Raw genomic sequence first — 144,179 nt, forward strand, 5'->3', positions numbered from 1 at the left:
ATAGAAGATACATCCCATGGAGAGGGAAATAAAAAAACACGTGCTGCCAAAGAAAAGCTAAATCAAGCCTCTGCGGCCTTGAAACTCGAGCGTTTTGCTCATGCAACTTCCCCAGGCAGCAAAGTTCAACACCATCCACCAGGTCAATTTAAAACGCAGGGGCCAGTGGGGGACAGAAGGAGTGCAGGTCGCCCCTCACTGGATCCTGGTACCCCACTGCCGGGAGGTGGGGTAGGTGAGCCATCCCAGGAGGACAGTAGTACGGCCCAAAAACCTGGGGGGGTGGGGAACCGACTTTACGAGAGATACTGCTGGCGGTTAATGACTGTAAGAATTCTATTTCTGGGCTGGACAGTCAACTGAGTAATATCCAAAATGAACTGCACGCTATGAGTCAACAATTAAGCAATACCATCGACAGAATAGACGCCCTAGAGGGAAGATTAAGCACGGTGGAAGATGAATTATCTCCCCTCCAGGAAAAAATAGCCACTCTTCAGAAACAAATTGTCGCACAGGCATCCAAAATTGACGACATGGATAATAAGAACCGCAGGAACAATGTGCGACTAATTGGCTTGCCAGAGGGAAGTGAGGGCTCAGACCCCGTAATTTTTTTGGAAAATTGGTTTAAGGAATTACTGGGAGATGTCTCCTTCTCCTCGCCCTCCAGCATCGAAAGAGCCTACAGAGTTCCTCCTAGGTCTCACTTCTCAGAGGGACGCTGTAGGCCAATGATATTGAAATTTATCAATTATAACGATCGAGTGATCTTGATGCGGAGGGTTAGGGGATTGGGAGACATCTTCTACAAGGAGACTAGGGTGTCATTCTATCCAGATTTCTCACCGGACTTACAGAAACTGAGAGAGGAGTTTATTCCTGTTAAACGCACCCTGAAATCGCATAAGATAATGTATGCCCTATTGTATCCAGCCCGACTCCGAGTGTCTGCTTTGGGCTCAACAATTTTCTTTAACTCCCCGCACGAGGCCGTGAACTGGCTGGAGGAACACAAAGAGGCCCTTTAATGATACTTAGAGTCGGCCTGTATTAGCCCTTTTTTTTTTTTTTTTTTTTGTTATTGGGGGGGGGGGAGGAGAGGTTGTTTTTTCTGGAAAAGCGGGAAGAGGGGGGTGTGGGGGTTGGGGAGGGGGGGTTGTAAGGGGGAATGTAAATTTTTGTATATGTATTTTTGAAAATAATTTTGTTTATGTACCCATCTCGCTGAAGGATTGGGGAGTCTTAATGCTACAGCTGGTTGTTTTGGTGAGATGGGCAAAACGATATGATAAATTGATTAGTAATGGGGTAAAATACTATGGAGTATAGAGCACTGCGATATCACAAAGTAAATTAATAGCTTATATAATTTCACATTTGAAGCAGTAAACAAGGTGTTATGGAAGAGTTGGGAGGGGGGGCTGAGGGAGGGGGAGGAGTAAAAAGGAAGAGGATACATCCCCCCCTTTTTTTTTTTTCCCCCCTTTTTTGCACTACGAGAAATTGAGTACTATAAGATGAGTTGTTTTGTATATAAAGACACGGTTATAGACACGGTGGGGGTGTGGGGGTTGGAGGGGGGGTTGTATGAGAGAATATAATTATATGTAGGTATGCTATTGGAAACAATTCTATTTGTGAACCCATCTTGGTAAAGGGACGGGGGGTTAAATTGTTGCCGCCCGCTGCTCGAGCAGGGTGGGGGAAAAATGAAATGATTAAAGTTGAGGTATAGTACTATGGATATAGAACACTGTGATGCCATATGGCGAAAAAATAGCACACACAATTCTACACTAGAAGGGGTAATGAGACTTTATAGTTGAGTTGGGTGTGTGGGATTTGGGGGGGTGGGTTGGGGGGGGGGGGGACCTATATATAAGCTTTTTTTTTTTTTTTTTTTTTCGGTAGGGCATGATGGGTGCTACGGAGGGATTACGATCCCACCCTATAAGAATTTTAATGGGAAGTGATAAGATCACGTGGGGGGATGGTGAGCTCGGACACTTTTTGAATGGGGTATGATTATACCCGCTACAATTGAGACCCCTAAGGGTGGCTCAGATGGGCAGGGTTGGGTGGGGGGTGGGAGGGAGGGGAGTCTTCGAACACACGCTGTGAGTAACGGGGCAGCGATGAGGGGCAGGTTGAGAAGGGGAGTGGCGATGGGGGGAGGAAGCGGTTCCCTCTCCCCCTACCCCCTCCCCTTCATGGGCATATTAACCACTGGAGTCGATGAGTGGGAGGAATATCATTGGAGTCGATGGGTAGGTGGAATATAACCTCGTGGAACGTGAGGGGCTTGGGAGACCCTAAGAAACGGAGGTCTGTGATGTTGGAGCTGGAAGGAAGAGGACCTGGTTTACTCTTTTTGCAGGAAACCCATCTGACTCCAACTATGGCCCCTCTGCTCCATGATCGGAAATTCCAGGCATACTACCACTCCTTTTATTCATCGTACTCCCGCGGCGTGAGCGTGTTGGTATGGAAGGGCACGGATTTTTTATGTAAAGAGTCCCAGATAGATGGGGAGGGGAGATTTGTTTTCTTGCACTGTCAGGTGGCTGGGCAAGAATGTATTCTAGCAAATATCTATATACCCCCTCCTTTCAAATTAGAGGTTATGGATAAATTTCTCATGTTCAGCCTGGGTAAAATGGGTGTCCCATGGATAATTGCTGGGGATTTTAATGAAACTATAGATAAATGCCTAGATAGATTTCCTTGTCCAACTGGGAATAGAACAGGTCGATTATACGAACTTCTTATGGAAGTTGGTTTAAGAGACATCTGGCGTATGCGACACCCCCAGGATAGGCAGTACTCCTGTTTCTCTAGTACCCATCAGACGCTGTCAAGAATAGACATGGGCTTGGGGAACAATGAGGCAGTGGGAGTGGTGGTAGACATAGAATACGGGGTACGGGCGATCTCAGACCATTCCCCTTTGGTTATAACTTTGAACACAGGAGAGTGCGCCCCCCTGAGAGAATGGAGAATAAACCCCGCTTGGCTGGAACTAATTGATAGATCCAATCTTTTAGGAGATCAAATAGGGGAATTTCTCCAGACTAACAGGGGGACAGCGGCATCTGGAGTGGTTTGGGATTCCCTAAAAGCCTTTCTTAGAGGAATACTCATACAGAATATTGCAAGGACAAAACGGGAATCCCGAGACCAAGAGGGGAAAATCCGAAATGACGTTATTCAGGCTGAGAGAGAGTTCGTGGAGGATCCATCGCCGGGGAAACAACAGATTTGGGAGGATAGCCAACAGATATATAAAATGGCACTTCTAAAAAGGGTAGAAAATCAACGCATTTTCCAACGCCAATATTATTTTGGCGAAGGGGAGAAGGTGGGTCGAGCTCCTTCTTTATTGACTCGCACCAATAGCCCCACCACAGGAATACAGGCAATTAAAACACAGAAGGGTGACCTTGTCTCTAGGCCCTCCGAGGTTATGAAGGTGCTGGGTGAGTATTACAGAACCTTATATAAATCAAACACACAGGGACGGGAGGCTCTGGACACTAACTTTTTGCAGCAAACAGGTATTCCCGTGCTCTCAGACCAGGATAAATTGAATTTAGATCTATCACTTACTTTGGAAGAACTAAAAGGTGCAATGAATAGTATGCCCAATTGTAAATCTCCTGGTCCCGATGGCCTTCCAGTGGAAATTTATAAGCGATACAGCGAACAGCTGATCCTGGCACTACTGGAAACGTTAAACTATGCACTAGAGGCGGGGGAACTCCCCGCTTCAATGAGCGAGGCTAATATCACTTTAATTCTTAAAGAGGGGAAGGAACAACATGAGGTCTCGTCATACCGGCCGATATCTCTGCTATGCTCAGATATAAAAATTCTAGCCAAGGCCCTAGCAATTCGTTTAAATAGTTGTATACATAAATTAATACATCCAGACCAGTCTGGGTTTGTCCCAGGCAGAACAACTAATACTAATATTAGAAGGGTTTTTGTAAACCTACAAATACCTAGAGATAGTGATAACCCAGGTGCCATACTAGCGTTGGATGCCGCTAAGGCTTTCGACAGCCTGGAGTGGGACTATCTTTGGGGTGTATTAGAACGTTTTGGCTTTGGCCCCAAATTCATCCAGTGGGTAAAACTACTATACAGGGGACCCAGGGCCAAGATTAAAATGGGGACCCTATTTTCTGAAGTGTTCTATCTAGAAAGAGGTACGAGACAGGGATGCCCGCTGTCTCCCCTCCTGTTCGCGCTAGCTATGGAACCCCTGGCTGTGATGGCGAGAACACGCTCGGACATCCGGGGATTCCGGCGCGGACTAGAGGAGGAGAAGCTGGCTTTGTTTGCAGATGACGTCTTGTTTTTCCTTGATGATGTGCGCTTCACTCTGAATAGGGTAGTACGGCTGATGGATGAATTTGGGCAGCAATCAGGTTTGGTCATCAATTGGAGTAAATCAGCCCTTATGCCACTATCGGAGTTTGAAGACCAAACATCGTCTATAGTTGAGGGACTAGAAGTGGTAACCAAGCTGAAATACTTGGGTGTCTGGATTCCCAGAGAGATAGGCCAGTATGTTGAGGAGAATCTGGCACCATTATTGGCAAAGCTGAAACAGAAGGTTAATAGCTGGTGTCTCTGCCTGGGACATATAGACCATGTTGGTTGGTGAAGAGGAAAAGTTGGGAGTGAGTAACAGCCATAACCCCATCGCGTGGAAGATTCGTGACCATCTGAGGAGGAGGCGCTATCCGGATACCCTTTGACTGCTGCTGCTTGTGGTGACCCTCTGTAACGGGGGGTCGCTTGGATCTGGTAAGGAGCTGATTCATTTATTTCGGTGATGGGATAAGCACACCACATCTTTGGAGAAGATTTTCAATTTGTGTATTTGCAATCCAGCCGTTTGGAACTTTTCTTCACTGCCGTACCTCATTTGAAGTTTTGTTTCACTGGTGTTCATTCACTATATGGACATTTATTTTTATTTTTATTTTTATTTTAATTTTTCATTTTTTTGATATATGACTGTATGGACATTACATAGAGTGTCTCTGAACACAGATTTATTATTTTCTCGATAGGTCATTTATGCTTAATAGCGAATATATATTTTTTATATCCTTACCTTTATGGCTTAGGGGTTTATACACAGAGTTTGATACACACATATTGTGTTTGGGGAATTCACATTATTGATACGCATTTATTTTTTTGTTTGTTTTTTGAATTTAATTGCACTTATCCGTATATGGTTTATACCACACTTTGGAGGTGGTCTTTTGAGACACTAGATACTAAGACCCACAGCGTGGGTCTGGTACTTTCATATACCCTAATCATATTGGGTATTTTGTGGCTAGCGCAGTTCTTCTTCTTTCTATTTTTTGTTTGGTGTATTTTTGGTATACATTTGAATTGCAGCTTCCGTTCAACACTATTTGCTTTTTTCCCGTAGCGCAGTTTTTCCCCTCTTTTTCCTAATAGCTGGTGTCGCCTTCCCCTGTCGGTGGCGGGGCGTTGTAATTTAGTAAAAATGATCTGGCAGCCACAGATCCTATATATCCTCCACAATTCCCCGGTCTGGATCAACCAGAAATGGTTTAACAGACTGGAGGGATTAATTAGAGAATTAATATGGAAAAAGCGACAGCCTCGGATTCGGCTGCGAACGCTGCAGCTCCCGGTGGAAAAGGGAGGAGTAGCGCTGCCACATTTAAGAACATACTTTCTATCAGCCCAGCTCCAGCATTTGACTGGGGCTGGACTGGAAGAGGGTGGCTGTCCAAATCATAAATTGATGATTAATAAGGCATATCATAGAACTCTAGTTGAAGTTCTGGAGGCTAATTCATTCGCTTGTAAATGCCCCACCAATACCTTGGCGAGGAAAGTATGGCAGATAGCTAAGCAACTCTTGGCCTATGGGGGGGTAACTGAGTATACCCCCCTATGGAACAACGGAGAACTGGCTGAACTAAACTGTATAGCCCGGTCCCAGGAGTGGGAGAGGAGGGGGATTAGAAGACTGGTGCATCTCTACCAGGGGAACACTATGAAATCTTTCGAAGACCTCCGCCAGGAATACGACATCTCCAATAAAACATTTTATATATATTTGCAAGTGAGGCATGGGATACATTCACAGTTTGGCACACTTACTATTGAGAGGATAAAGAACCCCTTGTTACAGAGATTTCTTGAGCAAGGACAAACAAAGGGCAAAATCTCTAGCTTGTATACAAAACTCAGGGATAAAGTTTTGAATGGAGAAGGACCGGACAAGAGCAGGAGGGGATGGGAGGAAGACTTGGGACCAATTGAGCAGGAACAATGGGACGAGATCCTAGCACAGGGGAATTTGGTGTCTATCTCCCCATCGCAGCGTATGTCCCATAAGCTCTTCCTATATAGGGCCTACTATACCCCCAAAAAAATGCGGAGGATAAGCAATAAGTCCAACGGGGAGTGCCCTAGATGTAGAGCACCAGGAGATCTGCTCCATATGGTATGGAAGTGCCCAAAACTGTATCGGTACTGGATAGAAATTGTGCACAGAATAAATAGAATTTTCAATACCACCTTAGAACCTGAAGCTAGGACTTGTCTATTAGGGATTATGGAAAGGGGTGGAATCTCTGCTGCAACAAAAACATCTATATTAAGATGCCTGTACCAGGCCAGACGCTTAATCGCGATGAATTGGCAGGCAAAGAATCCTCCAGCACTGCAAGCATGGATAAATGCCATCAATTCCATAATTTGGTGCGAACGGGCAGTGTATATTAGACAAAATAACCTTAAAAAATTCAAGCTGCTATGGAATCCATGGTTGAGGGACATCGGCTTCCCCCTAGATGGGGCGGCCTGGGAGCCTACTGGAAGCTCCTTATTTCTGTCCCTGAATGGATTCGCCACTCCGTTATTGGCTATCCAGATAAGTTTGTTTGGATTTAGCAGCGTGTGTTTGAAGAACAGGGGTATGGGGGGGGAGGAGGGGTTAGCCCTATAGGGGCGTTAGCGATAATTAGAGGGATAGATATGACTACGTCATTGGCGTTAAGCAGTTTCTTTGGAAGAAAAACTCGGTATTTTGGCTGATATGTATACCCCCTCTATGTATGCAAAATCATGTTTTATTTATGTATGTATAAGTGAAATTTATTTTTCAATAAAAAACAATTAAAAAAAAAAAAAAAGACATATACATGGTCTACTGGTCACATGTGTTGAATTCCTCCGAGATCCATGCCTTATTCATTTTTAGAAATGTGAGGTAGTCAACACTGCCGTGAGCTAGGCGAGTGTGCTTATCTGTCACGATCCCCCCTGCTGCGCTGAACATCCTTTCGGACAGGACACTGGACGAGGGGCAAGCCAACAGTTCAATTGCAAATTGGGCAAGCTCTGGCCAGAGGTCAAGCCTGCCCACCCAGTAGTCCAGGGGTTCATCACTCCTCAGAGCGTCCACATCGGCCGTTAACCCGATGTAGTCAGACACCTGACGGTCTAGGCGTTCCCTGATGCTGGATCCGGATGACACCTGTCGATGGGTCGGCTGAAAGAATGACCTCATATCCGAAGTCACCAACACTAGTGATGGCCGAACAGTTCGCCCGGCGGTCGTTTCGCGGCGAATTTCGGCTGCTCGCGATTCGCCCGATCGACGGACTATTGCCGCCGTTCGCCCGGCGGACTTCTGTGTTTTCTGTGAAAAAGAACTTTGACCTATGATGACACATCCATCATGGGGTACAGGACAGCCAATTGAGACATTACAGCACATGGACACTTGGACATTCCCCCTAACTTATAAATACACCCGATCCAGCGGCCATTTTACATTCTTTCTTCTGTCACTATAGGGAGAGGTTGCTGTGTGGAGCAGGGAGAGATTGCAGTGACCCAAATCGCTAGCTATTTGGTACACAAAAGTTATTTTCAGGACTGGTATAGGTGTTAGGTGTAGATAGGTTTGCTGTGCTACTGATTGTTGCAGCCGCCTGAGTGTCTTTTGTCAGTTTAGAGAAAGGGACAGGACGCTGTGTGCTGCAGGGAGAGTCCGTTTAATCATTAGCTGTTACTATCAGGTCCACAAAAGTGCTATTCCAGTAACCAGTTATTGTTCCAGCAGCCTCTGTTTAGTCAGTTTATATAGGGACAGGCAGGAAGCAGTGTGTGAAGCAGTGAGGGTCAGTTTAATCAGTAGCTGTTACTATATTAGGTCCACAAAGGTTCTTTTCAGGACTGGTATCAGTGGTATGGTAATAGGCTTGTACACGTATAATATTCTTTCTTCCAAATATAGAAAGAATATTATACTTGACTGCTGCCCTTCTGCTGCAGTCTGCTAATCAGTCACAATACATAGGGTTGAGGTCCACTACTGCTGACCGCTGCCCTATACTGCAGCAGTCCTTTATCAGTATAGGGACTGACGTACAGTCTGCTAATCATTCACAACCTACTTGTTCCACAAAGGTCCTTATAAAGACTGGTAACCTGGTGTAGGGTGCTACAGTACATAGGGTTGAGTGAGGTACAGTCTGCTATTCTATAAGGACTGGTATCGGTCCACAATACATAGGGTTGAGGTGCACTACTGCTGACCGCTGCCCTATACTGCAGCAGTCCTTCATCGGTATAGGGACTGAGAGTTTTGTCACAGGGTCATTTAAAAAATGACAGGCAGAGGAAGAGGCAGGCCCTTCCGCAGGGGTGGTAGGGGTAGGGCAGGAGCAACAGCCTTGAGCAAAAGTGGGAAGTTGCAGAAGGTGCATTCAATTACTTTAAAGGACGCACCAGACTTGGTTGAGTGGTTTGCTCAGCCTTACTCTTCTGCACCCTCCTCATCCTCTCGATCTGCACCCTCTTCTTCACTCTCTGCTATGTGCACCCCCAAAGACACTACCACCAACAACACCACCACTACCACCACATACCTTCCGCTTGAGTCACAGGAATTATTTTCCGATCCATATCAAGACATTTCTGATGCACAGCCACTCTTGGTATTGGATCAGGAAGAGGAGGCAGCAACAACCGCTACTCAGCAGTCTGACGACAGTACCCAGATCAGCCCAAGGAGGAGGTTGGTCCCCGGTGTTGCTGCATACTCCGAGATCTCTACTTATAGCGGTGGGGAAAGGTGACGTTGATGATGACGTGTCTAGTGATGTCACGTGGGTGCTCACAAGAGAGGAAGAGGAGGGGAGTTCAGAGGGAGATATGGACCAGCAGATAGGGAGGAGAAGCAGGAATAACTTACATTGCACAGGAGGGACAAAGCAGACTGCAAATGTATCAGGAGTGAGTCATCGACCATGTACGGTCACATCTGGCGCTCCCAGGACACCGGCACATGGCTCCGCAGTGTGGGCTTATTTTAACGTGTCCGCTGCTGACAATAGCGTTGCCATCTGCAATCTTTGCAGTCAACGCATTAGTCACGGTAAGCCCAACACTCACCTAGGGACGACCGCCTTAAGAAGGCACATGAGCAGCCATCACCGAGCCCAGTGGGAGCAACGGAACACACAAAGCCACACTGCAGGCTCTCACCGTCCAGCCTCGTCTTCTACTTCTCCTTCTCCTCTCTCCTCACAATTGTCCTCCACTCCACCTTCCATCACGCCAAGCTCACGTTTTTCTGCAAAAAGGCAGGCTTCTATGGGCCTAATGTTCGAGCGTAAAAAAATGATGACGCCGGATAACCCTCTTGCCCAACGGTTGACGGCTGGCTTGTCAGAACTGATAGCCTGCCAACTACTGCCATATAAACTGGTGGACTCGGAGGCCTTTTCGCAAATTTGTGGCCATTGGAACACCACAATGGAAGGTCCCAGGAAGGAAGTATTTCTCAGAGAAGGGCATCCCAGAGCTATATGGCCATGTTCAGCGGCAAGTGAATGTATCTCTGGCACACAGTGTCGGTGCCAAGATACATCTGACCACAGACACGTGGTCTAGCAAACACGGGCAGGGAAGGTATATCACTTTTACTGCCCACTGGATGAACCTTCTGACGGCCGTCAAGCATGTAACCCGTGGCACCCGTGTAGATTTGGTTTTACCGCCACGGATTGCATGCAGGCCTAACTCTTCTTCTCCTCCTCCTCCTACTCCATCCTCCTCCCTCTCCTCCTCGGCTGACTCCTCCTTTTCCGCTGCTAGCATCTCTTCCTTTGCGCCGCCCAAGCTCCCCAGAACCTATTCGACATGCCAGGTGAGACGTTGCCATGCCGTGCTGCGTCTGTTGTGCCTGGAAGCCAAGAGCCACACTGGCCCGGCACTTTCAGCTTTGCGTTCACAGGCAGATCAGTGGCTAACACCGCTCAATTTGACAGTTGGTAAAGTGGTGTGTGACAACGGTGCCAATCTGCTTAGCGCATTGAAACAGGGCAAAATCACGCACGTGCCATGCATGGCACACGTCTTAAACTTGGTCGTGCAGCGATTCCTTGCCAAATACCCTGGGGTCCAGGACATCTTGCGGCAGGCAAAGAAAATCTCGGCTCATTTCAGAAGATCTTACACGGCCATGGCTCGCCTTGCTGACATTCAACGGTGACACAATCTGCCGGTCAGACGTCTTATTTGCGATTGCCCGACGCGATGGAACTCAACCTCCTATATGCTTGATAGGCTGCTCCAGCAGAAATGTGCAGTTAACCTCTACCTGTATGAACTCTGCGGCAGAACCGGTTCTGGGGAGCTGGGTTTTTTTTCACTGTGCCAGTGGCTGCTCATGCGCGACGCATGCAGACTTCTGCGGCCATTTGAGGAGATCACCAAACTGGTCAGTCGCAGCCATGGCGCCATCAGTGACATGGTACCTTATGCCTTCTTTATGGAGCGTGCATTGCGTCATGTCATTGATCAAGCTGTGGAGGAGCAGGAGCGGGAAGATGAGGAAGTCGCAATGCTGGATGAATTCCCAGGGGGGGCTACTCTGAGACAAGTGAACATAGGAGTCTGAAGAAGAGTCAGAGGAGGATGGTGCCGGGCGGATGAGGAGGAGCAAGAAGAGCATGCTTTAAACCTTTCTGGGATCCCTGTTGTGCGTGGATGGGGAGAGGAGAATGAAGAGGACGACATTATCCTGGATAGGGATGAGCTTCGTGTTCGACTCGAACATTGGCTGTTCGTCCATTCGGCGAAGTCCGAACATTTTGGTCCGTTCGCGCCAAATTCGTGTGGCGCTCACGGCCCACAATGCACTGCGATGGCGCAGTGCATTGCTGGCTCATGATTGGCCAAGCATGCACTGTGACCCCGCATGCTTGGCCAATCGCAGCGCCAGCAGCGAGGAGAGCCATGATTGGCCACAGGCAGGATGCCTGAGGCCAATCATAGCTCAGGCTGTGTAGTGCACGCCCCACACTATATAAGGCCGCCAGCGCGGCGGCCTTGTGTAGTGTGTTGGCGTCTGAAGCAGTGGGTGTTCTGTGTACCTTCAACACAGTACACACCGATCGTTTTCGGCCGATTTTCGATCTTGCTGTTGTGTAGTGGCTATTGTCTGCGTGGCCTGACCGCAGTATACAACGCTATATTCACCTCACCTATATAGCTAGTGATCCATCTTTTATAATAGAGCTTGCAGTCAGTAGTGTTAGGAGATAGTGCGTGCTGTCTGCGTGCTCTGTACCCAGTACATACCGCTATATCCACCTACATAGCTGTTCTCTATTTGAGCCCACTTGCCATCTGCAGGAGTTATTGGAAGTTGTGTGTGCCTCCAGCACAGCACAGTATACATCTGTATATACCCCTTTATCTCTGGTGTTCTATAATAAAGGCATCTGCAGGAGTTAGTGGGTGTTGTGTGCTTCTAGCACAATATACACTACCCAACTGCTTTTTTACCCAACTCCCTTCAGGCCATTACCATGTCTGGAAGGCCAGCAAGGAGAGGCAGACAGGCGCGAGCCGATAAAAGAGGGCAAGCAGGCTCTGTGTCTAGAGACAACAGTGCTGGTCGTGGACGCGGTGCATTGTCATCAGCACGTGGCCATGGGACACGCTTGTCCTTCTTTTCGGCAGCTGGACATGTTGAACCGCAACATGCCAACGACTTGGTAGAGTGGATGACCAAGCCCTCTTCATCCTCCTCATCCTCCCTCAGGGTACTAGCAAAGCAGCTGCCAACGCATCGTCTTCCCTCCTCTCAATGTCATCATCAGTGACTCCTTCCCTAGACCCACCACGTCCTCCTGAGGAGTCTCCTGAACTCTTTGAGCACAGTGTTGGGTACATGCTCCAGGAGGATGCCCAGTGTTTTGTGGGCTCTGATGATGACACTCAGCTAGAGGAAGGCAGTAGCGTGAGCGCAGAGAGAGGGGATGCTCAAGAAGGACAGCAATCTGGCAGTCATGTTCCACAAGCTGCAGCATACTGCCAGGTTTGCTACAGCGATGAAGAGGGAGGGGATGATGAGGGCACTGACTCCACGTGGGTGCCTGGAAGGAGAGAGGAGGAGGAGGAGGCACATGTCCAACGAGGCAGGATGCCCTCCGGGGGCCAGCTTAGGGGCAGCACACCGACTGAATCACACCGCAGAGCTCCGCCTGTGCAGAGCGCTGCCTCTGCGCGTTATTCTAAAAGTTCTTTGGTGTGGGCCTTTTTTGAGACGAGTGCATCAGATCGCACCGCTGCTATTTGCAACATATGTCTCAAGCGTATCTCACGTGGCCAAAACATCAGCCGCTTGGGCACCACATGCTTGACCAGACATATGTTGACCTGCCATGCAGCTCGTTGGCAAGCGTACCTCAAAGACCCACACCAAAGAACAAAGCGGACCTCTCCTTGCTCCTCATCAGCTGGCATCTCCAACCCCACTAGACCTTCAGTCCTCTCTGAAACCTGCTCTGAGAGGAATGAAGGTGTAGAATTAGGTGTGTCACAGCCAAGTGCTTCCGGGAACTCTGCTAGCGGTACACCCACGTCCGATTATAGCAGGCAAATGTCCCTGCCCCAGCTGCTGGACCGGCGGAAGAAGTTTACTCCCAGCCATCCACATGCCCAGCGGTTGAATGCTAGCTTGGCTAAACTGCTAGCACTTCAACTGCTGCCTTTTCAGTTGGTAGACTCGGCCCCCTTCCGTGAGTTTGTACAATGTGCGGTTCCTCAGTGGCAGGTCCCCAAACGCCACTTTTTCTCAGCGATTCCGGCTCTCTACCGGCATGTGGAAGGCAATGTCCTTGCCTCGCTGGACAGGGCGGTCAGCGGTAAGGTGCATATTACCGCTGACTCATGGTCAAGCAGGCATGGACAGGGACGTTACCTGTCTTTCACGGCCCTTTGGGTCACTCTTCTGGCAGCTGGGAAGGATGCAGGACAAGGTGCAGTAGTGTTGGAGGTTGTTCCGCCACCACGCCTCCAAAATGCTACTATTGGTTGTGACACACCTCTCTCCTCCACCCCCTCCTCTTCTTCTTCCTCCATGGCCTCTTCCAGTGCTCTGTCCTCAGAACCAGCGGTGCTCCATAGGTGTTCAAGGGGCTACGCAAGTACGCAGGCAAAACGATGCCATGCCGTGCTTGCGCTGGTTTGTTTGGGGGGACAGGAGCCGCACTGGGGCGGATGTTTTGTCAGCTCTGCAGGGGCAGGCCGAGAGGTGGTTGACACCACGCCAGCTTAAGCCAAGAATGGTGGTTTGCAACAATGGCACCAACCTCCTCTCCGCCCTCTGACAGGGACAACTGACCCATGTGCCCTGTGTGGCTCACGTCCTTAACCTGGTGGTGCAGCGGTTCTTGGGCAGGTACCCCGGCTTACAGGATGTCCTGAAGCAGGCCAGGAAAGTCTGTGTGCATTTCCGCCGATCATTTAATGCCTGTGCTCGGCTGGCTGAGCTCCAAAAGGAGTTGAACCTGCCCAAGAACCGCCTTATATGTGACATGCCCACCAGATGGAACTCAACATTGGCCATGCTGCAGCGGCTGCACACGCAGCAGAGGGCCATCAATGAGTACCTGTGCGACTACGGCACCAGGACAGGGTCAGGGGAGCTTGGTTTTTTCTCACCACGCCAGTGGGGCATGATCAGGGATGCATGCACTGTCCTGTAACCGTTTGAGGAGGCCACAAGGATGGTGAGCAGTGACAGTGCATGCATCAGTGACACTGTACCTCTTGTCCACCTCTTGGAGCATACGCTGCGTGGAATAATGGACAGGGCACTTGAGGCAGAACAGAGGCAGGAAGAGGAGGACTTCCTTGCCTCTCAAGGCCCCCTTTATCCAGACAGTGTTCCTGCTGTGCCACCCATCACACAGGAAGAGGATGAGGAGGAGGAAGAGGAGGAGGAGGATGATTGTGTCAGCATGGAGGTGGAGGCTGGCACTCAGCATCAGCATCAGCAGCAGCAGTCTTGTAGGGATGATTTACAGTCCCAAGAAACACGTGGACTTGTACGTGGCTGGGAGGAGGTAGCTGCGGATCATGTTGTCCTTAGTGACCCAGAGGACTCCGGACCGAATGCCTCAGCTAACCTACGCTGCATGGCCTCCCTGTTCCTGCAAAGCCTGCGGAAGGATCCTCGTATTCTTCGGATCAAGGAGAGGGACCATTACTAGCTGGCCACTCTCCTTGATCCACGGTACAAGGGTAAGGTTGCCGACCTTATCTTGCCATCGCAGAGGGAGCAGAGGATGAGACATCTCCGGGAGGCCTTGCAGAAAGGTCTGTGCAACGCGTTCCCAGAGACTGGGAGGTCACAAACTCCTGGTCCTGGACAACGTGTTGCTGAGGCATCGGTCAGAAGGAGCGGTGGAGAAGGTGGCCGTCTGACTGATGCTTTCAGACAATTTTTTAGTCCGCAGCCCCAAGGTATGATCGGTTCCAGCACCCATCGCCAGCGTCTGATTTACATGGTGCAGGAATACCTAGGGGCAAGGTCAGACTTGGATACCTTTCCCACCGAAAATCCTCTGGCTTACTGGGTCTTGAGGATGGATCACTGGCCAGAGCTTGCACAGTATGCAATTGAGCTACTGGCCTGTCCTGCATCCAGCGTTCTTTCGAAATGCACCTTCAGTGCTGCTGGTGGCTTTGTTACCGATCACAGGGTGCGCCTGTCCACCAAATCAGTTGATCGACTGACCTTCATCAAGATGAATCAGTCTTGGATCACCCACAGCTACCAAGCACCTGAAGCTGATGTAACAGAATAATTTTTTTTGAAATATCACATCCCTTCAAGACTGCCTATGCTGATGCTGAGTGACTGTCCTGTTATGTTGATTGTCTATCCTCTTCCTCCTCCGCTGATATGTTGGAAGAACATTTCTGGTTCTGGTTGATGCCATCAGCCCAATTTTTCTGCCCCTGTTTAACAGGGGCGTTTAAGTACAATTTTTGATGCAATGCTTTGCAGCAGGGCTAATTCCTGCAATCAAAGAGTATATGGGAGAGGTTGCAGTGTGGTGGCACCAGCACCAGTGCCTAAGGCCCGATTTTTCTGCCCCTGTTTAACAGGGACATGTAATTACAATTCTTGATATAATATTTCACAGGAGGGCCCCTTCCTGTGCCCACCCAGAGTAACGGTGAGGACTTATAGTGTTGTGGCACCAGCACCACAACCACCAAAGGTCAATTTTTCTACCACTGTTCAACAATGGCATGTAATTACAATTCTTGATATAATCATTCACAGCAGGGCGCTCCAGCGCCCACCAAGAGTCACTTTGAGGGCTTACAATGTTGTGGCAAAACCAACACCTTGTTCCGCCATTTCTGCAGAGCATATAGGGCAGGCCCCTACTTTCAAACATCCAATTTACAAACATCTCCTACTTGCAAATGGAAGGAGACAACAGCAAGTGAGATGGACGACCAAACAAATTATACAGGGCTGATAACCCTTCCCTATGTTTTCCAAAAAGTAGTTTTTTTGACTGGAGCTACACTTTAAAAATGTACCAGTTGAAAATTACAAACAGATTCAACTTAACACAACAAACCTACACAGTCCCTGTCTTGTTTGCACCGCCTGTATACTGCTGTTCTGAGTATATAGGGCCTGGGGGCCACACGCATTTCCTTTTTTTAATATGGGTACGGGGTTCCCCTTAATATGCGTACAAGACCTAAAGGGGCTGGTAATGGGCAGGGAGGGCTACCCATGCCATTTTTCTCAATGATTTTCAACCATATTGCAGGAACCAGATATAACATTAAAACCGCAAGCAGTTTTAAATGGTGTTATTTCCGTTTAATGTCATTTGGTGCAGGGACTGTTCTAAACACGGGAAACACGTGGCACTTCACAGGCATACTACAGACACCCCCCAGGCACCATATTTTAAGGAATATTTCACTTTTTTTTTTCACTTTAATCGTCATTAAAATCAGTGCTCCCGCCAAAACGGCCATTTTTAAAAACATTTTAGGCATTGACCCATGTCCCCTGGGGCAGGAGCCAGGTCCCCAAACCCTTTTTAGGACAGTATCTTGCATATTAGCCGTTAAAATTAGCACTTTTCATTTCGAACGTTCAAGTCCCATAGACTTCACGGGGGGTGTTCGGCTCATCCCTAATCCTGGATGATACCGCTTCCACTTTAGTGCAAATGGGGGCCTTCATGCTCCAGTGTTTTAATAGGGACCCCCGTATAAAAAGCATAAGGGTCAAGGACCAGTACTGGGTGGCAACGTACTTAGACCCCCGGTACAAACACAAAATGGCGGAAATGTTACCGCCGTCACAGAGGGCTCTCAGAATGCAGCACTTCCAGGCCTTGCTTCGAGAAATGCTGCATTCTGCTTTTGCGTGCGCTGGCAGAGGAGCAATTCCCACTCCCAGAGAAGAAGGAGTTGCGGGTACCAATCCAACAGCGCCTGCAAGAAGAGGCCGGTTTGAAGATGTGTTGGTGACTTCAGATATGAGGTCATTCTTTCAGCCGACCCATCGACAGGTGTCATCCGGATCCAGCATCAGGGAACGCCTAGACCGTCAGGTGTCCAACTGCGTCGGGTTAACGGCCAATGTGGACGCTCTGAGGAGTGATGAACCCCTGGACTACTGGGTGGGCGGGCTTGACCTCTGGCCAGAGCTTGCCCAATTTGCAATTGAACTGTTGGCTTGCCCCTCATCCAGTGTCCTGTCCGAAAGGACGTTCAGCGCAGCAGGGGGGATCGTGACCGATAAGCGTACTCGCCTAGCTCACGACAGTGTTAACTACCTCATATTTCTAAAAATGAATGAGGCATGGATCTCGGAGGAATTCAACACATGTGACCAGTAGACCATGTATAGGTCTATAAACAATTTTTTTAATCGAGCACAGAGACCTTCTTTTTTCATTTGGCTCACTTCCTTGTCCAAAAAAAGCACACCGTACTATATGCCCGTACCCTCCTCTTTGAAGAGGTTGAGCGGTGTCATATTTCTACTGGGGCTGCTTATTATGAGGGGCTCCCACCATCCCTGTGCTGTGCTGACTTCCTCCTGGGGCTGTACCTCTGTTGTGCATATTTTGAGGTGCTCCCACCATCCCTGTGCTATGCTCATTATGAGGGGCTCCCACCATCCCTGTGCTGTGCTGACTTACTCCTGGGGCTGCTTATTATGAGGGGCTCCCACCATCCCTGTGCTATGCTGACATCCTCCTGGGGCTGCTTATTATGAGGGGCTCCCACCATCCCTGTGCTATGCTGACATCCTCCTGGGGCTGCTTATTATGAGGGGCTCCCACCATCCCTGTGCTATGCTGACATCCTCCTGGGGCTGCTTATTATGAGGGGCTCCCACCATCCCTGTGCTATGCTCATTATGAGGGGCTCCCACCATCCCTGTGCTATGCTCATTATGAGGGGCTCCCACCATCCCTGTGCTGTGCTGACTTACTCCTGGGGCTGCTTATTATGAGGGGCTCCCACCATCTCTGTGCTATGCTCATATGCTTTAAGCCCCTCATAATAAGCAGCCCCAGTAGAAATATGAAACAGCTCAACCTCTTCAAAGAGGAGGGTACGGGCATATAGTACGGTGTGCTTTTTTTGGACAAAGAAGTGAGCCAAATTTAGAAAGAAGGTCTCTGTGCTCGATTAAAAAAATTGTTTATTGACATATACATGGTCTACTGGTCACATGTGTTGAATTCCTCCGAGATCCATGCCTCATTCATTTTTAGAAATGTGAGGTAGTTAACACTGTCGTGAGCTAGGCGAGTACGCTTATCGGTCACGATCCCCCCTGCTGCGCTGAACGTCCTTTCGGACAGGATACTGGATGAGGGGCAAGCCAACAGTTCGATTGCAAATTGGGCAAGCTCTGGCCAGAGGTCAAGCCTGCCCACCCAGTAGTCCAGGGGTTCATCACTCCTCAGAGCGTCCACATCGGCCGTTAACCCGATGTAGTCGGACACCTGATGCTGGATCCAGATGACACCTGTCAATGGGTCAGCTGAAAGAATGACCTCATATCCGAAGTCACCAACACATCTTCAAACCGGCCTCTTCTAGCAGGTGCTGTTGGATTGGTACCCGCAACTTCTTCTCTGGGAGTGGGAATTGCTCCTCTGCCAGCGCACGCAAAAGCAGAATGCAGCATTTCTCGAAGCAAGGCCTGGAAGTGCTGCATTCTGACAGCCCTCTGTGACGGCAGTAACATCTCCGCCATTTTGTGTTTGTATCGGGGGTCTAAGTACATTGCCACCCAGTACTGGTCCTTGACCCTTATGCTTTTTATACGGGGGTCCCTATTAAAACACTGGAGCATGAAGGCCCCCATTTGCACTAAACTGGAAGCGGTGTGGTGGCCTGGCTCCTGCTAATCATCCAGGATAATGTCGTCCTCTTCATTCTCCTCTCCCCATCCACGCACAACAGGGATCCCAGAAAGGTTTAAAGCATGCTCTTCTTGCTCCTCCTCATCCGCCCCGGCACCACCCTCCTCTGACTCCTCTTCAGACTCCTGTTGTTCACTTGTCTCAGATAGAGTAGCCCCCCCTGGGAATTCATCCAGCATTGCGACTTCCTCATCTTACCGCTCCTGCTCCTCCACAGCTTGATCAATGACACGACGCAATGCACGTTCCATAAATAAGGCATAAGGTACCATGTCACTGATGGTGCCATGGCTGCGACTGACCAGTTTGGTGATCTCCTCAAATGGGTGCAGAAGTCTGCATGCATCGCGCATGAGCAGCCACTGGCGCGGTGAAAAAAAACCCAGCTCCCCAGAACCGGTTCTGCCGCAGAGTTCATACAGGTAGACGTTAACTGCACATTTCTGCTGGAGCAGCCTATCAAGCATATAGAAGGTTGAGTTCCATCGCGTCGGGCAATCGCAAATAAGACGTCTGACCGGCAGATTGTGTCACCGTTGAATGTCAGCAAGGCGAGCCATGGCCGTGTAAGATCTTCTGAAATGAGCCGAGATTTTCTTTGCCTGCCGCAAGATGTCCTGGACCCCAGGGTATTTGGCAAGGAATCGCTGCACGACCAAGTTTAAGACGTGTGCCATGCATGGCACGTGCGTGATTTTGCCCAGTTTCAATGCGCTAAGCAGATTGACACTGTTGTCACACACCACTTTAACAACTGTCAAATTGAGGGGTGTTAGCCACTGATCTGCCTGTGAACGCAAAGCTGAAAGGAGTGCCGGGCCAGTGTGGCTCTTGGCTTCCAGGCACAACAGACGCAGCACGGCATGGCAACGTCTCACCTGGCATGTCGAATAGGTTCTGGGGAGCTTGGGCAGCGCAGCAGAAGAGACGCTAGCAGCGGAAAAGGAGGAGTCAGCTGAGGAGGAGAGGGAGGAGGAGGAGGAGAAGAAGAGTCAGGCCTGCATGCAATCCGTGGCGGTAAAACCAAATCTACACGGGTGCCACGGGTTACATGCTTGACAGCCGTCAGAAGGTTCACCCAGTGGGCAGTAAAAGTGATATACCTTCCCTGCCCTGTTTGCTAGACCACGTGTCCGTGGTCAGATGTATCTTGGCACCGACACTGTGTGCCAGAGATACATTCACTTGCCGATGAACATGGCCATATAGCTCTGGGATGCCCTTCTCTGAGAAATACTTCCTTCCTGGGACCTTCCATTGTGGTGTTCCAATGGCCACAAATTTGCGAAAGGCCTCCGAGTCCACCAGTTTATATGGCAGTAGTTGGTGGGCTATGAGTTCTGACAAGCCAGCAGTCAACCGTTGGGCAAGAGGGTTATCCGGCGTGATCATTTTTTTACGCTCGAACATTAGGCCCACGGAAGCCTGCCTTTTTGCAGAAAAACGTGAGCTTGGCGTGATGGAAGGTGGAGTGGAGGACAATTGTGAGGAGAAGGAGAAGTAGAAGACGAGGCTGGACGGTGAGAGCCTGCAGTGTGGCTTTGTGTGTTCCGTTGCTCCCACTCGGCTCAGTGATGGCTGCTTATGTGCCTTCTTAAGGCGGTCGTCCCTAGGTGAGTGTTGGGCTTACCGCGACTAATGCGTTGACTGCAAAGATTGCAGATGGCAACACTATTGTCAGCAGCGGACACGTTAAAAAAAGCCCACACTGCGGAGCCATGTGCCGGTGTCCTGGGAGCGCCACATGTGACCGTACATGGTCGATGACTCGCTCCTGATACATTTGCAGTCTGCTTTGTCCCTCCTGTGCAATGCAAGTTATTCCTGCTTCTCCTCCCTATCTGCTGGTCCATATCTCCCTCTGAACTCCCCTCCTCTTCCTCTTTTGTGGGCACCCACGTGACATCACTAGACACGTCATCATCAACGTCACCTTCCCCACCGCTATAAGTAGAGATCTCGGAGTAGGCAGCAACACCGGGGACCAACCTCCTCCTTGGGCTGATCTGGGTACTGTCGTCAGACTGCTGAGTAGCGGTTGTTGCTACCTCCTCTTCCTGATCCAATACCAAGAGTGGCTGCGCATCAGAAATGTCCTCTTGATATGGATCGGAAAATAATTCCTGTGACTCAAGAGGAAGGTATGTGGTGGTGGTGGTGTTGGTGGTGGTAGTGTCTTTGGGGGTGCACATAGCAGAGAGTGAAGAAGAGGGTGCAGATCGAGAGGATGAGGAGGGTGCAGAAGAGTAAGGCTGAGCGAGCCACTCAACCAAGTCTGGTGCGTCCTTTAAAGTAATTGAACGCACCTTCTGCAACTTCCCACTTTTGCTCAAGCCTGTTGCTGCTGCCCTACCCCTACCACACCTGCGGAAGGGCCTGCCTCTTCCTCTGCCTGTCATTTTTTTAAATGACCCTGTGACAAAACTCTCAGTCCCTATACCGATGAAGGACTGCTGCAGTATAGGGCAGTGGTCAGCAGTAGTGCACCTCAACCCTATGTATTGTGGACCGATACCAGTCCTTATAGAATAGCAGACTGTACCTCACTCAACCCTATGTACTGTAGCACCCTAGATAGACCAAGTTACTAGTCCTTATAAGGACTTTTGTGGACCAAGTAGGTTGTGTGTGAGTGATTAGCAGACTGTACGTCAGTCCCTATACCGATGAAGGACTGCTGCAGTATAGGGCAGTGGTCAGCAGTAGTGCACCTCAACCCTATGTATTGTGGACCGATACCAGTCCTTATAGAATGGCAGACTATACCTCACTCAACCCTATGTACTGTAGTACCCTATACCTTACCAGTCCTTATAAGTTCCTTTGTGGACCAAGTAGGTTGTGTGTGAGTGATTAGCAGACTGTACGTCAGTCCCTATACCGATGAAGGACTGCTGCAGTATAGGGCAGCGGTCAGCAGTAGTGCACCTCAACCCTATGTATTGTGGACCGATACCAGTCCTTATAGAATGGCAGACTATACCTCACTCAACCCTATGTACTGTAGTACCCTATACCTTACCAGTCCTTATACGTTCCTTTGTGGACCAAGTAGGTTGTGTGTGAGTGATTAGCAGACTGTACGTCAGTCCCTATACCGATGAAGGACTGCTGCAGTATAGGGCAGCGGTCAGCAGTAGTACACCTCAACCCTATGTATTGTGGACCGATACCAGTCCTTATAGAATAGCAGACTGTACCTCACTCAACCCTATGTACTGTAGCACCCTAGACAGACCAAGTTACCAGTCCTTATAAGGAGCTTTGTGGAACAAGTGGGTTGTGAATGATTAGCAGACTGCAGCAGAAGGGCAGCAGTCAAGTATAATATTCTTTCTATATTTGGAAGAAAGAATATTATACGTGTACAAGCCTATTACCATACCCCTGATACCAGTCCTGAAAAGAACCTTTGTGGAACTAATAGTAACAGCTACTGATTAAACTGACCCTCACTGCCTCACACACTGCTTCCTGCCTGTCCCTATATAAACTGACAAAACAGAGGCTAGTGGAACAATAACTGGAATAGCATTTTTGTGGACCTGATAGTAACAGCTAATGATGATGACTAAACTGACTGTCCCTACAGCAGACACACCGTCCTGTCCCTTTCTCTAAACTGACAAAAGACACTCAGGCTGCTGCAACAATCACTAGCACAGCACTGCCTATCCTGAACTACACCTAACACCTACACCAGACCTGAAAAGAACTTTTGTGTACCAAATAGCTAGCGATTTGGGTCACTGTAATCTCTCCCTGCTCCACACAGCAACCTCTCCCTATAGTGACAGAAGCTAGAATGTAAAATGGCCGCCGGATTGGGTGTATTTATAGGTTAGGGGGAATGTCCAAGTGTCCATGTGCTGTAATGTCTCAATTGGCTTTCCTGTACCCCATGATGGATGTGTCATCATAGGTCAAAGTTCTTTTACACAGTAAACGCGGAAGTCCGCCGGGCGAACGGCGCCAATAGTCCGCCGAACGGGCGGACCGCGAACAGCCGAAATTCGGCGCGAAACGACCGCCGGGCGAACCGTTCGGTCATCACTAGCGACGAGAGCCATGATTGGCCACAGGCAGGATTACACGCCCCACACTATATAAGGCTGCCAGCGCGGCGGCCTTGTGTAGTGTTCCGGCGTCTGCAGGAGTTAGTGGATGTTGTCTGTGTGCCTTCACTGCAGAATACATCTGTATCTACCCTTTATTGCTGTTCTGAGTGTTCTCTAATTGAGCCATCTGCAGGAGTTAGTGGGTGACTGGGTGTTGTCTGTGTGCCTTCACCGCAGAATACACCTGTATCTACCCTTTATTGCTGTTCTCTAATTAATCTGCCATCTGCAGGAGTTAGTTGGTGTAGCGTGCCTGCAGCGCAGGATACACCTGTAGCTACCTATATTGCTCTTCTCTAATTGAGCCATCTGCAGGAGTTAGTTGGTGTTGTGCGCCTCCAGCACAGCACAGTATACACCTATATCTACCCTTTATTGCTGGTGTTCTATAATAAAGGCATCTGCAGGAGTTAGTGGGTGTTTTGTGCCTCCAGCACAATATACACTACCAAATTGCTGGTTTTCCCATCTGCCTGCAGGCCATTACCATGTCTGGAAGGCCAACAAGGAGAGGCAGACAGACACGAGCCAATAAAAGAGGGCAAGCAGGCTCTGTGTCTAGAGACAACAGTGCTGGTCGTGGACGTGGTGCATCGTCATCAGCACGTGGCCATGGGACACGCTTGTCCTTATTTTCGGCAGCTGCATGTGTTGAGCCGCATCATGCCGAAGACTTGGTAGAGTGGATGACCAAGCCCTTTTCAACCTTCTCATCCTCTCTCACCCAGGCTCAGGGTACTAGCAAAGCAGCTGCCAACGCATCCTCTTCCCTCGTCTCAATGTCATCATCAGTGACTCCTTCCCTAGACCCACCACGTCCTCCTGAGGAGTCTCCTGAACTCTTTGAGCACAGTGTTGGGTACATGCTCCAGGAGGATGCCCAGTGTTTTGTAGGCTCTGATGATGATACTCAGCTAGAGGAAGGCAGTAGCGTGAGCGCAGAGAGAGGGGATGCTCAAGAAGGACAGCAATCTAGCAGTCATGTTCCACAAGCTGCAGCATACTGCCAGGTTTGCTTCAGTGATGAAGAGGTAGGGGATGATGAGGGCACTGACTCCACGTGGGTGCCTGGTAGGAGAGAGGAGGAGGCACATCTCCAACGAGGCAGGATGCCCTCCGGGGCCCAGCTTAGGGGCAGCACACCGACTGAATCACACCACAGAGCTCCGCCTGTGCAGGGCGCTGCCTCTGCGTGTTATTCTAAAAGTTCTTTGGTGTGGGCCTTTTTTGAGACCAGTACATCAGATCGCACTGCTGCTATTTGCAACATATGTCTCAAGCGTATCTCGCGTGGCCAAAACATCAGCCTTGCTCCTCATCAGCTGGGATCTCCAACTCCACTAGACCTTCAGTCCTCTCTTAAATCTGCGCTGAGAGGAATGAAGGTGTAGAATTAGGTGTGTCACAGCCAAGTGCTTCCGGGCACTCTGCTAGCAGTACACCCACGTCCGATTGTAGCAGGCAAATTTCCCTGCCCCAGCTGCTGGACCGTAGAAAGAAGTTCACTCCCAGCCATCCACATGCCCAGCGGTTGAATGCTAGCTTGGCTAAATTGCTAGCACTTCAACTGCTGCCTTTTCAGTTGGTAGACTCGGCCCCCTTCCGTGAGTTTGTGCAATGTGCGGTTCCTCAGTGGCAGGTCCCCAAACGCCACTTTTTGTCACGGAAGGCGATTCCGACTCTCTACCGGCATCTGCAAGGCAATGTCCTTGCCTCACTGGACAGGGTGGTCAGTGGTAAGGTGCATATTACCGCTGACTCATGGTCCAGCAGGCATGGACAGGGACGTTACCTGTCTTTCACGTCCCATTGGATCACTCTTCTGGCAGCTGCGAAGGATGCAGGACAAGGTGCAGTAGTGTTGGAGGTTGTTCCGCCACCACGCCTCCAAAATGCTACTACTGGTTGTGACACACCTCTCTCCTCCACCCCCTCCTCTTCTTCTTCCTCCATGGCCTCTTCCAGTGCTCTGTCCTCGGAACCAGCGGTGCTCCATAGGCATTCAAGGGGCTACGCAAGTACGCAGGCAAAACAATGCCATGCCGTGCTTGCGTTGGTTTGTTTGGGGGACAGGAGCCACACTGGGGCATGTATTTTGTCAGCTCTGCAGGGGCAGGCCGAGAGGTGGTTGACGCCATGCCAGCTTAAGCCAGGATTGGTGGTTTGCAAAATTGCCACCAACCTCCTCTCCGCCCTCCAACAGGGACAACTGACCCATGTGCCCTGTGTGGCTCACGTCCTTAACCTGGTGGTGCAGCGGTTCTTGGGCAGGTACCCGGGCTTACAGGATGTCCTGAAGCAGGCCAGGAAAGTCTGTGTGCATTTCCGCCAATCATTTAATGCCAGTGCTCGGCTGGCTGAGCTCCAAAAGGAGTTGAACCTGCCCAAGTACCACCTTATATGTGACATGTCCACCAGGTGGAACTCAACGTTGGCCATGCTGCAGCGGCTGCACACGCAGCAGAGGGCCATCAACGAGTACCTGTGCGACTACAGCACCAGGACAGGGTCAGGGGAGCTTGGCTTTTTCTCACCATGCCAGTTCTGTCACCGTTTGAGGAGGCCACAAGGATGGTGAGCAGTGACAGTGCATGCATCAGTGACACTGTACCTCTTGTCCACCTCTTGGAGCATACGCTGCGTGGAATAATGGACAGGGCACTTGAGGCAGAACAGAGGCAGGAAGAGGAGGCCCCCTTTATCCAGACAGTGTTCCTGCTGTCCCACCCATCACACAGGAAGAGGAGGAGGAGGAGGAGGAGGAGGATTGTGTCAGCATGGAGGTGGAGGCTGGCACTCAGCAGCAGCAGTCTTGTAGGGATGATTTACAGTCCCAAGAAACCCATGGACTTGTATGTGGCTGGGAGGAGGTAGCTGCGGATCATGTTGTCCTTAGTGACCCAGAGGACTCCGGACCGAATGCCTCAGCTAACCTGTGCTGCATGACCTCCCTGATCCTGCAATGCCTGCGGAAGGATCCTCGTATTCTTTGGATCAAGGAGAGGGACCATTACTGGCTGGCCACTCTCCTTGATCCACGGTAAAAGGGTAAGGTTGCCGACCTTATCTTGACATCGCCGAAGGAGCAGAGGATGAGACATCTCCGGGAGGCCTTGCAGAAAGGTCTGTGTAACGCGTTCCCAGAGACTGGGAGGTTACAAACTCCTGGTCCTGGACAACGTGTTGCTGAGGCATCAGTCAGAAGGAGTGGTGGAGAAGGTGGCCGTCTGACCGATGCGTTCAGACAATTTTTTAGTCCGCAGCCCCAAGGTATGATCGGTTCCAGCAACCATCGCCAGCATCTGATTTACATGGTGCAGGAATACCTAGGGGCAAGGTCAGACTTGGACACCTTTCCCACCGAAAATCCTCTGGCTTACTGGGTCTTGAGGATGGATCACTGGCCCGAGCTTGCACAGTATGCAATTGAGCTACTGGCCTGTCCTGCATCCAGCGTTCTTTCGGAACGCACCTTCAGTGCTGCTGGTGGCTTTGTTACGATCACAGGGTGCGCCTGTCCACCGACTCGGTTGATCGACTGACCTTCATAAAGATGAATCAGTCTTGGATCACCCACAGCTACCAAGTACCTGAAGCTGATGTATCCGAATAATTTTTTTTTTTAAATATCACATCCCTTCAAGACTGCCAGAGGCGTTTAATTACAATTTTTTATGCAATGCTTTGCAGCAGGGCTCATTCCTGCTCCACAACTAGAGTATGTGGGAGAGGTTGCAGTGTCGTGGCACCAGCACCAGTGCCTAAGGCCCAATTTTTCAGCCCCTATTTAACAGGGGCATGTAATTACAATTCTTGATATAATATTTCACAGCAGGGCCCGTTCCTGTGCCCACCGAGAGTTACATTGAGGACTTATAGTGTTGTGGCACCAGCACCACAACCACCAAAGGTCAATTTTTCTACCACTGTTCAACAATGGCATGTAATTACAATTCTTGATATAATCGTTCACAGCAGGGCGCTCCAGCGCCCACCAAGAGTCACTTTGAGGGCTTACAATGTTGTGGCAACACCAACACCTTGTTCGGCCATTTCTGCAGAGCATATAGGGCAGGCCCCTACTTTCAAACATCCAACTTACAAACGTCTCCTACTTGCAATTGGAAGGAGACAACAGGAAGTGAGATGAAAAAAGACGGACGGCAAAACAAATTATACAGGGGTGATAATCCTTCCCTATGTTTTCCAAAAAGCTTAAAAATAGATTTCTTTGACTGGATTTGACTGGATTTCTTTGGCAGGTTTGTTGTGTTCTACTTAACACAACAAACCTGCACAGTCCCTGTCTTGTTTGCACCGCCTGTATACTGCTGTTCTGAGTATATAGGGCCTGGGGGCCCCACGTCTTTCCTTTTTTTAATATGGGTACGGGGTTCCCCTTAATATCCGTACAAGACCCAAAGGTTAATGGACAGGGGGGGCTACCCATGCTATTTTTCTCAATGATTTTCATCCATATTGCCGGAACCAGATATTACATTAAAAACACAAGCAGTTTTAAATTACGTTATTTCCGTTAAATGTCATTTTGTGCAGGGACTGTTCTAAACACGGGAAACACATGGCACTTCACAAGCATACTATAGACACCCCCCAGGCACGATATTTAAAGAAATATTTCACTTTTCTTTTCACTTTAATCGTCATTAAAATCAGTGCTCCCACCAAAACGACCATTTTTAAAAACATTTTAGGCGTTGATCCATGTCCCCTGGGGCAGGAGCCAGGTCCCCAAACCCTTTTTAGGACAGTATCTTGCATATTAGCCATTAAAATTAGCACTTTTTATTTCAAACGTTCGAGTCCCATAGACTTCAATGGGGTTCTAAAGTTCGTACGAATTTGCGGTCCGTTCAAAAGTTCTGATGCGAACCGAACCGGGGGGGGTGTTCGGCTCATCCCTACCCCGCAACGTTTACAGACAATCCAAGGCCGCAGATGCATGGCCAAACCAGAATACTTCCTGCAGATCAGTCCCAAAGCTTCAGAGCCTCCAGCCATATACAGGGGAAGGCTGCAGTGTATGTGTCCGTGCAGACCAGGCCCGATATCCCCGAAACACACTTTTTACAGTCTCCAAACTGTGCCATTTTCTCCATCCAACCATCGGATACAAGTGGCAGCACTTACATCTGTATAGGTAGGACCGCTGTCTCATATGGCAACTGAACTTGTAACAGTCACTAAAGGTATTTGCACAACTCTTGGTAACCCAGAATGTTTATTCTCTTATCTTACAGTATCCCACTGTAGATCTTCAATCACTGAGCTCACAGTCTCTCACTAGATTTCCAGATCCAATCCTCACTGAATCTCCTGAGCTCTTACACAACTATCTTGCTGTATACTCCTCAAGTGTCACTCCCGCTAACCTGCTGGGTCCATAGCTTGACACTTGCTGAAGCTTTCCAACTTCATCCTGTCCACGGCTGGTGAGAAGACTGCTCTGGTACTTACTCAAGCTTACTCACAGTAGTCTCCGGTAACAAGGTGGATGGTCCCTTAGCGGTGACTGCTTCCCTTTTACCTCTGACCACAACTGGTTTCCCGCCTGGCTGAACCTTCGCAACTTGGTTGGACTTCAATCCTGCAGTCCCAACTCTGCACTGCTTCTCCTGCTCATGGATAGCCCTCAGGCAGCCTAGCAGCCAGGTGTCCCTGGGATAGGCCTTAGTCTTACAGCCTAGCAGCCCGGGGCGACATAACACACGTCCACCCAGACAGCACAGAACCCCGATCACCTTTACTTCACCGCAATAAATAGGCTCTCCCAGCAGGCAAAGGGACTAAAGAAACCCCTGCCAATTGGGTGAGACGCCCATCCACTTATAATCTGACCTTGCAGAGCCCTTGTCATTCTAATGTCACCAGCCACAGTGTCACCTAGTGACAGAAGAGAAAAGGTGCAGCAATTCTAGAATTAGAGAGGAATCAGTAGATCTACTAACAATTGACCAGGATAACTACTACCTGGCAAACTAAATTTGTTAGCAACCCTGCCTAAACATCAGGGTGATACATACATTTTATCAAATTGTTTCCAGGTCATCTAAAAACAATATGATTTCAGATTTCTGAAGCTTATTTTTGGCTGATTACGCAGAGATGACCATGCCGTTACTGCTGTTTAGCTAGCATCCTCACTGTGCCAGGATTTGCAGAGCGTCAGGTGCTCCCTCCTGCAATTGGGCCACACCCTGTCTGATTGAAAGTGAGGCTTGGCATGTGCAAGATTTATTGGTGACATCAGTGGAGGAAGTATGAAGGCATGTAGAATTTTGGCAACAGGATGAATAAAGATAGCGCCGGCTTAAGCCAGAGGGAGAGTTGTGCAGGGTGCAGTCTTGTGTATGGTAAGGCTATTAATCTTTGGGAATTCAGCATTCTCAAAGATGAAATTGTGATTTCATCAGCAACACCTCTCCAATTGGAAAACACCTTGTATTCACTGAAAAAGACAAGGCGTCTCCTGAGTGGTGGAGGTGCAGGAGCAAACAACTCTCTGTATTTGATGTACAGAGGGGAAGTTGCTTGAGCACCTTCTGGAAAAGTATTAGGCCACAACATTGAACTAGAGCTGCCCACTTCCTGCAAACCAAAATAAAGGGGTTGGGGTCTGGAGAAAGGTGGTGGAGATTACAATGCTCCATTTTACCTCGTGGCACTGCTCCCAAGCTAGCGTATTTTTCCAGAGTTGCAGGTGGACAGAATCATACCATCCCAGCAAGACCTGCATTGACACTGGTCCCCTGTGCTGTATCTCTCGCTACCTCCTTTTGAATTCCTCTTCCATGACGGCTGGTATCTGTACCTGTCCTCTCCTGCTATCCGAACCTTGGATCCCGGTGGTGGCTTGGACGTGTTCACAGCTAGGAAGCACAATCCCACCACTGTCACCAATGTCAAGGATCCCCATACAAACAGAATGGCATGTGTGCCATGACCTGTTGGTTCCAATGTGGGAGAGCTGTACCCAAATGACAGGTGTCACAGGCCGTACACAGCAGCACGAAGGAAGGAGGCCCCCTCACGTCCAAGGGACATGCAGACCTTCGCAGCGGTCCATCCTCAGGCACACCGAGTCCCACGACAAGGAGCCCAGCCAAGTCTAAGCCCAGACTGCTCTCCCCTGACAGACAGCAAGAAATGGAGGTAAGCGCTGCCACAGCCACACAGGCCCCTGATCCTATAGTGGACTTTCCCAAAACTGACCAGCCAATTTCAGACACTGTACTGAAGGAAATGTTGATTTCACTTCGGTCAGCTCTTCACAGTGACATGGTACAAGGCATCAATCAATGTCACAGAGAAGTGCAGGCTATGGGAGCCAGGGTGGACAGAGTTGAGAGCAGGATGGAAGATTTCTCAGCCACATACAATGTAATGGTGGATGCACATTCAGCACAGGGAGAGGACATAGCTTGGTTAAAGGATAAGGTCGCAGACCTTGAAGACCGAAGCAGACGTAACAATATTAAACTGCGGGGCATACCCGAATCGGTCCCTACACAGCAACTTTTACAATTCGCACAAACGCTATTTTCTTCCCTGCTACCTAACCTGACTGCACAAGACCTGATAGTGGACCGCATCCACAGGATCCCTAAACCCTCCTTTCTACCAGAGGGTACCCCTAGATACACTCTCTCTTGCGGATTCATTTTTACCACGTTAAGGAACAAATCTTTCAAGCAGCACGCAACCCTGACAATATACCTCCTCAGTATGCTGACTTGATCATCCTTCCGGATCTCTCAAGACATACCCTGCAGAGAAGGCGCAATCTGGCCACCATTACTAAAGCTTTGAGGAACCACAAAATTCCACATAAGTAGAAATACCCTGCCACACTTGTCATCACATACAATGGGGTCACGAAATCCATTAACACCTTGGAGGATGGCATAGCAACCCTGACACAATGGGGAATCCTACATGACCCACACCCCGCTTCAATTCCCCCGCCACATCCTCCCTCCCTCAGGGGGGAATGGCAGTTAGTCACGCGTAGGCGCCAAAGCAAACATCAGGCCGGGAGCAGCTCCTAAATACACTGACTTTCATGTTATATCTCTCTGGCAAACGGAGTCATTTACCAGTCTCCGATCGCCCTGTTACTTAGTTCAGCAGACATGTCTGCACGCGGATCAGTTGTAAGATCCTTTTTTACTCTACAACAGTTGCTTGTTTTTACCTCATGTTTTTGTTTTTTCTTTTTCTTTCTTCTTGGTGGACAATACGCCTGGAACATGAATACCCGTGTGGATGGACCACCAACACCCTTTCCTGCTTTGACAGGATGCAGCCACAGTGAGTACCCTACATCTGTCGCATTACAAACTTTACCCGCACCACTTCAATGACCATTAAGTGTCTGTCCCTTAACGTTCGCGGACTGAACCACCCTGCCAAATGTTTTTTCCCTATGGCGGGAAGCTCACACCCAGAAGGCGGACATTCTCCTCATTCAAGAGACTCACTTCCAACTAATGAAAACACCTACTTGCACACACAAGGACTACCCGCACATTTTCTTAGCATGTACTCCTAACAAAAAAACAGGAGGGGTCATGATAGCCATAAAGAATCATTCATCGATGCTAAAGGTAGATTTATAATACTAACAGGTGACTTTGATTCCCAGCCCCTCACATTAGTGACGCTGTACGCCCCCAATCTTCACCAACTGAGATTTCTCAGGCGTGTACTCAAAAAGGCCGAATCTATGCTTTATGGCAACCTCCTCATTGGAGGGGACTTTAATCTCATTGCGGATCACAACTTGGATACAACGCCTACTCATCAACGCAGGTCATCACCTCTACCTAATCTTTTACATACAAAAGACCTTTTCGATGTCTGGAGATGTCATCATGCTATGGAACGGGACTATACTTTTTTTTTCAACAAGACATTGCACCTATTCACGTATTGATATGTTCCTGACTGACAAATGGCTTTTGCAGAGGGTCCGATCCACTACGATACATGATATATCATGGTCAGACCATGCTGCAATTTCATTGTCTCTTGATTCACATGGTGCCGCCTCCTCACCACCTATCTGGCGTTGCAACACTCGGCTCCTTCAGGAACCTAAGCTCGCATCACTTATCTCTCAGCATCTCAGGGATTTTTTCCACAACAATTCTACCCTAGGTATTGACCCATTTCTCCTTTGGAACACTCACAAAGCTTTCATGCGCGGCATTCTCATACAATTAGGGGCTAGGGAGAAGAAAAAATATAATGCCCTACTTCAGGGAGTTCTGAAGGAAATACACTTACTAGACACACGCAACAAAGCCTTCCCTTCACCCGCTACCGCGGCTACACTCACTGACCTCCGGAATACATTAAAGAACCTCCTTACTCAAAAATTTGATAGACACCTACGCAAGTTACAACTTAATTCTTACGCAAACACCAATCATGCGGGGAAATACCTAGCCCATAGAATCAAAGCGGCACGTACCCGTTCTAAAATCGCTCACTTACTGCATCCACTCACCCGCCATAAAATTGTGAACCCCCAAGACATAGCGGACCAATTCGCAGAATATTACGGGGCCCTCTACAACCTCCACAATGACGTGGACACTCCCCAACCATCTATACAAGGCATTCAAACTTTCTTGCAAAATATTAATCTCCCCTCCCTATCAACAGATCATATCACCTGCTTAAACGCTCCGTTCACAATTCAGGGGATACAAAAAACAATTAGTTCGATGCCCACTGGCAAATCCCCAGGTCCAGATGGCTTTGGGAATGAATATTATAAAACCTTCCAAGAATCACTATCCCCACACCTTCTGGAAGTTTTCACCAAAGCTGAACTGACATCTTCCTTCCCCCCTGAGATGCTGAGAGCTCATATAGTGACTTTACCGAAACCGGGGAAGGATCCTAACACTCCCTCCAACTTTCGGCCGATTTCTCTCCTAAATTCTGACACAAAAATTTATGCGAAATTACTAGCCAATAGGCTGATGACCATCATCCCAGACCTTATATCTAAAGACCAGATGGGCTTTGTGAGGGGGCGGCAAACCTCGGACGCCACCAGGCAAATTGTTAATGTTATTCAACATGCGAGGTCATCGCGTACGCCTTCTCTGCTTCTCTCCGTAGACGCAGAGAAGGCGTTCAATAGAGTGCATTGGACCTATATGAAGGCTGCGTTACATAAATTTGGTTTCCAGGGACCAATACTTAATGCCATCTTGGCACTTTATTCCTGCCCATCTGCACAGGTGTACACGGCAGGCCTGTTATCCAAATCCTTTGCCATTACCAACGGCACTCGCCAGGGGTGCCCTCTTTCCCCTACCATATTCAACCTAATCATAGAACCGCTAGCAGAATCTATACGGGCGAATGATCTCATCAAGGGCTTCACATTTAATAAATCACATTTAATAAACCTGTTTGCTGACGACATCATACTATTACTGACAGACCCTATACATTCCCTCCCTCAAGCCCACAAAATCTTATCGGACTTTGGGGACATATCCTATTATAAAGTCAACCACACCAAATCGTTGATCTTTGACCTGGGAGTCCACCCAACTGCTAAACTGCTCCTGCAAACTACACTTCCATACTCCTGGTCTGACAAAGGTATCACTTACTTAGGCCTGACGTTGATGAGTACACTATCCACCCTAGCTGAGAAAATTGTTATACCGTTATTGACAAACATAGATCGACAACTCACGGACATTGGGAAGAAAGAGCTATCTTGGTTGGGCAGAATTGCAGCCTATAAAATGTCCATACTGCCACAGATACTATACATTTTTCGCTCCTTACAAATTCCAATACCCCCTCAATACATTAATGCATTGTCCAAAAGTATGTGGAAATTCACGTGGGGGGGTAAAAAAGCCAGATGTCCTCGTCGGGTTCTCCTGCCCCATAAATTGTTTGGGGGAGCTGGATATGTAGATCTCAAAGATTATATGTGGGCCACCAGACTTGATCAACTCAAACACTGGTTCCACTCTGCGGAAAGCCCACAGTGGGTAGCTATAGAAACTTCTATACTCCCCGTAGACAACCCCTCAGTCTTCTTACTCAGCGACGCATGGGATCCCTGGGTTACTAGTCATATGTCCCCGACTATAAAGGTGTCACTGCAAGCGTGGCGTTATATCCTTATATATAAGAGCGCGGAAGCGACTGAGTTACAATATGACTTACCTATAGAAATCTTACAAGCCAAACTCCCCTCACTACAGACGTCGCGCCTTAAAGCGGAAAACATATGCTGTGTCCAGGATCTATTCCAGGGCACAGTGCCTAAATCGGTAAACCACATTATGTCAGAATTTGACCTATCGCACTCCATGTGGTTCTCCTGCACTCACGTCCATCACTTTTTGCAATCACGCCCGATACCCTCCATTTCACTGCCCACCAAAGCCTGGGATTTCTACTCTAAATCGAAACCCAATGCCAAAGGTATCTCACTATTTTATAATATCTTCCAGGACAAACAACGGTTTCACAAACAATCTGCCCTTAGTAAATGGGAAAGGGACTTAGCAACTACCTTCACTGAAGACCAATGGCTTTCTGCCTTCCAAACCATCCAAAAATCCTCTCACTGTGTGAGTCACTGGGAAATGACCCTAAAAATCCTGCATAGATGGCATTATACTCCTTACAGGTTGTCTGTCATGTTCCCGGCCTCCTCACCTCTATGCTGGCGGAACTGCGGCCAAATTGGGAACCTGATACACGTTCTGTGGGACTGCAGGTGCCTAAGAAGCCTATGGAACAAGACGTTCCAAACGATCTCCGACCTTACAGGTATCCTAACTCCCCCAAACCCCAATTTAGCCATCTTACACATTGGTATTGATATGTTTCCACGTGGCGTTAGGGCCATGGTAACACATATTCTCCTGGCAACACGTAACCTGATTCTCCGTAACTGGAAGAGTGCTCTAGCCCTTAACTTCTCTGAGGTGATTGCTACCGTGAACAGAAATCACTCCTTTGAAAGACTGCTGGCACTTAACTCCTTTTCATGTAAAACCTTTGATAATGATTGGAAATTGTGGACCACTAGGTTTAAACCTTGTTAATGGTATTATCTTATTGCATTGTTTATGTTGCAGGTACTGTATGATCTTCCATACCCGGGTCTTTTCTAGCTTTACTGTGTCCAATAACCCAACCCAACCCACCTTTCTTTATTTCCTTGTATTTTGTTTTGTTAATATATGATAATTCCAATAAAAATCTATTGAAATAAAAAAAAAAAAAAAAAACGTTGAACAATTAAGAACTCAAACCATTTAAGAACTTTTCAGAAATAGGAATATCCCAGCCTATGTGGAACCAGGGTCTTCCTGGGTTTGAAGTGTCAATATGACCATGATAATGTAGTCATGTATAAGACTAGTGTACGTTCTCCATCATCCTTTTCTTTATTTGCCCACCTACCCAAATGTGATGAACATACAGTGCCTTAAAAAAGTATTCGTACCCTTTGAAATTTTCCACATGTTGTCAGGTTACAACCAAAAGCGTAATTTTATTTTGTTGGGATATTATGTGATAGACCAACACAAAGTGACACATACGTGATTGTGAAGTGGAAGGAAAATGCTAAATAGTTTTCAATATTTTTTTACAAAGAAATATGTGAAAAGTGTGGTGTGCATTTGTATTCAGCCGGGGGAGGGGGGGAGGCTTTGTAGAACCACCCTTGCCTGCAATTACAGCTGCAAGTCAGTGGCGGCTGGTGAAGTTTTAGGATGGGGGGGCGCAAGACCCCGCCCCTCCACAGTTGGCCCCTCCCACTTCTCATAAGCCACACCCCTTATATAATCCACATCATATACCAGGTTGCACATTATACACAGAGCTCTGCACATCATACACAGAGCTCTGCACATCATATACCAGGCTGCACATTATACACAGAGCTCTGCACATCATATACCAGGCTGCACATTATACACAGAGCTCTGCACATCATATACCAGGCTGCACATTATACACAGAGCTCTGCACATCATATACCAGGCTGCACATTATACACAGAGCTCTGCACATCATATACCAGGCTGCACATTATACACAGAGCTCTGCACATCATATACCAGGCTGCACATTATACACAGAGCTCTGCACATCATATACCAGGCTGCACATTATACACAGAGCTCTGCACATCATATACCAGGCTGCACATTATACACAGAGCTCTGCACATCATATACCAGGCTGCACATTATACACAGAGCTCTGCACATCATATACCAGGCTGCACATTATACACAGAGCTCTGCACATCATATACCAGGCTGCACATTATACACCGGGCTCTGCGCATCATATACCAGGCTGCAAATTATACACAGGGCTCTGCGCATCATATACCAGGCTGCACATTATACACCGGGCTCTGCGCATCATATATCAGGCTGCACATTATATACACCGGGCTCTGCACATCACATAAAAGGCTGCACATTATACACCGGGCTCTGCAAATCACATACCAGGCTGCACATTATACACCAGGCTCTGCACATCATATAACAGGCTGCACATCATATACACAGGGCTCTGCACATTATACACAGGGCTCTGCACATTATACACAGGGCTCTGCACATCATATACCAGGCTGCACATTCTGTGTAGTAGTACGAGATCATACTATGATCATGGGCCACAGGTATAACATTATAAGTCTTCAAAACACACGCAGACAGTGATAGGAGCCGATATATACTAATCTCACACACACATATTAGATGTGTATTTAAACACTGCGGTATTTAATAAAAAATATACTATATTTTGTATAGTGATGATGTACTTGCACGCATTACCTTATACCAGGGGTTGACAAATTTGCTTGGAATCTAGGAGCCAGCTAAAAAAGTTAGGAGCCAGGTCCGTGACGGCGATCTGGACCTGTCCCTGGCCTGACATGGAGACGAGTGAGGGGAAGATAGCCCCCAGCCCCCCACATATGAGATCACCTCTCATTGGACACACCGCTAGAGTGCTAAATGGCCGCTGTGATTGGTCATTTAGCATGATCTGTGATTGGCTGTATCCAAGGGACACGGCCAACACAGAACTTCCCCGATGCTCGTCCATGGCGGCGTGCAGAGGGGAAGTAAACAGGAGGATGTCTAGGGACGCCCTCCCGGCAATTGGTGTCTGCGCTGTAGACATCTTTCGTCTATAGCGTGGGCACGAAGTGGTTAACAAAAGAATGTGACTATTATTTCCGACATATTCCTGCTCATTTACTGCCATTTCCCTGCTAAGGGTTCGATCAGGTCCGCCTGAAAAACTGACAGGTGAACCTGATCAGACAGCCCTTGTGAAAGGGGTCAAGCAGGGAGGATTACAAATAATATTTTTTTTTCCTTAATTAAAATAATTTTTTTTTTTACAAAAAATATATATATATATATATATATATATATATATATATATATATATAAAATTAAATTTAATAAATAAATTAATAAATTTAATAATATATATATATATATAATATAATGAGAAGCCATTTACCAGCCACCACACTCACCGTTGGGCAAAAAACAGGCAGGGGAGCTTCACTCCATTAGGAATTAGCATTATTGGAATAGGGTGTAATTTCTACATCCACCACAAGATGGCGCCAGACTACCGAAAGATTTTAGGCCGCAAAGCCGCGGCCTCAATTACTGGCCGGCGCGGCCCGATGGAATTGCGCGGCGGAGTTCGGGGTCCAAATGGAGACAGGATACCCCAGCAGCGTTGCCCCAGTCGCCAGGACACGAAATCTAGGCGCAAATGCGACCTGGCGACCGGGGTTTGTCGAGCCCTGCCTTATACTGTAGCAAATAGCTATACATGTACAATGTTGGACAAGAGCGGAGATTATTATATTTTGTACATAAATGTGCAATTATCATTGTCTTCAATGTATATCAGCCTCAGCCCAGATTATACGGAACATTCAGAACATTTTATAGAAAATAAATTGCTGGGGACAAATACATTTCTCGCTATAAGAGCGGAATCTATAAATAAAGGATAATAAGATTATGGCAGCATTACATGACCATCGCGATAAATTATTATTATTGCAATGCCACCATCATACATCCGATATAAGGTATATTTAATAATTTAAATTAATAACAGTAACATACCCACCACAAACTGTATAATTATTCATGTAATCGTTCTAAAAGGGAAAAAAAAAAGAAGGGGGGGGGGGGAGAGGAATTTCTGCTAATCCATGAATAAAAAAATGTTGTTACCCCATAAGGACCATTCTGTAATCAGTTGGCAAACTGGTGGCGCTATATAAATCCGGAATAATAATAATAATAATAATCCTACTATTCACTAAGTGGCTGCTACCCCTAAATATAAAACCCATCAGACAGTGGTTACCCCTATAAGCCATTGTGCATCAATTAATATCTCAAGACCACCATTGTGATCAGTTTTTACCCCTAAGAACAAACAAACATTCAGTTTCCACTGTTTCTAGGGATCACGCAACATCAGTTGTAACCCATAAAAATAAATAAATAAAACCATAGTCCCTACCCCTGGTAACCATACAGCATCAGGCATTGCCCCTGCTCATCATTCAGCATCCGTTACTGACCCTAGTCATCGTTCAGCATCAGTTATTGTTCCTAGTATTCATTCAGCATCAGGTATTGCCCCTGGTAACCATACAGCATCAGTTATTGTCCCTGGTAACCATACAGCATCAGTTATTGTCCCTGGTAACCATACAGCATCAGTTATTGTCCCTGGTAACCATACAGCATCAGTTATTGTCCCTGGTAACCATACAGCATCAGTTATTGTCCCTGGTAACCACACAGCATCAGTTATTGTCCCTGGTAACCACATAGCATCAGTTATTGTCCCTGGTAACCACACAGCATCAGTTATTGCCCTTAGTATTCATTCAGCATCAGGTATTGCCCCTGGTAACCATACAGCATCAGTTATTGTCCCTGGTAACCATACAGCATCAGTTATTGTCCCTGGTAACCACACAGCATCAGTTATTGTCCCTGGTAACCACACAGCATCAGTTATTGTCCCTGGTAACCACACAGCATCAGTTATTGTCCCTGGTAACCACACAGCATCAGTTACTGGCCCTGGTAACCACACAACATCAGTTACTGGCCCTAGTCATCATTCAGCATCAGTTACTGGCCCTAGTCATCATTCAGCATCAGTTACTGGCCCTAGTCATCATTCAGCATCAGTTACTGGCCCTAGTCATCATTCAGCATCAGTTACTGGCCCTAGTCATCATTCAGCATCAGTTACTGGCCCTAGTCATCATTCAGCATCAGTTACTGGCCCTAGTCATCATTCAGCATCAGTTACTGGCCCTAGTCATCATTCAGCATCAGTTACTGGCCCTAGTCATCATTCAGCATCAGTTACTGGCCCTAGTCATCATTCAGCATCAGTTACTGGCCCTAATCATCATTCAGCATCAGTTACTGGCCCTAATCATCATTCAGCATCAGTTACTGGCCCTAATCATCATTCAGCATCAGTTACTGCCCCCAATCATCATTCAGCATCAGTTACTGCCCCCAATCATCATTCAGCATCAGTTACTGCCCCAATCATCATTCAGCATCAGTTACTGCCCCCAGTCATCATTCAGCATAAGTTACTGCCCCCAGTCATCATTCAGCATCAGTTACTGCCCCTAGTCATCATTCAGCATCAGTTACTGCCCCTAGTCATCATTCAGCATCAGTTACTGCCCCCAGTCATCATTCAGCATCAGTTACTGCCCCCAGTCATCATTCAGCATCAGTTACTGCCCCCAGTCATCATTCAGCATCAGTTACTGCCCCTAGTCATCATTCAGCATCAGTTACTGCCCCTAGTCATCATTCAGCATCAGTTACTGCCCCTAGTCATCATTCAGCATCAGTTACTGCCCCTAGTCATCATTCAGCATCAGTTACTGCCCCTAGTCATCATTCAGCATCAGTTACTGCCCCTAGTCATCATTCAGCATCAGTTACTGCCCCTAGTCATCATTCAGCATCAGTTACTGCCCCCAGCAATTATTCAGCATCAGTTACTGCCCCCAGTAATCATTCAGCATCACTTATTGCTCCCAGTAATTCAGCATCAGTTACTGCCCCCAGTAATCATTCAGCATCACTTATTGCTCCCAGTAATTCAGCATCAGTTACTGCCCCCAGTAATCATTCAGCATCAGTTATTACCCCCAGTAATCATTCAGCATCACTTATTGCTCCCAGTAATTCAGCATCAGTTACTGCCCCCAGTAATCATTCAGCATCAGTTATTGCCCCCAGTAATCATTCAGCATCACTTATTGCTCCCAGTAATCATTCAGCATCAGTTACTGCTCCCAGTAATCATTCAACATCACTTATTGCCCCTAGTAAACATTCAGCATCAGTTATTGCCCCTAGTCATCATTCAGCATCAGTTGCGACTTCAACATCGGTTGTTGCCATTAAATACCATTCAGCATAATATTACCCTAGTGATCATTCAACATCATTTTTTTCCCTCTAGCGACCATTCATCATCAGTTGTTACCCCTAGTGACCATTGGGCATCAGTTGTAACCTATACAACCCTTCAGCATCAATTGTTACCCCTAGAGACCATTCAGTAGTCAGTCCTTGCCCTCTTTGACCATTCAGTAGTCAGCCCCCCTTCTCTTGGACCATGGGGCGGGTATGTTGGTTGTAGTAGTCCCTGTTCCAGTCCCCTCTGGTCATCACAGTATCACAGCACATAGCCCTCCTCGATCTGTAGAGATCACAAACCTCCATGGAGGGGGATCTCACCCTCCCTGTCCTCCCCATGCCATGGCAGGGCTCTCTGGGCGCTGTGTGTATGGAGAAGGCTGCAGCAGACCCACACCAGACGATAATTATCCTTTGTCGGTGAAGAAGAGCAGATCCTCTGCCTGCAGCCATCAGACCCCTCTGCACACCAGTTCCAATTATTTGCCTTTTACTTCATGGCAGCCTGAGCGCTTAATGCTAATTAGCAACCTACAGCTTGATTTCCAGCTAGTCTCCTCCTCACACATGGATGGAGGACTCAAATGTTGCTTTTTGTCCTAATGAGAAAATCTTTTTTTTTTTTTAAGTCAGGATCTGTGCAGTTGGTATGGAGCTATTACTTTAACCTTAAAAATGAAGAAGAAGAAAAAAAAAAAAAAGGCTTTCTTGCACAAACACTTCCCTTCCTTCTGTCAAATGGGATTGTATGTGCTTCATATGATGTTTACACCAACACTGAAAATGGAAGGCAATGCAAAATAGGGGGTTGTAATATATATATATAACATAAATTAATGAAAATAATGTATGTTAATGGAAATATTCCTCCTATTTAATGCATGGCCTCCCCCTCCACCCCCCTTCTCCATGGGAGCACAGGATCAGCACTTACCTTGATGACTGTGTGCTCCTCTCCGGTGTTCTCCGCTCCTCTCCTGCGGTGTGCTCTACTCCTCTTACTTCCTGTTTCCTCTCTCGGGTGCAATGGGAGAGAGAAGACAGGAAGTGACATCTGAGTCAGATGTCAATCAAACTGCCCAGCCGTAGTAATACATACTACAGCGCCGGGCGGAAACTACTCAGCGCTTCAGAAAGCGTCCCAAGGCGGGCTAAACGCCCGCAAATGAAGCGCCACGTCTGCAATCTCATGATTGCATTGACGTGGCGGTTCCCATAGTGCACTGTGTCCGGCGCTCGAACACAGTGCACTTCCTTAAAGAACTTTTTTTGGTCCGTCACTGCTGCATGTCATTTTGGGGATGTTTCTATCAGTTTTGCACATCTAGAGAGTGAAATTTTTGCCCATTCTTCATTGCAAAATAACTCAAGCTCTGTCATATTGGATGGGGAGCATCTGTGAGCAGCAATTTTCAAGTCCTGATACAGATTCTCAATTGGATTTAGGTCTGGACTTTGACTGGGCCATTCTAACACATGAATATGCTTTGATCAAAAGCATTCCATTGCAGCTCTGGCTTTATGTTTAGGGTCGTTGTCCTGCTGGAAGGTGAACCTCTGCCCGTCTCAAGTCTTTTGCAACTCTAAAGCCGCGTACACACGGGCGGACTGTCTGGCCAACTTAGTCCATCGAAACACATTTCAGCGGACAGTCCGCTCGTGTGTGGGCTTCAGCGGACTTTTTCAGCGTGCAGTCTGGCGGACTAAGTATTTCGGAATTTCCGTAATATTGTCCGTCGTACTTTGGTTTCAGCGGACAATCCGCTCGTGAGTAGGCTAGTTCGACGGACTAAGTATGGCGCATGCTCAGAAAGGATTTACACGGCAAAAGGTTGCATTGCTGTGTATTGGACTTCCTATTTCTAGTCCCGTCGTACGTGCTGTACACGTCATCGCGCAAACTTTCGACGGACTGTTTTGCATCCGTGTGTGGTCAAGTCCGTTCATTCGAAAGTAGGACGGACTGTCCGACGGACTAAGTTGGCCATACAGTCCGCCCGTGTGTATGCAGCTTAACAGGTTTTTTTCTAAGATTACCCTGTATTTGGCTCCATCCATCTTCCAATTAACTCTGATCAGCTTTCCTGTCCCTGCTGAAGAAAAGCATCCCCACCACATGATGCTGCCACCACCATGTTGCACGGTGGGGATGGTGTGTTCAGGGTGATGTGCAGTGTTAGTTTTCCGCCACACATCATGTTTTGCTTTTAGGCCAAAAAGTTCAATTTTGGTCTCATCTGACCAGAGCACCTTCTTCCACGTTTGCTGTGTCTCCCGACATGGTTTCTCATAAACTGCAGATGGGATTTCTTATGACTTTCTTTCAACAATAGCCTTCTTCTTGCCACTCTTCCATAAAGGTCAGATTTGTGGAGTTCACGACTAATAGTTGTCCTGTGGACAGATTCTCCCACCTGAGCTGTGGATCTCTGCAGCTCCTCCAGAGTTGGCTGCTTCTCTGGTGAATGCTCTACTTGCCCGGCCTGTCAGTTTAGGTGGACGGCCATGTCTTGGTAGGTTTGCAGTTGTGCCATATTCTTTCTATTTTCGGATGATGGATTGAACAGTGCTCTGTAAAATGTTCAAAGCTTGGAATATTTTGTTGTGACCTAACCCCACTTTAAACTTCTCCACAACTTTATCCCTGACCTGTCTGGTGTGCTCCTTGGCCTTTATGATGCTGTTTGTTCACTAAGGTTCTCTAACAAACTTCTGAGGGCTTCACAGAACAGCTGTATTTATACTGAGATTAAATTACACGCAGATGGACTCTATTTACTATTTTGGGGACATCTGAAGGCAATTGGTTCCACTAGATTTTAGTTAGGGGTATCAGAGTAAAGGAGCTGAATACAAATGCACACCACACTTTTCAGATATTTATTTGTAAAACATTTATCATTTTCCTTCCACTTCACAATTATGCACAACTTTGTGTTGTTCTATCACATAAAATCCCAATAAAATACATATACATTTTTGGTTACAACATGGCAAAATGTGGAAAATTCCAAGGGGTATGAATACTTTTTCAAGGCATTGTATCATGAAGCAACCATTCATTTTATTGTCACCTTAGCAGTTGTACTGCATCAGGTTGGCTCCCCTACGCAAAACCACATAGCTATATGTCGGCTTGCGGGGTCCGTATAGAAGTGACAGATCGTTTGTTCCTATTAGCTAGGAACCACGATCCATCACTTCCTCCAGTCGGTCCCCTCCCCCTTCAGTTAGAATCACCTCCCAGGGAACACAGTTAACCCCTTCACCGCACCCTAGTGTTAACCCCTTCACTGCCAGTGACATTTTTACAGTAATCAATGCATTTTTTATCGCACTGATCGCTGTATTAACGCCAATGGTTCCAAAAATGTGTCAAAATTGTCCGATGTGTCTGCCATAATGTCGCAGTCATGATAAAAATTGCAGATCGCCGCCATTACTAGTTAAAAAAAATAATAATAATAAAAATGCTATTAATCTATCCCCTATTTTGTAGACGCTATAACTTTTGCGCAAACCAATCAATATACGCTTATTGCGATTTTTATTTTTTTACTAAAAATATGTAGGAGAATGCATCTACCGTATATACTCGAGTATAAGCCGAGATTTTCAGCCTCTTTTTTGAGGCTGAAAGTGCCCCCCTCGGCTTATACTCGAGTCATCGCTGTCTGCCCGCTCGATCAGCGTGTCGAGCAGACAGACAGCGGCCATTCTATTCAAAAGCCGCGCCTCCGGCTCCGCCTTCGCCTGTGATAGGCGGAACACTGAATTTCCCAGCAGCCTGTGTTCCGCCTATCACGGACATCGTATCATCCTCGTACTACGGACGAGGATGATACGACGTCTGTGATAGGCGGAACACAGGCTGCTGGGAAATTCAGTGTTCCGCCTATCACAGGCGAAGGCGGCGGCGCAGCTTTTGAACTTTACAATGGCCGCCGACGAAGAGGGCACGGGACGGCACGGCACGGGACGGGACGGGACGGGGGCAAGGCAAGGCAAGGCACGACACGGGACGGATGCAAGGAGGCAAGGCACGGGACGGAGGCAAGGAGGCAAGGCACGGGACGGAGGCTCGGGACAAAGGTAGGCTGGACACACACACACACACACACACACACACACACACACACACACACACACACACACACACACACACACACACACACACACACACACACATGGATGGAGACACACACAGGGATGGATGGATGGATGGAGACACACACACACAGGGATGGATGGATGGATGGATGGAGACACACACACACAGGGATGGATGGATGGATGGATGGAGACACACACACACAGGGATGGATGGATGGATGGACACACACACACACAGGGATGGATGGACGGACACACAGGGATGGACGGACACACAGGGATGGACGGACACACACACAGGGATGGACAGGCATGTCTCACCCTCGGCTTATACACGAGTCAATAAGTTTGCCAGTTTTTTTGGGGGTAAATTGGGGGCCTCGGCTTATATTCGGGTCGGCCTATACTCGAGTATATACGGTAACGGCCTAAACTGAGAAAAAAATTCGCTTTTTAAAAAAAAAAAAAAAATTGGGATATTTATTATAGCAAAAAAGTACAACATTTTTTTTTCAAAATTGTCGTTCTTTTTTTTGTTTATAGCGCAATAAATAAAAACGGCAGAGGCGATCAAATACCACCCAAAGAAAGCTCTAATTGTGGGGAAAAAAAGGTCAGGAAGGGGGCAAATTTTTCCAGGGCCGAAGTGGTTAATGTGCTTTAGTTGACAATAAAATCTTGCTGTTCCTCCCTTGTAAAAAGTTAAAATAAAATAAAATAAATCCCACATAGGGCTTGCTTAAACATTTGCTGCAAAATATGCAAATCTTGACCCTTTATTTTTGATGTAAACAGACATTAGCTATGAATATTAGGACTGACATGGGGAATGTCCCTCCAGTTCCTCGTGTGTCATATATACACGATGTATATGTACAATGGAATACAGGTTTTATTGTGACACCTCCAGTGATTTACACATAAGGGATTAGGCTTTTGCAAGATGGGTATGATGTCACCAAAGGGAAAAGTTTATTGAGAAATTGGGTAAGCAATAACAGATAATGACAGGTCTCTGGCACGGCCCTGACATCTCTTCCTTCTAGAATACAGATATAAGAACCATCCGCAGTTTATGGATTTATTCCATCCAGACTGCAGACATGAGATTGGTGGGACTGACACTATCCATCCTTCTGGGGGTGCTACTGCTCCAAGTGGTGACTGCAGGTATGTGATTCTGTGCTAAGGCTACTACAACTATAGCTATGATATATTCCACAGTGCTGTGTACAGACAGAACATGGACAGTCTCTGCACCAGAGAAGCTTACACTCTAATGTCCTTCACACTGTCACAGTCTATTATTATACATTTATATACCTCTGACATATACCACAGTGCTGTGCAGAGAACACTGAGCCAGTCACATCAGTTTCTGCACCAGAGGAGCTTACACTCTAATGTCCCCCCACAGTCACACACTATTATTATTATATATTTATATAGCTCTGACATATACCACAGTGCTGTACAGAGATCATGTAGCCAGTCACATCAGTCTTTACCAGAGGAGCTTACACTCTAATGCCCCCCCACAGTCACACACACTATTATTAATATACATTTATATCGTGTAAAGGAAATTTGTAAGTTCTGTATATAATTGTATTCTATTTTGTATGTATTGCACACTGCCCTCACTATGCACACGGCATTAATAATGTTTTCAGTACATGTTTGCATTCTTTCAAGTCCTGATTAGAATTAGTCTGCCTATGTTACGCCCCTTGTTACCATAAACGTACAATTGTAATATTAATGTGATAACTACGTAATCATGTGTATAAAAACCTTCAATTGCGTCATAATAAAGCAGAACAGTTATTTGGAAACATGCAGAGTGTATCTTTTGTGTCTGTCCCCTATTGCAGTAGTTATTATTAATTTGGAACCACTAATCAATATGAGGATAGAAGTTGCCTATCTATAAATTCCCATGTCAATAGCTCTGACATATACCACAGTACCTGTACAAATAACACTGGGCCAGTCACATCAGTCGCTGTACCAGAGGAACTTTCACTCTTTCCCTCCCACAGTCACAGTATTATTTCACATTTATATAGCTCTGACATATACCGCAGTGCTGTACAGAGAACACTGAGCCAGTCACACCAGTCTCTGCACCAGAGGAGTTTTCACTCTCATGCATGTAAGTAAAGCACAGCACAAAATCCAACTGACCCTAAAGGATTTTAAATAGAAGAACAACAGAAATGGACTTTGTAGGCACCAATTATAAAAAAATGTTTGATACATGACCCTAAAGGATGCCTTTACATTATAACAGAGCCCCTGGGTTGTATAGGCGCTATGTTTGCACACCAACTGAAATGAGAAATGAGAATGTGTGTGGAGGTTCCGAAAGAGGAGCAGGAGGGAGCAACCCTCATTCTCTGAGGAGATGATAACCCCTTCTAATGTTCATAGACAGAGAAAGGCTTTAAAAAATATCACCCCCCCCCCCCCCCCCAATCACCAGTGAAGTATTCCAGAATCTGGGCTGGTTTGTGATTCCCTTCTTTCAGTCTTTAGTTCACGTCATTTAATTTAAAAACTGGTGAATCTTTGGAGAAAGTTGTGTGACTCTTGGGTGAAAACATTGATAAATAAATCCCTAAGCATGAATAAATATTGATAAAAATAAAAAAAAAGCATGAATGTGTAACTAATAGTCAAAAATATGAAGAGGATACTGCATAGAGTAGCATGGAAACACTACCTGGCATAAAAAGCACGAGGCCCAACTCTTGATACATTTCGTCCTCTGCCATTTAGCTCCCCCATCCATTGCCACAACCTGTGTCACCACTTATAACACGCAGGAACTGTAGACTATATGACCCATAGTTTGTGGACCCCTGACCATCACGCATATATAAACTTGTTGGACATTTCATTGCAAAAGCATGGCTATTAATAGAGTTGACCCCCCCCTTCACCACCATAATAGCCTCCACTGTTCGTGGATGGCTATCCACAAGATTTTGGAGCAGATCTGTTGGAATTTGTGCCTATTTGTGAGTGTCAGAAACCATGAATCATAAATAAAATAAATTACACTCGTTTAATAATAATAAAAAAAATTACACAGAGTAAACATAGTCAAGACATAGCCAGAGTTCAGGAACCGGAACGGATAGTCAGACAAGACAAAACGTCAGGGAGTCAGAAGGAATGTCAGCCAAGCAAGTCTTTAACAGGAACACAGGAGAGCGTCTCTAAAAAGCCTTCCTAAAGGCTGGTTAGTCACTGGAATGCTATTACTGGCAGCGGGAGGGAATGTCCTGGTGCATCTGCGGTCTCTCCCGTGCGATCGAGAAGCCTGGGATCCGATCCGACAGTGCTGCCGAGTTTCCACAGAGCTGGCTGTGGACCGGATGGTCCCCGGGCCATCTGTATGATACTGGGAGGCATCATGATGCCATACTAACATTTTATTTATTTTCTGTAAAGCAGAGATCAATGTTTTTTTTCTTTGATCTCATACTTTTCAGGGTAGAGGAGAGATCTAGGGTCTAATAGACCCCAAATGTCTCCATAATGAGGACTTGTCATGCCTTATTTGTATCATAAGAGATGTTTACATTTCTTGTTAGAGAGAGTTTGGCCTCAAAAATAATTTAAAATAAGGGTATGGGTACCATCATCCTAAATTTCAGAGAATAAGGAAAAGATGGGTAGATATAATAAGGGCTACTCCAAAATGCATGTAGCGGCCATAACCCTTGGCAGGGCAGCCTTAACCTTTTGGGCTTACCAGTTGCCTCCGCTTGGCTTGTCCTTCCACGTCTAGGGGTTCCCAGGGTTGATACCCAACAACTTTGGGCGTTGACACCAATAAAGTCCTTTTGAAAAGTTTTTATTTGCAGGGGTAACATCCAACAACACAGTCTCATATGGGAACAGAGGGCAAGGGTGAAGAACTCAGGCACCTTGAACTGCTAGTGTAACAAAGTCTCTATTACCACCCAGAGAGTAGCCACTCGCAGCTGGGCGCTTCAAGGCTGAACAAATCCCTAGCCAGAGATTATGGCAATCAGCACGTTGATTCAGAACTTAAGAAATCTCTAACCTTGAACGAGTTATAAGTGAAAGCGAACAGGAACCTTTTTCCTCCGTACCTGGAACGTTCTCTGTCTCCTTGACAGTACGGGAAAAAGTGCGGATTCATCAATGTCCTTCACAACTCAGTAACCAGGCACTTCTCAGGATGCTGGCTTGTCGGCCCTCCTCCGAAGAGTCCTCCCACGATCACTTACACGAGCTGCGGCACCCCTCCAAGCCGAGAACACACCCGGACACCTTGAATCCTTCCTCAGTTACTGCGCCTCAGACCAGCCGGTTCCAAGACTCGGGAACAGACGGATCCCTACCCCAGACCAGACGGGTCTATTGGGGCTAACCAACAGAAGCATGTTGCGGAGCGTCGAACGCTCCGTGACCGGGACCCCTCGTGGGGCTACCCCGGTCCAGGAACCAGGAACAGACCGCCTGGGCCTCACGAACGACGACTGTTGAACACGTGACTTCCACATCTTAAGTACCCTTCCCCAGACTCCTCAGCGGGACCCGTCACACCCACTGATTGGTTCCGAGGAAGTTGATACCCAAAACGTCCAACCAGGCCTGGTTCTGGCATGTCATGTGCCCCTCACCGTACACATGACCAGGCGGAACTCTAAGCCCTTGTACACACGGTCGGACATTCCGACAACAAAATCTGCCGGATTTTGTCCGAAACTTGTGTTGCATACACACGGTCGGACAAAGTTGTCGGAAAATCCGATCGTTCGTAACGTGATGACTATATTTTGTTACGATGGGACTACATTCTGGCTAGTAGCCAATAGCTTTGGTCTAGGAATTTGATCTGAGCATGCGTGGCACTTTGTCCCACCGGAATTCTCTACAAACGATCAGACAAAGTCCGATCGGATCATGTTGTCGGAAAATTTTATAGCCCAGCTCTAAAACTTTGTCGGTCGGATATTCCGACGGAAACAGTCCGATGGAGCCCACACACAGTCGGATTATCCTACAACATGGTCCGATCGGACGTTTTCCGTCGGAATGCCCGACCGTGTGTGCAAGGGTTTACACAGCCCAGCCAAACTGATGTCAAAGTTAACCTACATAATTAACCCTCAGAACCCTATTACTGTCCTGAGGCAAAAACTAAATTTACACATAAATGACACTTTGTCCAAAGTGTCACCGCTATCATGCATATTTACCCTTAATCACCCAAAGTTCATTGGACTATTCCGGTGTCACTATTCCGGTATATTGCTATCACATTTCTTGTGATAGCAATACAAGTGATGAAAAAACAATTAAAGAAACAGTCTTTCATTAAAAAAAAAAAAAAAAAAGAAACAGTGGAAACGTAATATTTTTTTAAATAAACATGTAAACAGTCAGTCAACGTTATCGCGAGAGCAATAATTCTAGCGCTAGACCTCCTCTGTAACTCAAAACTAATATATAAAAAAAATGTTAAGAATTTCCTATGGAGATTTTTAAGTACCATAGCTTGGCACCATTCCACGAGCGTGCGTAATTTTAAAGCCTGACATGTTAGGTATCTATTTAATCGGCGTTATATCATCTTTTATATTTCACCAAAAATTGGCTACTATACTGTGAGTTTTTTTTTTTTTTTTTGCATTAAAATTCATTAAAGTGTATTTTCAAAAAATAAATAAATAAATGGCTGTGCAAATTCCCTGTGACATAAAAAGCTGCAACCTTCACCATTTTGTTCTCTAGGGCCTCTTCTTAAAATATATATATTATTATATATGTGTGATAATTATTGGTTTATACAACATGTATGTTTGAGTTGTATTTTACACATATGGCAGGGCAACACTCTTCAATTTATATTTAAAATTGTATATATATATATACATATATATATATATATATATATATATATATATATATATATATATATATATATATATATATATATATATATATATATATATATATCCAATTTTAAATATAAATATATATATATATATATATATATATATATATATATATATTCTGAGTAATTTTCCAGCAAAAAAAAAGGTAATTTTTACATGCAGGAAAGAAATGCCAGAATTGGCCCGGTAGTGAAGCAGTTAAAGAATGATGGCTTTTTTTCTGATCTGGAAGCGTCACCAAAATAAAGACCCTGAAAATGTCACATGTGAACTACCAAGAAACGCTCTGTGCATTCTGTATTCTCATTATAGACAGTTATTGCAGGTGTACGTATTAATGTGAGTTAGGGACCTTAGATTGTAAGCTCCTTGAGAGCAGGGATCGATGTGAATGTACAATATGTCGGTAAAGTGCTATGTAAATTGACAACACTATATACAGTAAGTACCTGTAATAATAATAATAATAATAATAATAAATGCAGCTAATGATAAATGTGTTGTTTCCCTGCAGTGAGGAAACCGGGCACCTGTCCCGTGGTTAATACCCTTTTACCATGTAAGGGCCCCATACCCAGGCGTTGTAAAGTAGATTCGGATTGTCTTGGGGAAAAGAAGTGCTGTGACGTTGGCTGTTCTTTTAAATGCCAGGAACCCATCGGTAAGTGGATGACTGTGATAAGATATATAGTGGCCCGGTACAGACCAGATCTTACCCAAATGTGAGGGTGGAACTGTCAGTATTGCCCCTAGGAGCCAATAATCCAATCCTTCCTTTCCTTCTCCCAGTGCAGCTTGTATAAGAACAATGTGTACAGCAAGTTTTTACAAAGCCTTTGCAGAGCTTTCGTCCAGCTTTTAGCAGCTTTATAAAAGCGTCCATCCAGTTGTACACACCGGGAGTAAACAGGGTGTGTGTAGTACATCCTGTCCTTCTTCCTCGCTGCTGTTCCCCATCTCATTTGCCACTAATGGCTGTCAAAATTACAGCAGGGAGTCAAAAAAGGACATCTGTCACTGTGTTTATAAACATTGTAAACATGGTAAACATGGTAAGATAGAGAGATAGAAAGCAACATATTTATGAATATTTTTCAGACAGGAGATAGAGAGATACAAAGTAAGATTGTTTATAAACATTGATCAGACAGGAGATAGAGAGATACAAAGTTATATTGTTTATAAACATTGATCAAACGGGAGATAGAGAGATACAAAGTAACATTGTTTATAAACATTGATCGGCCCCTTTCACACGGGGCTGTCCGTTTTACTCCTCCACTTGCTCAGCGGGAATCGCTCCGTTGATCCCAGCTGAGCCGGGGCGGATGACAAGTCCGTCTCTGCACTCTGTGCAGGGACGGACCTGTCAGAGAGTACGCTCTCCCCTATGAAGGGATCGGATGATTACGGACCGCCTGTCTGTTTTCATCCGATCCGCCAGACAGATGGAAAATAGGGCATCCATCCATATGGATTATGCGGATTGGGGCGGGGTCGGATGTTACCGCTGACATCCGACGCTCCATAAAGACAATGGAGCGACCATTCAGATCCACCTGAAAAAACTGACAGGTGGATCTGAACGGTCCACACATGTGAAAGGGGCCTTAGACGGGAGATAGAGAGATACAAAGTAACATTAATTATAAACATTGATCAGATGGGATGGTAGGATACATTTTTGGGACATCAGGCCACCCTTTTGAGGTTAAGGCTCCTTTCACATGGGCCGTACTCCATCAGGAGGCCACTTGCTCAGCGGGGAATCTGTCTGCTGATCCTCCACTACTGAGAAGGCGGATAGCTGGTCCGTGTCCGCTCCACTTATGCAGAGTAGACACGGACACAGGCTGCTCTGCTCTATGGGAAGTTGGCTGTAAACGGACCCCGACTACCATCTGATCCACCCAGATGGAGGGTAACAGAACCCCATCCATTCATTTTTAGCAGATTAGATGTAGGTGGGTGTAAACAGACACTTGTAGTAAGAGTCTTAACTTGCAAAGTAGGTGTGATGAGAAAGCCTGAAGAAGGGTAGGTAACAATCCATCTAGTAAAGTAGAGATCGCTCGGATGGCTTCAGTATATGGATCCGCTATAACCGGAGGAATTTCGGCGTCCCATGAATTGATGATAAGAATGGACCCCCTGTTTGGAAACCCGTGAAACTGCCCAGATCCCAAACAAATGTCTCATAAATGATTTGGATTAAGCCTAATTTCAGAGAAAATACAGACATTAGAATGGACTGCTTGTAGTGAGAGGTTACGTGGGGGAAAAGGGAGTAAGGGCTAACCCGAGGAGCCCCTGCAAAATAATTGATGAGAAGATTGAACACTTCAAAACGGATACCCTTGACCTGTCTGTCTATTCTTGGTATAGGGTGAGTCGCAAAAATGGGCAAACTGTCAGGAGTTTGCAGGGGTCTAAAATGCTGGATGCCTGATAGATGAAATTATGCTTCGAAAGCCGGAGTCATGAACCTGAGAAAATCTTCCAAACCTTGGTATAAGCCTACAGAGTATTCAAGGATAAATAACCATAACCCAGATCGATGACTTGTGTCCAGAGAGACTAACCATGACCAGCAGGGAGTAAGAAAGGAACCGGTTTGCCCAACAGCTCAGTGCTGGCTGCGCCAAAGTGAATCGCACTGATGAACTCTCCCAGGAAGTGAAACTTGTAGGTCAGACCTAGCCACATCAACGAACACATGAAGGACATGATTCAAAGAGACCCTGATCCACCTTGTGACTAACTGCCAGTATTGGCAAATAACGAAAAAGCTGAAGTATGTGCAAACTTGGGCAGATGAACTTCCGTGGGCCAACCACTCATGACACAAGATGGCCGAAATCCAACTGAGTCAGCTGCGTCTGAACCACTCCGAGAGTCCTGCTCATGGCTGTGGAATAAACATGGCGATGCCATTCGAGTCACCCAGAAAACTAGTCCCGCATGATTTAGTTGGGCCGTGCCTCTGCCTGTAACCTGACAACCGAGTCAGAGTCCTAAAACAGGGGAAGGAGGGCCAGACTCCATCCTGAGGAATAATTCTCATGGCATGATTCAACATACCCAAAGTGACTGAAGCGCCCCTATGAACAGGCTGGGGATCGGACAAAAGATGAATGATCTCCAGTGTGCTGGACGGGCGATCAGCATATCTCCCAGAAAGACCTTTCATCATCTGTGTATGATGGGGGAGGAGGGGGGCTGGCAGACAGGCCTGCAGTGTCCTCCGGGGAGCCAGCTCTCATAGGGCTGCATTGCATCTGTGTGCTTAAAGTTTGTTTACCCGGGAGAAGTATGCAGTGCAGTGTGGGCCGGACTCAGGGGGGGCGGGACTCTGGCTGGGGAGAACAGACATCGGACTGAGCAGCAATGCATGGAGCAGGAGAGGGGTACTCTGAGCAGTCGGCCGAGGACACAGGTCATGCAGGGAATGTACAACTAAAGAGCAGCCAGTGCGATAGTCGAGCGTGGAGCTCTGCTAGTCACCCTCCACCCACCCGTGTGCATGGTGCACTGGTACCCCTAGCTGCCTATGCTGCTGCCGGCCATATGTAGAGGGGGCTGCATGGGTCCCCTGCATCACAGGGCCCGGTTGCGGTCGCGACTGCTGCACCCCCTATAGTTACGCCCCTGACGTCCATATACCAAAGTCCAAAAGTCCCCCTTCCTGCCTCCAAAGACACCCCTTTAATCATATAATACAACTTTTTTAACAAGTTGGTTGCAGGAGAAGATTAAACAAGACTATGACAGGAAAAGGTGCACATCATTTGTAAGCAGGCCCTGATTGGCCACAGGGCAAACCGGGCACTTGCCCGGTGGGCTGCGGCCGCCGGGGCCGCCAGGCTGCAAGTCCTTGCGGGCTCATCCAGCCTCTCCTCGGCCACCCGGCTGCCAGTTAAGCTCAGCCATCGGCGCCGGGGGGGAGGAGCTAGATGAGACGCCTTCGGCGGCCGCTGAGCGGCTGCGCGGCCGCCCGTATAGGTCAGCCGTCAGTGCCGGGAGGAGCCAGAGCAGACACCTTCAGAACTGCCCGAAAAACCATGAGTTCAGCCCCTTGTAAACTGCATAGTAGGAGGAGCGGGGAGGGGGGGCGGCTGCATATTGAAAAATAATTCTCTCCATCTTCCTCCTGCAGTAGCGGAATGCCTGCGAGAGGGAGAGAAGAAGCATTCAGAGACTGCAGGAGGAGGATGGAGAGAATTATTCTTCTATATGCAGCCGCCCCCCCCTCCTCCTATCCTGCTTCTCTCTGCAGCTCCCCCCTGGGCTCTCCACCGCACCCATACTCTCTGCCACCCTGCCATGCTCCCTGCCATCCCCCCATGCTCTCCACCTCCCCCCATGCTCTCTGCCATTCCCCCATAGTCTCCTCCTCCCCCCATGCTCTCTGGCATACTCTCCACCTCCCCCCCATGCCATCTGCCATCCCCCCATGCCATCTGCCATCCCCCCATGTCTCTGCCATCCCCCCCATGCTCTCCACCTCCCCCCATGCTCTCTGCCACCCCCCATAGTCTCCACCTCCCCCCATAGTCTCCACCTCCCCCCATGCTCTCCACCTCCCCCCATGCTCTCCACCTCACCCCTTGCTCTCTGCCATCCCCCCATAGTTTCCACCTCCCCCCATGTTCTCTGCCATCCCCCTATACTCTCCACCTCCACCCATGCTCTCCGCCACCCCCCATGCTCTCTGCTATCCCCCCATGCTCTCTGCCATCCCCTCCATGCTCTCTGCCATCCCCCCATGCTCTCTGCCATCCCCCCATAGTCTCCACCTCCACCCATGCTCTCCGCCACCCCCCATGCTCTCTGCTATCCCCCCATGCTCTCTGCCACCCCCCCATGCTCTCTGCCATCCACCCCATGCTCTCTGCCATCCCCCCATAGTCTCCACCTCCACCCATGCTCTCCGCCACCCCCCCCCATGCTCTCTGCCACCCCCCATGCTCTCTGCCATCCGCCCATACTCTCCGCCATCCCGCCATAGTCTCCACCTCCCCCCATGCTTTCAGCCATACTCTCCACCTCCCCCTCCATGCTCTCTGCCATCCCCCCATGCCATCTGCCATCCCCCCATGCTCTCCACCATTCCCCCATGCTCTCCACCATTCCCCCATGCTCTCCACCTCCCCCTATGCTCTCCACCTCCCCCCCATGCCATCTGCCATCCCCCCATGTCTCTGCCATCCCCCCATGTCTCTGCCATCTCCCCATGCTCTCCACCTCCCCCCATGCTCTCTGCCACCCCCCATAGTCTCCACCTCCCCCCATAGTCTCCACCTCCCCCCATGCTCTCCACCTCCCCCCATGCTCTCCACCTCACCCCTTGCTCTCTGCCATCCCCCCATAGTTTCCACCTCCCCCCATGTTCTCTGCCATCCCCCTATACTCTCCACCTCCACCCATGCTCTCCGCCACCCCCCATGCTCTCTGCTATCCCCCCATGCTCTCTGCCATCCCCTCCATGCTCTCTGCCATCCCCCCATGCTCTCTGCCATCCCCCCATAGTCTCCACCTCCACCCATGCTCTCCGCCACCCCCCATGCTCTCTGCTATCCCCCCATGCTCTCTGCCACCCCCCCATGCTCTCTGCCATCCACCCCATGCTCTCTGCCATCCCCCCATAGTCTCCACCTCCACCCATGCTCTCCGCCACCCCCCCATGCTCTCTGCCACCCCCCATGCTCTCTGCCATCCGCCCATACTCTCCGCCATCCCGCCATAGTCTCCACCTCCCCCCATGCTTTCAGCCATACTCTCCACCTCCCCCTCCATGCTCTCTGCCATCCGCCCATACTCTCCGCCATCCCGCCATAGTCTCCACCTCCCCCCATGCTTTCAGCCATACTCTCCACCTCCCCCTCCATGCTCTCTGCCATCCCCCCATGCCATCTGCCATCCCCCCATGCTCTCATGCTCTCCACCTCCCCCTATGCTCTCCACCTCCCCCCCATGCTCTCTGCCATCCCCCATAGTCTCCACCTCCCCCCATGCTCTCTGCCACCTCCCATGCTCTCTGCCACCCCCCATGCTCTCTGCCACCCCCTCATACTCTCCGTCTCCCCCCATGCTCTCTGCCACCCCCGTGCTCTCTACCACCCCCCCCCCCCCGTGCTCTCTACCACCCCCCCGTGCTCTCTGCCACCCCCTGTGCTCTCTGCCACCCCCCCATGCTCTCTGCCACCCCCCATGCTCTCTGCCATCCCCCCATACTCTCCACCTCCTCCCATGCTCTCTGCCATCCCCCATACTCTCCACCTCCCCCCATGCTCTCTGCCATCCCCCCATACTCTACAACTCTGCCCATGCTCTCTGCCACCCCCCATACTCTCTGCCACCCCCCATACTCTCTGCCACCCCCCCATACTCTCCACCACCCCCCATGCTCTCCGCCTCCCCCCATGCTCTCCGCCTCCCCCGATGCTCTCTGCCTCCCCCCCATGCTCTCCGCCTCCCCCCATGCTCTCCACCTCCCCCCATGTCATCTGCCATCCCCCCATGCTCTCCACGTCCCCCCCATGCTCTTCACCTCCCCCACATGTTCTCTGCCATCCCCCCATGCTCTCCACCATCCCCCCATGCTCTCCACCATCCCCCCATGCTCTCCACCTCCCCCCATACTCTCCACCATCCCCCCATAGTCTCCACCTCCCCCCATGCTCTCTGCCATACTCTCCACCTCCCCCTCCATGCTCTCTGCCATCCCCCCATGCCATCTGCCATCCCCCCATGCTCTCCACCATTCCCCCATGCTCTCCACCTCCCCCCATGCTCTCTGCCATCCCCCATAGTCTCCACCTCCCCCCATGCTCTCTGTCACCTCCCATGCTCTCTGCCACCCCCTCATACTCTCCGCCTCCCCCCATGCTCTCTGCCACCCCCCGTGCTCTCTACCACCCCCCCCCGTGCTCTCTGCCACCCCCTGTGCTCTCTGCCACCCCCCCCATGCTCTCTGCCACCCCCCCCATGCTCTCTGCCACCCCCCCATGCTCTCTGCCATCCCCCCATGCTCTCTGCCATCCCCCCATACTCGCCACCTCCCCCCATGCTCTCTGCCATCCCCCATGCTCCCCACCTCTGCCCATGCTCTCTGCCACCCCCCATACTCTCTGCCACCCCCCATACTCTCTGCCACCCCCCCCATACTCTCCACCACCCCCCATGCTCTCCGCCATCCCCCCATGCTCTCCGCCATCCCCCCATGCTCTCCGCCATCCCCCCATGCTCTCCACCTCCCCCAATGCTCTCCGCCTCCCCCCATGCTCTCCACCTCCCCCAATGCTCTCCGCCTCCCCCCATGCTCTCCACCTCCCCCTATGCTCTCCACCTCCCCCCATGCCATCTGCCATCCCCCCATGCTCTCCACGTCCCCCCCATGCTCTTCACCTCCCCCACATGTTCTCTGCCATCCCCCCATGCTCTCCACCATCCCCCCATGCTCTCCACCATCCCCCCATGCTCTCCACCATCCCCCATGCTCTCCACCTCCCCTCATGCTCTCCACCTCCCCCCCCATGCTCTCTGCCATCCCCCATAGTCTCCACCTCCCCCCATGCTCTCTGCCACCCCCCCATACTCTCCGCCACCCCCGTGCTCTCTACCACCTCCCATGCTCTCTGCCACCCCCCATGCTCTCTGCCACCCCCCATGCTCTCTGCCACCCCCATGCTCCCTGCCACCCCCCCATGCTCTCTGCCATCCCCCCATACTCTCCACTTCCTCCCATGCTCTCTGCCATCCCCCATAGTCTCCGCCACCCCCCCATACTCTCCACCTCCCCCAATGCTCTCCGCCTCCCCCCATGCTCTCCACCTCCCCCTATGCTCTCCACCTCCCCCCATGCCATCTGCCATCCCCCCATGCTCTCCACGTCCCCCCCATGCTCTTCACCTCCCCCACATGTTCTCTGCCATCCCCCCATGCTCTCCACCATCCCCCCATGCTCTCCACCATCCCCCCATGCTCTCCACCATCCCCCCATGCTCTCCACCTCCCCTCATGCTCTCCACCTCCCCCCCCATGCTCTCTGCCATCCCCCATAGTCTCCACCTCCCCCCATGCTCTCTGCCACCCCCCCATACTCTCCGCCACCCCCGTGCTCTCTACCACCTCCCATGCTCTCTGCCACCCCCCATGCTCTCTGCCACCCCCCATGCTCTCTGCCACCCCCATGCTCCCTGCCACCCCCCCATGCTCTCTGCCATCCCCCCATACTCTCCACTTCCTCCCATGCTCTCTGCCATCCCCCATAGTCTCCGCCACCCCCCCATACTCTCCACCTCCCCCCATGCTCTCCGCCACCCCCCCATGCTCTCCGCCACCCCCATGCTCTCTGCCATACTCTCACCTCCCCCCCATGCTCTCTGCCATCCCCCCATGCCATCTGCCATCTGCCATCCCCCCATGATCTCCACCTCCCCATGCCATCTGCCATCCCACCATGCTCTCCACCTCCCCCCCATGCTCTCTGCCATCCCCCCATGCTCTCCACCTCTCCCTATGCTCTCCACCTTCCCCCCATGCTCTCTGCCATCCCCCATATCTCCACCTCCCCCCATGCTCTCTGCCATCCCCCCATACTCTCCGCCTCCCCCCATGCTCTCTGCCACCCCCCCATACCCTCTGCCACCCCCCCATGCTCTCTGCCACCTCCCATGCTCTCTGCCACCCCCCATGCTCTCTGCCACCCCCTCAAACTCTCCGCCACCCCCCATGCTCTCTACCTCCCCCCATGCTCTCTGCCACCCCTGTGCTCTCTACCACCCCCCGTGCTCTCTGCCACCCCCTGTGCTCTCTGCCACCCCCCCCCCCATGCTCTCTGCCACCCCCCATGCTCTCTGCCATCCCCCCATGCTCTCTGCCATCCCCCTATACTCTCCACCTCCTCCCATGCTCTCTGCCATCCCCCATACTCTCCACCTCCCCCCATGCTCTCAGCCATTCCCCCTATGCTCTCCACCTCTGCCCATGCTCTCTGCCACCCCCCATACTCTCTGCCACCCCCCATTCTCTCCACCACCCCCCATGCTCTCCGCCATCCCCCCATGCTCTCCGCCATCCCCCCATGCTCTCTGCCATCCCTCCATAGTCTACACCTCCCCCCATGTTCTCTGTCATCCCCCCATACTCTCCACCCCCCCATGTTCTCTGCCATCCCCCCATACTCTCCACCTCCACCCATGCTCTCCGCCATCCCCCATACTCTCCACCTCCCCCCATGCTCTCTGTCATCCCCCATACTCTCCGCCTCCCCCATACTCTCTGTCACCCCCCATACTCTCCACCTCCCCCCATGCTCTCTGTCATCCCCCCATACTCTCCACCTCCCCCATACTCTCTGCCAACCCCCATACTCTCCACCTTCCCCCATGCTCTCTGCCACCCCCCATACTCTCCACCTTCCCCCATGCTCTCTGCCACCCCCCCATACTTTCCACCTCCCCCATGCTCTCTGTCATTCCCCCATGTTCTCCGCCTCCCCCATACTCTCTGCCACCCCCCATACTCTCCACCTTCCCCCATGCTCTCTGTCATCCCCCCATGCCCTCCGCCTCCCCCATACTCTCTGCTGCCTCCCCCATACTCTCTGCCACCCGCCATGCTCTCCGCCATCCCCCCATACTCTCCACCTCCCCCCATGCTCTCTGCCACCCCCCATACTCTCCACCTCCCCCCATGCTCTCTGCCATCCCCCCATACTCTCCACCTCCCCCCATGCTCTCTGCCATCCCCCCATACTCTCCACCTCCCCCTCCTGCCTCCAAAGACACCCTTTTAATCATAAAATACAACTTTTTTTAACAAGTTGGTTGCAGGAGAAGATTAAACAAGACTATGACAGGAAAAGGTGCACATCATTTGTAAGTCCTCTTTATTCAGAATGACAGAGAAGGGGTAAGTGTGAGGTATATGTAGCCAATCCACACTTACCACACTGACAACCATTACCCAGATACCTCCCTTCCTCTTCAAGGGCAGGAAGTAAAAAAATAAGTGTATATTTCTTGGTTTGCACAAAAGTTATAGAGTCTATAAAACAGGGCATATATTTATGGCATATTTATTATTCTTTTTTTTTTTTACTAGTAATGGTGGTGATCAGTGATTTTTAGCAGGACTGCGGCATTGCGGCAGACAGATGGGACACTTGTGACACTTTTTTTGGACCAGTGACATTTATACAGTGATCAGAGCTAAAAAAAAAGCCACTGATTACTGTATAAATGTCACTGGCAGGGAAGGGGTTAACACTAGGGGGCGATGAAGGGGTTAAGTGTTCCCTAGGGAGGTGTTTCTAACTATGGGGGGAGGGGACTGACTGGAGGAGGAGAGAGATCGCTGTTCCTGATCACTAGGAACAGCAGATCTCTCTCTACTTTCCTGACAGAACAGGGATCTGTCTGTTTACATTGACGGATCCCCATTCTGGCTCTCCGAGGAGTGATCACGAGTCGTCGGCAGACATTGTGATCTGACCAGAAGTGGAGGAATGGATACCTGTCAAAATCAGGTACCAGCTCCTGCCCAAAAAAAGTGCCAAAATGTAAAGGAGGAGGGGGGAGAGGAGGAAGAGAGGAACTTCCCCTTTTGGGTGAAGTTCCTCTTTAGGCTCCCTTTACACGTCCCATTTTCACCTAACTCCCATGGCCAATAGAAAGCCAAATAAAGGTGTCACCCTGCCTTAATGGTTCTCCATAATGTTTTGTAGAAGTCAAACTGTGAGTGGATAACACCCTCGCTATGGTCTTGGGATGAGCAAAGACAAACTGGTGGAGGGGCTTAGAAGGAGAAGCAGAGACACAAGCTACAGTGGTAACTGGTTTGTGCTGGAGACCACACTGGACTGACTGGATCAGTCACTGGTAATGGATGGGAAATTGTGTGGGTGAGTAGGAAGAAATCCCTTTCCAGTAGGTTATGCCCAATGGTGGATGGTGGCGGTGAACTCTCTTGGGGCTTGGGCTGCTACCTTTTCCGATTAGACTTTACGGTCATTTCCGCATGTAGACTTGGAAAAGAAGGAAAGAGCACCCGATGTCCAAAGAAATGCGAGTTTTAGGTAGGTTTAGGGTCCTTTCACACGGACGGTCCGTTCAGGTCCGTCTGTCAGTTTTTCAGGGGGACCTGAACGGATGCTCCATAGAGCTCTATGGAGCGTCGGATGTCAGCAGTGACATGTCCGCTGACATCCGAGCCGCTCCGATCCGAAAAAGTGTGATGGAGGAAAAAGCTATTTTTCTATCCGTCATCGGATCGGGTGTCGATGGACACTGCGGTCCGTTGTCACCCGATTTCCCATAGGGGAGAGCGGCGCAGTGACAGGACCATCCCTGTGCAGTGTGCAGAGACGGACCTGTCCTCTGCCTGCTCAGCGGAGATCGCTCCGGCAATCCCCGCTGTGCAAGCGGATATCCACGGTGGGGATAATCACTGATCCGCCCCATGTGAAAGGAGACTTAAAGTGTTTGTAAAGACTCATTCTCAGTATAGACAGTTATTGGCTTGTTATGTCCTGGAGGGCCGGGACTGATGAATGTACAATGTATCTGTAAAGAGCTAGGTAAATATAACTACCTGTAAAAAATAATAGTAATAATAATAATGATAAATGTTTTTTTCCTGCAGAGGTGGTGAAAGCGGGCACCTGTCCCGTGGTTAAAACCCTTGCAAGATGTAGGTTCCCCCTCGACAGGAATTGTTACCTAGACTCGGATTGTCCCGGGACAAAGAAATGCTGTAAAACAGACTGTTCTGCTGATTGCCAGGAACCCATCAGTAAGTGGATGACTGTGATAAGATATATAGTGGCCCGGTACAGACCAGATCTTCCCCAAATGTGAGGGTGGAACTGTCAGTATTGCCCCTAGGAGCCAATAATCTGATCCTTCCTTTTCTTCTCCCAGTACAGCTTGTATAAGAACAATGTGTACAGCAAGTTTTTACAAAGCCTTTGCAGAGCTTTCATCCAGCTTTTAGCAGCTTTGTAAAAGCGTCCATCCAGTTGTACACACTGGGAGTAAACAGGGTGTGTGTGTAGTACATCCTATCCTTCTTCCTCGCTGCTGTTCCCCCATCTCATTTGCCACTAATGGCTGTCAAAATGACAGCAGGGAGTTCCTGTGTAAATACAGTAGCTTTAGAAGCTGCTGCTGTCAAAAAAGGACATCTCACACAGTGTTTATAAACATTGTTCAGATGTAAGATAGAGAGGTAGAAAGAAACATATTTACAAATATTTTTCAGACAGGAGATAGAGACATACAAAGTAACATGGTTTATAAACATTGATCAGACAGGATATAGAGAGATACAAAGTAACACTGTTTAAAAACATTGATCAGATGGGATGGCAGCATACATTTTTGGGACATCAGGCCACCCTTTTGAGGTTAAGGCCCCTTTCATATAGGCCGTACTCCATCAGGAGGCCACTTGCTCAGCGGGGAATCTGTCTGCTGATCCTCCACTGAGAAGGCGGATAGCTGGTCCGTGTCCGCTCCGCTTATGCAGAGTAGACACGGACACAGCCTGCTCTCCTCTATGGACAGTCGGATGTAAATGGATCTCAACTTGCATCTGATCCACCCAGATGAAGGGTAACAGAACCTCATCCATTCATTTTTAGAAGATTAGATGTAGGTGGGTGTAAACAGACACATGTCCACTTACACCCGCCACTCCATAGAGGAGAATGGAGGGTCATTTCTGGTCCTTCCACAAAATGGACAGGCGGACTCGATCAGACCGCTAGTGTGAAAGGGGCTTAAGAAAACAGATAAGATGACCCTACACATTGCTGTTATCATGTCCCAGATTTCCAATACCCATCGTGCCCTGCTCTCTGCAGGAGATACCCAAGGAGCTTCATCAATTCAACACTGACCAGGATTGTAAAGGTGAACAGAAGTGCTGCCCCTCCGGCTGCCAGTATATATGCACAGGCACCAAAGGTAGGAGGCACAGGACTGGCATAACTTCCATATACCAGAGTCCAAAGGTCACCCCTCCTGCCTCCAAAGACACCCTTTTAATCATAAAATTCAACTTTTTTTAACAAGTTGGTTGCAGGAGAAGATTAAACAAGACTATGACAGGAAAAGGTGCACATCATTTGTAAGTCCTCTTTATTCAGAATGACAGAGAAGGGGTAAGTGTGAGGTATATGTAGCCAATCCACACTTACCACACTGACAACCATTATCCAGATACCTCCCTTCCTCTTCAAGGGCAGGAAGTAAAAAAATAAGTGTATATTTCTTGGTTTGCGCAAAAGTTAGTCTATAAAACAGGGCATATATTTATGGCATTTTTATTATTCTTTTTTTTTTTTTTACTAGTAATGGTGGTGATTAGGGATGAGCTTCGTGTTCGAGTCGAACGTACGTTCGACTCGAACATTGGCTGTTCGTCCGTTCGGCGAAATCCGAACACTTGGTCCGTTCGCATCAAAATTCGCATGGCGCTCACGGCCCACAATGCACTGCGATGGCGCAGTGCATTGCTGGCTCATGATTGGCCAAGCATGCACTGTGACCCCGCATGCTTGGCCAATCGCAGCGCCAGCAGCGAGGAGAGCCATGATTGGCCACAGGCAGGATGCCTGTGGCCAATCATAGCTCATTCTGTGTAGTGCACGCCCCACACTATATAAGGCCGCAATTAAGGCGGCCTCGTGTAGTGTGTTGGCATCTGAAGCAGTGGGTGTTCTGTGTACCTTCAACACAGTACACACCAATCGTTTTTGGCTGATTTCCTATCTTGCTGTTGTGTAGTGGTTATTGTCTGTGCCCTGACCGCAGTATACACCGCTATATTCACCTCACCTATATAGCTAGTGATCTATCTTTAATAATAGAGCTTGCAGTCAGTAGTGTTAGGAGCTTGTGCGTGCTGTCTGCGTGCTCTGTACCCAGTACATACCGCTATAATCCACCTACATAGCTGTTCTCTATTTGAGCCCAATTGCCATCTGCAGGAGTTATTGGAAGTTGTGTGTGCCTCCAGCACAGCACAGTATACATCTGTATATACCCCTTTATCTCTGCTGTTCTATAAAAAAGGCATCTGCAGGAGTTAGTGGGTGTTGTGTGCCTCCAGCACAATATAAACTACCCAACTGCTGTTTTACCCAACTCCCTTCAGGCCATTACCATGTCTGGAAGGCCAGCAAGGAGACGCAGACAGGCGCGAGCCGATAAAAGAGGGCAAGCAGGCTCTGTGTCTAGAGACAACAGTGCTGGTCGTGGACGCGGTGCATTGTCATCAGCACGTGGCCATGGGACATGCTTGTCCTTCTTTTTGGCAGCTGGACATGTTGAACATGCCAACGACTTGGTAGAGTAAATGACCAAGCCCTCTTCATCCTCCTCATCCTCTCTCACCCAGTCTCAGGGTAGTCGCAAAGCAGCTGCCAATGCATGGTCTTCCCTCCTCTCAATGTCATCATCAGTGACTCCTTCCCTAGACCCACCACGTCCTCCTGAGGAGTCTCCTGAACTCTTTGAGCACAGTGTTGGGTTCATGCTCCAGGAGGATGCCCAGTGTTTGGTGGGCTCTGATGATGACACTCAGCTAGAGGAAGGCAGTAGCGTGAATGCAGAGAGAGGGGATGTTCAAGAAGGACAGCAATCTGGCAGTCATGTTCCACAAGCTGCAGCATACTGCCAGGTTTGCTACAGCGATGAAGAGGGAGGGGATGATGAGGGCACTGACTCCACGTGGGTGCCTGGAAGGAGGGAGGAGGAGGAGGCACATGTCCAACGAGGCAGGATGCCCTCCGGGGGCCAGCTTAGGGGCAGCACACCGACTGAATCACACCGCAGAGCTCCGCCTGTGCAGAGCGCTGCCTCTGCGCGTTATTCTAAAAGTTCTTTGGTGTGGGCCTTTTTTGAGATGAGTGCATCAGATCGCACCGCTGCTATTTGCAACATATGTCTCAAGCGTATCTCACGTGGCCAAAACATCAGCCGCTTGGGCACCACATGCTTGACCAGACATATGTTGACCTGCCATGCAGCTCGTTGGCAAGCGTACCTCAAAGACCCACACCAAAGAACAAAGCGGACCTCTCCTTGCTCCTCATCAGCTGGCATCTCCAATCCCACTAGACCTTCAGTCCTCTCTGAAACCTGCTCTGAGAGGAATGAAGGTGTAGAATTAGGTGTGTCACAGCCAAGTGCTTCCGGGAACTCTGCTAGCGGTACACCCACGTCCGATTATAGCAGGCAAATGTCCCTGCCCCAGCTGCTGGACCGGCGGAAGAAGTTTACTCCCAGCCATCCACATGCCCAGCGGTTGAATGCTAGCTTGGCTAAATTGCTAGCACTTCAACTGCTGCCTTTTCAGTTGGTAGACTCGGCCCCCTTCCGTGAGTTTGTACAATGTGCGGTTCCTCAGTGGCAGGTCCCCAAACGCCACTTTTTCTCACGGAAGGCGATTCCGGCTCTCTACCGGCATGTGGAAGGCAATGTCCTTGCCTCGCTGGACAGGGCGGTCAGCGGTAAGGTGCATATTACCGCTGACTCATGGTCCAGCAGGCATGGACAGGGACGTTACCTGTCTTTCACGGCCCATTGGGTCACTCTTCTGGCTGCTGGGAAGGATGCAGGACAAGGTGCAGTAGTGTTGGAGGTTGTTCCGCCACCACGCCTCCAAAATGCTACTATTGGTTGTGACACACCTCTCTCCTCCACCCCCTCCTCTTCTTCTTCCTCCATGGCCTCTTCCAGTGCTCTGTCCTCAGAACCAGCGGTGCTCCGTAGGCGTTCCAGGGGCTACGCAAGTACGCAGGCAAAACGATGCCATGCCGTGCTTGCGCTGGTTTGTTTGGGGGACAGGAGCCACACTGGGGCGGATGTTTTGTCAGCTCTGCAGGGGCAGGCCGAGAGGTGGTTGACGCCACGCCAGCTTAAGCCAGGAATGGTGGTTTGCGACAATGGCACCAACCTCCTCTCCGCCCTCCGACAGGGACAACTGACCCATGTGCCCTGTGTAGCTCACGTCCTTAACCTGGTGGTGCAGCGGTTCTTGGGCAGGTACCCCGGCTTACAGGATGTCCTGAAGCAGGCCAGGAAAGTCTGTGTGCATTTCCGCCGATCATTTAATGCCTGTGCTCGGCTGGCTGAGCTCCAAAAGGAGTTGAACCTGCCCAAGAACCGCCTTATATGTGACATGCCCACCAGATGGAACTCAACATTGGCCATGCTGCAGCGGCTGCACACGCAGCAGAGGGCCATCAATGAGTACCTGTGCGACTACGGCACCAGGACAGGGTCAGGGGAGCTTGGTTTTTTCTCACCACGCCAGTGGGGCATGATCAGGGATGCATGCACTGTCCTGTCACCGTTTGAGGAGGCCACAAGGATGGTGAGCAGTGACAGTGCATGCATCAGTGACACTGTACCTCTTGTCCACCTCTTGGAGCATACGCTGCGTGGAATAATGGACAGGGCACTTGAGGCAGAACAGAGGCAGGAAGAGGAGGACTTCCTTGCCTCTCAAGGCCCCCTTTATCCAGACAGTGTTCCTGCTGTGCCACCCATCACACAGGAAGAGGATGAGGAGGAGGAAGAGGAGGAGGAGGATGATTGTGTCAGCATGGAGGTGGAGGCTGGCACTCAGCATCAGCAGCAGCAGTCTTGTAGGGATGATTTACAGTCCCAAGAAACACGTGGACTTGTACGTGGCTGGGAGGAGGTAGCTGCGGATCATGTTGTCCTTAGTGACCCAGAGGACTCCGGACCGAATGCCTCAGCTAACCTACGCTGCATGGCCTCCCTGATCCTGCAAAGCCTGCGGAAGGATCCTCGTATTCTTCGGATCAAGGAGAGGGACCATTACTGGCTGGCCACTCTCCTTGATCCACGGTACAAGGGTAAGGTTGCCGACCTTATCTTGCCATCGCAGAGGGAGCAGAGGATGAGACATCTCCGGGAGGCCTTGCAGAAAGCTCTGTGCAACGCGTTCCCAGAGACTGGGAGGTTACAAACTCCTGTTCCTGGACAACGTGTTGCTGAGGCATCGGTCAGAAGGAGCGGTGGAGAAGGTGGCCGTCTGACTGATGCTTTCAGACAATTTTTTAGTCCGCAGCCCCAAGGTATGATTGGTTCCAGCACCCATCGCCAGCGTCTGATTTACATGGTGCAGGAATACCTAGGGGCAAGGTCAGACTTGGACACCTTTCCCACCGAAAATCCTCTGGCTTACTGGGTCTTGAGGATGGATCACTGGCCAGAGCTTGCACAGTATGCAATTGAGCTACTGGCCTGTCCTGCATCCAGCGTTCTTTCGGAACGCACCTTCAGTGCTGCTGGTGGCTTTGTTACCGATCACAGGGTGCGCCTGTCCACCGAATCAGTTGATCGACTGACCTTCATCAAGATGAATCAGTCTTGGATCACCCACAGCTACCAAGCACCTGAAGCTGATGTAACCGAATAATTTTTTTTGAAATACCACATCCCTTCAAGACTGCCTATGCTGATGCTGAGTGACTGTCCTGTTATGTTGATTGTCTATCCTCTTCCTCCTCCGCTGATATGTTGGAAGAACATTTTTGGTTCTGGGTGATGCCAGCAGCCCAATTTTTCTGCCCCTGTTTAACAGGGGCGTTTAATTACAATTTTTGATGCAATGCTTTGCAGCAGGGCTAATTCCTGCAATAAAACTAGAGTATATGGCAGAGGTTGCAGTGTGGTGGCACCAGCACCAGTGCCTAAGGCCCAATTTTTCTGCCCCTGTTTAACAGGGGCGTTTAAGTACAATTTTTGATGCAATGCTTTGCAGCAGGGCTAATTCCTGCAATAAAACTAGAGTATATGGAAGAGGTTGCAGTGTGGTGGCACCAGCACCAGTGACTAAGGCCCAATTTTTCTGCCCCTGTTTAACAGGGGCGTTTAAGTACAATTTTTGATGCAATGCTTTGCAGCAGGGCTAATTCCTGCAATAAAACTAGAGTATATGGCAGAGGTTGCAGTGTGATGGCACCAGCAGCAGTGCCTAAGGCCAAATTTTTCTGCCCCTGTTTAACAGGGACATGTAATTACAATTCTTGATATAATATTTCACAGGAGGGCCCCTTCCTGTGCCCACCCAGAGTAACGGTGAGGACTTATAGTGTTGTGGCACCAGCACCACAACCACCAAAGGTCAATTTTTCTACCACTGTTCAACAATGGCATGTAATTACAATTCTTGATATAATCGTTCACAGCAGGGCGCTCCAGCGCCTACCAAGAGTCACTTTGAGGGCTTACAATGTTGTGGCAAAACCAACACCTTGTTCCGCCATTTCTGCAGAGCATATAGGGCAGGCCCCTACTTTCAAACATCCAACTTACAAACATCTCCTACTTGCAAACGGAAGGAGACAACAGCAAGTGAGATGAAAAAAGATGGACGACAAAACAAATTATACAGGGGTGATAACCCTTCCCTATGTTTTCCAAAAAGCTTAAAAATAGTTTTTTTGACTGGAGCTACACTTTAAAAATGTACCAGTTGAAAATTACAAACAGATTCAACTTAACACAACAAACCTGCACAGTCCCTGTCTTGTTTGCACCGCCTGTATACTGCTGTTCTGAGTATATAGGGCCTGGGGGCCACATGCATTTCTTTTTTTTAATATGGGTACAGGGTTCCCCTTAATATGCGTACAAGACCCAAATAGGCTGGTAATGGGCAGGGAGGGCTACCCATGCCATTTTTCTGAATGATTTTCAACCATATTGCAGGAACCAGATATAACATTAAAACCGCAAGCAGTTTTAAATGGTGTTATTTCCGTTTAATGTCATTTTGTGCAGGGACTGTTCTAAACACGGGAAACACGTGGCACTTCACAGGCATACTACAGACACCCCCCAGGCACCATATTTACAGGAATATTTCACTTTTTTTTTTCACTTTAATCGTCATTAAAATCAGTGCTCCCGCCAAAACGGCCATTTTTAAAAACATTTTAGGCATTGACCCATGTCCCCTGGGGCAGGAGCCAGGTCCCCAAACCCTTTTTAGGACAGTATCTTGCATATTAGCCGTTAAAATTAGCACTTTTCATTTCGAACGTTCGAGTCCCATAGACTTCAATGGGGTTCTAATGTTCGTAACGAACGTGGGGTCCGTACGAAAGTTCTGGTACGAACCGAACCGGGGGGTGTTCGGCTCATCCCTAGTGGTGATCAGTGATTTTTAGCAGGACTGCGGCATTGCGGCAGACAGATGGGACACTTGTGACACTTTTTTTGGACCAGTGACATTTATACAGTGATCAGAGCTAAAAAAAAGCCACTGATTACTGTATAAATGTCACTGGCAGGGAAGGGGTTAACACTAGGGGGCGATGAAGGGGTTAAGTGTTCCCTAGGGAGGTGTTTCTAACTATGGGGGGAGGGGACTGACTGGAGGAGGAGAGAGATCGCTGTTCCTGATCACTAGGAACAGCAGATCTCTCTCTACTTCCCTGACAGAACGGGGATCTGTCTGTTTACATTGACGGATCCCCATTCTGGCTCTCCGAGGAGTGATCACGAGTCGTCGGCGGACATTGTGATCTGACCAGAAGTGGAGGAATGGATACCTGTCAAAATCAGGTACCCGCTCCTGCCCAAAAAAAGTGCCAAAATGTAAAGGAGGAGGGAGGAGAGGAGGAAGAGAGGAACTTCCCCTTTTGGGTGAAGTTCCTCTTTAGGCTCCCTTTACACGTCCCATTTTCACCTAACTCCCATGGCCAATAGAAAGCCAAATAAAGGTGTCACCCTGCCTTAATGGTTCTCCATAATGTTTTGTAGAAGTCAAACTGTGAGTGGATAACACCCTCGCTATGGTCTTGGGATGAGCAAAGACAAACTGGTGGAGGGGCTTAGAAGGAGAAGCAGAGACACAAGCTACAGTGGTAACTGGTTTGTACTGGAGACCACACTGGACTGACTGGATCAGTCACTGGTAATGGATGGGAAATTGTGTGGGTGAGTAGGAAGAAAAAACTTTCTAGTAGGTTATGCCCAATGGTGGATGGTGGCGGTGAACTCTCTTGGGGCTTGGGCTGCTACCTTTTCCGATTCGGCCTTACGTTAATTTCCGCATGTAGACTTGGAAAAGAAGGAAAGAGCACCCGATGTCCAAAGAAATGCGAGTTTTAGGTAGGTTTAGGGTCCTTTCACACGGACGATCCGTTCAGGTCCGTCTGTCAGTTTTTTCAGGGGGACCTGAACGGATGCTCCATAGAGCTCTATGGAGCGTCGGATGTCAGCGGTGACATGTCCGCTGACATCCGAGCCGCTCCGATCCGAAAAAGTGTGACGGAGGAAAAAGCTATTTTTCTATCCGTCATCAGATCGGGTGTCGATGGACACTGCGGTCCGTTGTCACCCGATCTCCCATAGGGGAGAGCGGCGCTGTGACAGGTCCATCCCTGTGCAGTGTGCAGAGACGGACCTGTCCTCTGCCTGCTCAGCGGAGATCGCTCCGGCAATCCCCGCTGTGCAAGCGGATATCCATGGTGGGGATAATCACTGATCCGCCCCATGTGAAAGGAGACTTAAAGTGTTTGTAAAGACTCATTCTCAGTATAGACAGTTATTGCCTTGTTATATCCTGGAGGGCCGTGACTGATGAATGTACAATGTATCTGTAAAGAGCTAGGTAAATATAACTACCTGTAAAAAATAATAGTAATAATAATAATGATAAATGTTTTTTTCCTGCAGAGGTGGTGAAACCGGGCACCTGTCCTGTGGTTAAAACCTTTACAGGATGTAGGTTCCTCCTCCACAGGAATTGTTACCTAGACCCGGATTGTCCCGGGACAAAGAAATGCTGTGAAACAGACTGTTCTGCTGATTGCAAGGAACCCATTGGTAAGTGGATGACTGTGATAAGATATATAGTGGTCCGGTACAGACCAGATCTTCCCCAAATGTGAGGGTGGAACTGTCAGTATTGCCCCTAGGAGCCAATAATCCGATCCTTCCTTTCCTTCTCCCAGTGCAGATTGTATAAGAACAATGTGTACAGCAAGTTTTACAAAGCCTTTGCAGAGCTTTCATCCAGCTTTTAGCAGCTTTGTAAAAGCGTCCATCCAGTTGTACACACTGGGAGTAAACAGGGTGTGTGTAGTACATCCTGTCCTTCTTCCTCACTGCTGTTCCCCCATCTCATTTGCCACTAATGGCTGCCAAAATGACAGCAGAGAGTTCCTGTGTAAATACAGCAGCTTTAGAAGCTGCTGCTGTCAAAAAAGGACATCTTACACATGGTTATAAACATTGTTCAGATGTAAGATAGAGAGGTAGAAAGAAACATATTTACAAATATTTTTCAGACAGCAGATAGAGACATACAAAGTAACATGGTTTATAAACATTGATCAGACAGGATATAGAGAGATACAAAGTAACACTGTTTAAAAACATTGATCAGATGGGATGGCAGCATACATTTTTGGGACATCAGGCCACCCTTTTGAGGTTAAGGCCCCTTTCACATGGGCCGTACTCCATCAGGAGGCCACTTGCTCAGCGGGGAATCTGTCTGCTGATCCTCCACTGAGAAGGCGGATAGCTGGTCCGTGTCTGCTCCGCTTATGCAGAGTAGACACGGACACAGCCTGCTCTCCTCTATGGACAGTCAGATGTAGACATGTGCAGAGTAAAAAATTTTGTTTCGGAATTTCGTTTTCGTCCGAAAAATGAATTTATTTAGTTACTCCCGAAATTAGTTTTTATTTATTTAGTTTTTCGTTCAAAAATTGCATTCGTCCGAAAATCCACATGAATTACGGTCGAATCTGTCTTTGAAGGCTTATGGTGTCTGTCAAATGTATAAAGAAGATTCGACAGAGGTAGTATATAGCATAATTCGTGTGAACTTTAGAACCCTATTAAAGTCTATGGGACTCCAACGTTCAAAATCTAAAGTGCTAATTTTAAAGGCTAATTTGCAAGTTACTGTCCTAAAAAGTGTTTGGGGACCCGGGTCCTGCCCCAGGGGACATGTATCAATGCAAAAATAAGTTTTAAAAACGGCAGTTTTTTCCTTTAAATTTCGTAGTGGGGGGATGTCTATAGTATGCCTGTGAAGGGGCGCATGTTTCTGGTGCTTAGAACTGTCCCTGCACAAAGTGTCGTTTATGCAGGAAAAAAAGTCCTTTAAAATCACTCGCAGCTATTATGAATTGTCGGCTCCGTAATACAGAGAACACTCATTGAAAGTCATTGATAAAAAAAATAAATAAATAAAAAAAGCGAGAGGGTCCCCCAAATTCAATTACCAGGCCCTTCAGGTCTGGTATGGATATTAAGGGGAACCCTGCGTCAAATTTAAAAAAAAAAATTGACATGGGGTTCCCCCTAAATATCCATACCAGACCCTTCAGGTCTGGTATGGATATTAAGGGGAACCCCGTGTCAAATAAAAAAAAATTGATGTGGGGGTCCCCCTAAAAATCCATACCAGACCCTTTATCCGAGCACGCAACCTGGCAGGCCGCAGGAAAAGAGGGGGGGACGAGAGAGCGCCCCCCCTCCCTCCTGAACCGTACCAGGCCACATACCCTCAACATTGGGAGGATGCTTTGGGGGTCTGTGACCCCCTCAAAGCACCTTGTCCCCATGTTGATGAGGACAAGGGCCTCATCCTCACAACCCTGGCCGGTGGTTGTGAGGGTCTGCGAGCGGGGGGCTTATCAGAATCTGGAAGCCCCCTTTAACAAGGGGACCCCCAGATCCCAGCCCCCCCTGTTTGAAATGGTAAGGGGGTACAAAAGTACCCCTACCATTTCACAAAGAAAGTGTAAAAAATTGTTAAATAAGACAAACACACTTTTGAAAAATTCCTTTATTAAAAATAAAAAAAAATAAAAAAAAGATTCCAACGGTGCTAATCCACTCTTGCTATCCAGCGACGGATCTCCGGGGTCCAGCGATGGCTCATCTGAATCAGCGCAGCGAATCCATCCATCTTCTGTCTCCACTGAGGAGACACTGCGGAGATTCCGGCAGGAAACCTGCCTGTGTTACATCAGAGGGGTGCGGGGTCACCCATACGTCATGGGGAACCCCGGGTTTCCCCTTGCGTCAGAGGGGGTTGGGGTCAGGTGACGGGTGGCCCCGCCCTCCGCATATAACAAACGTCAGGCCGCCAGAATCCCCGCAGTGTCTCCTCAGTGGAGACAGAAGATGGATGGATTCGCTGCGCTGATTCAGATGAGCCATCGCTGGACCCCGGAGAGATGATCGTCCGTCGCTGGATAGCAAGAGTGGATTACCACCGCTGGAATCTTTTTTTTATTTTTATTTTTTTTTAATAAAGGAATTTTTCAAAAGTGTGTTTGTCTTATTTAACAATTTTTTACACTTTCTTTGTGAAATGGTAGGGGTACTTTTGTACCCCCTTACCATTTCAAACAGGGAGTGGCCGGGATCTGGGGGTCCCCTTGTTAAAGGGGGCTTCCAGATTCTGATAAGCCCCTCGCCCGCAGACCCCCACAACCACCAGCCAGGGTTGTGGGGATAAGGCCCTTGTCCTCATCAACATGGGGACAAGGTGCTTTGAGGGGTCACAGACCCCCAAAGCATCCTCCCAATGTTGAGGGCATGTGGCCTGGTACGGTTCAGGAGGGAGGGGGGGCCACTCTCTCGTCCCCCCCCCTCTTTTCCTGCGGCCTGCCAGGTTGCGTGCTCGGATAAAGGGTCTGGTATGGATTTTTAGGGGGACCCCCACATCAATTTTTTTTTTAATTTGACGCGGGGTTCCCCTTAATATCCATATCAGACCTGAAGGGCCTGGTAATTGAATTTGGGGGACTCCCACGCTTTTTTTTTTTTTTTTTTTTTTTTTTATCAATGACTTTCAATGAGTGTTCTCTGTATTACGGAGCCGACAATTCATAATAGCTGCGAGTGATTTTAAAGGACTTTTTTTCCTGCATAAATGACACTTTGTGCAGGGACAGTTCTAAGCACCAGAAACATGCGCCCCTTCACAGGCATACTATAGACACACACCCCCCCCCCCCCCCGTACGAAATTTAAAGGAATATTACACTTTTATTGTTTCACTTTAATCATTATTAAAATCACTGCTCCCGAAAAAACGGCCGTTTTTAAAACTTTTTTTTGCATTGATACATGTCCCCTGGGGCAGGACCCCAAACACTTTTTAGGACAGTAACTTGCAGAATCTTTTCTCTCTGTCAAATCTTTTTTCTCTGTCGAATATTTTCTCTATATAATCTTGGACTAATAGAGGTAAGGTTAGGCACATTCGACCACAGGTTCAATAGACACAGATTGTTATTGTCAGAGTCACGTTGAATCTCCTATTCTATATCGAACTGTTGTAACAATGAAAACGAAAATAAAGCATTTATTTATGTCGGATCTTTCGTTTTTCGGATTCTGTGCTTTCGTTATCGTTTGTCAAAACGAAAGCGAAAATAGCTGAAATTTGGACGAAAATGCATTCGGACAAAAACAAATGCACATGTCTAGTCGGATGTAAACGGATCCCGACTTGCATCTGATCCACCCAGATGAAGGGTAACAGAACCCCATCCATTCATTTTTAGCAGATTAGATGTAGGTGGGTGTAAACAGACACATGTCCACTTACACCCGCCACTCCATAGAGGATAATGGAGGGTCATTTCTCGTCCTCCCACAAAATGGACAGGTGGACTCGATCAGACCGCTAGTGTGAAAGGGGCTTAAGAAAACAGATAAGATGACCCTACACATTGCTGTTATCATGTCCCAGATTGCCAATACCCATCGTGCCCTGCTCTCTGCAGGAGATACCCAAGGAGCCTCATCAATCCAACACTGACCAGGATTGTAAAGGTGAACAGAAGTGGTGCCTCTCCAGCTGCCAGTATATATGCACAGGCACCAAAGGTAGGAGGCACAGGACTGGCATGACGTCCATATACCAGAGTCCAAAAGTCACCCCTCCTGCCTCCAAAGACATCCTTTTAATGATAAAATACAACTTTTTTAACAAGTTGGTTGCAAGAGAAGATTAAACAAGACTATGACAGGAAAAGGTGCACATAATTTGTAAATCCTCTTTATTCAGAATGACAGAGAAGGGGTAAGCAGGGCCGTCCTTAAGGCAGGGCAAAAGGGGCAGCTGCCCTGGGCCCTGTCATTGTTGTGGGGCCCAAAGCAGCTGCCCCATACTTGCTAACTGTCTCAGTTTAAATTCCCTTGTCCCTTGAAGTTTTAGTCCTGTGCTTTGTCCCGATATCTCAGTGTGAAGTGCTGCTACTACAGCTGCCCAACTCTGCCCTATTGTTGTGTACAGATGACTCACCTGCAGACCCTGTGTTTACATGTAAATAACCAGCATTCATATGTAAAAGGTGGCGGCATTACATAGCAAATAGCTGTGGCTGGCGGCATTGATGTGTAAATAATGGTGGCAGTCATATGTATATCATTGCCCACTGCATTAATGAGATGATGTGCTGTAACCTCTATCAACCATTCAGTGAGCCGTATTACTGTACAGTAATCTCTAGCAACCAATTAACAAGCAGAAATGATTTGCTGTAACCTCTAGAAACTAATCAGTGAGCCGTAATGTGTGCTGTAACCTCTAGCAACCAGTCATTAAGCAGTAATGATATGCTGTAACCACTGGCAACCAATTGCGAATTGCTTCCTGATCTGATACAGTAAACTGACTTTAAGTCTAGCTGCTATTTATTGTATGTCTCAGAACAGGTGGAAAGTGAAATTGCATGGGGGGGGGGGGGGGGGGGGGGGCAAGAATTTTTTTGCCCAGGGTCCAATCAATATTAAAGACGGCCCTGGGGGTAAGTGTGAGGTATATGTAGCCAATCCACACTTACCACACTGACAACCATTACCCAGATACCTCCCTTCCTCTTCCAGGGCAGGAAGTAAACCAAGTTGTTGGAAGGAAGTCATGGAAGGGTAGGGATCATTTCTGTTAGTCCTCTGAAAGGTGCACTCATAACACCCTTGCAACCTTAACCACTTCAGCCCCGGAAGGATTTACCCCTTGAATGACCAGACCATCTTTTGCAATACGGCACTGCATTGCTTTACCTGACAATTGGAGCTGTCGTGCAACGCTGTACCCAAAACAAAACTGATGTCCTTCTTTCCCCACAAATAGAACTTTCTTTTGGTGGTATTTGATCACATTTGCGGTTTTTATTTTTTTGCGCAATAAACAAAAAAATTGCGTCAATTTTGTAAAAAAAAAAAAATATTTTTTACTTTTTCCTATAATAAATATCCCCCCAAAAAAATGTCTTCATCAGTTTAGGTCAAAATTTCTTCTACATATTTTTGGTATAAAAAAAAAAAAATCGCAATAAGCGTATATTGATTGGTTTGCGCAAAAGTTTTAGCATCTACAAAATAGGGGATAGATTTATGGCATTTTTTTTTTTTTACTAGTAATGGAGGTGATCAGCGATTTTTAGCATGACTGCGACATTGCAGCAGACAGATCTGACACTTTAGACACTTTTTTTGGGACCAGTGACATTTATACAGTGATCAGAGCTAAAAATAGCCACTGATTACTTTATAAATGTCACTGGCAGGGAAGGGGTTAACACTAGGGGGAGATCAAGGGGTTAAGTGTTCCCTAGGGAGGTGTTTCTAACAGTGAGGGAAGGGGACTGACTGGAGGAGGAGAGAGATCGCTGTTCCCGATCACTAGGAACAGCAGATCTCTCTCTACTTCCCTGTCAGAACGGGGGTCTGTCTGTTTACATTGACAGATCCCCATTCTGGTTCTCTGAGGAGCGATCACGGGTTTGCCGGTGGACATTGCGATCTGACCAGAAGTGGAGGAATGAATACCTGTCAAAATCAGGTCCCGGCCCCCCCCCCCCATAAAAAAGTGCTAAATGTAAAGGAGGAGGGGGGGTGGAAAGAGGAAGAAGAGAGGAACTTCCCCTTTTGGCTGAAGTTCCTCTTTAGGCTCCCTTTACACGTCCCATTTTCACCTAAATCCCATGGCCAATAGAAAGCCAAATAAAGGTGTCACCCTGCCTTAATGGTTCTCCATAATGTAGAATAAAGACAAGTTTGTAGGAGTCAAACTGTGAGTGGATAACACCCTCGCTATGGTCTTGGGATGAGCAAAGACAAACTGGTGGAGGGGCTTAGAAGGAGAAGCAGAGACACAAGCTACAGTGGTAACTGGTTTGTGCTGGAGACCGCGCTGGACTGACTGGATCAGTCACTGGTAATGGATGGGAAATTGTGTGGGTGAGTAGGAAGAAATCCCTTTCCAGTAGGTTATGCCCAATGGTGGATGGTGGCGGTGAACTCTCTTGGGGCTTGGGCTGCTACCTTTTCTGATTCAGCCTTACGGTCATTTCCGCATGTAGATTTGGAAAAGAAGGAATGAGCACCCAATGTCCAAAGAAATGCGAGTTTTCGGTAGACTTAAAGTAGTTGTAAAGACTCATTCTCAGTATAGACAGTTATTGCCTTGTCATATCCTGGAGGGCCGGGACTGATGAATGTACAATGTATCTGTAAAGCGCTAGGTAAATATAACTACCTATAAAAAATAATAGTAATAATAATAATAAATGTGTTTTTTCCTGCAGAGGTGGTGAAACCGGGCACCTGTCCCGTGGTTAAAACCCTTGCAGCATGTAGGTTCCCCCTCCACAGGAATTGTAACATAGACTCGGATTGTCGCGGGACAAAGAAATGCTGTAAAACGAGCTGTTCTGCTGATTGCCAGGAACCCATCGGTAAGTGGATGACTGTGATAAGATATATAGTGGCCCGGTACAGACCAGATCTTCCCCAAATGTGAGGGTGGAACTGTCAGTATTGCCCCTAGGAGCCAATAATCCGATCCTTCCTTTCCTTCTCCCAGTGCAGCTTATATAAGAACAATGTGTACAGCAAGTTTTTACAAAGCCTTTGCAGAGCTTTCATCCAGATTTTAGCAGCTTTGTAAAAGCGTCCATCCAGTTGTACACACTGGGAGTAAACAGGGTGTGTGTAGTACATCCTGTCCTTCTTCCTCGCTGCTGTTCCCCATCTCATTTGCCACTAATGGCTGTCAAAATGACAGCAGGGAGTTCCTGTGTAAATACAGCAGCTTTAGAAGCTGCTGCTGTCAAAAAAGGACCTCTAACACAGTGTTTATAAAAATTCAGATGTAAGATAGAGAGGTAGAAAGAAACATATTTACAAATATTTTTCAGACAGGAGATAGAGAAATGCAAAGTAACATGGTTTATAAACATTGATCAGACAGGATATAGAGAGATACAAAGTAACATTGTTTATAAACCTTGATCAGATGGGATGGCAGCATACATTTTTGAGACATCAGGCCACCCTTTTGAGGTTAAGGCCCCTTTCACATGGGCCATACTCCATCAGGAGGCCACTTGCTCAGCGGGGAATCTGTCTACTGATCCTCCACTGAGAAGGCGGATAGCTGGTCCATGTCCACTCCGCTTATGCAGAGTAGACACGGACACAGCCTGCTCTCCTCTATTGACAGTCGGATGTAAACGGATCCCGACTTGCATCAGATCCACCCAGATGAAGGGTAACAGAACCTCATCCATTCATTTTTAGCAGATTAGATGTAGGTGGGTGTAAACAGACACATGTCTACTTACACCCTCCACTCCATAGAGGAGAAGGGAGGGTCATTTCGGGTCCTACCACAAAATGGACAGGTGGACTCGATCAGACCGTTAGTGTGAAAGGGGCTTAAGAAAACAGATAAGATGACTCTACACATTGCTGTTATCATGTCCCAGATTGCCAATACCCATCATGCCCTGCTCTCTGCAGGAGATACCCAAGGAGTGTCGTCAATCCAACACTGACCAGGATTGTAAAGGTGAACAGAAGTGCTGCCCCTCCGGCTGCCAGTATAAATGCACAGGCACCAAAGGTAGGAGGCACAGGACTGGCATGACGTCCATATAACAGAGTCCAAAAGACACCCCTCCTGTCTCCAAAGACACCCTTTTAATCATATAATACAAATTATAACAAGTTGGTTGGTTGCAGGAGAAGATTAAACAAGACTATGACAGGAAAAGGTGTACATAATTTGTAAGTCCTCTTTATTCAGAATGACAGAGAAGGGGTAAGTGTGAGGTATATGTAGCCAATCCACACTTACCACATTGACAACCATTACCCAGATACCTCCCTTCCTCTTCAAGGGCAGGAAGTAAAAAAAATAAGTGTATATTTCTTGGTTTGCACAAAAGTTAAAGCGTCTACAATATAGGGGATATATTTATGCCATTTTTATTATTCATTTTTTTTTCACTAGTAATGGTGGTGATCAAGGATTTTTAGTGGGACTGCTACATTGCGGCAGACAGATCGGACACTTTTTTCTAACCAGTGACATTTATACAGCAATCAGAGCTAAAAATATCCACTGATTACTGCATAAATGTCACGGGCAGGGAAAGGGTTAACACTAGGGGGTGATCGAGGGGTTAAGTGTTTCTAACTATGGGGAGAGGGGACTGACTGAAAGAGGAGAGAGGTCGCTGTTCCTGATCACTAGGAACAGAAGATCTCTCTCTCTACTTCCCTGACAGTACGGGGATCTGTCTGTTTACATTGTCAGATCCCCGTTCTGGCTCCCTGAGGAGCGACCGTGGGTCGCTGGCGGACATTGCGATCTGACCAAAAGTGGAGGAATGGATACCTGTCAAAATCAGGTACCCGTACCCCCCCCCAAAAAAAAATAGGATTTTTATAACGGCTTATCTGTAAAATCCTTTTCTTGGAGTACATCATGGGACACAGCGCCTTGAGTAATAACTTAATGGGTATATAGGCATCTTCAGGTGATGGACACTGGTATACCCAATCCAGGAAGTTCCCTCCCTATATATCCCCTCCTCCTTCCAGGAGCACATCAGTTTTTGTAGCAAAGCAATATACTTAAACCCCAAAAAGAGGGTAGGAACCCCTGTGTCCCATGATGTACTCCAAGAAAAGGATTTTACAAGTAAGCTGTTATCAAAAATCCTATTTTCTTTATCGTACATCATGGGACACAGAGCCTTAAGTAATAACTTAATGGGATGTCCCATAGCAATGCTATTTGAAGGGAGGGAGACACAACTCACAGGGTATCCCCAGACCTGAGGACCTATACTGCTGCCTGCAGCACACTGGGCCCGAAGGCAATATCCTCATACCTCCTTACATCCACTTGATAAAACTTGGTGAATTTATGTACCGGAGACCAAGTTGTGGCCTTACAGATCTGAGCCATGGAGGCCTGGTGACGCACTGCCCAAGAAGCAGTACCCACCCTGGTTGACTGCACTTTGACTTGGAAAGGGGAAATCTTGCCCCTTAAATTATAAATCTGAAATATAACTTTCCGAATCCACTTAGCGACAGTGGATTTTGATGCTGCCTGGCCTTTCTTAGGACCCTCTGCCAGAATAAATAAGACATCAGTCTTTCTAATCTGAGCAGTTGTCTTTAAATAGATTTTCACTGCTCTCACCACATCAAGACAATGTAGTGACTTCTCTTCCCTGGAACATGGTTTTGGAAAAAACGAAGGCAGTACAATATCTTGGTTCAGGTGAAAATCTGAAACCACTTTTGGCAAAAAGTCTGGACGAGGGCATAACATCACTCTGTCCTCATGAATAATCAAGTATGTTTCTTTACAAGAAAGAGCAGCCAATTCTGAAAAACCCTCCTTGCTGAGGATATAGCAACCAAAAATACAAACTTCCTTGTCAGAAGGACTAAGGGAATATGTTGTATCGGTTTAAATGGCTGTTTTTGTAACACTGACAAAACTAAGTTCAAGTCCCAACGGTTCAAAGGAGGTTTGACTGGCGGATTAAGCCACATCACCCCTTGCATAAAACCCCGGACTGAAGAATGTGTAGCAAGCGGTCTTTGAAATAAGACCGATAAAGCTGAGACTTGGCCCTTAACAGTACTCAAGGCCAACTTCATCTCTACTCCTAACTGTAGAAAGGCAAGAATTCTGCCTATGATATACCTCCGAGGGTGCCAACCCTTGGATTCACACTAGGAAACATAAGCCCTCCAGACTTTATAATATATAGTCCTGGAAGCTGGCTTCCTTGCATTAATCAAGGTAGAGATAACTGACCCAGAAAGCCCACGTTTCTTCAGAATGTGGATTTCAATAGTCAAGTCGTTAAATTTAGCGTTGGAATATAGGATGGAATATCGCCTCCTGTGAGAGTAGGTCTGGCCATAGTAGGAGGGATCATGGACCCTCCACTGCCATCTTTATGATTTCTACATACCATGGCCTTCTGGGCCATGCTGGTGCTACCAGAATTACTGGCTTTCTTTCCAGCCTGATGCTGCAAAGAAGTCGAGGCAGCAACTGAATAGGGGGAAATGCATAGATCAGATCCCACTGATCCCACGGGGACACCAACGCATCTGTTCCACATGCGAATGGATCCCTTGTACTGGACACAAAGTTGACTAACTTCATGTTGAATCTGGATGCTAGAAGATCTACGTCCAGAGTCCTCCATCTTTGGCAAATAGCCCAAAGAATGTCAGGCTGAAGAGACCAAAAAAAGAGTACTTTTCCCACTAGAAATTTGGATGTATTTGTCCAAATCATCCCCAAATAGCAGATTCCCCATGAAAAGGGAACCCAGTCAGGAGCTTCAGCTGATCAATTTTTTAACCACAGGATTCTACACATATGTACAAGCATAAGCATAAGGCAGGACGCCTGGTGAATAGAATCTTTAATGGCAAAGCATAATGCTTTTGGTAGTACGGCCAATTTCCGGGCTTGTTGTGCATGAACCTCTTTAAGGACCTGTCTAAATTGATCCTTTAGGGATTGACAGACGCCTATTGCAGCGACTGCAGGCTGAGTAACGGCACCTGCCAAGGAAAAAGCAGATTTTAACAGGAATTCCAACCTTTTATCTGCTGGATCCTTAAGCATTTGTGTATTGTCTACTGGACAAGTTAGACTTTTATTCACACTGGAAATCGCAGCGTCAACTGCTGGTATCTTGCATTTTTCATTGAATTTCTCCTCCATTGGATAGAGAACTGAAAATCTCTTTGGAGAAAGAAAATGCTTATCCAGGTGATCCCATTCAGCGTAAATATGCTGTTACATAGTTACATAGTTAGTCAGGTTGAAAAAAGACACATGTCCATCAAGTTCAACCACACAAAAAAAATAAAAAAAATAAAAATGTATAATATCATACAATCCCATATACCCAATTCTATACCCACAGTTGATCCAGAGGAAGGCAAAAAACCCCAGCAGAGCATGATCCAATTTGCTAAAGCAGGGGAAAAAATTCCTTCCTGATCCCCTGAGAGGCAATCGGATTTTCCCCGGATCAACTTTACCTAAAAATGTTAGTACCCAGTTATATTATGTACACTTAGGAAATAATCCAGGCCCTTCTTAAAGCAATCCACTGAGCTGGCCAGAACCAACTCTGCAGGGAGTCTATTCCACATTTTCACAGCTCTTACTGTGAAGAAACCTTTCCGTATTTGGAGATGAAATCTCTTTTCCTCTAGACGTAAAGAGTGCCCCCTTGTCCTTTTTTGTTGACTGTAAAGTGAATAACTCAACACCAAGTTCACTATATGGACCCCTTATATATTTGTACATGTTGATCATATCCCCCCTTAATCTCCTCTTATCAAGAGAGAATAAATGCAGTTCCTCTAATCTTTCCTCATAGCTGAGTTCCTCCATGCCTCTTATCAGTTTGGTTGCCCTTCTCTGCACTTTCTCCAGTTCCCCGATATCCTTTTTGAGAACTGGTGCCCAAAACTGAACTGCATATTCCAGATGAGGTCTTACTAATGATTTGAGCAGGGGCAAAATTGTATCTCTCTCTCTCTCTCTCTCTCTCTGGAGTCCATACCTCTCTTAATACAGGAAAGGACTTTGCTCGCTTTGGAAACCGCAGCTGTTCTAGTATTGCATGGACAGGAAATGCATGCAAAGGCTGTGAAGGTTTTAAAGAACCTATGGAAGAAACCAAGCTTTCAGCAGACTCCATTAGGGGTAGCATGAAAGTAGAACGAACCATCTCCCTAAGAGATTGTATCAGCAATTTCACATATTGCGAGGCTGAAAAAACGTAATCTACCATTGTTTTCTCCGCAGAGGAATCATCGGTTTGTCTTTCCTCCTGATCGTCTGAGGGTAACACCTCATCCTGTGCCCACTCTTCCCCTTGCAAAGGGTCTAAAGTGGGGGAGGGGATCTAGCATGTTTCCTATCCATTTGAATAGAGGATGCGATTAAAGCCTCTAATCTTCCTTCCAGGCCTTGCAGGGTGGAGGAAAATACATCTTCAGTCATGTATACAGGGGCTGAGATGTGAGAAGCAGTTGCACCATCAATTTGTTCCAATGGCTCACCCTGGCTTGCCATAATTGGTATTTCAGGAGAGGGTGACAGTTTGCGACTGGAATTCCTAATGCCTGGGGGTGAAACCTTTAGTTTTTTTGTTTTTTGTGGTGTCTTTTTTGGTACGCATAGTCCTAAGCACAAAAGCAGAGGTACTATTAAATTGCACTACTTGCTTAACATAGTCATGACAGATTGAGGCCGCTATTAAGTTCAGCCTACTGCTGGGAATAAATGTCCTTCCTGTATCAGGAATGCCAGTTGCAGCCCTTACGTGCCCCACTGCTCCTGTGTCCCTGTGTGCAGCCTGATTGCTTCTCCTCGCTATCAACGGAGGAGAGACTGCTCCAGCTGGTTGTTAAGCCTTGCCGTGCATCCTCGCCTAGGCCCCACCCCCTTTGAAAACCCGCCCCCCTCCTTTCGTTTGAAAAAAAATGCGGCTTTCCGGTCCGCAGATTCAACAAAAGGGGGGTAGAGGCAGAGCCCTGTCACCAGCATGTAAAGAAAACAGTCTGAGCAAACTTCGGGACCTCCGCACCCCCCACAGTGGGGGGAGGGGTGATGCCAGGGGGTACACCACCGATGTTTCCCTAACCCTCTGGTCCCTTCAGGGGGGAGAAAGAAGCATTTTGAAGATCTCCTACCTGAGAGGAATCCCTCTGCACAAGCTGCTGCCGCCACACACAGACTGACATTGAGCTTTACAGTGAAGACAACAGATTAAAGTGGTAGAAACCCCTCCAATACTAACATTATAATTACGGTACCACATTCATAAAGACAAGGTGTTTATAAATCGATTGATCATAATATATGTATCTAAATTTTTTTCTTACTGTAGATAATCTTGATCTTGTAAACCGTTTTTCATCCTATAAGCCCGCGCCATCTCCACTGTGGTCTTCTGCATCTGAATCTATTTGTATTTCCGCCCACAGTTCATCCTTGTCTCCGTAATCCCACACGTGTGCACTACGATCAAAATATTCAAGCCTCTTCTTCCCTGTATCTCGCACATCTGTCTTTCCTTGATTCTGTGACGTGCAAGTCACATGTTAACCATGATGCTCTTAGGGAAGAATCTTGACGAAGCATCGCGGGATGTCGGGGCTGACGTCTACAACAGAAAATTACGCAGCCCCAACATAAACAATGAATTTTTCCGACAGGGCCTCGGCTTGCCGGAATGAACGAGGATACGGCGCATGCGCTTTACACGTCTCCACTCTTCAAAATATCGCTAACTTGAAAAGGAAACATAGTAAAAATGACTACTGGCAATCGGTTTGTAATAATAATATGCAAAAAGACATGCAAAGTAATCATTTTGAGTATACAACCGCTTTAAGGTATGTGCATATACTCTCTCTAGTGGAGATTTTAAGGCATGACAACATTTTTTCCCTTAAAGAAGAAAGCATCGATGGACTTTTTAGTTCCTAAGTTTCTTCCCTTACCTTATCACCACCGCAAGATTTGCTGAATTAACAGTCAATCCAACCTTCACCCATCACGGTGGACTGCATTTAGCAAACCTTCAAGGACCGGGTCCCTTGGACCTGTAAAATGCACCCCACCAGGAAAAGCTTTTAGGTAATGTAACATGACCAAAGCCCTGGGTCCCGGGGTCCAGCCCTGCAAAAAGAGGCATTACAGGCAAAACCTCGTGCTTCGGATACGAGGCCCGGGTACCATCTACTTTGGCCGCAGTGGCACTTTGGATGGATCCGGTCTGTGGAGGCTATTTAAATCCAGCATGGACCCCTCCTGGAGCTCCTCAGAGCACTTCTTCACTCGTGACCAACACCTTAGCCCTTGTACACACGGTCTGAGAATCTGTCGGAATGAGTCTTATCGGACCGTGTCGTCAGATAATCCGACTGTGTGTGGTATGCATCGGACTGATTCCATCCGAATCTCCGTCCGACCCAATTTTCCAACATGTTGGAAAGATTTCCCGACCAACTGGGCCGGACGGACCTAATCCGATCATGTGTAGAGCATTTTCATCGGACCAAGTGCCACGCATGCTCAGATCAAATTCCTACATAAAAGCTATTGGCTACTAGCCTGAATGTAGTCCCATCGTAACGAAATTACATCATCACGTTCTGAAAGATCGGATTTTTCGCCAACTTGGCCTGACCGTGTGTATGCAACAGTTTCGGACACAATCCGTCGGACTAAATCCGATGGGCAAAATCCGATGGATTTGGTTGGCAAAATCTCCGACCGTGTGTACGTGGGCTTAGACACTGGCAAAAAAACTGATGTGCTCCTGGAAGGAGGAGGGGATATATAGGGAGTGAATTTCCTGGATTGGGTATACCAGTGTCCATCACCTGAAGGTGCCCATATACTCATTAAGTTATTACTTAAGGCTCTGTGTCCCCTGATGTACGATAAAGTAAGTAACAAATGTATAGGAGGATGAAGGGGGGCAGAGGAGGAAGACAGGAACTTACCCTTGTGGGTGAAGTTCCTCTTTAGGCTCCCTTTACATGTCCCATTTTCACCTAACTCCCATGGCCAATAGAAAGCCAAATAAAGGTGTCACCCTGCCTTAATGGTTCTCCATAATGTAGAATAAAGACAAGTTTGTAGGAGTCAAACTGTGAGTGGATAACACCCTCGCTATGGTCTTGGGATGAGCAAAGACAAACTGGTGGAGGGGCTTAGAAGGAGAAGCAGAGACACAAGCTACAGTGGCAACTGGTTTGTGCTGGAGACCGCACTGGACTGACTGGATCAGTCACTGGTAATGGATGGGAAATTGTGTGGGTGAGTAGCAACAAATCCCTTTTTTTTAGGTTATTCCCAATGGTGGATGGTGGCGGTGAACTCTCTTGGGGCTTGAACTGCTACCTTTTCCGATTTGGCTTTACGGTCATTTCCACATGTAGATTTGGAAAAGAAGGAAAGAGCACCCGATGTCCAAAGAAATGCGAGTTTTATGTAGGTTTAAAGTGTTTGTAAAGACTCATTCTCAGTATAGACAGTTATTGCCTTGTTATATCCTGGAGGGCCGGGACTGATGAATGTACAATGTATCTGTAAAGATCTAGGTAAATATAAGTCCCTGTAAAAATAATGATAAATGTGTTTTTTCCTGCAGTGGTGGTGAAACCGGGCACCTGTCCCGTGGTTAACACCCTTTTACCATGTAAAGGCCCCATCCCCAGGAGATGTAATGGAGACTCGGATTGTCTCGGGAAAATGAAGTGCTGTGACGTTGGCTGTTCTTTTGGTTGCTCGGAACCCACCAGTAAGTGGATGACTGTGATCAGATGTAAACATTATTCAGATGTAAGATAGAGAGGGAGAAAGCAACATATTTATGAATATTTTTCAGACAGGAGATGGAAGTTCACACGACTGCATCAAAAACGCACCAAAAACATGCATGCAGAAAAGCATCTAGAACACTGTTTATAAACATTTATAAACATTGTTTATAAACATTGATCATACAGGAGATAGAGAGATACAAAGTAACATTGTTTATAAACATTGATCACAAATTGTAATTATGTGCCTCTGTTAAACAGGGGCTGAAAAATTGGGCCTTGGGTGGTGGTGGTGGTGGCACCACAACGCTGTAACCCCTCACAGATACTCTTGGTGGGCACAGGAACAGGCCCTGCTGTGAATTATTATATCAAAAAATTGTAATTACATGCCCCTGTTAAACAGGAGCAGAAAAATTGGGCCTTGAGTTATGGTGCCACAACACTGTACCACCGGAAGTGTAGTAGAAACGGTACATACTGTATTAGATACAGTGCAGATGGGAGATAGTGATAGAAAGTAACATTGTTTATAAACATTGATCAGACAGGAATTAGAGAGATATATGAGTTTTAGGTAGGTTTAAAGTGGTTGTAAAGACTCAAAGGTTTATTTACCTTCATGCAGTCTAAAAAAAAACTTCTGTGTGCTGCAGCCCCCCAATACTTACCTGAGCCAATCTTCCTCCAGCGCTGTGCACGGGGACCTCAGCTCACCTGGGTCTCTCCCCCCTCATGGGCTGAAACAGCAGTGGGAGCCATTGACTCCCGCTACTGTCAATCACAGCCAGTGAGCCAATGAGAAGAGAGCAGGGGCAGGGCAGATTTTGTGATTAGATATACAGCGCTTTGGCTCAGGAGCGAGTCTGCTTGGGTACTCCTGTAGCAACCTGCTTGCTATGTGGGCACTAAACAGGAGGGAGGGGCCAGGAATACCAGTGAGGGACCCAAGAAGAAGAAGACGATCGGTGGCTGCTGTGTGTAAAACCAATGTATAGAGCATATAAATATAACATGTTTGTTATTTTTTTTTAATAAAAAAAAATGCCCTATTTATTACTTTAAAAGGCATTTATTGAAATTAGCATAATGTACATCAAACCAACGTGTTTCAGGGGAAAGGACTACCCCTTCTTCAGGGCTGTTACTGCATGCTATTAGATGGGAAAGATTGTTGCCTCTGCAGCTACTGTATAGTCAGGACTCGGTCAGCCTGCTATCTGAAATCTTGCAATTAATATATCCAGTTTGGGAACCATTCTCATCTAATAGCATGCAGCAACAGTCCATAATGTATAAAGCCGGATACTCAGTGTACTCTTAATAAAGAAATTATTTTTGCGGCTACATGTAAAATGACAAAGCACCAGATATGCAATGTGTTCGGCTTATACAGCCTTCCTCATAGCATACCAACAACAGCCCTGAAGAAGGGGAGTGTTTTCCCCGAAACGCGTTGGCTTGATGTACATGTCGCTACTTTCAATAAACACCTTTTAAACCTACCTAAAGCTTGCATTTGTTTGGACATCAGGTGCTCCTTCCTTCTTTTCCAAGTCTACAAGCTACAGTGGGGAAGTCTCACAGCGGTAGGAGGAAACTCTGATATAAGAAGCAGGAGAGTCATTCAACCCACTCGTGTCTACCCAGATCTGAAATACCATGTGTCCATTTTTCATGTAATAATGCTTCTATATGTAGGTCCGTCTTTAATATAGATGGGGCCCTGGGCAAAAATTTTCTTGCCCCCCCCCCCCCATGCAATTTCCCTCTCCACCTACTCTGAAACATACAATAAATAGCAGATAGACCTAAAATCAGTTTTCTGTATTAGATCAGGCAGCAATTGCGATTGGTTGTCAGCAGTTACAGCATATCATTACTGCTTACTGACTAGTTGCTAGAGGTTACAGCACAGGTTGTGGCTCACTGATTAGTTGCTAGAGGTTACAGCACATCACCTCCTCACAGCAGGGGAGCATGATATACATAGGAATGCCACCTTTATTTACATATCAATGCCGCCAGCCGCAGCTATTTAGTTAGTATTGTCGTCGCTATTTACATATGAATGCTGGTTATTTATATGTAAACACAGGGCCTGCAGGTGAGTCACTTGCACACAACAATAGGGCAGAACTGGGCAGCATTAGTACCAGCACTTCACACAGATATTAGGACACAGCACAGGAATAAAACTTCAAGGGAATTTAAACCTGGATAGTTGGCAAGTATGAGGCAGCTGTTTTGGGCCCCACAACAATGACAGGGCCCAGGGCAGCTGCCCCTTTTGCCCTGCCTTAAAGACAGCCCTGTCTATATGACATATTGACTGGTAATTTGTTTGGATTATATTGCTCATACCTGCCTTCATTGTCTCCTCATCCAGAGTGAAGTCACAACAGGACAAGACAAGTTACAAGGTCTTCCAGATGAGGAGAACAGCATTCATTTTTTTTCTCCCGTGGGGACATCACCCTGTCAATGACTAATAATGACTAATAAATAACTAATGACCAATGTCAATGACTAATAAATGATCATTCCAATCTACACCATGATAATTTTGTGCTTTCTATACTTTTGAAGGTTCTCATGAATCCAGGTCATGCTATAACTAATAGTAGTTAGTCACATGTCACTGGTGTTGTTCTGTAATGCTGGAGACATTTCACAGCTGGTGGCTTCCTCAGCCGCAACGAGTGTCGGGAACATACCCCAGCCACACAGGTAATTCCGACACTCTCATCCAATCAGCACAGAATGTATCATGGCAGATGTTTATTGTACAAGAACATGGGAGGTGTGAAAGCTTGTGACACTCATCTTGTTCTGATTAGGGATGAGCCAAACATCCTCCGGTTCGGTTTGCAGTAGAACATGCGAACAGGCAAAAAATGTAAAGTTAAGTTACCATTAAAGTCTATGGGACACAAACGTGAAAAATCAAAAGTGCTCATTTTAAAGGCTTATATGCAAGTTATTGCCTAAAAAGTGTTTGGGGACCTGGGTCCTGCCCCACGGGACATATATCAATGCCAAACAAAGTTTTAAAAACAAATGTTTTTTCGGGAGCAGTGATTTTAATAATGCTTAAAGTGAAACAATAAAAGTGAAATATTCCTGTAATATATTGTGCCTGGGGGTATCCTTAGTATGCCTGTAAAGTAGCACATCCTTCTGATGTTTTAACTGTGCCACAGCAAAATGACATTTCTAAAAGGAAAAAATGTAATTTAAAACTGCTCTCGGCTGTAATGAATTGTCGGATCCCGGCAATATAGATAAAAATAGCAAAAAAAAAATGGCGTGGATGTCACCCCCAAAATCCATACTAGGTTCTTCAGGTCTGGGATGGATATTAAGGAAAACCCTGCACCCAAATATTTTACAAAATGGAGTGGGGATCCCCCAGGCCCCCAGGAACTATATACTCTGAACAGAAGTATATATACTATACGGCCTGCCCTATATAATCTGCAGAAAATTGGGCCTTAGGTGTTGGTGGTACTAGAACACTAAGCCCTCACAGTTGTGGGCGCAGGAACGGGCCCTGCTGTGAAATATTATATCAAGAATTGTAATTATGTGCCACTGTTAAACAGGGGCAGAAAAATTGGGCCTTGGGCGGTGGTGGTAGTGGTGGCTCCACAACACTGTAACCCCTTACAGATACTCTTGGTGGGCACAGGAACGGGCCCTGCTGTGAAATATTATATCAAAAATTGTAATTACATGCCTCTGTTAAACAGGAGCAGAAAAATTGGGCCTTGGGTGGTGGTGCCACAACACTGTACCACCAGAAATGTGGTAGAAACTGTACACACTGTATTAGATACAGTGCAGGCGGTGTACACAGTATTAGCAACTGTACAACGGCTGCACTGTATTGTATACTATGTACACCACCAGAAGTGTAGTAGAAACTGTACTAGATACTGTGTACACCATCTGCACTGTATTAGAAACTGTCCTTCTGAGGATCAGTGGCCACTCTCTCGGCTGAGACTACATGTCCAAGATACGTAACTGAAGTGTGATAGATTTGACACTTCTCTAACAACAACTTCAGCCTCTCAGTGTGTAATCATTGGAAGACTTTCTCCAATCGAGCTTCGTGCTCCTCCAACATTTTGCCAAAAACGATGATATCATCCAGATACACGAGCACTTCTATCAAGTTCATGTCGCCCACTGTGTTCTCCATCAGTCTCTGAAAGGTGGTGGGGGCCCCTATTAACCCCTGTGGCATGCAGTCGAATTCAAAGAGGACTGATAAAGGTTGTCTTCTCTCGGTCGTCCGGATGCATGGGTATCTGATAATATCCACTCTTCAGATCCGGAACACTGAACTATTTAGCTCCTGATAGGCACAAGGGGTTGTGTACTGATCTGGGGTAGTCGATTGAAAGTTCGGTAGTCAATACACATCCAGTGGGATCCATCTTTCTTTCTCACGACCACAATAGGAGAGGCGTAAGGGCTCCTGAATTCTCGAATGACCCCCAACTTCTTCAGTTTAGCCAATTGTTCCCGAAGGTCCACCAGGTCACACAAAGGGATTTGTCTAGCTCTTTCTTGGAAAGTATCTTCACTCAGCCGAATTCTGTGTTGAGCACTCTTGGTGCAACCCACATCAAAGTCATTCTTGGAGTACATTTGTCTCCCATCGGGCTAACTGAGCTTTAATCCTCTCTTCCCATCTGGGGGACAGATTTGGACACTGGATAGTGGTCTCTCTTCCATTTTCCCTCTGGATTAAGTCATCCCCTGTCACTGGGGTGGCAGCACTCAATTTCCCAATCACCATACAAGGCTTCAGGCTGATTGCATAGGCTGGTGACATTCCTCACACTGACAGGGATTCATCCCCCGCTTCTCAGTAAGGCCCTAGTGGATACGATCTCTGGAACTAGTTCTATTCCACTATCTACCCTCCAGTGGATCAGCTTCTACTACCACATAGAGACCCGGTTGATCCCATGATCGCTTAACAGTGGCTTTCATACAAGTTCTTTCACCATGTTGCAACACCTTTTCTTGTGTATCTAGTCACCACATTTTCCTACTCCTTCAGTGGGGGCCTTTTTTTCCTGCAATACATGCTGAAAAGCCTTTTGCAACTGAGGATGGATCTTCCCTCCAGGGCCAGTGGCGTAAGTAATAGCCTCACAAGATTGGTGTTGTTGCCTATCAGCAAGGAATTTCAGCTTGCCCCAGGAAGTTGAGGACAGACAACAGCCAAAGTGCCGAAAATCTTCGGCTTTCCAGCCAAGGAAGTATCTAAAGTTAGCTTGATAGGGATATAACCGTCATATGGGCACTTTTGGGTACCTATACTCCAGATCTCCAACTATTCGAGCTTACACAAAGGGATGTGCCTTAAGTACTTGTTATAGAAGTCCCGATACAGCAAAGTCACCTGGGCTCCTGTATCCAGCAAAGCTTGAATATAGATACCCTCTACTTTTATCGAGACTATCGAAGAAGGTCCTACCAAGTTCTTGGGCAGTTTTCCAGCTGGTGACTATAGTTTGAGCCCTAATCAGCTTAAGGGCGGTGGAGTCTGTTTAACAACTGGATTAGAAAGGTGTGAATTGATTTCCCGTGTCCGTCTTTCCTTCCCAGGGGCCCAGTTTCCTTTTTAACAGGCAAAGAAGGGAAAGAGGTATCACACAGTTTTTGTTTTTGTTTTTTTCTTCTTTGATTCTTTCTTAGCTTTGGAGCGCAGTTTTCCCACGGGACTCTCAAATAGCTCCTTCACTGAGGTCCCTTGAAGTTGCGTGAGGGATTTTAGAAAAGCAACTTCTGTGAATCTTTTAAAACTTGCGTGAGTAATTCTGGGCTGATTCCATCCTTGGGGCACTCAGCCCGGAAGTTTCCAACTTCTCCACATCCATAACATTTCTTTTCTCGCACTCTGAAGTTTTGGCCCTCTTTGGTGAAGTCCTTGTTTTTGGACCTTTGCTTGAGTTTTCATTACTCGCATTAGAGCATGATACATCTGATTTTGGGCTTGAGCTACTTGGGTCATCAGCTTAGCTGCATGTTAGTATCAGAAATGGCCAGCCCAGCCTGTTCTGACTCAGTTTCACTGTCCTCATCCGATAAACCTGCTTCAACATAGACAGTTCGGGCAACTACTTTCTCCCTCTTAGCAGCAATAGCATTCAATTCTCTCATTCCCTGACTCTTTACTTCCAAAAGAATTTCCTCTTCCCGCACTTCTCTTATCAATTCAGGATACGTGGGTACAACCTTGGTTCTTTTCAGTAATAACTTTAAGACAATGGGATGATTTGGCCGAGCCCCTTGCAAGACCCAATATAAACGAGCTTGATCAATCGTCCTTGGGATCGATACCCCTTTTTAGAATAATCTGGTGCAACATTCTGTCTACTCAGGAGATGTATCCAGAGAGACTCCTCCCTTTTGTTGATAAGTGTGATCTGCAGTTGTTTCAACTCTTCTGAATACAGCATACAAAGCATCTATGTAGTCCATAACAATACATGATTTCCTTCCCATTCTAAAGTTATGGATTACATCGGCAGCAGGGCCTTGGAGGCTCTCACTGAGCCGCTGTTGTTTCACAGCCCCTGAAACACTCCATTCCTCCATAGCCTGGATAGGTCTCAAACTCATCTTCTTCGATAGGGGTCAGCAGCTGCCCTGAGAAAATTCGGAATCTCTGATTGGCATTTCCAGATCCATTCTTCACTAAGTTATCAACTAGCCGGCTCATGTCAGTGTAAACTGGGCCCTCGATGTTGGCTGCCTCTCAACTGTCTCTCCTCGCACATTCAGTGGGATCACCCTGGCAATTACCCCTTCAGCTAGGCGTACCTCTTCTACCTGAAAGCAAACAGGTATCTCTTCCTGCCATTCCAACAGTACCCTGACTTGGTCCAGGTCATACTCAACTTCAACATCCACAATGTAGGCCCTCCGTCCTGGGGCTAGAGCTTTCACCCATTTTCGAATCTCCTCAGTGCATTCCCTTCTTGAGATCTCTAGAACAGTGCTTCGCTCCACTTAAGCTCCCTGGGCTCTGCCCCAAGGAGCCATAGCCATAGAAGCTGCCTCCCACGAGGATCAAGGCTCTTGTCTAGGTTGACTAGGGCCGGCTGTAGAACAGATCCCAGACGAGCCCCCAAATGTAGCATGACCCCCTTGAGGACTGCTTGGATTTACTTGTTCATCTGCATTGCCATGACCCTGTCAACTTTCCAACCCACCTGACACTCTGCGTTCAGACATCTTTTACATGCACCTTTAAATGACACGTCACACACAGGAATTCATTGAACAAGACAGCTTAGGAACAGTTCAACGGTACAAGAGCACAATATACATATATGTACAATGAAATACCACCTGGAGCATAACCTGTAAAGACAGTAAAGGGTTAGCTATTTAATTCAGGCAGTCACACACACTAAAGGGGGACCCCACGCCGGTCTATTCAACCTTTATAGCCTAATGAGAGAACAGACAGAATAGGGTTAAGATAGGGCCCTTTAAATAGTAACAACAGCCATGTTCAAGATGCAGGTCTGAGCTATTTACAGTCAGGCCGCGTACACACGGGCGGACTGTTCGCCCAACCTTGTCCGCTGAACAGTGTTTGGGCGGACAGTCCGCTCGTGTGTGGGCTTTCAGCGGACAGTTTCAGCGGACAGTTGGACGAACAAGGTTTTTCGGAAATTCCGAAAAACTGTCCGCTGAAACCTTGTTTCAGCGAACAGTCCGCCCGTGTGTAGGCTTGTTCGACAAACTAAGTTCCGCGCATTCTCAGAAAGGATTTACACGCCGAAAGTTATAATGCAGTGTATAGGACGTCGTATTTTTCGTCCCGTCGTACGTGCCGTTCACGTCATCGCGCGCGGTTTCAGCGGACTGTTCGTTCGTCGTGTGTGGCCATGTCCGTCCATGCTAATTTTGAGCGGACTGTTTGCCGAAACTGTTGGACGGACAAAGTTGGGCGAACAGTCCGCCCGTGTGTACGCGGCCTCAGTGCTTTTAAAATTCAGCTTTCATGGAAATATTTTATCGGCAATTTTTGCACTGTATAAGGGCCCCTCAGCGAGAGTATACACAAATGATATGATGTCTAGGCCCTTTGGCATCTCGAATGGAACACCACAAGGTTGCCCCTTATCTCCTTTAATATTTAATTTAGCCATCGAACCTCTAGCAGAACGTATACGATCTGACACAAAACTATCTGGTATAAAAATTGGGCAAATAGATAATAAAATAAGTCTGTTCGCAGATGACATAGTGCTTATAGTGTCTGATCCTATTTCATCTCTCCCGAATCTCCAAAATATACTAACGACATTTGGAGCAGCATCATATTATAAAATCAATGAAACCAAGTCCCATATTTTAGACCTAGGATTAGATAACACAACCAGGCAGTTATTGTCTAATAAATACCCCTACCACTGGAAAGACGAGGGGATTTCTTACTTAGGAATCACTCTCACTAACAAAACAAAACAGTTATTTAAAAACAAACTTTTTACCATTTAAGAAACATTTTGAAACAGATCTGACAACACTTAGTAAATTCGAATTTACATGGGCTGGTCGCCTGGCAGCTTTCAAAATGATGACCTTACCAAAATTATTATATCAACTCAGGTCCCTTCCAATATGTATCCCTAAATACTACTTTAAATCCTTACAAAGCAGTTTGGGAAAATATCTATGGAATGGCAAAAAATCCCGTTGCGCATACCATATACTGATTAAACATAGAAATATAGGTGGTGCGACCGTACCTGATCTACAGGATTATTATGACGCAAGTCTTTTGACTCAATTGCAAGAATGGTTCTTGCCTACTCCTAAAACTTTATGGGGACAAATTGAGAAAGACATCACAGCCTAATATGCAATTCTGGTTACTTAGTAGGAAAATTAAGTCCACAATTACAGCTCAATACCCACCAACGGTGAAAGCAACGTTACACTCTTGGCAGAGAATCATCACATACAAATGGGATAAAACTCCAATCACGGTGTTAAACCCTCCTCTAACAATCATACCAACATTAATTCTTGGCGTACAAATACACAACTGGAATATGGGTCGGGATATCAAACTTGGTTCCTTCTTCCAACATGGCTCATTAAAGTCTTTTTCTCAGTTAAGTAATGAATTACAACTTCCGAAATCTGAGCGATCTACATATATTCAAATAGAAAAGTGTCTGCTACACAATCCACAACTCAGAGCTTCAATCTCGGTTAAAATATGGTCTTTCCTCAATAACCATGCCACCTCACAGAAAGGAGTAGCTACAATATACCCAATTCTAGGGGAAAAAAACATACCCAGCAAACTACCTTCCTTCCTTAAATGGGAACAAGATTTGGGGCAAGACTTTTCAATTAAACAATGGATGGCTTCTCTACGAAGCATATATAGGGCCACTGCATGTGTTACACTATGGGAATTGGCACAAAAAATTGTTCAAAGACAATACCTGACTCCACATATCCTAGCAAAATTCAAGGGGAACTCGTCACCTAATTGCTGGAGAAATTGTACCCAATTGGGGACCCTATTTCATATTATGTGGGACTGCCCAAGCTTACATAATTACTGGCAGGCAATCTCCCATTTACTCACTTCCGTAACAGGTATTGTCCTTCAACTTTCACCAGAACTAGCCATTCTGAATATGAATTTACATACTGTTGGAAGTGAACAAGAAGTAATGTTATATATCTAAAGTTCTACACATCTGTTTGTACAACCGAACTCAGCCATATTGATATTTGCAGTCCCACATGTTTAGAATGTATAGAGGAATGTGGCAGAATCTGCATAGCAAAGGAGTTATCTTCAGCCCACCTGGTGTGCACAAAGCTTCAAAGAGATTGATGACGAAGACGGCCCAGGGCACATCGACTGCAATACTGGCCACAGAAGCCAACTATGGCAGGACAGTCAGTAATATTAGGAGGGCTGTCATGTGAACACTGATTGGTCCAAAGCAAATGGGACTGGCAGTAGGATGCGGTTTGGATGGTGTGTGTTTATCAAAAAGGGATTCATCAAGGAGAGCTGTCTCTCTCTGCTTGCTGTAAGAGCCTGCCAGGTGGTGATTTCGGCCTACCCTGGGTGATGGCTCCGGCCTAAACCTCATGGTGAAGGCCCTCTCCTGATCTGAGCCTAGCCGATGCAGCAAAGCCTCACGGAGGATAAGTATCTTTAATATTCTTGTATCATATGTTCTGATTGTAAGCTGTGTGATATTGTAATGTCTTTTTAATACTTTATGTTAGCTTTCCTAATTTCTTGGGAAATAAATAAGATAGTGTTTTACTAACAGCAATGTGTGTGTTTTCATAAGTAACTTTATATCAGTATGCCTAGTAGGGTTTTATAAACTAGATAACTATGGGAAGAGACAAGGTAATAATAGTTTGTAGAGCACAAAATGTCTTTCATATGGCACCCCAGATAACATGTGGCAATCCTAAAAGCTGCATAGAACTTACAGGACAGAAGTGCTCAGGTACAAGGCAGCTGATAATGCCACAATAAGTGTGGTGAGTCTTTACTATGGATAGGCAAAAATGTAATTGTTTTGAATGATATCAGGTAAAAGTGGTAACGAATTAAGAATATTGAATGCTAGAAGAGCGATTTGTTTTTGTTTTTTGTGAGTTGTAAGAGCTAACGATAATTGAGTTTGGTTTAGTACTCAAGGCAGTGTTGGTACGTTAGTACAAATAGAAGTGTGTATTGTGTGGATTGTATGGTTGTGAAATGGAACTTGTGTATACATATGTTAAAAAGTATGCCTCTGCCAGGTATCATTCATGTGCAGCTGAAACTCTTGAAAGCCAGTATAAGGTTCTATTATCTCAGTGTCAGCAACATAATAGCAGATTATCGGGCAAACGGCTAAAAAAAGTTAGGAAAGAAAAGTTGGCTAATGAAATTGCAGTTTTGCTCAGAATTAAAGTTATATCTGAGCAAATGGGGGGGGAAGTGGGAAGTAGAGAGGAGGCGTCTGGGTGAGGACATAGCGAAAGTCAGTGAAAACCTTCTAAAGATTGCAACAGTCTCCAGTGATGAGATGGATGAATTGCGGGCAAAAGCAGGAGATTTGTCAGAGAGAAACAGTGAGCTACAAGAACAGCTCCACAGTTACAGCATGGACTGTGATATGAAGAGCAAACTTTTAGAGTCATTGCGAATTAAGTTGTCAGAGATGGAAGAGTTGGTTATGTCTTTAGAAAGAGAATTAGCAAATGTACGCTACCAGCTTCTTACTACAGAGAAAGTTATGGTATCGCTCAATGAGCACAAAGGAACATGCCAATTGGCCGATATCTGCACAATCAATGAGGAGAAGGGCCGTGATGAAACACAGTCTGCTATGGCACCTATAGCTTCAAGGCAGAATGAGAGTTTGATTACAATCCAAGAGAGACTTACTTTGTGCCAGATTTTGGGTGAATTTAATGCCCTGGAATCACCAATGAGTCTGTCCAATAAATTTGAAGCTCTAGTAGTTAAATTCCATTTGAGTAATGAGGATGCATGCTCTCTTCTGAAAGCATGGCTACCAGGACCTTTGGTAGGTCAGTTATCGGCACAAGTTAATGATAACGTAGCAGATGCAGAGGTGCGGAGGAAAGAGTTGCAGCGTATTGTGGACAGTCATGATAATGGTATGAGTGATTTGCAACGAATGAAATTTAGGAGAGGAGATGACCCAATTTTGTTCTGCAGTGAGTATCTTGCATTGTATATGAAAGTGTTCAACTGTCCTGACTTATTGGAGGATGATGCAAGTTTCATATACTCAATGGCCAATAAGTGTTATGTAAGCTATCCCACAAGAATGGCTCTGAGGAATGCTAGATCCTACCAAAATGTTGTCAATATCCTCCGAGACTTCTGTCAGGAGTCCAGGGAAAGGGAGTATGGGTCAAAGGCAGATATATCCGTAATAAGCAGAGGTACAGGAAGGCAGAGAAAGTTCAGACATTGTAAATGGAATAGTCATAGACATAAATTTCATAAGGCCCTTAAAATTGCTAGCATGGAACAGGAAACCCCAGAAGTACAGGTACCTACAATGAAAACCCCCACCCAGGACAGGGACAGCGTAACTCAAAGGCCTGATATGAAAGATAGCAGCCAGGACAGATTACACAGTTCTGAAGGAGAGAGAAGAAAGGACAGTTCACACCCTAAGCACAGCCAGCAACAAGACTGGATGAACATTCCAATATTTGCGCCCTGGGCTAATCTACCATTTTGGCTTGTATGTAATTGGACGCAAATGGCATTGACATTTTTCTTGAGTAACATGGCAAAGATTTCCAATACCACGGCGTAGTATAGAAAGGTATGACAACTATATTGCATTAATGGGAAAGGCTTTGGGGACTTAAAAAGTCAATTGTCATGGTAATTGTGTGTAATCACTGTCTTTGTGTTCCTTTTCCAGAGACCATGGAAGAAGTTAAACGGCTTTAGATACTAACATTTGCGTTTGTTTGCAGGTCTGTCAAAGTGAGAACAACAGTGGTAAAATATAGCAGAACATGGGTTAGGTTATTGTAAATGCATAATCGATTATCACATGGTACCATGAGCTCATTAGTTAGTAATTGTTTGCAAACAATGAAAAATAAATAGTACTAAAGAGTTACAAATTAAGCTACAATGTTGTGATGAGATACATATGCTTTGTTTTGTTTTTGTTTTTTGTTTTGTTTCCCCATTAACTAATTGTATTTCAGATTGGAATGAGCACTCTTCTCAGGAGGAAAGTCCATGGATGTTAACTAAAAGTTGAGTGTTTGTCATTGTTGTATGGTGGTTGTCTTGTCATGTTATTTGTGTGATCATGGCCAGATTTTTAATTTTTTTTTATTTTTAATTTTTTTTTTCTCAAAATTTTTTGTTTGATATTGGTTTAGTCGTCTATTTTATTTTTATTTTTGTTCAGGTGGAAAAGGTAGTAGGTTTAATCCAAATGAAAGGGGGGTAATTGACAATGCCCTCAGTTAGAACCAGTCACCTGAAAGGGGGTGGTGCATACAACGTAAAGATACAGATAGATACATTGTCTTAGTAGCTTGTAAAATTTGAAGTTTTTGAGAAGCAACACTGACGTTCAGTTTTAAACATTTTTGATCATACCATGGGGATCCATTTTACAGTGGGTTCAGCCTAAAGAGGTCATGGTTGTTGGGATAGTTTGGTCAAGTTGCAGAAGCCAAGCCAAAGTCCTGGGTTCCAAGGAGGGAACTATAAGTAAACATGGTAAGCGAGCAGATATTGTGGATAAGAATTTGATATTGCTCTTGTTTTTCACTTCCAGAATCCTGGTGGAGCGAGAATTGGAGAGGCTTCTGGAACGTGGATGACAGATGATCATCTGGTTGGCAGTTTGTCTGTGCCACACCATACCACAAATTTGTTCTGATAAACATCAGGAGAGAAGAAAAAAACTGAAAGATTCAGATTATTACCTGTTTTTTCGTATGGACAATTTGGTGCTAATGCTGAATCTGAAAGACTGTGCCTAGCAAGAGAACTTGTGAAATATTTTTACCGAAGTCTCTTCTGATGAATGCAAACATGTTATTAATGGTTGGAGGTTGGGGAAGAATTATGACACATCCAATCCATCAAAACATGAAAAATGTAAAATATGTGTTTTTTTTGTTGGAAGGAGGAATTGAAAAAAGGAAGGTTTTAACATATGACATGTATTGATGTAACGGAGTTAATATGGTGCAGGTACCCAGGAGGCAGGCTGGCACTTATGCATAATAAGGTAGCTGTTGGCCAGACTAAAGGGTGCCAGGTGACACATCAATGGGGTGAAAACTTCCTCGTAGTGGTGGTGTCTCAATCCTAGCAGTCCTAGAGAGAAGCTTTTGGTTACTGGACATGCGGGACACCAGAACTAGACATGGGGAAGATACGCCTGGTTGATGTCTCACCTGAGAGGTTGAAACCCTGCACAGATAATGCCAGTGAATACACACAGGAGCATGCTCTGTTAAAATAAAGGGAACGAACGCTGGCTACCAGGGTACCGTAGGACTTCACCACATGGTGCTGCAACATCTCACGGTGGTTGACAAGAACCTATCATCCTATATGGGCTGAGTATACACTGAATCAAGTGCGGTCATTGTACCAGGGACTTACTCCCAGAGATGCGATGAAGTCCATGCAGGATGCTTATTTCTGAGGAGTAACGCGAAAGAGGAGGGATGTATTCAGCACTATATTGGGGGGGAACAATAGCTGGGATGGGTGTTGGTAATGGAGTGGACATCAGCCTCCTGAGGAACAAACTCACAGCCATAGCTTCAGAGAAGGAGCGTGACTTTGTTACCCCGGGAGATTGGTGGAATCCTTGATAACATTCGACGGAGTCGCAGAAACACTCAGGTTAGAATGGCTCCGGATTTTGTCAACCATGTTGAGAGGTTGGTAGAGAGGACAGAAACCTGTCATTGGCTCTGGCGCGCACTCTGTGGCAGGTGGAAATATCAGCCAACATCAAGCTGATTGTACCGTCTCTGTATGAGGGGCAGTGGCCTGATGAGTTAGCATCACCGCTCAGTAAGATTTTGCCAAAACACGTTGCTTACACTAATCCAAAGTAGTGGTCGAATGCCTGTATGGGCTGTACTAAGTTGGATTGTGAAAGGTGTTATGCTGTATGTTCCCATATACAGAAGTGCAGACTCGGTCTGTATATTTGGTGGCATCAATGGGCTTACTGACTGGGGATTCTATCTTGTTGCATTTGAGGCTATATCACACATGTGATCAGAGAAGATGAATGCTGGAGGCAGGTGGATATTTCCCTCTGTCGGAAGCATGACCATGATGTCCTTTGTATGCCAGCTCAATACATGGGGATGAACGAATAATGTTGGAAAGTTATTTCTCTCTGTGTTCTGGATTGCAGAGTTCATTGCTGGGAAGGAGGCACCCGGGTATTATTTAGGACATAGGCAAATTTGTTTCTTTGTCCTAAAGAATACCGGTGTAGTGTTAGTCATGGAACTAGAGGGTTCCTTGAACCTAACCATAGGTAGAAGGGCATGGTATACCATGGGCATGATCTCTGAAATCCAGGCACAGGGGTGGAATTGTGTGGGTTTGGTCATTGTGTAGATAAGCAATATTTATCTAGAAGGGTCTCCCATTTCTCTATGCAAGTTGAGGGACGATTTGACGGTAAGGTCTCTGTGTACAAGTTAGAGACATTGCGGTCAAGTCAGAGCCCTGCAATACCGTTGTGAGCAAGCCTGCTGAATCCCGACCCGTATTTACAGTAAAGGGTTATAGGAGGTTGGGAGCGGGGTGCGTAATACATATATATGTATATATTATGGTAATAAGTTGATTTATTTTTGTGGTAGAGTGTGACCTATGGGTATTGTAGGCTAGTAATACGGGCAAGAAAGGCCCTCCTCAAGACTCTGTATTTGATAGCTGGTTGATATGTTACTCTGAATGTATGCTGGTGAATGGTGAGTGAATGGACATCCCTTGCCTGTACTGCATCCTGTCCTGAAGATACTGGAAAGGAGAAGATACCAAAGATACAGAAGGGTGACAGGGAAGCTGTCGCTGAAGAAGGATGGTGGTATGTCACGCAGTAGCAAAGCGGCACGTGTTGGGAAGCACAACGCGGTAAGACCATTATGGACTGTTCCATGGGAGATGTCTCTAGAGCACACATTGAAAACCACCACATGTTACACAAGCTAAGGACTGTGCCACAGGTACTGATTCGGAAGCACATGTTGAAAACCAACACACATTACACAAGCTAAGGACTGTGCCACAGGTACTGGTTCGGAAGCACATGTTGGGGAACCACACACGTTAAGACAGTTATGGACTGTTCAATAGGAGCCGTGTCTGAAGAAGGGTGGTATGCGCCTTTTAGGCGCAAAGCGGCCTTTGTTGGAAGTGAACAAGAAGTAATGTTATATATCTAAAGTTCTACACATCTGTTTGTACAACCGAACTCAGCCATATTGATATTTGCAGTCCCACATGTTTAGAATGTATAGAGGAATGTGGCAGAATCTGCATAGCAAAGGAGTTATCTTCAGCCCACCTGGTGTGCACAAAGCTTTAAAGAGATTGATGACGAAGACGGCCCAGGGCACATCGACTGCAATACTGGCCACAGAAGTCAACTATGGCAGGACAGTCAGTAATATTAGGAGGGCTCTCATGTGAACACTGATTGGTCCAAAGCAAATGGGACTGGCAGTAGGATGTGGTTTGGATGGTGTGTGTTTATCAAAAAGGGATTCATCAAGGAGAGCTGTCTCTCTCTGTTTGCTGTAAGAGCCTGCCAGGTGGTGATTTCGGCCTACCCTGGGTGATGGCTCCGGCCTAAACCTCATGGTGAAGGCCCTCTCCTGATCTGAGCCTAGCCGAAGCAGCAAAGCCTCACGGAGGACCGTGTGATAAGTATCTTTAATATTCTTGTATCATATGTTCTGATTGTAAGCTGTGTGATATTGTAATGTCTTTTTAATACTTTATGTTAGCGTTCCTAATTTCTTGGGAAATAAATAAGATAGTGTTTTACTAACAGCAATGTGTGTGTTTTATATCAGTATGCCTAGTAGGGTTTTATAAACTAGATAACTATGGGAAGAGACAAGGTAATAATAGTTTGTAGAGCACAAAATGTCTTTCACATACGATTCCCAAACAATATCGTAAAGTAGTAACACATATACTTTTAGCTGCGAGACTATCCATAACTAGAAAATGGAAAACTGACTCTCTTCCTACTATGACAGAAGTTATAGAATTAACCCAACTCCATCACTCCTACGAATTGTTATTTCCTAATGACAAATCCCTATATATTAAGGAACAACAACTATGGGAACCTTGGAGTACATGGTCCAAAAATTATACTTCCACAATTTAGGTAATGCTGATTCTTTAATCATATAGAAGTAAGAACTCCTGTGCGTTTTAATATTTTTTGGATGGCTTTAAAAATAATTTCATAGCAAAGTGACAAATGTATCACATGTCTGTTTATCTGAATTGAGCTGCGGAGTAAGAATAGTTCTTTATTTTCCTTCATAAAAGATAACTACTGTGTTTGAATTTCCTTTAGGATGTTGGCCTAGGTACTCCAGGACACAGATAGATCCCTGTGAGGGGTGTCTTGGGACCCAGAAGTGGCCGTTATCCATATCGCTATTTATAAATCTTACAATAATTATATTACGGACTTTATTATACAAGTTCTAAGAGACTTACTCTTGTTCGAGTCCCTTTATGACTATGAATATTAGATACTTGGGAATACTACTTTATTCTTTATTGTGGACTATTTGTTACTATGCTATATTGTGCTGAGAAAACCCTGTCACTACATTATACTGTGTTATGTTACTTTTGTTACTATATATTATTTTTTTTTGTAACCCTTGTTGTAACTAACTCTGCTAAAAATCTCAATAAAAACATTTGAAAAGAAAAGATGCAGGTCTGATAGTCTTCACCAGCAGTTGGAGCTCATTAGATTATATCCAATAAGGCACAGTGATGTGATAGCAAGCTGAATAGCTTAAACAGGTTAGTGGTATTCCTTGAAGTGGTTTTTAGGTAGAGGTATCTATGTACAGTGTTCAAATAGAATCGCAGTAAAGTGTTTCCAAGGTAAAGGTGTCTGTACACAGTGATCAAATAAGATAAATAGGGAAGGATCACATAAAATGGGCAATTGCCCTCTCACCAACGACTGGACCACCTAGATACCTTGCAGACAGACACCCTGGAAGAGAAGTCCTTCAGTAACGAGACTAGCGATGACCCACAGCTGCTGAATGCGGACGATCATAGTGTTGATCTGATGGGTTGGTGTCGCATAGATGTCTGACGAACAGCAAGCAAAGTTAGGCCCTTCGGGGCCAGGTGGGAATCACTCGAGCACCGCGTCATAGACCACAGCCTCCTTTCTCCGCCACACCAAGGTGTGCGCTCGGCAAGGCCCAGGAAGAAGAGAGCACAGATAGATCTGCTGACTCTTTTATAGTTCCTCCCAGAAATCTACTCGGGCTGTAGCAAGAATCCCTGGGATGTGTAGTCCAGGTGTACTGTAACGCAACAGAATCGCCAGTCTGAAAAACTACTATTCCCACAATAATTTTGGTTGGGCTCACAGATATAATGACAGTCACTGGTACCCAGCACTAGAGGGATATTACGATAGATGAAGAATGACTGGGAAAATTGCATGTTATAACTGTAGTCCACCATCGCTACACCTGTATATGACATTAATATACATAATAAACGATAATTCAATTCTGCTCCATGATGATTTGTGAGTGTCTGTATATATTTTTTTAATAGTAATAGTGAAACCAGGGGTCAAGTCCTGGGGAAAAAAGTGTGGGAACTCCCATCCAAGGTCCACTCCCCCACCAAAAAAATATATATATTATACGCTCATATGCACAAACTATTCAAAAGTGGTATTTTTCATCCAATTTTCGTATTGTGTGTATGAAGCTTAACAGTTAGTACATAAAAAAAAAATCCTCAATAAACATAAATACGGTAATTGTCTGAATAATCAGCATTCATTCAATTGTGCTTCCATGCAAAGCTTTATTGGGGAATGTTATTTTGTATATAGAGTGTTTATGTGGCGAGTTTACACTTTTCATTGAACAGAGTTTGGATAACACAGGGTTAAACGGAAAGGTCATAAATGAACTGCACATTATCTGGACAGAATGCTTGGGGAGATAGTGATGTGTTCCTGCTTAGAAGATGTATGTTAGTTTGGGGGGCTGCAAACTCTGCAGGGCTCCAACACGCACTCGCTGCTATTCCAACCCTTCACATATTTCCACATAAACTTCCCTCCTGGCATTAAACTTTGCCAAGTATTGTGCTCAGCTTACCCCCCCAAACTGATGTTCCTCAGCTCACCTCTCTCCCTGCATGTCCTGTGAGCAGAATAGCTGTGCTCCTCCTATGGGTTCTCTCATCATATGTCACTGAAGATAGAGGAGGGGGGGATTCAGCAGTACACACAGCAAGTATGCAGGAGACTTGGGGGGGGGGGGCGGGTGAGGAGACAGAAAATCAGGAGGGGCCGGTGGGGAGGAGCGCATCACGAGAGGTCTGACTAAATACAATCTCTTAGCAGCAGGGACCTGATCTACCCATCAGCTAGCTGTGATTGACAGGTAGATCGAAGAGGAAGCTGTCATAGGGCCCCCTACTGGCAATGTCTGAATGGTCAGTCCACCCCTGGTGTGCGGCACTTACTATTGCGAGTTGTTTCGGCGGCTGCTAGTGTAGCACCTGCCACACAGCTTGCATACTTCAAAGTCTTGCAGGACATGGCTGCTAATGGGAACTGAGTTCCTGTTGTGGAAAAAGTACAGGAACTCCGTTACCATGCGTTCCCACAGGACTTGAGCCCTGAGTGAAACTACATCTTACATATTATCAAATTGTTTCCAGGTTATCTGAAACAATATGTTTTAAGATTTCTCAAGGTTTTTTTTGACTGATTACGCAGAGCTGACCGTGCCCAGTTACTGCTGTGTACCTAGCATTCTTACTGTGCCAGGATTTGCAGAGCACATAGTCTCAGTAGCGTCAGGTGCTCCCTCCTGCAATTGGGACACACCCTGTCTGATCTAACGTGAGGCTTGGCATGTGCAAGATTTATTGGTGACATCAGTGGAGGAAGTATGAAGGCATGAAGAACGTAGGCACCAGGATGGATAAAGATAGCGCCAGCTTAAGTGTTAGGGAGGTTTGTGCAGGGTGCAGTCTTGTGTATGGTAAGGCTATAAATCTTTGGGAACTCAGCATTCTCAAACATGAAATTGTGATGTCATCAGCTCCTCCTCTCCAATCGGAGAACACCTTGTCTTCACTGAAAAAGACAAAGCTTCTCCTGAGTGGTGAAGGTGCAGGACCAAGAAACTTGCTGTATTTGGTGTACAAAGGGGAATTCATTTGAGCACCTCCTGGAAAAGTATTAGGCCACAACCACAAACTAAAGCTGCCCACTTCCTGGAACCCAAAATAAAGGGGTTGGGGTCTGGAGAAAGGTGGTGGAGATTACAATGCTCCATGAAATATTCAGATGTAACAATAGACACCTAGGACAGAATACAATCCAGATGTACTAATGGGATTGGCTTTGTCTACAGGGCTTCTGGTAGGATAAGGCAGTTCAGGCATCAACCAGGTCTTCCCGATTGTGACAGGAATCACTTTGGGTGGGGGGCTTGTGGAACCCAGCTTACCTTAGAGATCTCTGGAAACTCCTTGTCCTGCTCCCTCGACCCATCTTATGTGTAAGTTACCCTGTGTCTATTAGGGGCACAGGGTGACAAGAACCCCAGTTTGATCTGCACTAATCAGACTCACCGTACAACCACACCCAACATTTCCTTTTACCCGTTATCCTGGAATCTATATGTTTGGTTTGTGTTGAAAGAATGAAGGGGCTCTATCACTTTGGACAAAAATATTTTTGAACAATATCTCTCAAGAAAATATGAAGATAAATTCCACCTTTCCAACTGCTGGAATAGTGTATGAGCTTGGTCTCATAAATTGTATACTTTTTACCAGATTGTTTGAGGTGTGGCTGTATCCCATTTTTCTATTCTTTGTCTGCCTTGGGAACAACCTATTATGGGATGTACATGTGTTTCTAGCATGTAGACCGGGGGGGGGTGGAGAGAGGGGGGAATTTTTCCCTGGTGGTGTTGCTCGCAAGCTAACAATTTTTTCCAGAGTTGCAGGCGGACAGAATCATACCATTCCAGCAGGACCTGCATTCACACTGGTCCCCTGTGCTGTCTCCACATCTCTCGCAACCTCCTTTCGAATTCCTCTTCCATTCCTCTTCCATGGCTGGTATCTGTACCTATCCTCTCCTGCTATCCGAACCTTGGATCCCGGTGGTGGTTTGGATGTGTTCACAGCTAGGAAGCACAATACCACCGCTGCCACCAATGTCATGGGCCTCCATACAAACTGAATGGTATGTGTGCCATGGCCTGTTGGTTTCAATGTGGGAGAGCTGTATCAAAATGACAGGTGGAGGCCACCATGAGTGCAGCTACCCATTGAAATAAATAAATGCACAGAGTGAAGAGAAGGTAAGTATAAGTTGAGGTTGACTGCACTTACGGGCTTTATTAATAGAAAACTTCTCCAAATCCCCTATTAAGTAAAAAAACAAACAAAAAAAAAAACGTCCAGATGAACAATAAAGAACTCAAACCATTTAAGTACTTTTCAGGAATAGGAATATCCCAGCCTGTGTGGAACCAGGGTCTTCCTGGGTTTAAAGTGTCAACATGACCATGATAATGAAGTCACCTAGAGGACTAGTGTATGTTCTCCATCATCCTCTTCTTGAGTCACCCACCTGCCCAAGTGTGATGAACATACAGTGCCTTAAAAAGTATTCTTATCCCTTGAAATTTTCCATATTTTGTCAGGTTAAAAACAAAAGTGTAAATTTATTTTATTGGGATTTTATGTGATAGACCAACACAAACTGGCACATAATTGTGAAGTGGAAGGAAAATGCTAAATAGGTTTCAGTAGGCATGTACTGGCCATCCGGACTACCAGGAGTTTCCCGGTGGGCCGATGGCTCAGTGGGCTGGTTTCATTCACAGACAGCCTGTTAAATGAATGGCTGAGCGACTCAAGCAGCCATTAATTTGAGCCATGCTGTACTGCCGGACTCAGTACGGCGCTCTTCAGCTCTTTCTGCCCCCGCTCGGCTCTTTCCGGACACTGCACACATCTTCAGCCACCTCCAGCCTGCTCTTGTCCTTTTCCATCACCACTCGACTTCCCCGTGCCCCCCTCCTCTCCGACAGCTCTTTGGCTTCATCTGGCAAAAGTCGGCTATCTCCGGCGGCCTCCGTGGTAATGGACGCTGTAAGTTTAAATGAGCCAGAGCCGCCCGTGTGACATCCTGAGAGCAGCTGACAAGCAGAGAGGTCCACGGAGCGGACAAGGGAGGCTGTCCGAAGTACTGCTGTAGAGAGGTCTTGTTCCACTAAGGTGGAGGCCTTAATCAAGGGACGGGGGAACCACTCCAATATGCAAGAAATCACTGTTGATGTGTGGTAGAGTACAAGGTCGGGTAGTCCTGTCCCACCTTTATGGGTGGGAGAGCACAGGAGTTTGTGTTTCAACTTGGGGGATTTTCCCTCCATACAAATCGAATTGCCATGCAGCGGAGGGTACAGAAGAATGCTGATGGCAGGGCAATCGGGAGAGCTTGGAATAAATACAATAGTTTGGGCAGTATGTCCATTTTCAGGGTATTCATGGGACTGAACCAGGTCCCAGGTAGGTCCATTTGGCCCTCTGTGAGACGTCTGAGTTTAGTAAGCATTGGGCTGAAGTTCGGGGCATATATGTCGGAGGCGCCATTTATGGATGGCTGTCCCTAGGTATGAGATTAAATTTGTCTGCCAGTTGCGTTAGGGAAAGGTTCAGTGCTTCAGTTTTGGAGATATTTAATTACAGTTAATGAAGTGGCCGAATCGGTTGATCTCTGCAAGTATGGACAGTACACTGATATGTGGTTGGGTTACATATAAAAGTAGGTTGTCTGCATATAAGGAAAGCTTCCATTGTGAGGAGGGGGTTTGTATGGATTAGCTCCGATGGCTTGGGCTAAGTGTTCAATTACAAGGGTAAACAAAAGTGGGGAAATGGGGCAGCCTTGCCTGGTGCCATTGGCAATCGCAAGTTTGTCTGACTGAATGCCGTTCACCAAGATCGTGGCGGAAGGCTTTGAGTAAAGATACATAATGCGTGAGAGCATTTTCGGGCCTAGGCCTATCTGGGAGAGGGTGGCTTTATGTAAGTAATGGGTTTTCGGAGTTGCCGGGGTTGTAGGGTATTCGCTAAGTGTCTCCCGCACTTGTTAGGTTGGGAGTAATGGGTGAAATGCCCTTTATCCCTTGCTATTGAGGAGCGCTCCGCAAAAATTTAAGGGAGGAAGGGCAGAGATATCAGAGATATGAAAAATAACCAAAAATGTCAAAAGTTTCAAAAATGACCAAAACATAACCAGAACCGGGATCCCTCACAATAAGTAGGTGTCAGGTCTCTGTTGACAAAGAGCGAACCCGTTAGTAGGGTAGAACACTTTTGCTATCTTTTTAGGGTCCCAACAAAACTGTGTAGAGGGACTACTCCACTGGTCTGCTGCCTGTGGGTAAAGAAAAAGTTAGTCAGGAATTATTGATAAAAAGTTCATCCATCTGTCGCTATAGAGGCTTCCGATTTGGATCGTTTGTTCTTTTTAGCTTGTTTCTGCCAGCCTTTGGTCGTCGGAGATATTTAATTTGTTTTGCTTGAAGGGCTCCTGTGAGAGGTTTCAGGGCTCGCCTCATGTCCAAGGTCAGTTTTGAGATGTCCGGGAGTAAAGATATTTGAGTGCCGTTAAAATATATGGCTTCCTGTGCACATGCTGCTCTTGAAATGGATAAGAACTACAGTTAGGGATGAGCTTAGAGTTCGAGTCGAACTCATGTTCGACTCAAACATTGCCTGTTCGACTGTTCAGCGAACAGTGAACAATTTGTGCTGTTCGCGGCAAATTCGAAAAGCCGGAACACCCTGTACAAGTCTATGGGAGAAATCTAAAGTGCTATTTTTAAAGGCTAATATGCAAGTTACTGTCCTAAAAAGTGTTTGGGGACCCGGGTCCTGCCCCAGGGGACATGGATCAATGCAAAAAAAAGTTTTAAAAACAGACGTTTTTTCAGGAGCAGTGATTTTAATAATGATTAAAGTGAAACAATAAAAGTGTAATATTCCTTTAAATTTCGTACCTGGGGGGTGTCTATAGTATGCCTGTGAAGGGGCGCATGTTTCCCGTGCTTAGAACTGTCCCTGCACAAAGTGTCATTTCGCAAGGAAAAAAAGTCTTTTAAAATCACTTTCAATTGTCGGCTCCCGTAATACAGAGAACACTCAATGAGTGTTCTCTGTATTATGGAGCACAATTCATTCATTAATAAAAAAATAAAAAAAGCGTGGGGGTTCCCCTGAATTCAAATACCAGGCCCTTCAGGTCTGGTATGGATATTAAGGGGAACCCCGTTAAAAAGAAGTTAAAAAAAATTTGACGTGGGGTCCCCCTAAAAATCCATACCAGACCCTTTATCTGAGCACGCAACCCTGGCAGGCGGCAGGAAAAGGGGGGGGCGAGAGAGCGGCCCCCCTCCTAAACCGTACTAGGCCACATGCCCTCAACATTGGGAGGATGCTTTGGGGGTCTGTGACCCCTCAAAGCACCATGTCCCCATGTTGATGGGGACAAGGGCCTCATCCCCACAACCCTGGCCAGTGGTTGTGGGGGTCTGCGGGTGGGGGGCTTATCAGAATCTGGAAGCCCCCTTTAACAAGGGGACCCCCAGATCCCGCCCCCCCGTTTGAAATGGTAAGGGGGTACAAAAGTACCCCTACCATTTCACAAAGAAAGTGTAAAAATGGTTAAATAAGACAAACACACTTTTGAAAAATTCCTTTATTAAAAATAAAAAAAATTTAAAAAAAGATTCCAGTGGTGGTAATCCACTCTTGCTATCCAGCGACGGATGATCATCTCTCCGGGGTCCAGCGATGGCTGATCTGATCCAGCGAAGGGTGATTTTCAGTCCAGCGCTGTCCATAGATGCATCCGTCTTCTGTCTCCACTGAGGAGACACTGCGGAGATCCCAGCGCTGACGTTTCTTATATTAGGAGGGCGGGGCCACCCGTCACCTGACCCGCCCCCTCTGACGCTGGTGAGGGAAGCCATGGTGTTCCCCAGTGACATATGGGTGACCCCGCCCCCCTCTGATGTAACGCAGGTTTCCTCCTAATATAAGAAACGTCAGCGCTGGGGTCTCCTCAGTGGAGACAGAAGACGGATGCATGAATGGACAGCACTGGACTGAAAATCACCCGTCCCTGGATCAGATCAGCCATCGCTGGACCCCGGAGAGAGGATTATCCATCGCTGGATAACAAGAGTGGATTAGCCCTGCTGGAATCTTTTTTTTATTTTTTTTATTTTTAATAAAGGAATTTTTCAAAAGTGTGTTTGTCTTATTTAACCATTTTTACACTTTCTTTGTGAAATAGTAGGGGTACTTTTGTACCCCCTTACCATTTCAAACAGGGGGGAGGGGATCTGGGGGTCCCCTTGTTAAAGGGGGCTTCCAGATTCTGATAAGCCCCCCACCCGCAGACCCCCACAACCACCGGCCAGGGTTGTGGGGATGAGGCCCTTGTCCCCATCAACATGGGGACATGGTGCTTTGAGGGGTAACAGACCCCCAAAGCATCCTCCCAATGTTGAAGGCATGTGGCCTGGTACAATTCAGGAGGGGGGGGCGCTCTCTCATCCCCCCTCTTTTCCTGCGGCCTGCCAGGTTGCGTGCTCAGATAAAGGGTCTGGTATGGATTTTTAGGGGGACCCCCACGGCAATTTTTTTTTTAATTTGATGCGGGGTTCCCCTTAATATCCAAACCAGACCTGACGGGTCTGGTATGGATATTTAGGGGGACCCCCACGTCAATTTTTTTTAAAAATTTGACACAGGTTCCCTTTAATATCCATACCAGACCTGAAGGGCCTGGTAATTGAATTTAGGGGAACCCCCACGCTTTTTTTTTTTTTTTTTTTTATCAATGAATGAATTGTGCTCCGTAATACTCTGTATTATGGGACAATTGAAAGTGATTTTAAAAGACTTTTTTTCCTTGTGAAATGACACTTTGTGCAGGGACAGTTCTAAGCACGGGAAACATGCGGCCCTTCACAGGCATACTATAGACACCCCCCAGGTACGAAATTTAAAGGAATATTACACTTTTATTGTTTCACTTTAATAATTATTAAAATCACTGCTCCTGAAAAAACACCAGTTTTTAAAACTTTTTTTTTGCATTGATCCATGTCCCCTGGGGCAGGACCCAGGTCCCCAAACACTTTTTAGGACAGTAACTTGCATATTAGCCTTTAAAATTAGCACTTTAGATTGTGAACGTTCGAGTCCCATAGACTTTAATAGGGTTCTAAAGTTCACACGAAGTTTAGGTCTGTTCGCAGGTTCTGGTGCGAACCGAACAGGGGGGTGTTCGGCTCATCCTTAACTACAGTCTAGTTCAAGGTTATCTGCTGCTGTTTCTAATTAAAAAGTATAAATGTGCATGCACATTAGAAGTAAACACTCTCTGAGACACGTTCAGCTCGGTTACTTCTAACTTCTGATTTATTCGTGGGCGGTGTTAATATTTTATACAGAAAGATACGTCATTGCTATGTCAGTCTAATTGGTACGTCTTATTGGTTAAAATACAAGAGAAATGGAGAAACTTGATGCTTGAAGTTTGGTTGAAGCTGGTTCTCTTATCTCATATGCATTCTTCTAACGTGTAGGATGTAGGGGGTAGACGCCATCTTTAAGAGTCAATCTGTATACTACATAATAAGTAAGGAGTTGCATAGAAGCATGTATACACATAAGCAAATAGACTGATTATCATTATGTACATTAGATTCCTTCACAGTCCCCCCTAAAATGGCTATTTTCTTCTGTCCCTCATCTAAAGGTCCTACTCACCTGGCCAATTCTCCTCAGCAACTCTTTTTAAGCTGTATATAGTGTTAGGCAGCAACTAGTTCACTACCCCCCTCGATACAGCTGGAGAAGGGCAATCAGGTGCTATCTATCCCTATAACCCTATAGGATTGTGAGATTTTGAACAGGGAGTGACTGTAGAGGAGTGAAGGGTTTGTCATCCTCCATCATAAGAGGGTCCTCTTCTTCTTGGTGGAGAAATGTAGGTGTGCTGTTGTCTACAGCCTTGCTCATAAACTTCTTTACGAAAGGTAGAATACAGTATACAATCAGGGCTAAAAGAACCAGGATTATTAGTACCGTTACCCCTATCTGGGCGAGCACATTTTGCCACCCACTCATCCAGCTAAAATATTGATCCCATGGGTCTGTAATACCCGAGTTCTTCTTCAACTCCAATCTACATTCTTGTTCACAGTTATTATGGAGATCAAAGACTCAAAACCAGCTTTTACCTGATCCCTGGCTTTGAATTCATCAGGGACCCCCCTTGGGACTCCTATAACATGTGCAAATGAGGGTCAAAGCTTTCGGAGAGAGCTGCTTGCTTCCTCCTCTGACTAGGTGCTGGGTCAGTGTATGTATCAGGAGTATCTTCTGCTAGGATATGGAGGGGCATAATGACCTTTTCAAGGGCACATTCACCGGTCCAGACACCCTCTAATCTGGTCCTATGTTCCAACCCACTGTCCCTCCCAGGAACCACAATTCTGGCCCCAGTAACTGTCTGTAAAACACACATATATATCCTTACCATCAGGGATGTCACTGTACCAATGGCATTGCCATGAAAGAGTCAAACGGACAAGGTACTATGTCACAGTAATCAAAGGTAAAAGTGGTCACGTGTACCTGAAGAGTTTTACCAAAATGTAATTATGTTATCATTTTTTTGTGATGGCCACCTCCTGGGCCTCCTACCTAGACCAAACAGAAAAAGGATATGCAGCATGGTCGTCATGAAGTGGGCGGGATATTGTCCTGAGGGGTTGGAGCTTTCTTGCAGTGGTAAGCGTGTATTCAGGTGTTCTTCCCGGCCAATTCGACTGAGGTGGCTGTGGTCAGCAAAACTTGGAATGGACCATCATATCTGGGTTCAAGAGAATGTTTTCTCACAAATGTATTTACCAACCCCCAATCTCCAGGCAGTAGTTGGTGTGTTCCTGTATCTAATTCAGGATCTGGAATGGAAGAAAACACGTGGACATGCATTTGGGTTAATTCTCGTGATAATGCGGTAACATAATTAGTCAACACATCAGATTGCAACTGTAACTGTTGTGGAAAGTGACAGCCAAGTCTGGGGGCTGAACCAAACAAAATTTCATAAGGGGATAGGGCATGTTTCCCTCGAAGAGTGTGTGACACTGAACAGGGCAATGGCCAAACTGTCTGGCCGACTCATGTTAGTCTTTTGGGCCATCTTTAACATCCTGTTTTTCTAGTGTCCCTTTCATCCTTCCTACCTTCTCGCTACTTTGAGGGTGGTAAGGGGTGTGCAGAGCCAACTGAACCCCCAGTGCTGCCCAAATCTCTTTTGTAAGGGTTGCTGTGAAGGCTGGGCCCTGATTGCTCTCTTATCACCTCTGGGACCTCAAATCTACATACTATCTCACTCAGTAGTTTCTTAGCTGTGGTCCTGGCAGTCATGTCCACCTCCACTAGGGCGTATTTGAATCTGCCACTCCTTTGGCATTTGGGAGTGATCAATTTGTATCCCCTGGAAGGGGGTATAGGACTTTTGCCAGGTGCTTCTGGGTTACATTTGTTGCAGATAGTGCATGATCTGCAGAAATTGTTGGTCAATGGAGTAACTCATGGTGCTACTTAGTAGTTGATAAGAGAGTTCATAAGAGTCTTTGTCAAGTGGGCAGCTCCATTTGCCCATTGCACCACGGCTGGGTTCATACTACTGGGTAGACAAGGCTTCTTGTTGCACTCGAATAGTCCATCTCTGAGAGTTCCTCCTCTCCGTTTCCAGCTTTCCTTCTCATCCGGATTTGCTGCTTCCTGTAATTATTTCAGATAAACTCTGTCCACTGGGAGAGTCTGTAGGGTAAGCACAGAGTGCTCTTCTTCCACCACCCTGCTGTCCACTTCCCATGGACCACTGGCTGTCTGTATGGCAGCTGAATTGGCTAGATTGCCTCAAGCTTCCTTCGAGTTGAGTTTGTCGTGTGCTTTACTTTTAGAATACTGTATTTGCTGGCGTATAAGACTACCTTTTACACTTAAAAAAAATGCCCAAAAATTGGGGGTCGTCTTATACACCGGGTATACAGGTATACAATGCTGCCCGATGGATGTCAGCCCCCAAATGTCTGCTAATACTGTATGTGGCTTCAGCAACAAACAGTATACTCCGTTGAGCCAATCCCGGCGAGCGATGTATTCTATTAATGAATACAGAGCCTGCTTGGATTGGAGTAACAACCACTGCCAATCCGAGCAGGCTACATAGAGTAGCCTGCTCAGATTGGCTTTGAGAGAGAGAGAGAGAGAGGCAAGGGCTGATGATGCTACAGCCTCTGCCAATCCAAGCAGGCGTTGTATTCATTAAAATAATACACCGCTCACCATACTTCCCTGGGTAAATCCATTCACTGATCTCCTACTACTATACATCCTGCTATTTGCCTTTGAGGTCTGAGGCACCCAAGAGGGACAGGTAAATCTGGGACATATGACAGGGGGGTTATTAAATGCATTTTGGTGGACAATTCCCATAGAATGTAACCCAAAAGTGGTATAGGTTTGGTTAGTGAAAAATTCTACTTTCCAGAGTTGTGGCATTCAATAGATCTCTGTTTGTGTTATTATTGTTTGATTTACTTTATGACATAACACAGCATGGCGGATGAGTAGTTGGCATTCTTGCTTTGTATTTTTTAATCGTTCTAATGTTTTTTTTAAATGGTGTTGCCTCAGAAGGGGGGTAGTCTTATACCGCGAGTATTGCCCAAAACCTATGTTTTCACTTGAAAAATAGGGGGTCGTCTTATACGCCCAGTCGTCTTATACGCCGGCAAATACGGTAGTCACTTGGGTTGGGAGAAGCAGGGCGTCCATCAAGTCCTTGATGGCTGAGCTGTGTTTCACAGGTGTTCCTTCAGCCATCAGGAACCCTCTGTCCTTCCAGATGACACCAAAATCATGTGCAACGCTGAAATCATATCTTGAGTCCATATGAATGTTGGCTCTTTTTCCCCTCTGCCAATTTACATGCTGTAGTAAGTGCTTGCAGCTCTGCCACCTGTGCAGACATCACCGGTGGTAAGGTTTCTGTTTGGAGAACCGAGTTTTCAGTGGTGACCTGGATCCTGCAGGGGTATTTCACTCACGGTGGGGAGATGCGTGGTTTCCAGCCACATTAGTTTGATGCAGTCATGGGGTGACAAGTCAAGACTCGACTCCTCCTCCTTTTCCTCCTCGAGAAGTGAAAGAAGGGTGGTAGGTTTCACTGTTTGACAACGTAATATAGTAATGCAGCCCAGTAGGAGGGAACACAGGAGTCTCAAGTGTCTGGAAGTGGACAGATGTTTCGGCTGGATCTTGGTTGAGTATGGGAGCAATGTCATGGGGAGCAAGCAGAACGAGGCAGAGTCCGAGGACCAAGCCCGAAGTTTTGTCAAACAAGGCTTGTGCAGCAAAGACAGCTCGCAGACACGATGGGCCTCCTCTTGCTATCGCATCCAGCCAACAGGAATAATATCCTATAGGGCATAGGCAGAAGCCATGTGATTGGGTGAGTACACCTGTAGCATGTCCCAGGTGTTCGGATACAAAGGGCTTGAACGTTTTGTCGTAGTCTGGGAGCCCTAACGCCAGAGATGGTGTGCTTGAGGTCCTCAAAGTTGGATATTGCTTCAGGAGACATCTGGAAGGGGTCTGATTTCAGGGCGTCATACAAAGGTTGCATCAGTAGGGAGAGTTCTGGAATCCATGCTCTGCAATAGGAAATTAGTCCAAGGAAGGAATGAAGGGGCTTCTGGCCTTGTGGTAGTGGGATGTCGGAGATTGCTTTCACCCTGTCTTCAGTGAGATGTCTTGTCACATGGGACAAGACAGTGTCCAAGAAAAATTACAGATATTGAGCACCACTGCAATTTGGGCTTTGAGGCTTTGCAACCCTGGTTGGCAAGATAGCACAACTGGCTTTCTGAGGTGACTTCAACAGTGGGTAAGTCAGCTGCACGGTGGAGAAGGTCATCAACATATTGTAGGAGAATCACTTCCAGGTGATCCTCTTGTTATGTGTCAAGGATGATAGCCGTAGCATTTGAAAACTAGCTTGGAGAGTTCTGTGCCCCTTCTGGCATAACTGTTTAGGTATGTTGTTGTTTTCGTGGGTGAATGCAAAAGGTACCAGCAGGAGGGGTGAGGGTGGTCACTGAAGAGAGCGTTTGTATGGTCCACCACTGTAAGGTACTTTGCAGTCAGGGACACCCCTGCAAGTAACTGGTTCTCTTTTAGGGGTTCTCTTCTTCCTAGAGAATAGAGGTGTGTTGCATGGAGATGCGCAGGGTATCAGAGCTCCATTTGACATGAGGGCCTTGACATGCTTCAAAATAGCTGCAGATTGGGCTAACTTTAGGGGGGGATATTGTGGTTTCCGGGGCAATGATGCACCCTCTTTGAACTTGACTGAAACTGGTGGCATCTTTTAAGTGACAGTTGTCTTCCGGTCCTGTGGATCATAGGCACGCAGGGATTCTGTCAAGTACTTCCTGCGGTATTGAACTTGGAGTTATTGCTTCATGAAGTGTCATCATAAGAGGCAGAGAACACAAGGCAGATGAGTCTTCCAAGGATAGGGGAGTATGTAACTTCAACCCCCCTTCAGGTGTGAAAATGATTGACGCCTGTAGTCTGGACAGCACATCAGCTCCTAGTAGATTCAAGGGACATGTAGAGGACACAACAAATCTGGCAAGCAAATCAGGAAATGTTCCCACTTGGAGAGGCTCAGTGAGTGGACTGGAGTGGGGCACCCCAACCACTCCCACGCAGGAAACAAATAGTGGAAAGAAAAGAATTATCAGGCAGGTCCTCAGCCCCCAACACACTTCTGGCTGCACCCGTTTCAATGAGAAAAGTGGTAGGTTTTCCTTGTATACGTAACGTGACCTTTGCTAGGGGTCCCCCAGTCTCATTTGAGGACACTGTCATAAGGGGTGACACGGGTTTGCCCATTTCCTAGCGTGAGTTGGGGCGTGGTGGTGGAGGTTCATGTACACGTTGCCCTTCACGGGGATCCCTGTCTTGTCTCGGATGTCTTGGGGCTCTGCATGCTCTTCTGATGTGACCCCGCTTCCCACAGTTGTAACAGATGATCTTTCCCTGGTATTGGGCAGTAGTGGTGGATGAGTGTAGGCAGGATCTTCGTCTTGTGTTACCATAAGGGGCGTTGTTTTTTTCCCCCCTTTTGGTTTTCTATCCCTCTGGCCACCAACAGTAAATCAGACATTTTCATTGAGCGATATTCAGGGCGGGCCACCATCAGGCTTTTTCTGATATCCTCTCTGAGTCCTGAGACAAAAGCAGATGATAACATGTGTGTGTGTGCCTTTTCATAGCCCTTGTACACACGGTCGGAGATTCCGTCGGAATGTGTCCGATCGGAGCGTTTTGTCGGATATTCCGACTGTGTGTGGTCTGCATCGGACTGTTTCCATCGGAATATCCGACGGACTAACTTTTCCAACTTGCCGGAAATATTTTACGACAAAATACTCAGATCAGACATACTGCGATCATGTGTAGCCTACTCCGACGGACAAGGTGCCACGCATGCTCACAATCCAATTCGGACACGGAAGCGCTCGCTCAGGTAAAACTACTGCTCGTAATCGATATAGCACATTCGTCACGCTGCAATGTTTAAAATTCTTTCATGAAGTGCATTCTCTTGTTCTTTACAATGCTGCAAGAAGGAACTTCTTTTGATGCTCATAGTCACACACACTTCTCCCGAACGTATTTCCTGACTCTTTTTTACTCATTTCAGCAATACCATTTTTGAATTCGTCACATCTACACAATTTTATTTTTTGTTTATTGTTTTTTGGGTGAATTTTGTGTTTGTTTTTTTTCATAAACATCTCCTTTTTTGTCATTTTGCTCATCTTTCCATTTTTTGGGGTGTGTTTTGTGTGTAAACTTACCACAACAACATTATTATATTTTTTATATTTTCTTTTTCTTTTTTAATCTACAGGAGGTTGTTTAGTGTTGGTACCCCTTGTTATTAATTTCACTTGGTATTTTTGAAATGTACCTGCCTGCTCACAAATAAACTGGCCTTTTTGAAGTAAAACACATACGCAAATATTTCTTTAAACAAAAAAAATCTTTATTTAGGTGTCAGTAACAAATGAAGAGGGAGGCAGCAATGGAGAAACTGGGGAGATTAGCGAAGCCTTTGGCCCCCAGGGCACACATCAACTATTTAAACGCAAAACTTGGTGGCCTGAGGAGTACATGTCTGAGGGAGAGAAGTCTGGTCCCGAAGTCCAAGAAACCCGGAACAGCAGCAGATGACATCTATGTTCCCAGGCTGTGGTACTACAACAGGCTGCATCTTCTGTCAGACCAGACTGAACCTTGTTATCACACTCTGGTCTTCCTTCCACGCTTCCTTCCAGGCTGTGGCTGTGCTGCTGGAGGTGTGGCAGAAGGAGGAGGAGGAGGAGGGGCATGGGCCAAATCACACAAGTGTGTTGTTTGGGTCATTTGGCCCAACAGACCCTTGTTGAGGGTGTGTACAATTAGCTCCTCACACAAGAGCTGTTGCCCCTCCTCCATTTTCTCAAGCTTGCATGCAGCCAAGGCGGCAAAAGGCCTCTTGATAGGTGGGTTTGGCTTGGAGGGCCGCTGATGCCTCCCCAATCAGCCTCAGGGCCGACTCCTCCACATTTCCCCCCTTTCTCGCCCTTTTGCATGGAAGGCGGAGGAGAGGGACCTGGCATTCTGTGAGGCTCCTTTGCCCGCCCACCACCTGGCTGACGCTTACCCCCGCCTCCTCCTGGCTGCCACTTTCCACAGCCACCTCCTGGCTTCTGCATGCCACACCCTCCTCCTGGCTGATGTCTTCCTGTGTATGAAAAAGGGACATAGTTTTAGTTTTTGGTTCATCAAACACACAATTTTCACATCAAGACTGTTGCAAATTGTTAACCAATAGAAAAGACTATCATTCTGTGCCCAGCATTTTTCTTTCTTGTCCCCAAGGTTTTGGCCACTACTGTCTATTGATATGTGAAACACTTTCTAAAATCAGCAATTAGTGAGCAAAAATCAAGTTAACATCATTCATTTATACTCCCAAAATATGTACAACAATACTATTCCTAGCTCAAGCTGGGCTCCCCCTGTTCTTCCTGAGTGGAAGGCCCAGGTTGGGCGTCGGAAGACTCAGCGGGTGTGGAATGTAGCATAGGACGCGTGGAAGGAAGAGTAGAGAGTGATTCTCTGGCCTCAGCCTGGTCTGACAGAAACTGCATCCTGTTATAATACCACAGCCTGGGGACATAAACATCATCTGCTGAAGCACCAGATTGCATGGAGTCCAGCACCTTCTTCCTCTCATTCAGATATGTACTCCTCAGGCCACCGATTTTCTTTTTTAAATAGTTGACATCTGCCTTGGGGACCACCGGCTTCACAAACTCAACCAATTTGTCCATTGCTGCCTGCCTCTTTAGTTTGTTACTGTACTGAGGGTGTGTCGCTTGCCACAGGCAGGGCATCTCTCTGTATTTATCGAGAGGGAGGAAGCTATGTTAATTGAACCCGTCCATAATGTCTGCAAGACACAACACAAGACAAACCCTAATGTCAGGCTAAACTCCACTAATGCAGGCCTCATTCTAGAAGCAGTATAGCCTAGTGATGTACCAAGTTCAAAATTTTACCTTCGTTTGCACATTCGTCGCCTCAGCTTCTCCCTCTGTTCACAGATCGTACGGACGACACACGCGTGTTGCGTTTTATATACAGTGCGCATGCGTGAAACTCCGCCCGCGACGTTCTTTCTAGACTATTCCCCGCCCCTTCGCTTTCAGCGCAGTGGGGAGAGCACATGGCGGAGAGAACGCAGGTGCGCAATCAGAGTTCCACTAACAAGGAGGAGGGTGAGGAAAGCCCGGAGCCTGAAACGTCCCAATCCAGGAAGAGAAGATTTAAGGCCTCAAATATGTCTTTTGGAGAGATGTTGGAGATGGTGGACATATTGAACAGGACCGACTATGATGGGTAGTATGGACCTTACCCAAACCCAAATATCAGAAAGGCCAAGATCATGAATAAAGTTGTGAAGAGTCTTCAGAAGAATTTTGGGGTACGCCGATCCATGGATCAACTGAGAAAACGCTGGTCAGACCTGAAACTGAGGGAGCACGAGCAGTACATAAGGATCAAGCGTGTTCTTCAAAAAAGTAAGTAGTTGTCGTGTGTTCATATGATTATTCTTGCTTGCATACTGCTCCATGTGCTTTGATTTCATGTTGTGCATTTTAAAATGGCCACTTTCAAGTGCATGGTTTCATTCGTTCGTAAGAAACATCGTTCTGCAGGTAAGTATTCCAGCTTAACAAAGTGTCCACAATAATGTTCTCACCTTGGAACTCGGCCAAAAAACACAATTGTACAACACTTCCAAGCAATGTTTCATATTCCTATTTCTGCCCTCTGTGTGCTAATTATTCTTTTTTTACATTCTCATAGGGTAGAGAAGACTCGGCAAGTATGAGGACACCAGGGACCCCACCCCTCCCAAAGAAGGCAAAATTCCAAAACCAGAAGCAGAGGAGCAGGAGGAGGAGGAAGGAGAGATCATTGAAGTTGGACAAACTGTCACCACAACAGGTGAGTGTCGGAGAACAAAGCTTCCGGTAAGCTCATTAATGTATGTCACCATATTTATAATACATGGTGTGTTTTTTTGCTTTGTTTTGTAGGTGATGTGGAAGAAGAATTCCATTTTACCAGTGAAAGTGCCCAGATCCCGATTGGGGAGATAATGGGATGCAATCAGGATTTAGAAAATATACAGCAAAACATCAATGATGTTAAAAATAAAATGAAGAACATCATTGATGTTTTGGAGAGAGTGTGAAACAGCCCAAATTAGCTAGGGTTTTATTTTTTGGATTTTAAACCACAACTTTTGTATTTTTTGAAAATCCAAATTTGGAAGATGCACAGAGTGTGTCAACATGCGCTATCTCCCATCATGGGGGATCAATGTACGTGTTTTGTGGAAAGTGGCTGAGATGAAGGGGTTGCAGCCCCAAAACATGTACATTGATCCCCCATGATGGGAGATAGCACATGTTGACAACAATCAAAAAATATGGCTGCGCTAAAACTTATAAAACAAAATAATAAAGTGACATAATTTTTCTAATTTACGAAAAATCCCAAAAACATGCAAAAATAGTGCCAAAGTAATAATTTCCAGGCATATAAGCAGTCCAAAGAAAAGGAAAGATGGATAGGATGCTGAATCTTAGTCCATTTTCGGTGACTCTCAAAAACCACCCTTTACACACGTAGCAGGTGCACCCAGAGCAGAAAGAGATTATCCACCACCAAATTAGAGGAGGCTTACCAGCTGTCAAGATCTCTTTTTAAGGAGATCATACGGGCTTGTAAAATGTTACGTTCCTGGTCCCCACACTGGGCTCTGTTGGTAACACCAATCTATCTGCTCCCTCTTTATGGTATATCTCGTTCCACCACAATCATTTAGTACGGCAAAGAGAGAAGAAAAAAAGCTCCCATAGCATAATTCCGTAAAGATTTATTAAAATATAAAAAGTAAAATAACAACTCACGAATTCCCAGCAGAGTGTAAGCGTATAAAAAACGAGCCGGCCGGCTCTCTCTTGTTTGCACTGCCCGCCCTTCCGGATTAACGTGGAAATGCGAGAGCCGGCCGGCTCGTTTTTTATACGCTATATGCTTACACTCTGCTGGGAATTCGTGAGTTGTTATTTTACTTTTTATATTTTAATAAATCTTTACGGAATTATGCTATGGGAGCTTTTTTTCTTCTCTCTTTGCCGTACTAAATGATTGTGGTGGAACGAGATATACCATAAAGAGGGAGCAGATAGATTGGTGTTACCAACAGAGCCCAGTGTGGGGACCAGGAACGTAACATTTTACAAGCCCGTATGATCTCCTTAAAAAGAGATCTTGACAGCTGGTAAGCCTCCTCTAATTTGGTGGTGGATAATCTCTTTCTACTCTGGGTGCACCTGCTACGTGTGTAAAGGGTGGTTTTTGAGAGTCACTGAAAATGGACTAAGATTCAGCATCCTATCCATCTTTCCTTTTCTTTGGACTGCTTATATGCCTGGAAATTATTACTTTGGCACTATTTTTGCATGTTTTTGGGATTTTTCGTAAATTAGAAAAATTATGTCACTTTATTATTTTGTTTTATAAGTTTTAGCGCAGCCATATTTTTTGATTGTTGTATATTGTGTGTGTCTCGCATTGGGTTGCAGCAAGAACTTACTACTGTCAGTATTAACACTAATATCAAGTTTTTGTTTTATTTACACTTGATTTTTTCATATATATTTGTCTAGCACTTTGTTTAGACCAGCGCTGTTTTTCGAAGGTTTTATAGCACATGTTGACACACTGTGTGCATCTTCCAAATTTGGATTTTCCAGGGGTGACACCCCATATTGTGAAGGCAATATCAGCCCAGTTTGTACATACTCGTGTCTGATATTGTCTTCACTTTTCAAAGTTGAACTTTGTAAGTTCCTGTGTTCTGTATGTTACGCTTTGATACATGCCTGTTTACACAAAAACACAAAGTGAAAAAAAAATTACCTGAAAGACTGTTTTTGATACACCCAATTTGTTGGTTTGTTGTAAAACCCTTTTCTAAACGCACATGTGAATGTGCTTGGATTGAAAAGTTAAATTATCAACAATGTGTGGCTTCCTTTTTCATTGCGCAAAAGATGTATTTGGAGTAAAATTTTTGTTTTCGGTGAGAATGGGTGTTATTTACTAAAGGTAACTCCACTTTGCACTCCAAGTGCAGTTTCAGGTGTACTTTTGCAGTGCACTTGTAGTGCATAGTGGAAGTGCCTTTAGTAAAAAAAACACACAGTGATGTGTTAATTTTGACAATCATGCCATTTTCCTGCCATGGTGCTGAAAATGAGCACGATTTTGGTCAGTAATGCACTACATACATTAGTTACCAAAAACAAGGTGTGTGTGTAGCAGACCCACAACATAATAAGCTTATCTGAAGAAGAGACTGTCCCCTCATCTCGCTCAGAACTTGGGTTTGCACTGTTGGTGAAAAAGGCACAACAAGAAAAAGCATAAATTTACCTAGGAGACACCTAAAACCAAGCCAAGCAGTAAATGAAAACAAATCTTGGAGTTTCAAAGAAAAATGTATTCATAAAATGCCGGTCAGACATTGTCTGGCATATCAATGCCCCCCCTACCCACAAAGTAGTCCATGTATTGGGTTCTAACCTCACGACCGCTTTGGGGGGCCAAGCCAGGACGAGTAGCTTCAAGGCCCATGAGGTTCTCATTTTCCAGCAAGTCTGCTTCTTGGGCAACTGAGACTGCATAGTTTGCAGAATGTCTTTTTAGGAAATTGTGCAGAACACAGCACGCCAGCACAATGTGATTTAGTTTGTATTCCACCACGTGGATAGGCGTTAAAAAAAGGCGTAACCGGCTGGCCAGTATTCCAAAGGTGTTCACCACTCTTCGGGCTCTGGACAGGCGGAAATAAAAAATCCTCTGGTCCGGGGTGAGGGTCCTCATCGGGAAAGGCTGCATCAGATGGTTCGCCAGGGCAAACGCCTCATCCGCGACGAAGACGAATGGGAGTCCTTCCTGATTCTCCTCTGGGGGTGGCAAGCTCAGACTGCCACTCTGGAGACGGCAGTAGAACTCTATTCATGAGAACACTCCACCATCCGACATCTGTCCATTTTGCCCCACGTCCACATACAAAAACAAATATGTCGCAGACACCACCGCCAACATCACGATACTATGAAACCCCTTGTAGTTAAAATAGTACGACCCCAAATTGGGTGGTGGGACAATACGGATGTGCTTCCCATCAATTGCACCTCCACAATTGGGAAAGTCCCAATGACTGGCAAAGTGGGAGGCCAAAGTCTGCCATTCCTGTGGCGTTAAAGGACACTGTGGAGTGAAACAAGACCAAAAATTTGTAATTTTCCAAATCAACATTGCAAGCAGATTAGACACAAACATTTATGGCCAAGATCAGTATAACATTTTGGGAACTGAGTATTTAAAGCCTAAAGTATAAGGTCCCCTTATCAGAGTCAACACCCCCCCCCCCATCCCCCCCCCCCATCTGATGGGCCCTTGCTAAAAAATGAGGGGGGGATGTTTTGGACAGGTAACCCTCTCCACTTGATTGAGAGCTGAATGCCTAAATAATGTGTGATACTTTGGGAAGCCCCTCCTTAGTTACACTATTGGCAGCCCACCGGACAGGTAAGAAGTGTCATAATACCAAAAAGAAAACAAAATGGAAGCACATTTTGAAATTCTGCTATTACATAGCAAGATAATAATAGGGGAAAAAAATTAAAAAATGATAGCATTTGAAAGTATTGAGGCAGGCCCTTGCACTACATGCTTAGGTGAATTCATCCATAAATGTGACCATCAAAAAGGTAGGTAGAGTGTGTATTGGGTTTGGTAAAGTCAGCAGATAGAGGATTGCTATCAGCTGAGCTAGCAGTTGGGGGGTGGGGGGTTCCTAATGAGTTTGGCACAACAAAAAAAATAAAATAAATGTCACTCTGCATGAATTGAAGCACACACATAACATTTGTAGACATTTTAGGGGGTGTTTAGGGGAAAGCAATACTATGGATCTGACAAAAGACATTGGTAAGTGACTAGACTATAGTTTTATGGGCCAAGAAGAGCATGGTGGGGAAGTTAGTGAGGCAAATATGCATGAGGACAAAGGGGCAGAGTATATGAATTAGAGCATATTGCAATGATGGTAATTAGGGAATGAGGAAAGAAATGCAAGACATTAGCAATCATGAAATACATAGAATGTGATGTTAAAGGATAAAACTTACCTTCATATAGTCCTTCTGCAGGACATGAATGATGGCAGAACAGGTCTCTGGAATAATGATCCCCAGAGCCTGGGGGGAGATGCCTGTAGAGAACTTGAGGTCCTGAAGGCTTCTCCCAGTCGCTAAGTAGTGCAACGTGGCGATGAGCCTCTGCTCCGGAGTGGTGGCTTGCCGCATGCAGGTATCCTGCCTGCTGATATAAGGGGTCAGCAAAGCCAGCAGACGGTGAAAAACGGGGTCCGTCACCCGGAGATAATTCCTGAAATCATCAGGATTATTCTCCCGGATCTCACGGAGCAAAGGCATGTGCGAGAACTGGTCACGCTGGGGCAACCAATTCTTGGTCCACAAACGCCTCCCCTCCCTGTTCATGGACCGGGCTTGTGTCAAAGTAAGAACCCCAACACGAAGCCCCTGCACAGCACAAACTCTACGACGAGTACGTAGACGAAACATGGTTTCAAAACGGTCGGCTGGTCAGAACGGACAACAGAAAGCACCGATAAACAGCAATGCCTGAAAGAACGAACTGAATAGCAGAAGCAAGCAGACAATAAGAAATGCAAATCAAAGTGTACTATACCAAGATATAGTCCACAATGAGAAACAAATACTTACTGACTACACGCACTGATTATCAGATACGCAAAGACAAGCAGAAACAGAAGAGCAGTAGCGATCTGAATCACTAATCTGAAAAGCGTGAATCGTCTCTCACCAAACTTCTACTAACACGCGATACACACGAGATCAGCAGAAGGAGCCCAAAGGGTGCCGGACGTGGTGCTGAACTTCCCTTTTCTAGTCCCGCCGTACGCGGCTTACGTCACCGCGTTCTTGGCAAGCGGAAATTCCGACAACTTGCTCTGACCGCGTATATGCAACATCACTTCCGGACCTCGTCCAGAATTAATCCGTCGGAATAACTCCGACGGATTTGGTTGTCGGAATCCCCGTCGTGTGTACAAGGGCTTAGAGGGAGAAGCCCAGATCATCAAATGCCTTTATGAGTCTAGCATGATACTTCTCCACAGACTCCCCTTTATCTGGGGTTGTGATAGACTGATCTGCCAATTTCTCCTTTGCCCAGTCACTGAGTTGTGCACAGAACTCCACACCTGAGGTGTAGGAAGTGGTACTTGTCAGGCAGACATCATAGAAGGCCGCCTGCATGACCGGCCAAAAGACATGTCCTTCTTTAATTTGGCATAGGCTGATCAAGTCTCTTGTATCCGCACTATCCTGCGGTAGAAGGGCATTGGCTGTTTCTCTGGGTCAGGCAGACCTGTCACTAAGGCTGCTGCTTGTGATGGGGTAAAAGGGACATACATCACCGGTGCCCCTTCTGGTAACCGAGACTGGTGTTGGGGCGGGGGCTGAGAATGGGCACTGTTTCTTATGGTTGCCAGCATACGTTTGAGATCCTCTCTGAACTGTGTGTCCGAAGCCGGATTGGGGGTTAAATCAGCAGGTGGCCTTGCTGCCTAATGTTGGTCTTCCCACTTGGGCGCTTCTTCATCATTAACATATCCGGCCTGTGAAGGTAGTGCTTCCATATTAGGGAAGACAGGTGTGTGGTAGGAACCATCCTGGTTCAAAACAGGAAGAACTGGGTATAGGCCATGGCTGGGCCTACTGGGTGTACCAAGATGGCCGCCGGCAGGAAGTGCACTGGGCTGGGCAGAAAGTGAAGGCCTGGGTGCACTAAGATGGCTGCCGGGTGGAGTTGTCACAGTGGGTTGTGCTTGGGCTGGAGTGGTGAGAAGGGAGTGGGTGTTAGGGTTGCCCCTCCCCTCCTCTGTTTCAGGTTTTTGCATAACACGGTGATTCCAGCATATCATCAACTCTGTGATACAATTGTCAGCTTTCTTAACTTCCTTTATCCAATTTTCTTTATCACACAGGATTCCTCTCTGTTTCTTTAGCAACATAACACAACTTTGTTAACTATTTCAACATCTTCTCTCCTCTTCACAATATCACACGCTAGCATTCCCTTCTCTCTCTCTCACTCTCTCTCAGCGGACGGCTTCAGAGGAGAATACAAACAACTAATGGGTTAATACTCCTCTGACTGCTGTCTTATCAAAGAATTCCTAGGGTGGGGGCTGCATCCCTGCAAGGAAAAAAAACCAACAGGCTCCTCTGTTCTATCTCTTCGAGGGTCTGCCCAAACCCAGTTTCACTGGGTAATGTACATTTAATCTCAAAACTAGCACGTCAGGGGTGGTGGGGAGCAGTGGCTTATGGCCCAACAGATCCTTCAGGTAGCCACCTTCTCTCCCCTTCACCAATCCCTAACCCTCCTCGTGTATGGCAAACAGTAATCCACAAATATACTCAGGACAAGACATTACACCTGACACTCTTTGAACTGCAAAGATAGCTCTCGGGAGCAGCTCACCTGAGTTGCAAGACTGCCAAATTCTAGCAAGCCTTCATTCAGTCTGCCCAATTCCGTAGCTGAGAAAAACCCTCAGGAAAAGCTCACCCGACAAAACCTGTTATAGACGTTTGCAAGACTGCCCAATTCCAGCGAGCCTTCTTTCAGACTGCCAATTCCACAGCTGAGAAACCCCTCAGAGGTCCTACACAGCCAACCTCGAGTAACCCATCTATAAACGCCTGCAGAATTCCCCCCCACCACTAGAGGTAGAATCTAGGGGTGAGGATGGACACATGCCTGCAGCTGCACTTTCAATCTGATAAATTTGCAGTCCTTCAGAATGACAGACACTGAACAGATAATAGTCAGTAGAAAACCATTGGCAGGTTTGTTAAAACAGCCCCAGGCGAGAAATAAGTTACCTGCCTCTTTGAACAATCGAAAGGAGCCAACAAGACAAAATCAACCGGCCCAACCAAAGAAGTCATACAATGGTAAGAATAAATATGCTTACCTTACTGTTAGGGCTGCGCGCTTAACCCCCTTCTCTGATCTGGCCAGCTGTTCAGTCCTGGAATGCGGTCTCCCTTCGATTGAAGCCTGGAGCCCCACGTTGGGCGCCAAATGAAATGGATAAGAACTACAGTCTAGTTCAAGGTTATCTGCTGCTGTTTCTAATTAAAAAGTATAAATGTGCATGCACATTAGAAGTAAACACTCTCTGAGACACGTTCAGCTCGGTTACTTCTAACTTCTGATTTATTCGTGGGCGGTGTTAATATTTTATACAGAAAGATACGTCATTGCTATGTCAGTCTAATTGGTACGTCTTATTGGTTAAAATACAAGAGAAATGGAGAAACTTGATGCTTGAAGTTTGGTTGAAGCTGGTTCTCTTATCTCATATGCATTCTTCTAACGCGTGGGATTTAGAGGGTAGACGCCATCTTTAAGAGTCAATCTGTATACTACATAATAAGTAAGGAGTTGCATAGAAGCATGTATACACATAAGCAAATAGACATTTTCTGATTATCATTATGTACATTAGATTCCTTCACACTCTCATTATGGCATCTTTAATCACATAGAAATGTACTCTGCAAATGACATCTCTGGGGTGTTCCTGGTTTGAAATTCTGGGGCCTAAGGCTCTGTGAACACGGTCAAGTTCCAGGGGGGGCATCTTTATACTTCTGGAGCAGGTCATTGAACATGGCGCCGACTGCTGCAGGCCAGGTCTTCAGTTTCCACCGATTCTGGGAGGCTGCGGATGCGTATATTATTACATCTGGCCCTGTTTTCCTGGTCATCTTGGTAGTACATTAATTGCTGGATCTGTACAGTATGCTCATGCAAGATGACCTCATGGGACTGTAGTGTGGAGAAAGTCTCCTCTACTGTGTGTTCCACATCCTCCAGCCTGCTTGTAACATCCCTGCACAGCTCTGTGATTTCTTGCTTGTAAGAGTGCTCAAGTCTCTGTACAGAGGCTTCAAAATCATGTCTGGTTGGTAGGGCCTTAATGTAAGCCTCCATGTTCCATCCTCCAAAGGACCTGTGTGATTCTGGGGAGTGACAAGCAGAGCAAACTGAGCCGTTTTCAGAGTCAGCTGGGGATATGGCGCACTGTCTAGTTTTCATGTGTGGAGTGGAGCGCTGAGAAGCAGCTCCCTGTGAGGCTGCATGTGTGCCTGAAGAGCGGGTCGGCGCCATCTTGGATGGGGGGGCCATGCTGATTCTGCCCCAAACGGGTAAAAAAACAGTCAATGTCCCCCTGAGTGTGTGATTCTGGGGTGCGGTGGCCTTCACCCCCACCTCTCCTCCCCATAACTGACCTGTTTGCCTTGTCTGTGAAGCGCTAAGAGCTGTGAGAAGTCTGATGTGTGCGGCAGCTCAGGAGAACACGTCCTGCTGCTCCATGCGCTTGGCCACGCCCCTTAAAAAAAAATATATATATATATATATATATATATATATATATATATATATATATATATATATATATAGATAGATAGAGAGAGAGAGAGAGAGAGAGAGAGAACTGCTGCCGCTACTAATTACTACCACCTAAGTGGAGTAAATGATATAAAGGGAAGTAAAGTAGATGTGGCGCTGTTCTAACTAATAATCAACAGCCCAGTGTGACAGATGACTGATTTTTGATTCAGTAATAACACACCCAAATGTACTTCCTAATCATAAGTGCTCATGAAAATTATAAATTAACAATTCAAATATGGAAATTTAAATCTGTGACAATAATAAAATGAGTAAGTGTGAATATATGCAGTGATCTTGTATCCAAAAAATCCATTGGCTAAAAAAATACAGTAAATATACACGATGATCTTATATGCCCAAAAAATTGTTAACTGAAAAAAATCCAGCTCAAATTTATATGTAAAAACGTGATAAGTTGTGATGACTAGTGATGGACGAACTTCCGACGGGACGTTTCGCGAACCGTAACGTTTGCGGTGGGCCCCATTGACTTCAATGGGAGGTGAACTTTGCAAACCTACAGGTCAAATTTTCAGCCACAAAATAATTACTAGCTATGCAAACATAGTCCCACCACATGGCCAATGACATAACACATGTATGAGGTGAATCTGGGATCGACAACTACAAGCATTCTTTTTTTATATGTGAAATTCTTGTGACAATTCACCAGCACCGTGATATACAGCACTGACACCAGCACCATGATATACAGCACTGACATCAGCAGCGTGACATACAGCAATGACACCTGCACCGTGATAGAGTGATCTGACACCAGCACCGTGATAGAGAGCACTGACATCAGCAGCCTGACATAAAGCACTGACACCAGCACCGTGATATACAGCACTGACACCAGCACCGTGATATACAGCACTGACATCAGCAGCGTGACATACAGCAATGACATCTGCACCGTGATAGAGTGATCTGACACCAGCACCGTGATAGAGAGCACTGACATCAGCAGCGTGACATAAAGCACTGACACCAGCACCGTGATAGAGAGCACTGACATCAGCAGCGTGACATATAGCACTCACACCAGCACCGTGATATACAGCACTGACACCAGCACCGTGATATACAGCACTGACACCTGCACCGTAAGCAGCCCCAGGAGGAAGTCAGCATAGCACAGGGATGGTGGGAGCCCCTCATAATGAGCATAGCACAGGGATGGTGGGAGCCCCTCATAATATGCAGAGTAGAGGTACAGCCCCAGGGGGAAGTCAGCACAGCACAGGGATGGTGGGAGCCCCTCATAATAAGCAGCCCCAGGAGGAAGTCAGCACAGCACAGGGATGGTGGGAGCCCCTCATAATAAGCAGCCCCAGGAGGAAGACAGCACAGCACAGGGATGGTGGGAGCCCCTCATAATGAGCATAGCACAGGGATGGTGGGAGCCCCTCATAATATGCACAGCAGAGGTACAGCCCCAGGAGGAAGTCAGCACAGCACAGGGATGGTGGGAGCCCCTCATAATAAGCAGCCCCAGGAGGATGTCAGCATAGCACAGGGATGGTGGGAGCCCTTCATAATAAGCAGCCCCAGGAGGAAGTCAGCACAGCACAGGGATGGTGGGAGCCCCTCATAATAAGCAGCCCCAGTAGAAATATGACACCGCTCAACCTCTTCAAACAGGAGGGTACGGGCATATAGTACGGTGTGCTTTTTTTGGACAAGGAAGTGAGCCAAATGAAGAAAGAAGGTCTGTGTGCTCGATTAAAAAAATTGTTTCTAGACATATACATGGTCTACTGGTCACATGTGTTGAATTCCTCCGAGATCCATGCCTCATTCATTTTTAGAAATGTGAGGTAGTTAACACTGCTAGGCGAGTACGCTTATTGGTCACGATCCCCCCTGCTGCGCTGAATGTCCTTTCGGACAGGACACTGGACGAGGGGCAAGCCAACAGTTCGATTGCAATTTGGGCAAGCTCTGGCCAGAGGTCAAGCCTGCCCACCCAGTAGTCCAGGGGTTCATCACTCCTCAGAGCGTCCACATCGGCCGTTAACCCGATGTAGTCGGACACCTGACGGTCTAGGTTTTCCCTGATGCTGGATCCGGATGACACCTGTCGATGGGTCGGCTGAAAGAATGACCTCATATCCGAAGTCACCAACACATCTTCAAACCGGCCTCTTCTTGCAGGCGCTGTTGGATTGGTACCCGCAACTCCTTCTCTGGGAGTGGGAATTGCTCCTCTGCCAGCGCACGCAAAAGCAGAATGCAGCATTTCTCGAAGCAAGGCCTGGAAGTGCTCCATTCTGACAGCCCTCTGTGACGGCGGTAACATTTCCGCTATTTTGTGTTTGTACCGGGGGTCTAAGTACGTTGCCACCCAGTACTGGTCCTTGACCCTTATGCTTTTTATACGGGGGTCCCTATTAAAACACTGGAGCATGAAGGCCCCCATTTGCACTAAACTGGAAGCGGTGTGGTGGCCTGGCTCCTGCTCATCATCCAGGATAATGTCATCCTCTTCATTCTCCTCTCCCCATCCACACACAACAACAGGGATCCCAGAAAGGTTTAAAGCATGCTCTTCTTGCTCCTCCTCATCCGCCCGGCACCATCCTCCTCTGACTCCTCTTCAGACTCCTGTTGTTCACTTGTCTCAGATAGAGTAGCCCCCCCTGGGAATTCATCCAGCATTGCGACTTCCTCATCTTCCCGCTCCTGCTCCTCCACAGCTTGATCAATGACACGACGCAATGCACGCTCCATAATCAAGGCATAAGGTACCATGTCACTAATGGTGCCATGGCTGCGACTGACCAGTTTGGTGATCTCCTCAAATGGGCGCAGAAGTCTGCATGCGTCGTGCATGAGCAGCCACTGGCACGGTGAAAAAAAAAAACAGCTCCCCAGAACCTGTTCTGCCGCAGAGTTCATACAGGTAGACGTTAACTGCACATTTCTGCTGGAGCAGCCTATCAAGCATATAGAAGGTTGAGTTCCATCGCGTCGGGCAATCGCAAATAAGACGTCTGACCGGCAGATTGTGTCGCCGCTGAATGTCAGCAAGGCGAGCCATGGCCGTGTAAGATCTTCTGAAATGGGCCGAGATTTTCCTTGCCTGCCGCAAGATGTCCTGGACCCCAGGGTATTTGACAACGAATCGCTGCACGACCAAGTTTAAGACGTGTGCCATGCATGGCACGTGCGTCATTTCGCCCTGTTTCAATGCGCTAAGCAGATTGGCACCGTTGTCACACACCACTTTACCAACTGTCAAATTGAGCGGTGTTAGCCACTGATCTGCCTGTGAACGCAAAGCTGAAAGGAGTGCCGGGCCAGTGTGGCTCTTGGCTTCCAGACACAACAGACGCAGCACGGCATGGCAACGTCTCACCTGGCATGTCGAATAGGTTCTGGGGAGCTTGGCCGGCGCAACGGAAGAGACGCTAGCAGCAGAAAAGGAGGGGTCAGCCGAGGAGGAGAGGGAGGAGGATGGAGTAGGAGGAGGAGGAGGAGGAGAAGAAGAGCCAGGCCTACATGCAATCCGTGGCGGTAAAACCAAATCTACACGGGTGCCACGGGTTACATGCTTGACGGCCGTCAGAAGGTTCACCCAGTGGGCAGTAAAAGTGATATACCTTCCCTGCCCGTGTTTGCTAGACCACGTGTCTGTGGTCAGATGTATCTTGGCACCGACACTGTGTGCCAGAGATACATTCACTTGCCGCTGAACATGGCCATATAGCTCTGGGATGCCCTTCTCTGAGAAATACTTCCTTCCTGGGACCTTCCCTTGTGGTGTTCCAATGGCCACAAATTTTCGAAAGGCCTCCGAGTCCACCAGTTTATATGGCAGTAGTTGGCGGGCTATCAGTTCTGACAAGCCAGCCGTCAACCGTTGGGCAAGAGGGTTATCCGGCGTCATCATTTTTTTACGCTCGAACATTAGGCCCACGGAAGCCTGCCTTTTTGCAGAAAAACGTGAGCTTGGCGTGATGGAAGGTGGAGTGGAGGACAATTGTGAGGAGAGAGGAGAAGGAGAAGTAGAAGACGAGGCTGGACGGTGAGAGCCTGGAGTGTGGCTTTGTGTGTTCCGTTGCTCCCACTGGGCTTGTGATAGCTGCTCATGTGCCTTCTTAAGGCGGTCGTCCCTAGGTGAGTGTTGGGCTTACCGCGACTAATGCATTGACTGCAAAGTTTGAAGATGGCAACGCTATTGTCAGCAGCGGACACGTTAAAAAAGCCCACACTGCGGAGCCATGTGCCGGCGTCCTGGGAGCGCCAGGTGTGACCGTACATGGTCGATGACTCGCTCCTGATACATTAGCAGTCTGCTTTGTGCCTCCTGTGCAATGTAAGTTATTCCTGCTTCTCCTCCCTATCTGCTGGTACATATCTCACTCTGAACTCCCCTCCTCTTCCTCTCTTGTAGGCACCCACATGACATCACTAGACACGTCATCATCATCACATTCCCCACCACAATAAGTAGAGATCTCGGAGTAGGCAGCAACACCGGGGACCAACCTCCTCCTTGGGCTGATCTGGGTACTGTCGTCAGACTGCTGAGTGGCGGTTCTTGCTACCTCCTCTTCCTGATCCAATACCAAGAGTGGCTGCGCATCAGAAATGTCTTGATATGGATCGGAAAATAATTCCTGTGACTCAAGCGGAAGGTATGTGGTGGTGGTGGTGTTGTTGGTGGTAGTGTCTTTGGGGGTGCACATAGCAGAGAGTGAAGAAGAGGGTGATGATCGAGAGGATGAGGAGGGTGCAGAAGAGTAAGGCTGAGTGAGCCACTCAACCAAGTCTGGTGCGTCCTTTAAAGTAATTGAACGCACCTTCTGCAACTTCCCACTTTGGCTCAAGCCTGTTGCTCCTGCCCTACCCCTACCACCCCTGCGGAAGGGCCTGCCTCTTCCTCTGCCTGTCATTTTTTAAATGACCCTGTGAAAAAACTCTCAGTCCCTATACTGATAAAGGACTGCTGCAGAATAGGGCAGCAGTCAGCAGTAGTGCACCTCAACCCTATATATTGTGGACTTATACCAGTCATTAAGGAATAGCAGACTGTTCCTCACTCAACCCTATGTACTGTAGTACCCTATACCTTACCAGTCCTTATAAGGACCTTTGTGGAACTAGTAGGTTGTGAATGATTAGCAGACTGTACCTCAGTCCCTATACTGATAAAGGTCTACTGCAGCAGAAGGGCAGCAGTCAGCAGTAGTGCACCTCAACCCTATATATTGTGGACCTATACCAGTCCTTAAGGAATAGCAGACTGTACCTCACTCAACCTTATGTACTGTAGTACCCTATACCTTACCAGTCCTTATAAGGACCTTTGTGGAACTAGTAGGTTGTTAATGATTAGCAGACTGTACATCAGTCCCTATACTGATAAAGGACTACTGCAGCAGAAGGGCAGCGGTCAGCAGTAGTGCACCTCAACCCTATATATTGTGGACCTATACCAGTCATTAAGGAATAGCAGACTGTTCCTCACTCAACCCTATGTACTGTAGTACCCTATACCTTACCAGTCCTTATAAGGACCTTTGTGGAACTAGTAGGTTGTGAATGATTAGCAGACTGTACCTCAGTCCCTATACTGATAAAGGACTACTGCAGCAGAAGGGCACCAGTCGTGCACCTCAACCCTATATATTGTGGACCTATACCAGTCCTTAAGGAATAGCAGACTGTTCCTCACTCAACCCTATGTACTGTAGTACCCTAAACCTTACCAGTCCTTATAAGGACCTTTGTGGAACTAGTAGGTTGTGAATGATTAGCAGACTGTACCTCAGTCCCTATACTGTTAAAGGACTGCTGCAGTATAGGGCAGCAGTCAGCAGTAGTGCACCTCAACCCTATATATTGTGGACCTATACCAGTCCTTAAGGAATAGCAGACTGTACCTCACTCAACCCTATGTACTGTAGTACCCTATACCTTACCAGTCCTTATAAGGACCTTTGTGGAACTAGTAGGTTGTGAATGATTAGCAGACTGTACCTCAGTCCCTATACGCATAAAGGACTACTGCAGCAGACGGGCAGCAGTCAGCAGTAGTGCACCTCAACCCTATATATTGTGGACCTATACCAGTCATTAAGGAATAGCAGACTGTTCCTCACTCTACCCTATGTACTGTAGTACCCTATACCTTACCAATCCTTATAAGGACCTTTGTGGAACTAGTAGGTTGTGAATGATTAGCAGACTGTACCTCAGTCCCTATACTGATAAAGGACTACTGCAGCAGAAGGGCAGCAGTCAGCAGTAGTGCACCTCAACCCTATATATTGTGGACCTATACCAGTCATTAAGGAATAGCAGACTGTTCCTCACTCAACCCTATGTACTGTAGTACCCTATACCTTACCAATCCTTATAAGGACCTTTGTGGAACTAGTAGGTTGTGAATGATTAGCAGACTGTACCTCAGTCCCTATACTGATAAAGGACTACTGCAGCAGAAGGGCAGCAGTCAGCAGTAGTGTACCTCAGCCATATATATTGTGGACCTATACCAGTCCTTAAGGAATAGCAGACTGTACCTCACTCAACCCTATGTACTGTAGTACCCTATACCTTACCAGTCCTTATAAGTACCTTTGTGGAACTAGTAGGTTGTGAATGATTAGCAGACTGTACCTCAGTCCCTATACTGATAAAGGACTACTGCAGCAGAAGGGCAGCAGTCAGCAGTAGTGCACCTCAACCCTATATATTGTGGACCTATACCAGTCCTTAAGGAATAGCAGACTGTTCCTCACTCAACCCTATGTACTGTAGTACCCTAAACCTTACCAGTCCTTATAAGGACCTTTGTGGAACTAGTAGGTTGTGAATGATTAGCAGACTGTACCTCAGTCCCTATACTGGTAAAGGACTACTGCAGCAGAAGGGCAGCAGTCAGCAGTAGTGCACCTCAACCCTATATATTGTGGACCTATACCAGTCCTTAAGGAATAGCAGACTGTACCTCACTCAACCCTATGTACTGTAGTACCCTATACCTTACCAGTCCTTATAAGGACCTTTGTGGAACTAGTAGGTTGTGAATAGGGATGAGCCGAACACCCCTCGGTTCGGTTCGCACCAGAACTTTCGAACGGACCCCAAATTCGTACGAACGTTAGAACCCCATTGAAGTCTATGGGACTCGAACGTTCGAAATTAAAAGTTCTAATTTTAATGGCTAATATGCAAGATACTGTCCTAAAAAGGGTTTGGGGACCTGGCTCCTGCCCCAGGGGACATGAGTCAATGCCTAAAATGTTTTTAAAAATGGCCGTTTTGGCGGGAGCACTGATTTTAATGACGATTAAAGTGAAAAAAAAATAGTGAAATATTCCTTTAAATATGGTGCCTGGGGGGTGTCTGTAGTATGCCTGTGAAGTGCCACGTGTTTCCCGTGTTTAGAACAGTCCCTGCACAAAATGACATTAAACGGAAATAACACCATTTAAAACTGCTTGCGGTTTTAATGTTATATCTGGTTCCTGCAATATGGTTGAAAATCATTGAGAAAAATGGCATGGGTAGCCCTCCCTGCCCATTACCAGCCCCTTTGGGTCTTGTACGCATATTAAGGGGAACCCTGTACCCATATTTAAAAAAGGAAATGCTTATGGCCCCCAGGCCCTATATACTCAGAACAGCAGTATACAGGCGGTGCAAACAAGACAGGGACTGTGTAGGTTTGTTGTGTTAAGTTGAATCTGTTTGTAATTTTCAACTGGTACATTTTCAAAGTGTAGCTCCAGTCAAAAAAACTATTTTTAAGCTTTTTGGAAAACATAGGGAAGAGTTATCACCCCTGTATAATTTGTTTTGTCGTCCATCTTTTTTCATATCACTTGCTGTTGTCTCCTTCCGTTTGCAAGTAGATGTTTGTAAGTTGGATGTTTGAAAGTAGGGGCCTGCCCTATATGCTCTGCAGAAATGGCGGAACAAGGTGTTGGTTTTGCCACAACATTGTAAGCCCTCAAAGTGACTCTTGGTGGGCGCTGGAGCGCCCTGCTGTGAGCGATTATATCAAGAATTGTAATTACATGCCATTGTTGAACAGTGGTAGAAAAATTGACCTTTGGTGGTTGTGCTGCTCTTGCCACAACACTATAAGTCCTCACAGTTACTCTGGGTGGGCACAGGAACGGGCCCTCCTGTGAAATATTATATCAAGAATTGTAATTACATGTCCCTGTTAAACAGGGGCAGAAAAATTGGGCATTAGGCACTGGTGCTGGTGCCACCACACTGCAACCTCTTCCATATACTCTAGTTTTATTGCAGGAATTAGCCCTGCTGCAAAGCATTGCATCAAAAATTGTAATTAAACGCCCCTGTTAAACAGGGGCAGAAAAATTGGGCATTAGGCACTGGTGCTGGTGCCACGACACTGCAACCTCTCCCATATACTCTTGTTTGATTGCAGGAATTAGCCCTGCTGCAAAGCATTGCATCAAAAATTGTACTTAAACGCCCCTGTTAAACAGGGGCAGAAAAATTGGGCTGATGGCATCACCCAGAACCAGAAATGTTCTTCCAACATATCAGCGGAGGAGGAAGAGGATAGACAATAAACATAACAGGACAGTCACTCAGCATCAGCATAGGCAGTCTTGAAGGGATGTGATATTTCAAAACAAATTATTCTGTTACATCAGCTTCAGGTGCTTGGTAGCTGTGGGTGATCCAAGACTGATTCATCTTGATGAAGGTCAGTCGATCAACTGATTCGGTGGACAGGCGCACCCTGTGATCGGTAACAAAGCCACCAGCAGCACTGAAGGTGCGTTCCGAAAGAACGCTGGATGCAGGACAGGCCAGTAGCTCAATTGCATACTGTGCAAGCTCTGGCCAGTGATCCATCCTCAAGACTCAGTAAGCCAGAGGATTTTCGGTGGGAAAGGTGTCCAAGTCTGACCTTGCCCCTAGGTATTCCTGCACCATGTAAATCAGACGCTGGCGATGGGTGCTGGAACCGATCATACCTTGGGGCTGCGGACTAAAAAATTGTCTGAAAGCATCAGTCAGACGGCCACCTTCTCCACCACTCCTTCTGACCGATGCCTCAGCAACACGTTGTCCAGGACCAGGAGTTTGTAACCTCCCAGCCTCCCGGAGATGTCTCATCCTCTGCTCCCTCTGCGATGGCAAGATAAGGTCGGCAACCTTACCCTTGTACCGTGGATCAAGGAGAGTGGCCAGCTAGTAATGGTCCCTCTCCTTGATCCGAAGAATACGAGGATCCTTCCGCAGGCTTTGCAGGATCAGGGAGGCCATGCAGCGTAGGTTAGCTGAGGCATTCGGTCCGGAGTCCTCTGGGTCACTACGGACAACATGATCCGCAGCTACCTCCTCCCAGACACGTACAAGTCCACGTGTTTCTTGGGACTGTAAATCATCCCTACAAGACTGCTGCTGCTACTGCTGCTGATGCTGAGTGCCAGCCTCCACCTCCATGCTGACACAATAATCCTCCTCCTCCTCTTCCTCCTCCTCATCCTCTTCCTGTGTGATGGGTGGCACAGCAGGAACACTGTCTGGATAAAGGGGCCCTTGAGAGGCAAGGAAGTCCTCCTCTTCCTGCCTCTGTTCTGCCTCAAGTGCCCTGTCCATTATTCCACGCAGCGTATGCTCCAAGAGGTGGACAAGAGGTACAGTGTCACTGATGCATGCACTGTCACTGCTCACCATCCTTGTAGCCTCCTCAAACGGTGACAGGACAGTGCATGCATCCCTGATCATGCCCCACTGGCGTGGTGAGAAAAAACTGAGCTCCCCTGACCCTGTCCTGGTGCCGTAGTCGCACAGGTACTCATTGATGGCCCTCTGCTGCGTGTGCAGCCGCTGCAGCATGGCCAACGTTGAGTTCCATCTGGTGGGCATGTCACATATAAGGCGGTTCTTGGGCAGGTTCAACTCCTTTTGGAGCTCAGCCAGCCGAGCACTGGCATTAAATGATCGGCGGAAATGCACACAGACTTTCCTGGCCTGCTTCAGGACATCCTGTAAGCCGGGGTACCTGCCCAAGAACCACTGCACCACCAGGTTAAGGACGTTAGCTACACAGGGCACATGGGTCAGTTGTCCCTGTCGGAGGGCAGAGAGGAGGTTGGTGCCATTGTCACAAACCACCATTCCTGGCTTAAGCTGGCATGGCGTCAACCACCTCTCGGCCTGCCCCTGCAGAGTTGACAAAACATGCGCCCCAGTGTGGCTCCTGTCCCCCAAACAAACCAGCGCAAGCACGGCATGGCATCATTTTGCCTGCGTACTTGCGTAGCCCCTGGAACGCCTACGAAGCACCGCTGGTTCTGAGGACAGAGCACTGGAAGAGGCCATGGAGGAAGAAGAAGAGGAGGGGGTGGAGGAGAGAGGTGTGTCACAACAAATAGTAGCATTTTGGAGGCGTGGTGGCGGAACAACCTCCAACACTACTGCACCTTGTCCTGCATCCTTCCCAGCTGCCAGAAGAGTGACCCAATGGGCCGTGAAAGACAGGTAATGTCCCTGTCCATGCCTCCTGGACCATGAGTCAGCGGTAATATGCACCTTACCGCTGACCGCCCTGTCCAGCGAGGCAAGGACATTGCCTTCCACATGCCGGTAGAGAGCCGGAATCGCCTTCCGTGAGAAAAAGTGGCGTTTGGGGACCTGCCACTGAGGAACCGCACATTGTACAAACTCATGGAAGGGGGCCGAGTCTACCAACTGAAAAGGCAGCAGTTGAAGTGCTAGCAATTTAGCCAAGCTAGCATTCAACCACTGGGCATGTGGATGGCTGGGAGTGAACTTCTTTTGCCGGTCCAGCAGCTGGGGCAGGGACATTTGCCTGCTATAATCGGACGTGGGTGTACCGCTAGCAGAGTTCCCGGAAGCACTTGGCTTTGACACACCTAATTCTACACCTTCATTCCTCTCAGAGCAGGTTTCAGAGAGGACTGAAGGTCTAGTGGGGTTGGAGATGCCAGCTGATGAGGAGCAAGGAGAGGTCCGCTTTGTTCTTTGGTGTGGGTCTTTGAGGTACGCTTGCCAACGAGCTGCATGGCAGGTCAACATATGTCTGGTCAAGCATGTGGTGCCCAAGCGGCTGATGTTTTGGCCACGCGAGATACGCTTGAGACATATGTTGCAAATAGCAGCGGTGCGATCTGATGCACTCGTCTCAAAAAAGGCCCACACCAAAGAACTTTTAGAATAACGCGCAGAGGCAGCGCCCTACACAGGCGGAGCTCTGCGGTGTGATTCAGTCGGTGTGCTGCCCCTAAGCTGGCCCCCGGAGGGCATCCTACCTCATTGGACATGTGCCTCCTCCTCCTCCTCTCTCCTTCCAGGCACCCACGTGGAGTCAGTGCCCTCATCATCCCCTCCCTCTTCATCGCTGTAGCAAACCTGGCAGTATGCTGCAGCTTGTGGAACATGACTGCCAGATTGCTGTCCTTCTTGAGCATCCCCTCTCTCTGCGCTCACGCTACTGCCTTCCTCTAGCTGAGTGTCATCATCAGAGCCCACAAAACACTGGGCATCCTCCTGGAGCATATACCCAACACTGTGCTCAAAGAGTTCAGGAGACTCCTCAGGAGGACGTGGTGGGTCTAGGGAAGGAGTCACTGATGATGACATTGAGAGGAGGGAAGACGATGCGTTGGCAGCTGCTTTGCTAGTACCCTGAGACTGGGTGAGAGAGGATGAGGAGGATGAGGAGGGCTTGGTCATCCACTCTACCAAGTCATTGGCATGTTGCAGCTCAACATGTCTAGCTGCCGAAAAGAAGGACAAGCGTGTCCCATGGCCACGTGCTGATGACAATGCACCGCGTCCATGACCAGCACTGTTGTCTCTAGACACAGAGCCTGCTTGCCCTCTTTTATCGGCTCGCGCCTGTCTGCCTCTCCTTGCTGGCCTTCCAGACATGGTAATGGCCTGAAGGGAGTTGGGTAAAAAAGCAGTTGGGTAGTGTATATTGTGCTAGAGGCACACAACACCCACTAACTCCTGCAGATGCCTTTATTATAGAACACCAGAGATAAAGGGGTATATACAGATGTATACTGTGCTGTGCTGGAGGCACACACAACTTCCAATAACTCCTGCAGATGGCAAGTGGTCTCAAATAGAGAAGAGCTATGTAGGTGGATATAGCGGTATGTACTGGGTACAGAGCACGCAGACAGCACGCACAAGCTCCTAACACTACTAACTGCAAGCTCTATTATAAAAGATAGACCACTAGCTATATAGGTGAGGTGAATATAGCGGTGTATACTGCGGTCAGGGCACGCAGACGGGCAGCAGTCAGCAGTAGTGCACCTCAACCCTATATATTGTGTACCTATACCAGTCATTAAGGAATAGCAGACTGTTCCTCACTCAACCCTATGTACTGTAGTACCCTATACCTTACCAGTCCTTATAAGGACCTTTGTGGAACTAGTAGGTTGTTAATGATTAGCAGACTGTACCTCAGTCCCTATACTGATAAAGGACTGCTGCAGTATAGGGCAGCAGTCAGCAGTAGTGCACCTCAACCCTATATATTGTGGACCTATACCAGTCCTTAAGGAATAGCAGACTATACCTCACTCAACCCTATGTACTGTAGTACTCTATACCTTACCAGTCCTTATAAGGACATTTTTGTGGACCTAGTAGGTTGTGAATGATTAGCAAACTGTACCTCAGTCCCTATACTCATAAAGGACTACTGCAGCAGAA

General features: G+C 46.9%; 1 protein-coding gene across 1 annotated transcript; it reads left to right on the plus strand.

The window, feature by feature from the left end:
* Positions 1-389: 389 nt before the first annotated feature.
* On the plus strand, positions 390-89,800 carry LOC143986834 (uncharacterized). Its single transcript, XM_077485243.1, has 8 exons — positions 390-608; positions 45,639-45,762; positions 51,046-51,192; positions 62,178-62,327; positions 71,261-71,410; positions 78,151-78,300; positions 87,076-87,225; positions 89,637-89,800. Exons 1-8 carry the CDS (start codon positions 390-392, stop codon positions 89,639-89,641), a joined length of 1,095 nt encoding a protein of 364 aa, XP_077341369.1. The 3' UTR covers positions 89,642-89,800.
* The last annotated feature ends 54,379 nt before the right edge of the window (positions 89,801-144,179 follow it).

This window comes from Lithobates pipiens, unplaced genomic scaffold (assembly GCF_037356315.1).
Source record: "Lithobates pipiens isolate NorthernLeopardFrog02 unplaced genomic scaffold, aLitPip1_a1.2 Scaffold_18, whole genome shotgun sequence".
NCBI classification, from domain to species: domain Eukaryota; kingdom Metazoa; phylum Chordata; class Amphibia; order Anura; family Ranidae; genus Lithobates; species Lithobates pipiens.

Excerpts from the sequence above, each read along its gene's own strand:
- LOC143986834 (XM_077485243.1), top strand. The coding sequence starts at position 390 with ATGAGTCAACAATTAAGCAATACCATCGACAGAATAGACGCCCTAGAG. Across the intron at positions 45,763-51,045 it reads GCTCCAAGTGGTGACTGCAG|TGAGGAAACCGGGCACCTGT; the intron begins GTATGTGATTCT and ends GTTTCCCTGCAG. Across the intron at positions 78,301-87,075 it reads TGATTGCCAGGAACCCATCG|TGGTGGTGAAACCGGGCACC; the intron begins GTAAGTGGATGA and ends TTTTTCCTGCAG.